At 45.9% G+C, this 143,106-nt stretch overlaps 1 protein-coding gene and 1 long non-coding RNA gene across 7 annotated transcripts; one reads left to right on the top strand and one right to left on the bottom strand.

The window, feature by feature from the left end:
* Positions 1–67,290: 67,290 nt before the first annotated feature.
* Positions 67,291–68,819, bottom strand: LOC113843985 (uncharacterized). Its single transcript, XR_003498046.3, has 2 exons — positions 68,232–68,819; positions 67,291–68,133 (listed from the first exon to the last, which is right to left on the bottom strand). It is a non-coding gene; the product is annotated as an uncharacterized lncRNA (long non-coding RNA).
* Positions 68,820–68,853: 34 nt separating this feature from the next.
* FAM107B (family with sequence similarity 107 member B) lies at positions 68,854–123,623 on the top strand. Of its 6 annotated transcripts, XM_072024838.1 has the most exons (5): positions 68,877–68,999; positions 69,740–69,888; positions 113,994–114,177; positions 118,315–118,468; positions 120,463–123,623. In XM_072024838.1, exons 2-5 carry the CDS (start codon positions 69,864–69,866, stop codon positions 120,577–120,579), a joined length of 480 nt encoding a protein of 159 aa, XP_071880939.1. In that variant the 5' UTR covers positions 68,877–68,999; positions 69,740–69,863; the 3' UTR covers positions 120,580–123,623. The 6 variants fall into 6 exon arrangements, with proteins under 6 accessions (XP_027316175.1, XP_071880939.1, XP_005018880.1 ...); XM_027460374.3 differs by lacking the exon at positions 69,740–69,888 and having other exon boundaries at positions 68,854–68,999; XM_005018823.6 differs by lacking the exons at positions 68,877–68,999; positions 69,740–69,888 and adding an exon at positions 97,970–98,122.
* The last annotated feature ends 19,483 nt before the right edge of the window (positions 123,624–143,106 follow it).

Here is a 143,106-nt window from a genome sequence, read left to right as displayed (position 1 = left end):
GGGTTGGAACTGGATGGGCTTTAGGTCCCTTCGATCCCAAACCATTCTGGGATTCTGTGATAAATGAAACGTTAACATTTTTGAAGTGTTTCTATAAGGCACCCAAAGGTTTACAGGAAAATACAAACCAAAAGGCAATTATATGTTCTAAAAATATCTCATTATGTTGCCCTTTTGATTTTCTTTTTATGACTTACAAATCGTTACTGCGCTGAGATGAAGATCAGGATTTGTTCAGTGGGCGTACAGGATGCAAGGGTCAACATATGGCTGATGTCCTACATGCGGGTGTCTTTTCAAGCCTAAATGAGGGAAAAAGGGGAATACAAACACTTCTCCCTGCATCAGGAATTTCAGAGGGCGATTTAGTTCCTGTATGAGACACATCTGTGGTTCCTGGTGGCTCCCAGATGAATTGGTTAAATCCCAGACCTATTGGCCATGGAGACTTGGTTGAAGATGGGATCTCAGTGTCAAATTAATTGGGTGAATTTATATGGGGAGCTAATTGGCACAGTGTAATTAGCATAGTCAAGCAGCAAGAGGCAAGGAAGGGTCAGAGACAGTGACAGTGCCTTGAGATGGCACTAATGGTATTTTTCAGGTGGATATGGGTAGGGTTCAAATAAGAGGTCAGTGGGGATGAAAAGATGCTGGAAACCAAATGTTCCTTCCAGGGGAAATCCTCTGAGGGGATTGAGGAGTGAGAGGAAGGTGAAAAAAACCTGGAAAGGGCATCCAGCAAGGGCAGCTATTGCCTTGGTGTCCTCCTCGGGACCCTTCATCCATGCCCTCAGAGGCAGATGCTCCCGGACCTCATTCCCTCCTTTTGCACACCCAATTTCTCTGCATCCACCATGCCCAAATGCAGCTCACCAGGACTCAAGGACAGGACTGAGCCGCAGTCCCCCCGTGCCTGTATTTGCATGCTGCGAGGGCAGAATGCGTTACGCCGACGGATGTCAGCTGCATAACCACAAGCCCGCTCCCGGCACAGAAGGCCCCGAGCAGCTTTCCTCTCCCCATGACCCTAATTAGCCATCTGTGGTGTGAGGCTGGAAGGGGTTTGGCTCAGCCAGCAGTGCAGGAAGGGGCAGCCAGAGGAGGAAGCCCCAACTTCAGCTTGCTCGGTGTTGCTGCCGACACCGGAGCCTGCCTGTTGCTGCAGGGAGCAGGAGCATGGTCTTCAAGGGAAGGGTGAGACCCCCTTCCATGTGCCACTTGTGCAAAAGCTGGGAAAATCAGATCTATTTGGGAAAATCCCCGCTGCGAAAGCGGCCATCGGTGTGTGTATTTCCAAAAGGGCTTCTGGCAACCTGCTGCAGCCTTATGCCAAGCCGTGCAAGTGGCACATCACCCTGCAGCCGGCCGGGGACTATTTGCCTCCACAGATCCTGATCCAGGAGTCATAGCAAGGTGCTTTGCGGACTGCTTGGGTGCTGGATCAGCCACGAGGGCCCCCGAATTCCCCTGCTGCATCCCAGATCCATCTCCAGTCTGAAGAAGTGGCAAACAAGACAACCACCTTTCTGTTGCTCCTTGAGGGTGGGCTGCCTTTTGGATAAAGACTGATAAAAAATTAGTCATCAGGCAGGCCTGTGTTATTTTAAAAGGGCTGCACCGAGGCTGGCATGCTTGTTTGTAAATTCACGAGGAATCTTGCTCTAATATAAAACAATTGAAGCTAAGGAAGTGTTTTGCCATTGCTCTTTTGTTTTACATAATGTGCTGATTTGCTGCATGGTCACAGCACGTTAACATTAGTGGGCGACAGCAAAACATGGAAAATTGCTAGAGACATATAAAGTTGTGAAAGCTGGCTGTGTCGCTGAGGAAAGGGCAGAACATAAATGAACCTGATCGTTTACAAAACATCAGTTACATTAAAATGTTCTTCTGCCTCAGAAGCTTCAAGTGTCAACAGTGCCTGAAAGGCCACTTAAAAACAATCAGTTTTTAAATCTTGAGTCCTTTAAACTACGTACGGAAGAGATTCTGCTCCTGTCTCAAGCACAACCTGCGCTCAGATGGAAGTTTTATTTAATTTGCAGTTAAACCAGCTGTATTTATACAGATAACTTCAAGAATGAGGCTCTAAGCCCACCTCAGAAACTACTAAAGCTTGGTAGAGAAGGACTCACATATTAAGCACCCTTCAGATTTTCTCAGCTCTCGCTGATGGGAGCAAGCTGCCCAGCTGGAAGGTGGCTAAGTAAACGTTATTATCTCGCTCAGACCCATTTCAGCAGCAGAGCCAGGACCTGGGTCACAAGAGCTGCTGGCTCCTGGGCCCAGGACTTCCATCTGGATGAGCATGAACATTATTTGTGTGGCTGGAAATTGGAAATCTGAACAAGGACTCTCTATTGTTATTAAAAGTATACGCATGCATCCGTCACGCTTTTGCTGTCATCCTGCTTTTTGTTCAGTAATGCAGGATGGCACAATTTGTTGAAAAGGATTTAAGTTCAGCCCTTCATTGCCAGCATGATGGAATCCCACCAGCTGCTTTTGGCAGCTTTTTTTTTTCTTTTCTTTTTTTTTTTTTTTTCTTTCTTCCAGCTACACAGTGTCCAGCATGAATCCTTTAACAGGATGAGCATTTTCATAGCCCCTCAGCATGATGGCCCATCCCAGGAAGACAGAGAGGAGGTATATTTGGTGTCTACCTCCAGCTGCTCATGTAGTCTTATAGAGTTTTAAGTGCAGCAAGGAATACGAGGTTTTCACAGCTTCCCAGGAGCAAGATTTTGGGGGTCACTAAACAGACTTGCTCAAGACTTCCAGAATTCAATGGATCAGTATTCACTTTAGGGGTGAAAAATGACCATTTTTTCTTGAATCCTTGACCTGTAGAGAGTTAGGATTCTTTGCGCATTAGAATTTTCAGAAAATAGTCAAGAAAACTAATAAAGCTTCCTGCAATTTTTAAAAACTATGTTACTATTAATTTTTTTTTCTTTTTTTTTTCCTACTTGGCCTCATTTTTACCTGTCTAGAAACACATGAACTGCCGTAACTGGATAAGATGAACGGTCCCTCTAACCCAGTCACCTATCCCCAGTGATCCCCAATAGCAGGTGTTATTGTTGAAAAGAAGTTGAAAGAAACTCTGAAGATCTTAGGGAGTGTTTTGGCTACCATAATGGGCTTAAAAAACCTCAATCCTCACTCTTTTCAGATAAATATAGTGCATATTGCTTTTTTGTTGCGTGTCCAGCGAAGCTCTTTAAACCTTCCCTTGGAGCTGGTTGCTCTGACGTCCACATGGCTCTTCTCTGATCTTCCTTCCATTAAGCTCCAGCTAAATAGTGCCAGGTTGTTCCTAGCTGTATTTCACAGCTTAGACACACTCTTTTCACATCCTACTCATCTTTTTCTATAGAACATAAATATTATGTATATATAGAAAATATATATTCAGGAGGGGAAGCCAGAACCTCAACTGATTTTCATCTAAAGCTTGGGTAGCCTACAAAAGTGGATCAGCAGGAGGCTGGATACAATTCCTCTGAACATTGTTTCTGACCCCCACACTTCGAACACAGTGGATCTGTACTGGTCATGAATAGTTCAGATTTAACCTAAAACATGCTTTGGCACAATGAACATTTTGTTTCTCCGAGCAGCACGATGGGAGAAGATACAGGCTGGGGCTTAGAGCAGGATGAGGAAGTGGAGCAGCTGGGGAACACCACACTGTGGACAACCCCCTGCAGACAGACATGGCTTTGGGAGATGGCTGGAGAATCAGCGCTACTGTAAGGGCACAATGGTGTGGAAAGAAGGACAGCATATGAACCTGCAAACAGGATGACGTGCTGTAAAACAGGCTCCTCCAAGGTAACTGAACAAGCTTAATCCTTGCTGGAAGCATGGGATGCCTGAGCCAAATCTAGCCCAATGTCTCCTGCTAAGAGTATAATATCAACCATGGGAAGGAAAATTTTCTGTTGAAGGAATGATACTGAAGAGGGGTCAAGAGTTGGCTGAAATTCACCTTCTCCATTTACTCAAAATGTCCAACTTGCTGAGGCGTTAAGCCAGTACATTTTAGCTCATCAGTAATTTATGAGCACACTCAAGAGAAATAAAGCAAGTCTTGTCACTTGCCCTAATAATATCTCCTCACACGTAAAACTGTGGGTAGCACACTGCTCAATTGGTACAGGGAGATCTGTTCAAATGAAATGAACCTTGAATCATGTCTTCAGAGATAGCTAAAGTGATGGGCTCAAGCCAAAAACAAATAACCTCAAACTGGGAGAAGACTGGGGGGGGGGGGGGGGAGGGGAGGTATGACTGCTGGAGCTCATGGCTGTCCCATGGCAGGGGGATTGGAGATAGGTGATCTTTAAGGTCCTTTCCAGCCCAAGCCATTCTATGATTCTATGATATAACTCTGTTAGATGCTATTACCAGGTCATTTTGGAAGCTCTCCGCTTGTGGTGATTTCTTATATTGTCTTTAAACTCAAGGCAAAACTCACAGGTTAATTACACATAGCCTGACTAATTCTCCTGTATTCACTTATGACAAAGGAGTATTTTGTCCTTCTTAATGACTGAAAAAGCAATTGATATCCTCTCTCCTCAGAGATAATACAGGCAGACATCTTATTTTTAAAACAACCCGTCTTCACAAAGGCGTATATACGTGTGGCATGGTGATCATGACTCGTTTTTGTATCTAGCTTTCACAGAGCCTAGTGTCCCTATAAACTCACAAGGATCTGAGAAAAGGTGAAGAAAGGTGTTTGTAGGGCCAATTAAAGGGTTGGAAAGAACTGAATGTAAGTTGTTGGCTGACTTGCTGAAATAATTATTTTAAATCCAGGGACACCTTACTGTGTTATTAAAGATGTGTCAGATTGCCTGAAGTCTTGCTTGAGTATCACCAAAATTACAGTTTATATCTAAACATCAAATGCTGTTCCCATACAAGGAGCTGTTCCTTTGGTTGAAAATGTATCTTTGGTAGAAATACCATATCTAGCAAAATCAAGGAACAAACACTCATAAATGTAGAGCTAAGCTTAGAAGATAACACAGAAAAAACTCCTAGAGGACTTCACTAATTTCTCTCAGACATTTTTATGAAGCCTAAGGATTAGTAAAGGGAAATGTCCTTATAGGGTACTTGCTTTACAAGAAATGAGACAGTCTCTAAACTTGTTTATGTTTAGGCTCAAACTGAACTTCTTCTGAGGTTCTGAATATTTGAGCAATTTCTTGAAAACATTTTGCCTGTGCCCTTTGTCCTGCAGGGGCCCAGGAATGAATGGAGGCACCAGAAATCCCATGAGAAAGTTTGTTCGTAGACATAGGGCCACTCTCACATCCTCAACAAGTCTGTAAAACTCAAATAAATAACCAGGCTTCTGAGTGCTTCCTCAGCTTCTGAAGTTCCCTGATACGTGAGATTGATCCTGCCAGGCTTCCAGCTCTGCAATATTTGAACAACTCACAATTCTTAATGTCCTACTCCTCTGAGATAGATCAGTATTTATCTACCTTTGGTAAATTAGAAACTGAGGGACAGAAGCATCCAAAGCCAGAACTAATAAAAGGATAATGGTTAGGAGAAAAAAACTGCTGAACTTTCATCTGCCTGCAACCCAAAGCAAAGCCCAAAACTTCCAGGCAGGGACCTATGGTGCCATGCAGAACAGGGCATCCAGATGGGTGCTGAACATATCCATCTGCAATAGCTCTGCTCCCAGATGGATCCGTGTCCTTCCTGGGGGATGCAAAACAAGAGGAAAATGCTTCATATCTACACAACCAGTTTTTTATCTCCTGGCACTCACTGAAGGGGAATACTGAGATTGCTGCTGCTGCCATCTCCTGCTGATGAGAGAAGCAAGATGGGTCTGAGCCAAAGTAATTTTCTTCCGTGTAATACTGTCAGTATGTGACACTTCACTTAAAGACATTCCAGTTTTGCAGCAGTATTTACAAATCAAGGCATGTGACACAGATCAGCAAGAGCCCCTGCAACTCAGATTGCACTTTGGGCCTTTCTAAAACCAAACGTTGGACACTTGGACAAGCTGATGTAAGGAGAATGGTCCCACCTATAAGTTATGGGACCTGGGGGTTCTGTTTGACTTCAAGCTGAACACAGCCAGCAGTGTGCCCTGGCAGCCAGGAGGGCCAGCAGCACCCTGGGGTGCCTCAGGCACGGCATGGCCAGCTGGGCGAGGGGAGGGATTGTCCTGCTCTGCTCTGCGCTGGGGCGGCCTCACATCGAGCTCTGTGTGAGGGTTTGGGTGCCACAGTATAAAAAGGACATAAAACTATTGGAGAGTGGTCAAAGGAGGGCTACAAAGATGGGTCAGGGTCTAGAGGACAAGGCTGAGTGACTCAGGTCCCTTGGTGTGTTCAGCCCCGAGCAGAGCAGGCCGAGGGGAGGCCTCATGGCGGCCTGCAGCTCCCTCACGAGGGGAGCGGAGGGGCAGGCGCTGAGCTCTGCTCTCTGGGGACAGCGACAGGACCCGAGGGAATGACATGGAGCTGGGATGGAGAGGGCCAGGCTGGGGGTTAGGGAAAGGTTCTTCATTGAGTGTGTGGTTGGGTACTGGGGCAGGCCCCCCAGGGCAGTGGTCAAGGCACTGAGCCAACTGGAGTTGAAGAAGTACTTGAAAAAACAGCCCCATGGCCTGATTTTTGGGTGGTCCTGTGTGGAGCCAGGAGTTGGACGTGGTGATCCTCATGGGTCCCTTCCAACTCAGGATATTCTGTGATTCTGAGAGCAGCCTAAGCACAATTATCAAAGGGAAATGTGATGCCAAGCCTCACATTTGCCTCTATATCTCCTGATGGTTATATGTAGGGCTCCATTGCAGTGGGTTTTCAGGAGTTCTGTTAAGCATCAGAGTGTCTGACAGATCTCTTCAGTGGCACTCATCTTTTTCATTAAGACAGCTGGAATTAATGTGTGTGATAAGGAGCGAGGAAATCAGGACACGCTGATGGGTGAAGACAACCTGCTGGATGAGGGACTTGAGATTGTTCTGTTGCTCTGGGAGCCTCAGGCACTAACAATTGACAAAATGGGAATTTAACCCTCAACCTTCTGTAGTGCAGTTCCTCGTGATCTACTGGAAACATGAGTTTCTCTTCATATATCATATTTTTGCTCAATGTCAAGCCTTACAGTACGATCAAAGGCCCAGTTACATGGAGGCTCTGACAACAACAACAACAACAACAAACTAACAACACATCAGGAGTAAATGGAAAAGTACAGTTTTCTTGGGAAAAAACAAAATTCCAGATTTCACATTAGGTGCTATTAGCAGGTAGATGCCACATTGGAATTTGGAGACCTCTTATACCAGCAGCTTGAAAACAAATAAGAGCTGTTTCCCTCAAGAGTTTATAACCTTTTACAAAGAGACAGGAGCTGTATAGCATGTGGAAAAAAAGAAGAAGCGATTACTCTCGTCCTTTATACAGAGGGAGATAGAGATTGAACAATATCACTGTCACACAGGAAGCCTCTGGCAGCACAAAAAGGAAAAGACTTGGGATTTTCTGGAGGCAGATGCCCTAACTATGAACAATTCCTCCCTCCTTCCTTCCTTCTTTCCCTTGTATTCTTGTTTTAGCAGCCGGCCTCAAGCCACTGCATGCTGCAAAAGGAAACATCTCCTCTTACACCAACCCGACACTGAGTTTCAGTAGGTTTTCCTGGTTTTCCTGGTTTTCCCTGTGAAGTGGAGGGTAAGAAGAGCAGTGGGTGCTGTTGGAGAAGAGCTGGGAGCAGCGGTGCTGCATGGTGGTGAAGGAGCTCCCACTGGCCATGCCAAAGGAGAGGGGCTGTGTGCTGGACATGAGCATGGGATGCCCACATCTTTTTTTCTTCCCAGGTAGAGCCACTTCTCGGCTTCCCTTCTCAACAGCAAATGACCCCTCCAAGAGCCTGAAAAGTACATTTTTGACCTAAGTTATTGATAGATGAACAATTTTAGTGTTTCTGGCTAAAAATATCCGAGTGGTGTAACTGGAGCCAGTTATACCATTGTTATGATGACACTGATACACATGATGATGCTATTATGGCTGGAGAGCTCGGGCTACATTATCTTTTTGCCTCCTTCACCAGGTAACTTGAGGCTGCAGCACTATTGACTGAAGACTGCCTGATGCCGTAGCCTCCGCTTCTGTAACCGTAGCCCGCCGGGGTTATGGGGCTATTGTGAGGGCTTTGTTTAGCTGCTGACAGCTCAGAGGAAGAGCATGCAACTGTTGCAAACATTTTCATTGTGTCGGCACTTCTTTGGCTCGCAGACAATAGGAGCGGACGGCCGCGAGGAGGTAGCGGGCTGACTGCAGCAGAGGGGGATGCACAGCACCCCGCTTCTGGGTGCACCCGACAGCCGAAAAGGGGGTGCTTGCTCTGGGAAGGCTGGAATGACATTGTGCCTGGGCGTAAATTCGGGGCTCTCTTCTGGATGTGAATGCAGCTTGTTGATTATGCTGATGTGGAAAGCAGGCTAAGCGGATCCGATAACCTGTCATCCAAGATGCATCCTTTCCCTTGCTCAGCCCTGCTCACCTGCTTCGGAAATGCACACGAAAACACCCCGTTTGACCAGCCCAACACGAGCCCTCTAGCCATGGACGAGCAGAAGACCGAGGCGACCTCAGCAGTGTGCCTGCAGCCAGCTCCAAGGGCAGCCAGCAGCCTCAGGCAGGCAGGAGAGAAAGGCAGCGAGGAGATGTTCAAGGCTTTCAGACACTCCGAAAAACACAGCCGCACAAACAGCAGTTCTAGCAACCATACTGCTGTTCAGCCGGCGTCTGCTATCACAGAGTCATCAGTGTTTGCTGCTAACGAGCTGAGCCAAGATGCTATTGTACTCTGTACCCACATCCCCAGACCATCCATCATCCATGTGCCAAAGGTGAGTGCTCTAGAAGTCGCTGTGTAACAAGGTAAGAGAATTGGCTCACTTTAACAAGGTATAAAAAAAAGGGAGAAAAAAAATCCATAGGAGCATTTATCTTGTATTGATTGGAATGCAGTCAAGATGGGACTAATGGCTATTCTTACCAAAATAATACAATATGACAGCTATTGCTTTCCTGCACTCTTATGAGAAGCCTTGGGGGATGTTTGTAATAATACCGGGCACTTTTACTGCACTTTTCGTTCCCAGGCTTCTTCCTATCTTTTGGTGACCCTTACTTGTTTTGGACCTGATCTCAAATCCCTTGGAAGGAACAGGCATTTTTTCCATTGACCGGAGTGAATGCTGCATGTTTGCCACTTCAGCCAGGTGTCTTGAAACTGCAGCAACAGTGGTTGCAGAATCCCCTTTTCCATCTTATTTTAAGCTTTTGTGTGCATGGAGGGAACAGTAAGGTTTTGAGGACACTTTTGGTGAATTCAATTTGTTCTTGAATAAATACGTAGATCACAAAGCTGGGTACGTTGCCATTGGTACTACTGAAATAATGAATAGTGATAGGCAAATAGCGCTGTTCTCATTTTCTCTTGGTTAGGTAATTTGAGATCAGGTACTTTTCTTTTTCCCTCCTGATAACAGGAATAGAAGCCACATGCATGACTCAACTTCTTTATACCACAGCTTTTATTTTAATAGCCCATTCCTCTGGCAAGTTCCCTGCCAGATGACATGTACAGACTGCCTCCCCGTGTTTCCTCTTCACTGTCAAGTAACATCATGCTTGGCAAAGATACCTATCTTTCTTGTAGAAGCTTTAGGAATACTTTTAGTATGAAATAGAGCTGCTGGAATGAAGAAAATGAACAGAACCAGGTGACCTACTAGCTTTTCAGGTAGTTTATGGTGTTGTTACAAGGACTGGGGGCTCTGTAGACCACTCTTTCAGTCCTGTTGCCATCAACTGCAGCCCCTACATAGAATATAAGGAACAACTCTGTCTGACAGAGCAATAATTTGCTTTGGTGTAAAAGGAAGGGCTGCCCTTGGAGGTGCTGGGACCCCTCCTTCACAGGAGGTTTTGGGAAAGAGCTAGCTGGCTGTTTTTTGGGGAGGGACTAAATGCATTCGGTGCTGCTGTCAGCCAAGGCAGAGGATGTCAAGGTCTCCTTCAGCAGCATATTTCTGCAGCTTCACTTGTCCTGTCCTGTGGTTGGGTTGCTTCAGTCCGGATGAGGAGCAGTGGAAGGTGACCTAGCAGCAGCCTGAAACTGGTAGAAGAGCATTTCTAAAGCAGATCATCCCCAGCTCTTTTCAGCAGCACCAAATAATGACAATAGAGGCAGTGGTTATACATTTTGGCTTGGGGATTCATGCTGGGTGTTAGGAAAGACTTTCCCATCCAGAGGGTAATGCAGCATAGGAATAGGTGACCCAGAAGTGATGGGTGTGCTCTGCTTGGAGGATTTCAAGGCTTGGCTGGCAGAGCCAGAGCTGACCTGATGTAGGCAGAAGTCCTGCTTTGGGCAGAAAGCTGGAGAAGAGGTCTCAGGAGGCCCCTTCCAACCAACATTTCTGTGATTGTGATGCATGGATTTTGATGCTTGTATGCTGCTTATACACAGAAGGAAACGGGATCAGACTGACACATCTCTTTGCTGTCACTGAGACAGCAACACAGCTGCTTCTGTGGATTTTACAACATTTTGGTGATAATTTCTCCCCTTCTGCCCCTGCTCCCTTCCAACCACCTCACATTGCCTTTGCTCACCTGCTGCTCTTCTCTGTGCTGTCAGTACCACCTCCAATACTTGTCTCGTCCCATGTTTGTCTGCTATAGCAGAAGAGATTCGCTGTCTTGGGAGCAGACATCGCTAACCTCCATGGGTCGGTGGTGGTGAGCAGGCAGTGCTGAAGGGCTGAGGCTGTCCTGAACCAAAGATGTGTCCATCACTTTTATTTTTTTGAAGGACAAGCTACAAAAACATCTGTCAGGATGATGTGTGGTCCTGCCCTGAGGTCCTGCTGTCCTGCTGAACCTCTTCTTCTATGTGCCTTGATGTTTTCCTGTATTTGAGAGAAGAAACTCCTTAACACAGTGAGGAATTGGGTTTTCTGCTGCCCTTTAGAATTGAGATCTTCCTGCTAAGGTCTGTGGGGTCTACACAATGGGTGGTGGTGGCATGCAGGAGAGAAACAAGATCCACAAAGATCTCAGTGTCTGAGTGCCTGCTTCCAGCTTTTCTGCAGGGGTCTAAATGTTGGAGACTTGCTTAGTGGCAGCTCTCTGCACAGCAGTAACTCTGCACAACAGTATCTCTGTGCCTTTCTACACAACAGTGCCCTGTTTCTTATCTCTGCACATCAACACAACTAGTTTTAAAATGTTAGCACCTTAAGTGATCGCCTTCCCAGGCAAAAAGACAAGAGAGAAGTGAAGCAAAATAAGAAAACAGAAATATTCACGGGGGCTCTGTGGAGGAAGCAGGAGTGCAGTGGGTGGAAGAAGGCACGCAGAGCGTGTACAGCCTCTGATGGGCTGAGAATAAAAGCATGGACAATGGAGGTACCGGGGGATTTGGACTCTGCCACTGAAGGGAAAGAAGAGTGATAAATATGGGGAGGCAGAAGAGGGTGCCAGCAGTAGCACTGCAGAACAGAAGGGGGACGAGCCCTGTAACGAAGGGACAGAGAGGTCATGGTCATGGTGCCTGGTGGGATGGGGGCCAACCACAGCTGCTGGCATGGGAAGGAGGAAGAAGATGCAGAGAAAAGGTGGTGGGAGGCACACAGGACATCTGGTATACATCTAGGGGAAGGGACTGGAATGCAGGACCGAGGGAAAATATGGGCCATGGGGTGGGAAAGAGGAGCACGGGGTCCTCCGTGAGCAGGGCGTGGGTGGCCTTGGTGGGAGGACAGAGAGGAAGGGGAAAGAGAAATCCTGGGGCAGCCTGAGAATAGGGGATGGAAGATCCCTGAAGGAGAGTTCATGCCTGTCCTAAAACTCGTTCCCTCAGCCCACCTCCTCCTCTCCCACCCCAGGAAACCCGAGCAAGCCCCTTGGTGGCTGGTGGGCTGTGGGGACAGCCCCCGAGGTCCTGCTGCCTGAAGAGTGCGCGTGTAGTGAAATACCACACCAAGCATTTGCTGACCAAAAATACCTACTGCTTCAGCACTGATATTGCCACTGAACACATTTTTAATTTTCAGCATGACTGATACACACATAAATAATCTCCAGAGATTGCTGAAGGACCCAGTGAAGCCCAGTGGAGAAGACACAAATTTCTGTCCCTCTTGGCACTGCCGACATTCCCCTAGTATTTCAGTTCCTCCAGCTGTGAAAGGGACAAGATCTGATCTCTGTCCCACGCAGTCAGACTGAAACCGTTGCATGAAAATAACATTTAACTGCTAAGTGGTGAAAAGCAAACATTACGGGAATCTCACCGTACTGTTCAGGAGACTTTTAATTCACGATCTTGCATTAAATCCTTGAAAAGAAGTTGAAGTTATATCAAGAAAAATGCATATATTGTTCTATCTCATTTTCAAAATGACATCAGCAAGGCTAAGGACAAAAATACTGAGAACCTCCAAGAGACCTGCTGTCTACCTGTCAGCATAATCCCGTTCAGACAGAGGATCGGTCCAGTTTTAACTAATAGCAGCATAAAATTCTAATTTGAGCACATAATACACTAATTAACGAGTTCTTCCAGCTGACCCTCCCCACTGGGACATGTGGTCACACGTTTTGGAATGCAATGGAGTCGCACGCATGTAACCAAATCCAGAATTTGATCAATTATTCCTTTTATGAGGAGACTGCATCTGCTCCAGATGGAGCCAACCGTAAATCCGATATAAACATGATTCCAACAAAAATTAGATATGAATATAATTACCAAAGAGATTGAGTTAGACCCTTTGATCACAAATTACTGTGGCAGCAATGTGCTTGTAAATACCTGACCGTCATTTTAATATTTAGAGATTGCCTTGGTAATAAAGCCTGATTAAATGTCAATGAAGTTCTTCACATTGAGCATCTTTGTCCCGATTCTGGCATGTAAAGAATTAATTCTTTTGTGTTTTCTGTGCTGCCTGGAGGGTCTTTATCAGCCTTTGCAAGGCCATAAATCAAAGCTGCCAGAACTACACACTGAAACTTGCTTGCTTAGTCTTTCAACCCCTGCTACAACATCAAAAATTTTCCTATCTTTTATTTCCTAATCCAGTTTTAGCCACTGATAAACTCGGGGGTGGAAACTTAGAAGAAAGGCTTTATTGTTCTGAACCAACAACTGTGGTATGACGCCGATAAATGTTTCATGTCAACAGAAGTATATTAGTGATTGCTTTATAACTAGTGATGGCATTCACCTGGCTTGAACTTTGTTGACCTCTGGACTTCAGCTTGTTTTTCTTCCAAAACAAAAGAAACCCAAACAGCTTCTAATGCATCATTGCTGCTATCTCGAGCTCTCTGGGACTCCAAGAAACTCAGGCTTTGTGACCTTAAATGAGAGATCCTGGGAACTATACATCTGGTGAAGCAAGCTGTGCTTCTCATTGCACCTGGGGAGCCTCGCTGAGGTCAAATGCCCTCACCTGTGATTTCCTATAAAGTGTCAGTCATAGCTCTAGGGTAGGTTTAATTAGAGATGTTTATGGTTCATTTTAAGCCTTGATTATGTAGCTATGTCTATTTATCCCCTGTCCCTTTTTGTTGCCTAGGTAAGTTGTTTGCTAGAGAATCTAGAGAGGGGCTCCAACCCAATGAGGCTCATTTTCAAGTCCTTGGAAGTGAAGAGAGAGGTTGTTGATGCAATATTGACTCACATTGAGCAGGTTTTGGATCAGAACTGATCTGAGTGGCAAGAAAATGATGACAGACTCCCAAATTCACAGATACAATTGCAGCTGTCTGGGAAATGGGAAAGAAATTTCATGATATACCTTCCCATTTAGAAGAAGATAAATTTCGGTTATCGTCCCTATTTTGTTCTGTGGATCTTCCTCTGGACAATTTGTAGCTTTGGTTTATGCCTAAGAGGATCAGGTGATGCACTACATTGAGGATTCAAAAGCTTGAGTCCAACTGCTGAAGGGTGCATTTCAAGTACACTCTTCCAGATTTTGTGAGTGGCTAAGTGCTTTGATGACTAGTTAACAGCCAAAGATTAGCAGGAAATGAGCAGCAGTACTTGGTGATCTAGTTGATGCTGTTTCCTTTGCTTACATCTGTGAAGGCTTCCCTCCACCCTCCAGCAGAGAAGCATTACAGTCATTTTATCATGGGAGTTGCATGTGGACAGCCTTTTCTCCATTAGAACAAGCAAAATCTCTACCTTTATTTTTTCCAAACTTACTCTGGTGCAAATTTGCTTCGATTTAAGCAAATCAAATGCCGAGGGTGGATCCCATCCCTTTACAGTGCTCAGGCTGGGCTCTTGGCTATGCACTCTGCTTGCCAGAGAAACATTAACACCCCTGACTTCTCCAGTAGCTTAGCACCTCAAAAATGTTGCCATTTATTTAAACGATGTTTATATTTTAACACTTTGGCAAATTCAGCTGGGAGTTTATGATCTTGGTTAGTTGGGCAGAGCTTCCATGGAACCTAAAAGAGTCCTTGGATAGGATTCAGTTTTTGTGACTCTGCTTTTTTTGTGCTTTACCACCAAAACTTCTCTTAGTAGCACAGGCTACTGTAAAATTTTCCCTGCATCTTTTCCTCTTAATCTTTATTCTGTAGCTGTGCGTGTGGGCTGGGAGGTCTTGACTCTGTATATAAACAACACCTAAATGAAACCAGACCTTCTCATTACATTTTTGCTTTGCTTTCCACTCCCACATAAATACAGAAGTAATGGCACTGCACGGCGCAGAGCCTTTCATCCTGACCAACGCACAACTCGATTACTTCCGTGGCCTGCACATAGACAAAACCCATCCTGCTAATAGAAGAAGCAAGTTCTGATCAAAGGGAGCCTGGGCTGGTGTGCAGCAGGGCTGCTAGCACTCGCCTGGTACAGCTCTGTGCTGCCACCCCTCTCCTGCCCACAGGATTCCCCATCCAGCCATCTCCCTTTTCATCTTTCACATGAAATTGCTTTAGTTGATCCATAACTACTCCAGCTCTGACCCTGACCAAAATGGTGCCATTTCTTCTATTTGTCAAGAAACTCTCTCCCCATCTCTCTCCCTCTCTCTCTCTTTTTTTTTTTCCTTCTCTGCACCTAGCTCCTACCCCCTCGTTTCTCATCTCCCATCAGCTGTGTTATTTTCACAGAGGGGTCAGGCAGCTTTCAGCTGCTGCTCTGTGACAGCTCCTGCACACCCGAGTGATGAGGGACAGCCTGAGAGCTTCTTTCATGCCCCCTCTCACCCTGAAACCTATTCCAGCAGCTCTGGGTAGTAATGAGCCTCCCGTGTGCCAACAATAATAATAGAAATAGTAAAGCTTTCAGGGAGCTCTTGGAAGTCATGAGAGCCTCATTTAAAGGGGATTAAGGAGGAGAATTTGTAAAGTTTCATGAAAAGTACTTCTGAAAACAAGGTAATGCAACATGAGCTCTTTGAAACCTCCATGTGGAAATTGGAGACCGCATGAAACTTGGCAGGTTTTGGGTTTCATCACCAGCACAGGATAACCCAGGGTCACTGAGGGGTTTGTACACCTTCTACTCTTTGCGTGAGCATGAGGGTCTTGGGATTTTGCAGTGGAAGTAAATACTGGCATCCCATTAGCATCCGTTTTGCTTTTGCAGAGTTTAGCACCTGCAGAATTGGTGTTTTTTAGCCTTTGTAGGCTTTCATTCCCCACTTTTGCGTGCTCCATAGCCCTGCTCTGCACGCACCATGGCTGTCATGTCAGCATTCTCTTTCTTCCTGCCTCTCGGTAAATGAAAGGGTATTAGCGGCTCTCGGAGGGGAGATAAGATGCAGTTTGAATCAACAGAGTAATTACAGAAGAATATGATACTAATGGAGCTGATCTGAATGCGTATCTAAGGATGAGTGCCATGGCTCCATGCCCAGGTGGCGCACCCTTTCCTCACGATGAGTTATTTATGACTTGACACATCATTGCTCGGCAGTTTTGTGGCTCAGTTCATGTCAATGATAAAGCAAACTCTGTCAATATTTTACTTTTTTTACTGATTCAGGCCTGGCTGCTGAGCAGCCTTCCCAACCGATACAGCCATGGCCACCCCCTTCCTAGCAGCAAAAGCTAAAGAAAAGGGCTGATGCTTTGGGGGCATCTTTCCTTAATAAAGAAGAAGGGCTGAGCTCAGGATACCTAAAGGCACACATGGCTTCCCAGGAACCTTCAGAGAGCTTGGGAATGTGCACATCTTGACTGCTCACCCAGCCAGAGACCTGAGGTAAGGCAAAACCAGCCAGGGAGCCTAGTGACATGCTTGGCTGGCACAGGAGCTTGAGGGTCTAGCTCCAACCACAAGGCTGTTTTTCCTCTATCAGCTGCAGCAGCCTCCTGCTCCAAGTTCTTACAGCAGCTAAAGGCAAGAAGACGATCAAGATCCTGGCTCAGTTTTGATTGCAGTAGCTTGACAGCATCCCAGTTGCACAGTGATGCAAGCATTTGACCTCTTCCCAGCCAGCGTGCCTACACAATGATGTTTAGAAAAGTCATAGCTTAAACCATAAGAAGAAAGTTCAGATTTCTTGATTGCTTTTAATGGAAGCATTGAAACCACAAAATGTGTGTGCCAACGGTGGCAAAAATAAAAATAAAAATCATCTGAGCCACTAGTTCCCCTAATGAAACAATTGGGCACAGCCAGACCCAGGTGTTTGATGTGGCGGGTCCTTTGCAAGAGGCATCGTTGTTGATTTCAGTGCCTGAGCAGCAGACACAAAATGATGTTTTTTTGAACTTTGCAGGCCTCAGAAAGCCTCAGAATGTGCACAGGGAGCTTTATTTTGGTTAAGGATTGTACCCAGAGACCAAAACCGCTCCAGGAGTAATGGTAGGTTCCTATAACTTGGGATCAACCATACATTTTGAATGTAGTCTTCCTCTGTCACCTTCTCTTCCATACACTGGTGGTCACGGCTCTCCAGCTGCTCCGTTCAAACCAGTGCTTTTTTGTAACTCTTTAATTAAGCACGACAATGTCACAGCAATAGCAGAAGGGACCCTTAGCTTTGCTGCCCTGACACAAAGCAGACGTGCCCTGGCTAACAAGACGATGCCTTCTCTGGGGACAAGACAGTCTTTTCACCTCTACATGTTCACTGCTGCCTCCACTCCTGCTGTTTTTCCAGCTCTGAGAAGAGAAGCTAAGCAAAGGTGTGTAATAGACCCTACAAATAATTCAGAGGGTAAAAGTTGTTGAATAATATTTATACCCACATATCATAAAGCATATGTTCTTTGCTCTTCAGTTTCAAATAATAATGGTGGAAATGGGTAAAAAGGCTTTCTTTCTTCTTACCTGTTTAATCACGGAATTTGTGTCTGTCCCTTGGCTTATTATGAACAGTAGTTGAATACCAAAATATTCAATTCATTTTTAGATACCTAAAGTGAAACTTGGACAGATATTTATTGCTGTTGAGGAACATTAGACCTTCACTCAACATCTGTAGGAAGCAACCCCAGGTAATCAAAATCGGGCATCTGAAACTAGTCATAGTAAAGGACCTTGTTGGCTATTAACTTAATTTATCTAAAATCTAAAAAAATAAAATAAAATACAGAGTTCAAGCTTTACTTCTTCCTGTCTCTCCCATGGCTGATAAGAGTGATCTAGATACTTCTAAGGAATAATCAGAAATAGTTAAATGCAGTGTGACTGCTGTCCAGGCTTCGTCTCAATGAGATTTCAAGCAGCTCCAATACAATGTCTTGCTTGCTGGTGTCTTCACTGGGAAGAGCAAGTGCTGAAGCACAAACTCAAACAGGCTTTGGCACCCACATGGGATGAGGCCCATCTCCCACCACAGAGTGGTATTTTTCAGGCCAGAATTTACTTGTGTGAGCACAAATTTGCCCTCTTCCCCATCAGCAGTGAGCACAGCCATGCATACACCTGTACAACCCAGTTGACAGTATTCAGCTTTTCTGGCTGATTTTTTTCTTTCCTTCTTTTTCCTGTTCCAGTGACAACCCCAACTTTTCCTCTGCTTCCACAAACCTCTCTGCATGCTCTTCTGGCTGCTGCCAGCCTCCCCTGTGTACCCGCCTCCCCTTATATGTCAAAACTTCTTGGTACCAGCTGCCTCTTCTGCAAAGTTATGTGGCCTTGAAGAAGGTAAAATAAATCAAAAGTCCTGTACTGAAAAAAAATAATATAATAAAAAAAAAAATCAGTTCTGCTTCTCTTTACACAACTGCAAAACCTGAGTGAACTTCAGTCCCTCATGTTGCCTTTTACTCCTTTCTCTGGAGTACGTAAGATTTTTTTTCCCAATTTGTCTGCAATTATTCAATCAGAGATGATCCACAGACATACGTCCTCTTTGACAGACGATCCTAATATTCATTATACTGTTACCACAGAGTTCCTCTTGTATACAGCCTCCACCCTTTGCAGCTTCTCTTCATCGTGGCATTTGTAAATGAATAATTAAAAACATAATAAACCAACCAAACAACAACAAAACCAGCAATAACAACAACACACACCAAAAAGAAAAAGAAAAAAAAAATGAGATGTTTCTTATTTCAGGCAAATATAATCATTTACTCCATGTGGAGTGTCTCAGTCTCAGAATTTTCAAGACAAGGCTGCTACCCTTGCACAAGAATTCTGCAGCACGTCATCCGGTTTGTTCAGCAGAGAGGCATATGAAATCAAGTCCTAGATCTTGAAATCCTCTGCTCTGAAATCATGTAAACTTCAGAAAGGAAACAGTGGCAGTCCCATCTCTTGGGAAGGTCAAACAATTAACTCAAGCTGTAAGTGAAAATTATTTATAATGAGCCGTCATCTACTGGCAGAAGATAAATGGTAGTTTCACAAGTAGGATTGCGTCTTTTTGCACTTAACTCAGAATAGGGAGTGTTTTAAGTCCAAAAATGGTCACAAGGTGATACATGATGCATAGGTAAGGTAGGAGGGCAGGAGAAGAACATTTCTGTATCCACAAAATCTCTTAAAAGCCATGATAAGTGCTGACATACATCTTGACATGACTCTTCCTTGCTGGAGATGGGTATTTCCAGGCATCTTTCTTTACCTTAGAAATGGTGTCACAAAACCAAGCAGTTTCACCTTGGAAGTCTTCTCCTGCCCTTGGTTCTCACCCTGCCAAGCTGTGGCTGGCCCAAACTCAACAGCAGAAGTCATCCAGCATCACGACGTGTTGGGACATTTCTCAGACTCTTCAAAAACAGCTGTGGCCTTTCTTGTCTCCCCACTCAAATCAGACTCTTCCAGCTCACAAGAGCATGTTTCAAGTCCTCGTGGATGCTGAGAAAAGCAGGAGCACCCCAGAGACGCAGAAAGCAAATAAAATTAACATTGTTTTAGCATGAAAGCAAATATTATTCTGAGCATGCCTGGCTTTTCATTTGAGCATCCCTGGAGTCGAGCACACGTGCACACATGTGGAGAGCAGCGTTTGGAGGCCTCCTGGGAAGAGAACCCAGGTTGCATTTTGCCATCCTCAGCCCCTCAGGAAAGGGAGAGAAAACCCCCAGAGAGTAAAGGTGCCTGCTGCCCTGATCCTAATGCTTCTCCAGGAACAGCACGGGCCAGACTCAGCTTTCCAGGCTCTAGCTGAAGCTTGTGGCCTTCAGCAACTGCCCACCAAGAGCCTGTTCTTACAGCTTTAATTTTTGGTGGGCTTTCCAGTTTCCAGAGGGATTTGTCTTCTCCACAGGAGGATTTTCCCAGTGGGCTTTGCTTGTACGTGTGAGGGAAGAAAGCTGACACAAGCAGATTTTAATTAAACCATGCTTGCAGCTCCCCAGGCTGGCGTAATTTAATGTTTTCTCAGAGATAATATTAACACTTGCGTCATTTTTCATCATCACTAGTTCTGCTCGTGGAGCTGCATTGGAGAGAACCCCCTGGATGCAAGCACTGGTTGAATCCCATTGTTTCAGTTTTTTTTTCATCCATTATTTCCCAGCCTGAGAACAAAAGTTACCAGCAGCAGGGAGGAGCTTCATTTTCCGACAAAATCAGCAGAATCACACATACGCAGCACGGGCATAATTTCTCAGTAAGATCTGCCTGGTTAGGTCTTAAACCCTGAGAGGGAGAAATGCACCAATTCAGATGGAAAGGAGCATCTGGAGCCCAGCTTGCTTTAACTCTGATCCTAGGAGACTTACTCTGGGTGCTAGACAAAGCCATGTAGTTCCTGCTGACATTATGAAGCCGTGCCTCGCTCTGCCCATAGGGGTATGTAACCAAAGGGGCTGTGCTGGAGCTCCTCCGTGTTACAGAGGGAAATTTGGGGGGTTTGGGGGCAGCCCTGGGCTCCCATTCCCCCTTCACACCCTGCCTCGAGAGGCTGGGGCAGCAGGAGCAGCAGCGATCCCTGTGTTTGATTTCCACCTCCTAACCTCAAACTTACACCGTAAATTTCCCGATCGTGCCCCAGCCTTTACGTGCCCTTGCTGTGCTCCAGCTGGGAGGGAGATATTTCAGACCAGGCTGTTTTAGCTCGTCCTGAACACTCTGTAACCTGCAGGACCCATGGAAATAATGCAGATTATTTAAAGAAATGAGGCAATTTCCCTGGGCAGGCTGCTGAAGGTTGCCCTGCCTGAGCTGGGGGCTTGGAGCAGAGGACCTCCATCGGTCCCTTCCAACCTCAGTCTTTCTGTGGTCAGACTGTGGTTCTGGGATGCACCAGATTAAAAGAAAGAAGTCTATACAACCTCAAATAATGAATTTCTTTTCTAATCTATAGTGTCACTAATTTAATCCTGCCTCTGCTCTCTTATCTCTTGCAGTAGGTGGATCTGGCCCCTTGGTGCTTTCCCACACGCCTTGCCTTCCCCTCCTCTCAGCCTGCCTTTCATCATTTATTTCTTCACATCTCTCCCTTAAGCACACTTGTTTCACAAGAGTCATAAACCCTAACCTGGCAAAGCTGTGCAACATCCAACAAGAAATGCTGACCAAGGTATCTGGAGGGCTGGGGCTCCAACTCTGCAGGGTGCAGCTCCTTGGGCTGCCACCAGCCCTGCTCATCCCCTCCAGAAGAGACCAAAACCAAAGTAGGTTTGGGGCTGATGAGCTCCAGGAGCTGTTTTTGCTCACAGCTTTAGAGCCAGTGAGTTGGATCAAGCACAAGGATGGAGGGTTTAGGTAGGAAGGGAAGAGCTGAGAGGTGAATGCAGGGGGGTGTGAGCCTCTTAAGTCAGTGGGAGGGAAAGAGAAACTCCCTCAGTGCTGAAATCTGGAAATGGGGCAAGGTTTGGGAGGTTACTGAAACCGGTCCTGATCCTGCTTCCCCTCCTGCTCCTCCCAAAGACAACGTGGTTTGGGCAGGAGCAGCACGGAGACCTGAGTGTGGACTTTGCAGTTTCAGTTCTTTATTCATTTCCCCAACGCACAAGCGTACATCATGTCTGAAATGATTTCTGGTTTTAATAAAGAATTTCTTGTTTGCTTGTTCTTTTTGGCAAACAAAACCAAACAAAAAGCCAAGATGGAAAACTTCGATCAGCTCTGATAAGATTGTTAATATTCGCCATGGCAGTACATCCAGACCCTCTAATTTCATAATACAGCTTCAGAAAGTATTGGTGTCTGAAACCAGCATGAATATTTCATCTCCCTGCCTACATTTCTTGGTAGTATCGTAAAATGCAATGTGGCACCTGCTAACCTCGAGAAATACCCAACTGCAATGATGCTGGTGATTTTCTGTAAATGATTGGTTCAAAAGCTTTTAATGTGCTTTGGGCCTCAGTCATTATGGATTTCTGGAGATGGCAAAGGGTAATACGATAATGGATATGTATCTGCTGCTGCTGTGCTTCATCGTAGTGCCAGCCTGCTCTGTGCAGGTGGGACTGGAGGGCACGTACCCAAAGCTGTTGTCTTTCACATTGGGTTTGCAAGTGGTACAATGAGGAGAGGCTTTGCAGAGCTCCTGAACTGATGCAGGAATTTGGCATCAGGTAGACTTTCTCACCTAAGCAGAGTGTGGTGTACATGTGCAACTGATGTTCTGGATCTTTCTGGGGATATGGGTAATTTAATATGGCATTTACGTTTTTTTTCAGGAATAAATTAGAGATGAATTACTCTGCTTTCCTTTTTAATTTGTCATTGTCCTTCAGCTGGCTTGAAAACAGGCAGGGGATATTTGGGAAGGAATTCCCCAGGTAAGCAGGATGCTGGGGTGTATGAGGCTCTACAACCTCATATGCTTCCAGGGCTGGCCTAGGAGCACTGGAAGTTCAGCTGTGATTTCAAAGGGAGATATTCAGCCAATAATCCTTTTCAGGCTGGCACAGAAAGGTGGAGGGGAGGTGTCTCTCCATGGAGGGACCGACAGATTTCTCACCCTTCTCCAGAGCCCTCGGGTAGAGTGAGAACCAATTTCTCCCCCATCTTTGGCTTGCAGATGGACACATGGCTCAATCTTACATCCTTCTAAAGTCCTGCTCTGTCCTCTTGTCTGTTCTGCGCCCCATGCCCCAAATTTCCTGGCACAACATAGGACCGAGAAGGTCAGGGGCAGGTTTTGGTGAGGCAGGGCACAGTCTTACTGCAGTAATCCATAACCAGTTACTGCTGGCATTGCAACAGAGCTCTGCTCCACCCTGTGCAAACACTGGGGTCACTGTGGTCATCGGTACTGTTTCTATAGGTTCTAGAACAATAAGGTTCTATAACAATAAGGTTCTAGGACAGTAAGATGTCCTAAAGCAGTGTAGGGGCAAATGGCTTCCCTACTGAGTAGCCTTATAGCACTGGTGCAATATGGACGAATCCCACCCACCTGGGAGGACTGGCCCATCCTTTTATTTCTGCCTTCCTGCCTTAATCCAGGATGTGCAGGTCCCGCAGATGGTCTCCAGACTCAGATGATCCCGTTGGCCTCAGTCCACAGCTTGCACAAACTCTGCCAGGAAGTCTGTCAATAATAAATCGCCCAAGTAATGGATCTGTAGCGAGTCCCTTTGATCTCTCATAGGATACCTGCAATCAGAGCACTGTTGGCTGTTAAAGGTTTGTCCACTTCATGTTCTTGGGGAAGGAACTGCCTTCCTTTACACCTCGCACATCGGGAGCCCCTGACGTACGGCAATCCCACATCCCTGTGGGGTAAAATTGCCCATTTCTGCTGGTGTGGCCACGTGAAATCCTCTGCAGAATTAGAAATCACTGCCTCTCTCCGGAATCTTGATGTAACAAATAGAGGCACTCTAAAAGAAATCCGTATGACAAAGTGAACAGCCTTTAAGGGCAGGAGGAATCTTTACGCTCATCTAATACAATCTCTCAAAGAGCAAAGCCACTGACAATTGCATAGTGATAACCCTACAAAGATCAACAGGAATATTTAGCATAATTTCAGCTTGGTTTTGAAAGAGATGCCCATTTTGTTCTATTGATTTTGAAAGGGGCATTGCTTAAAGCTAAGGATTTGCTTCTGGTACTGATAAAAAAAAAAGAGAGAAAGAGAGAGAGGAAAGGAGAGGCAGCCTTCTTCTCACTGCTGATGACTTGAGTTTAATTTTCTTCCTTGTCCAATTTTTTTGTTTTTTAGCCTCCTGTAGGCATTTTTTGCTTGGTTAACTCCCAGGAATCGGTTCCTTGGTAATGACGGATACATTTTTAGCAGCATCCTAACCAACGCATTCCTGAAGGGACTTTGAACTCAGGGGAAGGTAACACTTTTTCTGGAAAGCAATTCTCCTGAACTGCAAGGAGCTGAAGGTTATTTGTGTTTGGAAAGTAGAATACGTTTGACAGGAATGCAGCCACTAGTTCCCAGCCAAAAATCGCACCTGTAAGCCTTTGATTCAGGGAATCCTATTGTGATGAAAAAGGATTTGTAAAATAGAAGCGCGGTCTCCCCCTGTGAAATAAAAGATTAAATCTTGATCACCCCGCTGTTGACTCAACTGTTAGCAGCTGAAATATTATTTGCTCAACACGCTTAACTGGGTTATGATCTGCAGAAAGATGCTGTGGTTAGAGAGCCTCCAAAACACAATGAGGCCTCACAGCTTCCCCATTAAAAGCGAATTATTCATCTTTACCAAAGGGCAAAATTAAAAGCAGGTTTTCACGAGTAGCTCGAGCCAACCCAAGTCTGCCTGGCTGCCAAAAGGGGCAGTCCTGCTTCCCCTGCCCCATCCCACCCCACCCCACCCCTGGCTGTGCATTCCTGTCACCACCCCGCTCACGACACCACCTGGTGAGGCAGGGCAGCCCATTAATCTGGCTGAAAAATGACCCACCGAGCTGATCCGACTCGCTGCGTAGCTGCGGGGCACAAGGGAGCGTTGTGTTGACACAAGGGAGCGGCCAGGAAGAGGTGGCTAGGACAAGGAGGAGGCAGGAGCACACCTTTTGGTGACAACGTGGCCTTCGGTTGACTTAACCTGGCTGTGAACTGGTGGAGCTGATAGGACATACAGGGTTTGGTCCTGGTTCAGGACAGCGAGGTCCTGTTTTGCTCAGAAGCTTTATAACAGACCAGAACATCTCTTGAAGGAAGTGATGAGGAGGGATAGTGTTGATTGCAACCATGGAGAACATGGGCTGAGTGTGACGGGACCCAAACCCAGCATCCTGGCCAGCACCCAAGTGTGGGATCACATCACCAGCTCTGCCCTGCTGAGGCTTGTCGTGGCCAGGAGCTGCTTGATAAAGCCCCGACCCTTTTCACTGATGTGGCCATAAAGTCATAAATCCCCTTGACAGAGCTGTTGGTGTCTCCCTCCCAGTGGTGCATGTGCAAGAAGGAACACAGGGAGGCCCCATCCCCTTTCCTCTCATAAACTGCCTGTATTTCTGCACGCAGACACCGAAGGTGGGTTTCCTGGGGAAATAAATGAGGTGGCAACCCCTCTCCCCATTACTACTACCCAGCAGAACACGCATTTAATGAGTCGTGCAATGCTAATGACTCCGTTCCCATTGCAGCTGTGCCCTCCCCCACCACGCACACCACAGGGGCTGTTCCTGGCTCCCAGGCTTTTTTTTTTTTTTCCCCACACACCCTCAGCGTGGGGATGCCTTTCTCTAGATATCATTTCTGTGGTCTGCATTTTTGCACGTCCCGTGCCGTAACGCGTGCTGTGCTCAGCCCCCAGCTCTGCGGCTGGCATCCTACGGCTCAGCACCCTGTGTGCCACCTGCACAGGAGGGGGCAGGAGCAAAAAGGGGAACAAATTGCTGAGAAGGAACATGCCTGCCAACGGGGGACGTGACAAAGCCCGGCACTGAGATGCCGTGAGGCTGTGCGTGTCGTTTGCATCTTTTTGGATGGTATTTCTACCAACACATCTGATGATTAAAGATGAAGGAGTTGTTCAAGGACGTTTCCCTTGTGCACTGCCCTCATGTTGTTCCCAAGCCATCACTGGGCTTTTCCACTTGGCAAATCCCAGCTGGAAGTATGGGAGCCCCCATTCCAGGCCATTCAGAGATGCAGGGACAGAGCCACAACGAAGCAAGGGAGCAGGCAGAGTGCTTGAGGCCCAGAAGCCATCCTTAAGGCTCCCACCAGCATCAATCAGGTCAAGATCGAATTTACTCTTGTAAATGGCACCAGGAGGGGCAGTCCATGCCCTCTCCATCCTCTGGTTTCTCCTCATATCCCAAAATTGTCTGTGCTGGGACAAAGACCATTGCATTTATACCATGACCTGGAGCAGGGAACTCTTCTGGCACTGTCAGAGGGTTGCAAGGCTGCAAACGACAGCAGCAGAGAAATCCTTCACTCCAACCCGATTCACTCCCCTGAAGCTCATCCTGTGGCTTTTAGTATGGGAGGAAAAGAGTGCATCCATCCATCCTGAGCCTTCCCAGGCCCTCCCACTCCCCCCCAGGCTGTGAGATCGCTGCCCTGTGGTTCCCAATCCCCACGTGTGGGTCATGCAGGACCCAGATGTTGCCCGTGCCTCCTGCTGGGCTGCCTGGCCAGCGCTGGCACTGCTCTTGGCACACCACAGCAGCCCTGCTGAGAGGCCCGACCACACTTCCCACGCAGCTCTGGTTGCTCATGGGGGTGAGCCACAGCCTGAGCAGCAGGCACAGCGCCGCAGCCAGTCTTGGAGCTTTTATGTCGAGGGCTGCTTTGAAGACTCCTCTTTTCCACAGTGAAATTGCAGCAGCCCAAGTTCCTCGAAAGCAGGTGGAGATTTCTCCCACATCTCTCTTGGTATTGGTCTGAATCCAACCCCAAACTCCTCGTCAGTCTTCCCCTATCCTGTTCAGAAGGCTCTGCTGTAAACTCCCCAGAGGATTTGTCTGCTAGACAATGCATTTACAGTTTGAAGCCTTAAAGCTGCTCTGCTGATAAAGATCTCACCCCTCCTCCCCCTGGAAGCTCTGCCAAACTCCCACAGACACAAGAGCACCAAGACTGCTGCCATTTAGCTCCTGGCTGGCCCATCCATGGTATATAGTCGCAGAGGGAGGTTGGGGTGATGCCTTCACGGCTCAGGAGGGTCCTTCCAGCTGGACACTGCCACGTGCAGGGACTTGGTCCATCTTCAGCCCACCTCTGGTCGAGTGCACAAGGTCACTGGCCTGCTCCTTCCAACCTGGGGGAAGAAGTTTCTGCAGGGCTAACATCTCACTGCCCTTTCCATGACCGAGTCTGGGTCAGGCTCTACAGAATCAGACCATCCTAGCAAATGGAAAGAAAAGAAAACCTCGTTGCGGCCTTGTTACACCATAAAATCAAAAATAAGTGCATCAAACCCTGGTTTCTCATTGCCATTTTCTTCTGGTAGCTTCCAGGAGCTTTCTCTGCCCAGGAGCACTGGCCCATGTGTTTAGGCTCTGCTACCCACGGACCTCAGTTCATCTTCTGCACTTTGGCAGAGGGTGGGGACACTTACTGAAAAGTTTTTGATTCGATAGTGGCCCAACTTTCACAAGGAGAAAAAATCAGATCAGAGAAGTTCCTATGCAGAAGACCATAAAGGATTTAAAGCAAGTCACCCAGGGGACAAAATCACAGGGACCTGTACCTCAGTGACTAATTAAAAGCCAAGAAGTTGTTACACTAATTAATTTATTAACAGCTAAGTACCACTCATGGAAGAAAAATATTTGCCTTTCACCGACACTTATCCGAACCTCTTGAAGTTGCATGACTAATTTGCAGTTTCGAGCAGACCAAACTGGACATTAATCCGGGCCGGGTTTATGGCAGCACTTTTTCCATGGTGCGGTTCAACCCCAGTTTTTCAGCACTGTTAGACATTTATGATTGCAGAAGTGAAGTTGAAAAATAACCAGAGACTGCAGAGCGCTCTTTACCCTGGGAGTTTGGTGACTTGTGCAGGCCAGACAGATTTATGTATTTCCCCTAGTGGAGGTCACGTATTTTTAGCTCACAGATGATTTGTGAGATGGAAAGGACCTGAATCCCTGGAGTCTGAGGCAAAAGTAACCGGAGACTTTTTAAGGTTGACTCCGGTGGCTACGGCTCTTGCTCTGTTTTCTTAATAATTCTCAGAATAACACACCACTGGATGCATACCTTGCCTCTAGACCTCGAACACAAAAACAAAGCAGTGTGGGCAAGGGCAAGTGTTTCAAGAACTTGGCGGTGTATTAATGGGGAGGGCACATGCAAGGATCCCTTGCAGCTCATCTTTGGACCTTGGGAAGGTCCAAATGCATCCGACCCAACACAAAGAACCTGGAGATGTCCCCATGGCAGGGGATGTAGGTAGAGAAACCTGCTGAGGAACACACAGAGGAGAGCCAGTGTGTCCCCCTGACCCCAGGGGAGATGTCTGCTGGGGAACGGTTTGTTCTGGAGAGGGGGTCATTGAGAAAAGATACGGGGAGAGGGAGGCAAAGATGACGGTGTTTTGAGTTTTATGACCAATAACCCAGATGCTAACGCAGCACAGGTGATGTGTGCCTGCCACACTCACATCCAAATGTGATTATGGCTGGTTTGGATGAGCCTTTGGGCTCCGCTGATTTCCCCGGGAGCTGCAGTGACTTCTTGCCTGACAGGAGGAGACAGTGTACCCAACGGGATGTTAATCCCCTCTCTTAGCTCATCCTATCATGGAGGATTCCCAGACAAAGGGGCAGGTGAGGCTGGGCTGGTGCAAAGATGCAAATGCCCCAAGCCTCTCTGCCCCTCTGTGGCCCAGCTCACGGGAAACACGCACGTATTCTCCTCTGCCATCCCCGAGTGGAGTTATTTCTTTCCACCCCTGTCACCTGATGGGGATCAGCTGAGTGTTACAAAGGGAAAAATGCAAAGAAAATCTCTCAGCTGTTCTCCCGATGCGCGGGAGCACAATAACAATTGCAAACGGGTTTAGCTCTAACCTTCTGGAAAAGGGCTTAATGGGAAATGATAAACATCCCCCCACATTTATAAAGCCATCAGGAGGCAGTTAGGGGAAAGGCAGTGCTGCAGGCTTCAAGCCTTGCTTTTATAAGCTGATTACCTGTGGGGTTTCTCTAGGAAGGAGAGCCAAAGCGCAGGACCTGCACGCCCTTGGCTAAGTCAGCCACCTCCACACCTTCACGTGGCCACTTGTCTATGGGTGAGCTGTGGTCAGGAGGTCCTGTAAGATCTTAATCTGCATATGGGGAAGCAACTGGTTTGATTTATGTGAAGAAAAAACATTTTTTGAAACAGTTCCCCTCCACTCACCTGTAAACCTCTGAAAGCTCCGAGTCCTCCACCAAAAGGAGAAGTGAGACGTTGCTCCCCCTCCACCCATTTCCTCCCCTTTCATAGCAACACGAAGGGCAGGAAGTAGAAGGGAGCCATTCGTTTGTTCTTAAAATAAACTCTAATTAATAAATAAGACAGAGAACTGCAGCTTTCTCATCACCTCTTCCCCAGAAACCCCCCATCCTTCCTGCATTGATTAATAACCATGGAAGCGTCATGGTTGGACACAGAACCCCTATCCCTCTCTTGCTCCACCTTTCATGTTCCTCTACTTCTTTGATGTGCCTAAAATGCTGGAATCTCTGTTTTGCAGCTGGTACGGGATCTGAGGACCTTCAGTCTGCCTCCTGCAAAAGGAAATCAGCAAAAGGGGCTTTGTAGGGAAATCAGAGGTGGGACTGGGTCTGGGGTGGCCCCAGAGCTCTGCAGGGCAGGGGGAAGCTCCCCAGAGGAGGATAGGTCTCTGCAAATTTGGAGAAGCTATGCCAAGGTGCCTGAAATTAGGCAGGTATGGCCCTGCTGTGGGACCTTCCCAGTCCTGGGTGTTGGGCAGTTGGGTTTAGCTCCAGGAACCAGAAACTTCTGCTTTCTCACTCTTTATTGCAAAGTCCTTTGCAGGATTGCACAACTTGGCCTCACAGCTCCGTCATCTGGCAGCACTGCTGCATGAAGAGCAGATATATAAAAGAGGGTTTGATGAGGGTTTCCTTTTCTTTCCCTCCTCTTCTTCTTCCCTTTTTGCCTTCAACCCTGTTGCTCGCTTTAAGCCAACTGGCTTGCCTGCCTTTGGTAGCTGTGGGAAATCGCGGTGTCCTTTAACGCTGATACAGCCACAACCTGTCCTCCTGTAGCAGGATCTTCTGCTGTGATCGAGGCTGGATTTCATTTTGTGCTGGTGCCTAATTAAAGCACCAAATTAAAGCATTTCTGGAAGCTGCTTCTTGCCTGGAGCTCTCCCGACATGGTCAGTGTCCAAGTATCTGCAGCAAATCCAGATCCATGGGTGATATAAATCTTGGCACAAGCAGGACACCAGTGTGGGAGCAATTCCTTGTGCCTTGGCCCTTCCAGTGGAGATTACCTCAGCTACAAATATGTGAGGGATACAAACAGGGGGAGGCAGCCGAGGGTGGTCTCAGCTGGAGGGATGGCTGTGCTGAGGAGGGCTGCGTCCAGCAGCATCTTCCCTGAGCACCGAGGCTGCATTCACACACAGCGAGGGTGAGAAGATGCAGTAAAATGTTTATCTGAGCAAATTATGTCAGAGGATGTGCACGCTAAATGTCAGATCTCTCAAATAAAGCCACACATTGGTGGGATCACCAGAAGTGATGCAGTATGCAACAGAAGTTGAAGGAGACTATCCTCCAAAAACTAACATTGCATGAAGATTTGGAGAGAAATTTGATGAATCTTAATCCTGGGACACAAATGAAGACCAATGCAACACAAATGTTGTATAGGGCAGGCAGATATACTTATAAAATGCAACAGGAAAAAAAAAAAAAGTAATAGTATTTTAGACTTTGCATTCTGAAAGTTGAAGAAACACTATCAGGGAGCCAGCCCACAGTGACCATTCATCATTCTTCAGAGGTTAAAGATTTTCACCCAGCACAGGTAGGGAGCACCTTGGCCTTCGGGAAGCAGAGAGCACGACCTTCCTCTGCTGTCTGCTCCCTAAAGCATCACCAACACCCATGTGGCTAGCAGCTGGGCCAGCTTTGCTATCTCATGGCCAAACAGTGGTCAAACCACATCGGACTTTATCACTGAACAGTTTTATTGCTTCCAAGATTTCTTGCCGAGGAGTACTTCCCTCGGTCTATGTCCTGTGAAACCTTTTCTTTGCTAATTTTGGCTCGTGCCTGGCGTAGGCTGTGGAGGCTTATCAGGTCCAACAAAGGTTCAGCAGGAGGATGAGGTTCGGTCATCACTGGGGTGCTCCTTTAGCACAGAAGAGGAAAAGATAATGTTTTTGAACTGATCATTCATGTTCAAATGCTTCCCAATGCCCCCTGCTGTGTTACCTAAAAAAGATTAATTTATCTTATGTTTCTAGCTTGAAATGGCATTACACTTCTGAGCTTGGAAGTGAGAAGAAGATTTGTGAGCTTTCTTCTCTCTTTCTTATCTGGGGAGAATTCATTGCGGTGCTGTAAACGGCTTAGAAAAGGGATGCAAAGAGATTTCTTTTTTTTGCACAAAAATTAAGCAAGATTTTCTACTGTAGCCTCCTGTCCCCTTAACTTCCCAAATTAACAACACACAGCTTTAATCTCTCCAACTCCTTCTACTCTCTTCACGGCTTTGGCCTCTCAATCATCGTGAACAACTTGGCTCTTCCAGGCAGCTGTCAGTGAATTCTGTCCTTGGGGAACAGAATCAGCCCTCAGCCAGTTATTTATGTGTGTCCTTTTGCAAGCACTGAAGTAAGTATTGCAGGAAAGGCAGAAACTAGGAGAGAAAAAACCTGAAATCAATGAGTTGAACCAGGGAATGTGCCATGTCATAGCAGTGAGTTGGTTATAGGTGAGCTGTCTGAGAATCACAGCCTTTCTAGTGGGTAGTTTTTTTCATTGAAAAATGAAAATAAATGAGAATTTGCTCCAAACTGGTCCAAAAGGAAGAGCTTTCAAAATTTTCCATGAATATTTTGAAAGAAGCCAGTAATATTCCAGGTCTCCAGGAAAGTTTGGCTTTAGGGGAAGAAATAAAAGTGCTTCTGACACGAAATGGTGAATCCAGCCACCACTCTGTGGTTGCCTTGGGCCCCACTGAGGTGGTCATGGATCCACTGCCCGTGGGGCAGAGCTGCCAGCCAAGCCCCAGCCGGCTCCATGGGGTGCCCAGGAGTTGAAGAGGGTTGGAACTGAGGGTCAGGGCTGCTGTGGTTGTCCCCAGAGGTTTGGTGAAAGGGTTTGGAGGACATGCTGCAAAGCCCAGACTCCCCGTTCCCATCCATGGCAGCTCCAGCTGGAGTGATGTCCTGTGAATCGACCAAATCCTGCTCAAGGTACCCTGCTCTAACCCTTCAGCTTTAACAAATGCCTCCTTACGAGCATTTCCCAGGAGGTGGCATCACAGCTTTTTTAGGTACAAAAGTGGTGTAACTCTTCTGACTTCTCCCCAAAAGCAGCTCAGCTGCACGTCTCCATCCTCCCACCACTTCTCTGCTTGTATGAGGACTACCAAGTCCAGTCCATAGAGGTTCTGCTTCCAGATATATATCTATTTTTCCTCCATTCATTATAAAACCAGATATCTTTCCCTATCATTCAGTTTATACAAACCCCTTCTCAATATAGAAATACCCCCAAATTGCAGACTGCCTACTCCCAAGGCCACCTTTGAGACCCGAAGGGTAGAAACCCAGGATTTACTCTTTGAATGTCTGCTCTGACACAAAGGATGGAGACTGGAATATGATCCCAAGCTGAGACATTAGTGCTAAGTGTTTGAGAAGCCTTTTTTATCTTGAGGTGGAATTAAAATTTGTTGATGCATTCAGTGCATTTTAATACAATCAAGAGGCTTAGAGGCAGCCAAAGTGAGGCTTTTATTTCAACTGGAAAGTGGTTTCTGCCCAAAGAAAATGTGAGAAAATGTGTCTGTAAGGAGACAAAGAGGTTTTCCAGGCAGAAAGTACAAAAGCTGTTTATACGGGCTTGAGCATTTGATCACAAAGCCCAGGGCAAGGCTGGGGAGAGCTAGTGACAAAGCATTCTTGCTTGAGGAAAATCAGCAAGGGAGCAAACTGCAGGAAGGGATCAGGCAAACCCAGTCTGACCAGCCCTAAACCCCCTGAAAATGCCTTCCCCCTTTATAAAAAAACTTACTATCATAAAGATGACACATTACAATGCTGGCATTCCCACTGACCTCGTAACTCTGCCAGCCAAAAAATAAACGAGGTGAGGAGTGAACCCTCTCAGAATCAAAAAGCTTCCTCCACGTATAATTTTGAGATACATTGGATGTTTATATATGTGCATATGTATATTAAAAAGAAAGAGAAGCAACCAAGAAGCCAGGAAATTCCCCAGTGACTTGCAATCAATTTTATGCAGAAAGAGCTCAGATCCCATCTCAATGGGCAGCGTATATACAACCCATAACACATCTGGAAGCTTCTTCTGGAGCTGAAAACCCCAAGCCAAGAACAACCTCTGGCTTCCACATGCTTTGGGCTGTGTGACTTGCATTGTCTGAAGAAAAATGTGTCTGCCTTAGACCCGCACCCTAAATTAAACACGAGGGGAACCTCTGCTTCTCAAGGACCGCTGACCCAGCTGAGAGATGAATGGCTGTGTGGCCCAGGAACTGCTTTCTGATCTTGAGTTGAGGATGGGACTTTGGACAGGACAGCAGATGGGAGACAACACTGGTGGCAGACCACATCCATTACTCCTTCAGAATACTTTGTCCCATGAGACTGCAGGGTTGGCAGCGTACAAAGGCTGAGCGCAAGGATCCAGATGGCCACGTGGGCTCCAGATGAAGGGGAAGAGCATCCCATAAAACCAGAGGTGTAAGGAGGTGACCACGCTGGCACCAACTGCTGCTGCAGCAAAGGTGAGGTCAGGCAATGCTTTGGTCCTTCTGCCACTTTGCAATGGATCCAAGACCTCTGAGAGGAGGAGGTGGGGGATGGTGTGGACCACTGCTCATTCTTCTGATGGCTATCATGACAAGTTGGGGTAAAGACCATTATTAATTATAGCAGGTTGCTTTTTGGATAGTCTTCAGCCTGGTCTCCCTTTTCTACATAGGGGTGCAAAACCCTGCAAAGGCGCCTAAGGTATAAGCATACGGATGCTGTTAACCTCTTATAAGCTAACAGGCAAAGAGACAATCACGATGTCTCTCCTCTTCTTAACTTACTTTTGTCTCCCTCATTTCTACATGTCTTAGGTTTTTGTCAAACTCTCTGGTCAAGGCTCATTAGTTTTCCTGGTAAGAGGCCAAAGTAGAGAGCATTTCCTAAAATAAAATAAAATAAAATAAAATAAAATAAAATAAAATAAAATAAAATAAAATAAAATAAAATAAAATAAAATAAAAATCAAGACTTTTATATTAAGGGAAAGAGATGTTATTTTTTTTTTTTTTCCCCAGTTTATATCAAGTTTTAAATATGTAGAAATAAACTCAGTTATAACTAGATCAGTAAATCCACTGTACTGTTCATCAGGCTGCAAACAGTGGTTATTGTGCACTGGTGCCCATAACATACCACTGAAAATTCAGCTCTGATATGAGCTGGGCATGCCATGTGGGTATGATATTATGCAGAATAATTGTGTTAATAACCCATCCTCAAAACAAACTGAACATCTGATTTAGCCACCCTCAAGCCTACAAAGGCCAGTGTCTGGTCAACCAAACGCACAGCTTTGTTGGGCACAGTCTGACCGTTCCTACACCTTTTATTAATCTGCAACACCCCGAGCAGCACATTCCTAAAGTTTTATGGGCATTTCCTATTCAGTTAGTAGATTAAGCCCTTTTTGGTGCTGGCCATTAAGAGCCTGAAGCCCAGCTGTGGTGATACCAACTAGCAGTGAACTCCAGTGGGGCATTTTGGTGATCAGGTGGTTCCAGCACTCCTGTTGCTGCCATGAAACCCAGCTCCAGATACACCACTGAGCTTTCACTACAGTATTCTCCAGACTCTGAGTGATGCAGAATATCCAAAAAGAAGCCAGATCTGGTTATGTTGGCTCCCCGTCCATCTCTCCATCTTTGAATCTCTCATTCTTTGCAGAGAACTATTCAGCCGCTGTGGTTGGTACTGTGCCCCACCTCCTGGGTCCTGGGTTAGGGAGCTCAGCTTGGCTTTTGACACCTCTTTCATGGTTCCTTTGGGGAAAATTCAAGTTTGCATAAGCAACTCACGGGCTATTCTTAATTATTTGGAGGTCAGTGTTGTGAGGGTCCATGCTGTAAATAAGAATCCCCATTGCAGTAGCATCTTCCTGCCCCACCAAGGAGAGAAGACTTGCAGAGGACATGCAGAACACGTGTTGTCTTCAGGGGTTTTGGTCAGGATGAGCCAGAAAATCCTTTCTCCTTAGCAGGAGTAATTATGGCAGTTCTCGGAGGAGGATGTGGACGTTTTGAGGGCAGCTACTAATCTCCAGGCGTTTGTGTGAAAGGGCAGCGTGGTTCCTGGCTGGGATTTGCAAGAGCCTGGGAGCGGAAGCTGGGAAGTGTGGGTGGGTGTGATATCCCCTCGGTGTCCCCTGTGGCCCGTCCGGGCTGAAGGAAACCAGCTGTCAGAGCAAGTGCTCCCTGCTGGCCTGGTGGGCAGTGAAAAGAAATGACAGCATGCATCTGAACAGCCATCCTCCAGCCTTTTTGTGCTTCCCAGTATCAATGAATTTTTCAGGATGCTGCGGGTTTCTGCAAACTTTACTTTTATCCCTGAAGATTTGGTGGGTTTTGTATGTCAGCAACCAAAGAGTCTGTGTCAGAGAGAAGTGAAGGCAGATTTTACCAAGGGGAAGCTGCTGTGGCCTGCCTCTGAGCAGTAGGAGCACCTCAGGAGGAGATGGGGATAGAAGCTGGAAGTCCAGCCAGAGCCATAGTCCTCATATTCTTGTATCCTCTCTCTGCTTCCCCTTGACCTGGGCTTGGAGAAGTGAATTAGGAAGGTTTAGGGATGATTGCTTTGAGCTCTGTGGATCTGCCACTTGCCACATCCTCGTGCTCCCTTTTCAGTGTGTGTGACCGAGGTGTCCCTTTCCATGCTGGACCACATCTCAGGACCACATACAGAATGAAGTCCTGTGTCCACGGGCCACCAAGCAAAGGTGTGTGGAGCCCACATTTCACACAATTTTGGTATTCAGAACAAGTGTAAAATTTATTTTGTGAATTTATTTGAATTTATCCAGCCCCAGCTTCCAGCCTCTGAATCTTATCAGGCCTTTGCCTGAAATTAAGCATCCCAAACCTGAGCTGAGGAGAGGGGCACAGCCCTCGTCCGACTGGGGGAAGAGTGGATGCTGTGATCACATCCCATGGGGTCAAGGAGCTGCCCAGGGGAGCAGGAATGACTCTGGGAAGGGAGAGAAACCCCTCTCATGCTCTGTTCCCATACATTTGCCTTTCTGCCCAGTCTCCTCTTCTCCTTTTTGTTGGGTTTTGTGGGGGCTATGTTATCCTAGTTTTGCAGCAGGTCTCAAATAGGAAAACCAAGGGAAGAATTATTTACCCTACAGCCTCCTACAGCTCCATGTACATGCCGATACAATATACCCATCCCAATACACAGGGAAGAGGTCACCTAGCTCATGGCTGAGGCTCGAGTCTCAGATGAACTGTTGACAGCGAGGAAAAGGAAGCCCTGTGCCCATGTGTGATCCCGGGCATGGCACTGGAAGGTCTCCCTTGATTGTAGGCTTGGATTTAAGCCATGGTTTTGAGAGGCTGCTCAAGATGCTTCCCCAGGCAGAACACTTTTAGGCTCTGGCTCTCTGTGGGACCAGCTGGTGGGGGGCAGAGGGCTCTGCTCCCAGGGGCTCTTGCCTTGCTTCAAATCTCTGCCCAAATTCCCAATGAGTTGCAGCTGTGGCACGGAGATGATGACTGCCTTTTGGATAGATCCCCAAATAACTCTCCTATGAGAAGGGTGCCACTGATGCGAGCTGGATATAAACCAGCGCTGGTGGTGGGAAACCAGAGGTGATTTACCAGGGGAGGTGGGTCAGGAGAGGGCCTGGATGGACAAATCCTGCTGTGACAGACGTGTGTCCCACTGCCAGAGCTGGGATCCAGCCCCATCCATGCGATGTATGAGGAGGACGATCTCTCATGGGGTTGGTACAGCTGCATGCTGTGCTCGGCGAGCGGCAGGACCAGAAGATCAGCTGTAATTGTTACAGCCCACATTACACAATGGAATAAGCTGATGGTGGAGCTTGCCTCTATGTCATAGTTGGCATGCGAACCGAATGCATGCATTTCTAAGGCTTACAGGCCAGAAATGTAGCTATTATAAATCCTCTTATCTATCCCAGAAGGCCTATAAGAAAACCTTTTCTTTTTATCTTCGAAGTGCTGAAATATGTATGAAACATTCCCTGCCCCGTGCACCCATAAATACGGCTCTTGCCTATCACCACGCTTTCACTCAAGACATTATTTCATCCCCTTGGCATGTCATTAACTGTGTTGTCCCCTCCTTATCAGCCCTCTCTTGGCCGGGAGGAACAGCCACGTTGTCTTTGTCCGACTTCATTTTCTGATCCGTTTGGGTAGGGGACACGTCCCCAGCTTCTCACAATGGGGCAGAGGCAGGAGTGCATCCTGACCAGCAAGGCTGGGAAATCTGGGCTGCTGAGTCCCAGGGAGGCTTCACAATATCTGTCTGGTTTCAGATACCGAGATGTGCACCAGGAAGGATTCATTCTTCTAGATGTTAAAGCTACACCTCCAACTAAACTTATATGTGTATAAAGGAAAGCACAGAGAGGCATTTCTTGACTCACTTGCATATAACTTTTCTGTAGGATGGGCTGAGCTGGAGGAGGTTTCTGGCTACCCTGGGTACTTGTCTAGTCTCCCAGGTGAAGCCACCCATCCTTTACGTCCTTCCAACTGCCCCTCTCTGAACATTTTCCAGTCCCATTATAAATATATAACGCAAAAATGTTCCTCAGTTCCCTCACAAAAAGGAAATGTTCCCTCAGATGAAGTCTGATTAAACTTTACCAGGAGAAGGTAGTGGCCCTGTTTAGCGGTAAGCCACATTTTTCCAGATGCCTTGACATTACATCTACTTCTGATACAAAATATCACACTTTATGATGACAAGAAATGCCTCCCTTACCAAAATGCTTCTGTTTCGGTGTGCTACAGAGAAGGCTCATGGAATACAGGTCCCTTATCTCTGATCCCACTGTGTCCCAATCTGTGTCATCCAGGATATCTGGAGTCTTTCTCCCACGGTGCTTCACAGCCTGAAATTTTCACAGGCACTTCCAGCGAAAGAAAAATGGTTTTGGAGATGGCATGTAGCTTAGAGAGGAGAATATTTATAGCATAACCCCCTCATTTACAAGCTCAAACCCAAACTAAACACCCATGAGGCATATTGGCAACATTTCCAGATGAACACTGTTTATTTTTTTAATTTTCACCAAACATAAGGATTTTGCATTGAAGATCTTTCTACAGGGAAAGTACAAATTGCAGCGAGTTAATGGTGTTGTGATTGGGGTGGCCAGGCAGCTATCAGGCAGGGGATGAAAGATGGGGTGGGTGACCCAGGAGGATGTGCACGAGGTGCAAGACCTTTCTTTGCCTGAAGATTGTGTGGCTACCTGCTTGTCATTGCACTGGACACCATCAGCTTTAGGCTATTAATGTCACCGTGGCCAAGAAATGTTGCACGAGGTGAAATAACTGTGTGCTCTACAGCAGATACAGCATTGGAAAGCAAGGGAGATACTGGATAAAAGGTTTTCCCAGAGCAGACCACACTTAGTCTTCACCCAACATGTCCCAGCTGCATCAATGACTTCTCCTCTCTGTCATTGCTTTGGCCATCTCCTTCTATTCACCCCCACAATTTCCTCTCTCACATCTCTCCCCTTCTTACTCTGCCTCACTAAGCTGGGTTTCCCAAGAAAATGCAGGGCTTCATTCTCATTCACAGCCATATTTCCCCACCGAGAGGTGATAAACAAACCTCCAAGCAGGCGTGAATGCTCCTTCCTGGCCCCGAATGTAGCTCCTTTGTGCAATTTCTGTCAAAACAGTGCTGAATAACAGCAAACTGTTCCCTGACTTGTCACTCGAGAGGTTGTTGTCGTTGTCAACAGGTTCTCCGTAAGCACCTCATCCATCCTCCTGCTCCACTCGGTGGCTCGAGTGTGTGACAGGTTGACAATCCACGCTGCATTTTTCATAAGCCTCTCACGGATGTCAGAGGAGCCATTCTGAAAGTGAAGCTCGGCCCCTCTGACCCCTCTTCTCTCTTATATTTAATCTGGAAATACAACTCTGGAAGCTGAATATGATCTGCTTGCTTTATGCTCCAGCAGCTCCTGCGTGGTGTCATTGCCAGGGCAGAGGCCTCACGGCTGGATCACTCACATTCATGGCCAGCTCACCACCAAATATCCCACTGGAGGTGTATACAAGGCTTAAAGCCCAGTGTTATTTGCTTGTGGGTGGAAAACCGAGGCAGGGAGAGATGAAGTGGTTTGGCCCGGTGTCACGCAGGAAGCGTGTGAGGACGAGGGGGGGAAACCCGGCCTGCAGGCTGACCGCCGGGCCACGCTGTGGTTTCAATGCTTGAGGTCAAGTTGTCTGCGCCACGGGCTGTAATGAGGCAAAATAAAGCAAAAAATGTACTAATTTTAAATACAATAATGTGATTTCTTTACTGAAAGGGTTGTTAGGCACTGGAACGGGCTGCCCAGGGAGGTGGTGGAGTCACCATCCCTGGAAGTCTTCAAAAGACGTTTAGATGTAGAGCTTAGGGATATGGTTTAGTGGGGACTGTTAGTGTTAGGTTAGAGGTTGGACTCGATGATCTTGAGGTCTCTTCCAACCTAAAAATTCTGTGATTCTGTGATTCTGTGATTTACACCAGGGAAGGGCAGCAGGCTGCGTTGCCAAAGATGCTCTGAGTTCCTCAGAGCAACATTCATCGGCAGAGGGGCATCAGGGAGCCTGAAGCCTCCATCCAGATCTCTCAAATGCACCTCTTCTTTCCCCCTTTTAAGTCACAGAGACACTTCTGGCAGGGCAAAAGGACCTGAAATACCCAAAGAGACTTGAAAGTGAGGAGAGAGAAATCTCGATTTCTGCTAGCCTTCACCTGCACTTCACTAAGGGAATTGCAGGCCACATCGGCCTGCAGCCTTCAGGAGCTGCAAAGCTCCATCCACGCAGCACCTGCTCGGGGTCCGACATGAATTTATCTCGTGGTGGAGGGCAGGGATCACTGGCTGTGTCACCAAAGCCATCTGACAGCTTTGTCTGGCCGATGGCAGTCTCTGCTCTTCATCTTAAGCCACCTCCAGACTCGCCCCACCCAGCAGAGGCTATCAGGTTACCCCACAGCTGACATTTACCTCTTTATGGGAATTTTGGGGTTCTTCCTCTCACCTAAGCTTCAGGACATGTCAGAAGTTTAGCCATGATCAGATTTTTCTTCTGAATGTGGCAGAAAGTCACTAGCCAAGGGGCGATGTCTTAGAAGTAAAACACAATTGTTGCTTTTGCTTTGTTCCACATTTGGCATCAATGGGCTTTTCAGATGACTGGAGTTAGTATTTAATAAGGAAAAGTTGAATAACTCTAGTAAAATTTTATTTCTTTTTCCGAAACGGACAGAGAAGCTTAATGTCTTCAGCTGGAGCACAAGACAGGCAATGTGGGGTTTTTATGTCAAGATTAAGTCTTGGATTTTCATCTCCAGCCAACTTCCATTCAAATTCTGGGTGGGTTTTATGAGGTTTCACATGATTTCTGGGACTCAGACCCTCCATCTGCATTAGTGGCATCACGGAGAAGTGAAGTCTGACACGGCTTGCTTTCATGTTAGTCACGAATTACAAAACTGTTTGATAAAAGATGTTTTTGTTGTAATTCATGTTTCTGTTTGTTCAATACCATTCAAAATCTTCTGTCTCTTTTTGACAAATGGTCTAATAATTTGTTTGTTCTCTCTCTCTCTCTCTTTTTTTTTTTTTTTTTTTTTTTTTTTTCCGCTTTCTCTTGGGAAATGCAACCTAAAAGGAAGAAGAAGAGGAAGAGGAGGAGACACAGAAGGAGCTAAATATGCCAGTCCTGGAGAACGAGCCCTTACCAGGTATATGATTTGTGGAGCTCTCCTGTCTGTGGTGTAAATTTAAACCTGTCTTTTTATAAATTGAACCGAGCCAAGTTGATAATGTGCTGACATCCAGATCATGGCAAACAAAATAGAGATATATCTGTGATAACAGCACAGGGACTCATTAGGTATCTCTTATAGCCTGTCTAGGATGCTATGATTTTTTTCAGCTTGTTAACACAGTGGATCTGTGCCTGGATAACAACAGGACAGGCACTTGCAGCTCTCCTTTGACCTCATCCCTTGCAAAAAGGCTTTGACTACAGGCAGGTGCAGGATTTGTTTTCTACTGCAATCCGTGTACTGTATATGCTTGTCCTTGCAGGGGGAATGGGGAGGAACTTGTCCATCTCTGCCTTTAAAAACTTAATTCTCTATTTTCTAATGAGAAACGATGGGCCACGAAATTTCTCTATAAAATTTTGCATGTGAGTCACAGCCAGGCTGAAGGTTGTTCACTCTGGCTTGGCAGAGCTGGCTGTGAAAATCATTGGCAGCTCCCAAAATTCCTGTTAAAAAGGTATCCAGCAGTGTCGGTTCCCTGCCACACCTTGCTTCTTTTGGTGGGGAGCTCTTCCTTCTCCTACCCTGGCCTGACCAGGCTTGTTTCTGGGAGACATGCCAACAGCAGGAGGGATGAGATCCTACCTAAAGGTGATCCTAGGTAAATATGGGTCTGAACATCCATATTTCTCACATGGACACATATAATCACAGCCTTCCATAATCTATACAAGTGCTGGGCACACATTGCTGGCAGGAGAGCTCCATCTGTGAGGTTGGACCCCATTTAAACCTTCACAGCTTTCTAGAGAAGGCAGAACAAGAGGCCAGCACGTTTCATCTGTGCATGGTTCCCTTCTCCTTTCCCTCCATGGTTTGGTATGAGCTTAGCACCAAAATAAAAAGTCCTCAGCAGCACCGGCAGAGCTGCTGCAAGGCGTCCCAGGGCTGCCCATGGCTTGTCACTGCCGTGCAGTGCAAAGCTGCAAAGGGAAGGCATTCGTGCTGATGCAGCAGTGGAAAAAGAGCAGGGGAAAAAGGCTATTTCTGTCTTCCCCACTCATGTCAGAGCTGAGTCTGCCCTGTTTGGACAGAAAGGGCTCCGTGTGCAGTGTCTGTACCATGTCCTGGAGGCAGCATTGCAAGGCAGTGGTGATGAAATGAAATGTTTCTCCAATGTAATTTTTGCCTTTCATCGGTTAGAATCAGTCTCAAGGTCACTTTAATTTTTTGTGGCAGACAAATGAAAGCAAACCTCCCGGGTCTCGTGTTTGCAATCTAACAGGCAAATTAATGAGCAGGGATGCTCTGAGAAGCACACGGCTCAGGGACTGCTGTGTGGAGGGTCAGCTGGAGATCAATACCAAACTGAAGAGTTGCCCCCCTGACTGGGATTTGTCGAGATTTCACTGGAAAGAGAACCTAGGCAAGACTTAGTTAATTTTCTGGGCAGAAGGGTAGCAAATCTTTTCCATCTGAAGTCTGAAAAGATCAGAAAATACATATATATATTTTGATGCTGCTGACAGGGATGTGTCGTTCTTGTAAAATGAAAATCCGCATATTTTCCTGCCCTAAAAACAGGATGGTGCCAAAAGAAATGAAATGAAAGCGGCCACCCGCATCTGCCTGCAGGGTGGTGCAGGGCAGAACAGCCTTTCCCCACCCAGATGTTGATGTGAATTTAGGGGGAGATGTGCTGTGTGGCTGCGTACCTGCATATTGCTGTGGACCCTCTTGGTGATTCTTCTTCTTCTGTCCTCCCACCTTGCTGGAGGGCTGCTCCACCATCACTTGCGGGGTTAAATCAGGCTGCCCACAGCTCCCCAGCCTGCCCTCATTCACCCTGAGCCTCTGCTTCAAGGTTTGTGGCATGGGCATTGGTGCCAATGACTTTGGGATAAGCCCATGTGATGCAAAGAGCAAGTTTCAGCAGCCTTCTCTGCCCCACTTTGCAATTGCATCTCCTTCACCAACCCCACTGCAACCCCTCCTGGCCCCGAGAGCAGGAGCAATGCCAACCCATGCTGTCGGTGCCACGGGAAAGATAAACTCCACGGACCAGCCTCCAACCACCCATCCTGCCTCCACAAAGCCTGAGAGCAAAGCCAGAGTAGGAAACTGAGGGAGAGGGAGCAAAAACAACGTGCTGGCTTCTTGCTAAAGAAAACCCACAGGGTGGCTCCTCTCTTCTTGCCGCCGTGGTGTGGCTGTGCGCTGCACCACAAGAGAGCTGGCTGCTGTCCAGGGAAAACAGAAAGCACGTTTCAGAGCCGAAATCAGGGAGTTCACAGGTAAATCACAGTGGACGTAGCTGCAGTGGTTTAAAATATTGCGTGGTCCAACTGGCCACACCACTTGTCTGCACTGGGGTCAGAGGATGAGGATGCTGAAATTAATTTTATCACTATACATAGTGATAAAGAGGGCAGGAATGCCAGCACTGTACGGTGAACTGCTCAGTAAGACATGGGTGAGAGGTAGTTTCTGCTGCCTTTTGGGCCAGTCTGCTGCTGGCAGCACAGAAACAAACACACCGTGCCTTATAAAATAAAACCGAATGCCTGCACCATGCACGTTCCTAAGCGTTTCACAATGATTTTCCTTTAAATGCCTTCATGCTGTGCAGGATCAGGCCACAGGTATTTTTAACAAGTAATTTATATCTGCGTTGCTGTTTTCCTGGCGGCCTCGGTTCGGCGTGTCTGTCTGTCTGTCCGTCCTCAGCTCACGGCTTGCAGGACTTCTCCATTAAGCCACAACTTCCTTCTTCAGCTACCGGGGAATGAAACATTTTGCCATCTGGGACTCTTTCTGAGGTAGCAGCTTACTGAAGGAAGGCCTGAACTGGCCAAGATGTTTATATGCTTGGCAAAGAAAGAGCTGCTGTAGCAGAAGTGGAGCAGGAGGCTAACAAACGACACATGGAGCAGGGCCTAAGAGAGTATTTTGCCGAAGGAACCCACTGGTGCCAAACGGAGTTCAACCAGAGATGGATTTGGGTCCTGCAAACCAGAAAGTACTGCGTGGTTCAGATTTATCTGCCTTCTGCTTCCACCAGGCACGTGTGAGGTTTTCTTTGTGGGTGTGAGGGGATGGTGAGAGCAGTGCAGCACCCACAGCTCATGTGTTTCTGTCTGCAATGCTGTGTACAGACTGAAAGCTGGAAATCACAAGAAGTGCTGGAAATCAAGGGGGAGATGGGGCGCAGGGTACGGGGATGTGTTATTAAAAGGAAATCCCTCAACATGGCTTACCATCCAGTAACAAAAGTTGAGTACTTTTTGCTCACAGCACTGGCGTTATCACAGATATGCTTCCAAACTCTGACCCCTTTGTTTATGTTGGGATAAAAATAAGAACCCCAGAGACCCTTCTTCTACAGTGTATGCAAGCACACATCACCCACCTTGAATGCTATTTAAAACAAACCACCATGACATGTCTTGATCCAAAATCCAAATGCCATGTAACATGCCAGGGCTCAGCAAGCTGACCCTTCACATTATTTGCAGGTGAGCTATCCCCTGTCCTGCCCATCCCGAGAGCATGAGCCTTTCCAATTGCTCATTTATTAGAAAGTGAATGGGCAGGGGAAGGGGTTTCCCCGATCCTTTTGGAGCACTCCACCAACACAAGTGCTGCTGAGGAGCTGGGGACACCTCCTTTGTGGGATTCCTTCTTCATCCATAGGTGGCACGGGGAGGGTGCAGGGCACGAAGTCACTGTCCAGTGCAAGAGGGAACTGTATTGGGTATCGATTTTCAAGCATTTTCCCTTTGGCGTGGCTGACAAGCAAGCAGATGTTGGGGGATTTATCAGTATTTCTCGAAATGGCCAAGTGGAGTTGGGAATCTTGCGGGATTTCTGGTATTTCCTACTTCCAGTCAGGCTAAATGTACTCCAGGATGACCTTTATCTCGGTATCTTAACCCTACCTCTTCTAATCGTGGTGTGAAAAACAAAGCAAAGAGGTTACTGGAAATGGAAGTTAAAAAAAAAGAAAAGAAAAAGGTGCTGGTCCATCTTTTTTCCATCTCTGGAAAGGGAACATGGTCATTAAGAGGTCTGGCAGTTCAGCCTGGTTATTATTTTATTCCATATAAATCCAGAGCTCTTTCATTGTGCTCAGTGAGGCTTTCTTCACCTCCTGCTTTTTTATAGAAAGTGGTATAAATCACTTCTTTTAAAACTCCTCTTGGACCACCACAGATCCCTTAGACATCAAAAACATCTTGCTGGAGAATCTGACACTCTCGGTTAAAACACCAGTATCCACGAAACCAAGTCAGCAAAACTTCTGACCATTTAAAAACTTCTGCTTTAATCTTAAAAGCCATTTTCCAAGGCAAATTCCAGGGGAACAATCTGTTGTCAACTTGGCCTTTAGGTAGCAATGAACCTTTGGCAGACCTACTACAAATCCTCTTCTGGAAGCTCCTCCAAGGAGTCTTCCTCCAGCATTTTGTACCTCACAGATTTGTCCTCTCCAGAATTAGGTCTTCCTCTGTGCCCGGTGGGGAAATTGGACATTTTGCCCTTAAGAACTTGGTTGATCCAGTGTTTTATTTCTTCCTCTAGCAATCCCCTTTCTTTTTACACAAGATCATCAAGTCCTATATAGAGGGGAGCTGAGGTTCATACAACATTCACAGATCTCGAATTCTTCAGCCTCAGCCTTCAGTCCCTATATTTTACTGGGAGATACAGGGCTTTTATGAAGCCATTTAGGGCAGAAGGGCTGTAAAGAGACCCAGCTGAAGTATTTAAAGTTATCAGCACTTCTGGAACAGAAATATAATCCTCGTGGCTGAAGGCATGTGCTTATCTGCTCCTGAAATCACTTGTTTTGGCCTTATTGGAGACTGGATACTGAGCTAACTGGACTTCAGATCAGATCAGATCAGATTAGATCAAGTTCAGTGATTCTCATGTTCCTTGTTTTTCCATTTGCATACCGCTGCCTCTGCAGGTAAACATCCTGATGAGTCAGGTTTGTGCTTTGATCAGATCTTGCCCAGTGTCTAGTTTCAAAATGTTAGTCTTAAAGCCATGTGTGTATGCAGCAGAATATATATCTAAATACTCTACGGAGGTTGTATGAAGCACGACCTACATAGCGTTAGGTAAAGCCACTGGCATGGGCTCTGTCATGTCCCTTTGGAGACCGAGGTTTCAAAGGCAAAGCCATCACTCCTACAGCAAAACCTCAGGCCCAGCTGGGGCTTCAGGGTGCTGCTGGAAAGCAAATTGCAATTACAAGGAGCTATGTGCAGGATGTCCAAGGATTTGGTAGCTGTTCTTGCCCAAGTAAGGAGAAAAGAACATCGTTGTCTTCCAAACTTTGAGTGTTGCTTTTCCAGTTCAGTGGTGCTGTGTTTACCAGGCAGTGCTGGCGTGATTTGTGAAAGGGGAGCTGCAAACACAGCTCCAGCCATGGCCTTTGGGAGGGAGGAAGGCTGGATTTCCTGCGGGGAGGAAACGGGGCAGGTGGTGAAAACCTTGTGGAAAGATTTGTTTTGCCAGCTGTGGTGCAGTGGGATACATCCCAAACACCCCACACCTACCGCGCCTGCTGCTTGTCATGCAGCAAGAACAAACCCCAAAGCCTCCGCGGGTCTGCTCGGACTGGAAAACAGCTTCTCAGTGCCAGAAAGATTAGCGGAGTATTTCCTGCATCCACCCTGCAGAAAGTGTGGTGCTGCAGAGCAGCAGCACCCCTCTTCCCAGGGCCAAGAAGAGGTGGAGAAAAACTGTGAGAAGTTGCAAAAGGATCAGAGAGAGCAGGACCTCTGTGTGCAGGACAGCTGCCCGCAAGGGTTAGCATGGCCAGGTTAAACAGGTCTGCAAAAAATGTTCATTTTTTTTCCCCAACCTTCTGTTCAACTGTGAGAGGAGTGGGAGAAGATGGGAGTGATGCTGAGAGGTACCTGCATATCGCCAAACAGCACTGAAGGAAGAGTAAGTAAAGAAGTAGGTGAACTTAGGTGCTCAGGCAGTGAATTAATACTATTTTTTTTTTTCCCTTGACTATCTGGTGGAGAAAGGGCTCTCCTTGCTGACGTCTGGAACTGCATGAAGACTCCCAGCCTCAGGTCCTGCCTGGAGTGGGGTACATGACACGCTCTGCAACATGTGGGCAGGTTTCAGGATCAGATCAACTAAATATGCTTCCGAGGCAGCCAAGTCTTCTCCACGCTAGACTTTGCTGGTGTGTTTAAAATAGCTCCTACATTTCAGCAAAAGCCGCTTCCTGCTGTTGCTGAGGCCCCTTCCAAGCTGTCTGAAGAGGGAGAAGCCTTCTCCCTGGTGTGGCACGTGAAATAAATCCTGTGTCTATGCTGATTTCCTCAGAAATACTGCTATACATGGCAATAATGCCCTAGACCATGGGAAGGGAAGAGCCACATCTGAGGAGCATGGTCTATGGGTTAGAAGATCCCCAAATTGGGTTTCGGTGTGCCACAGACTCTCTGTGTGAACCCAGATGACCAAAAGGGTATGCAGAGGTCCTCATGCTTTTGTGCCCCCAAAGATGTCCAAGCTTGGTGTTTGCAAAGCACCAGGCCATACAGAGGAGGCAGATGGAGGTGAAGCTCAGCTTACCTGAGCCTCACCACCCAGTTCATGTCTCAGTGGCCCAGTGTTAAGATGAAAACACGCTGCTTCCAGTGCTTGAGAAGCAACGCTGCCTCTCACTGACTTCTGCTTGGGAAGCTTATGATGGAGAAAGGTGTGATGTGGTCTCTGAGTACCTCACTGTGGCCTCACTCTGCTAAAGCTCTTAATGTGCTCCTGGAGTACTGTGTCCAGTTCTGGGCTCCCTGGTAGAAAAAGACAGGGAGCTCCTGGGATGAGTCCAGCAGAGGGCCACAAAGATGATACGGGGCCTGGAGGAAAGGCTGAGACCTGGGTCTGTTCAGCCTTGAGAAGACTGAGAGGGGATCTCCTCAATGGTTACAAATACCTGAGGGGTGGGAGACAGAGGGATTTGGCCAACCTCTTTTCAGTGCTCTGTGGGGACAGGACAAAGGGCAATGGCCACAAAATGGAGCCCAGGCAGTTCGGCACCAACACACGAAAGAACTTCTTCATGGTGAGAGTGACGGAGCACTGGGACAGGCTGCCCAGGGAGGTTGTGGGGTCTCCTTCTCTGGAGATATTCAAGGCCCATCTGGACGGCTGCCTGGGCAGCCTGCTGTAGGGAACCTGCTTTGGCAGGGGGGTTGGACCTGGTGGTATCTGGAGGTCGCTTCCAACCCCTTCAATTCGGTGATTCTGTGATCTCTCGCTCCTGATTGCCTCGTGCCACAGCCACTTTTGGACATATCTGCCAGCACCACTGCCCAGAAGCGGGCATTTGCCCACGCTCTGTGTCTGCAGAAGGGCACAGCACTGCCAGGAAGGCCTCAAAGGTCTCTCTGTATTTCTAAGCATCTTCAGGGCTGCCTTTGGCTCCTTTGTGGGTGCCATCCAACATCACTTTCCTATTTTCTGCTTCAGAAAACAGAAGTCTTTCAGAACCTCTTTCCCCTTTTGTCTCCTACCTCTTGCTGATGAGGGTGGTCAGCCTTCAGGAGTGGCCCCAAAAGTCATGCTGGGAGGCCGAAGCTGAAGAGCTGGCCTCTGAAGTGACACCCTGTCCTCCCTGAGATCAGCTCTTGACAAGATGCTAAGTAACGGGCAGGTTTTGTGTTGGGGCAGAGGAAACCTTGCTGGTCTTTTTGGCTCAACACAGGCTATTTTTAACCAAGTCTCAAGGGCTCAGCAGCGTGCAAGTTTCGAGTTTTGGAAAGTGAAAATGAGCTGAAAGAAATCAGTAAGACAGCTTATCTGGGTTTAGAGTAAGAGGCAGGGACGGATGCCTAGACGTCAGTCGGGAAGGAGGTTTTGAATGACAAATGTTTGTCTTTCGTTGCTCATAAGCATTACTTGTGAGGAGGGGATGTGTGAGGAAGAACAACATGGTTTTATACCCTCTGAAGCCTCGGAAGGAGAGATACACCTTGTTACAGCAAATAAACATGCAAGATTCAACAGTAATGTGCAGCGAGGAAGGATGGAGCTTTCATCTTTTTTTTTCTTTTCCTTTTTTTCTTCTTTTTTTTTCTTCCTTTTTTTTTTCCCTTTTTTTTTTTTTCCTTTTTTTCCTTTTTTTTCCTTTTTCTTCTTCTTTTTTCTTTTTCTCTCTTCTTCTTCTTCTTCTTTTTTTTTTTTTTAAATTTTCTTTCTTCCTTCTCTTTTTTCTTTTTTTTTTCTTTCTTTTTTTTCCGTATTAAACCCCAAGCAAACCCCCTCTCCACTCAGCCTCCTGCCCCGACGCAGCACCTTGGGCTGTTTCAATAGCAATCCGTGTTTTCAAAGCTGCAGAAGATGAAGTGCGAAGGACTTCCAGGCGTGCTCGCAGGCTGGCGCCCCGAAGGTTCGCGGCTGCTGTGCAGAGCGATGCTCTTCCTGCTCCACGGCTGTGAACACGGGGCGAATGGAGGAAACAGATGTGGAAATCCCCCCCAGACCAATTCTCAAAAGCAGCCAAAAGCAGGTTCAGGCTCTTTTTCAATGTGGTGGCAGTGGCTGCTTCGTTTTGAGAATGGAATAGGGCTGCTGATCCCGATAGTGGGGTTATCGTGTAGCCATGCAAGCAAACAGAGGAGGAAAATCAATTTTGCTTTGTTCTCCTGATATTTCTGCCTTGCCATCAGTCAGGTGAAACCTCCACATAGCACCTGGGTGGGTTTGTGAGGTGCAGTCAGTGAAGCACTCCTCTCTGGTGCCACTGGCAGCGGCTGGGATTTGCCTCCTGGCACCTTGTAATGTCAGGGGATGCAGTGGGGCTCAGCCAGCCTAAAAAAAAAAGAAAAAAGAAAAGGAAAAAAAAATGAAGGAAAAAAAAGGAGAAAAAAAAAAGAGAAAAAAAGGAAAAAAAGAAGAAAAAAGCTCCATCCTTCCTCAGCTTGCACTGTCAGCACCTCCGCTCACCAGAAGGGAGCAAAGGCACCACTCTCGGGCACAGCCTGGGTGCATCAATCCCGAAACACTCATTGAGGTTTCCTCTGAAAATGACGTTTGACAGGCTTCTTGCAAATGTTTTCTCGAAAGGAAGGGGTTGCATTCTGCACAGCTCAGAGCAGAGATTTGCACGTGCTGTTCCTCGCATCCTAACATGTGATATTAGGGAAAAACCATGATGGAAATAGCTGGTATTATTAGCTATACTCATAGTTAGTCTTGGTTTATATTGGAGCGGGAGGAGAAGTCTGATAAGGTTTTGGGAAAATGATTTACTTTCATCAAAGTATTTCATAGAGTATAAAGACATGAGGGGGTACATACTGATTTTTTGTTTGACATATTAGAAGGATGATGGCAAAGATTACAGCCTCTCCTAAAGGGGTAGCCAGGACCCAAGCTCTGCTGTAGATAAACCAACTGGGAGAAGAGCCTGAAGATCCCACTGTCTAGCGAAAGGGAAGATCAACCAGCCCATTTCCCAATGGCAAATTTGACTACAGAGAGACACCCAGGAACTGTAGCATTTCTTCCTGCAATGCCTGTAAGATACAAGAGCACCCTATATCTAAGGAAACAGCAAAGGGAGTGTGACCTGAAGCCTGGGCCAGCTGCTTTGCACAGCCACATGGGTCCTTTGGATGTAGCCAGCATCGATTTGACCAAAATTTTGGTTGGATGAAAGCCTTGACATGTAGAAAAGTCTTCTGTGAGTCTCTAGGTTAAATATCTCTGTGCGATCCTGACGCACCTGTGTAGCTCTTGCTTTTGGTGGATTTCCCCCCAAATCCCCATTAGCTGGTGTAATCCTGCTCGAACACCTGGAACCCCAGAGTGCTCCCAGCACAGCCACCTTCAATCCGACAAATAATTGCAAAACTAAGTAAGCTCTGCTGTAGCCATCAAAACCACTGGAAATTTTATCTCTAGTGTCGCAGGAAGCTGGATGGGCCCCTTAATCTTCCTTACTCGGGGAGGAGTCGGGCTGGGAAAATACAGCTTTCGTTAAGGAAGAAAAAAAAATGCTGCAGATAATATGTAGGGCTTTTGTCAGGTCCTTAGCTGTAGTTGCCAAGGAAATGTATTCTCCTGGGTCAGGGCAATGTAATGACAAAATGCAAACAGCTTGATTCATGTTTATAGAGGGATGGAGCCAAATTCATCCCTGGTGCAGCTCGGCCAAAACGTAGAGCTGGATTTGGCTCGTTACCTAGCTAGCAGTTCTGTAATAGTGTGCTCTCCCGGGCTATTTTACAAACAACACCTAATTTATTAAAAAGGAAAGTTTAGGAAATGTTATTTTCATGATTTATTGCTACTTGCCTGCCAGTTGTTCGAACAAGGACTTCGCCAGTTTGTTCTGTGCATTTTTATATGCTAAAACAAATGCTCTAGCTTTGGGATTTTGAATCTGCCTCAGAAAGCTTTTAAATCAACAGCAGTAATCCTTTCGGCCTTGATTATCACTTATTTCTACATATTTTTACAAGGCAACATTTCTAAAGTAATCAACAAGTTATTAAGCTCCCATTTGCTGTATTGCACTGGCTGTCTCAAGATAAGTAAATACTTTTCCCACAAATTCACAGTACAAATGATGACTGTGAAACATGGCTATGTTTTTAAAGCACGGGAGTGTAATTAAAATAAAGCTTTGTTGTGTAGTAAGTATTTTCTCAGCCCCGGCTCTTTCATACCCTCAACCCACATAAGGAAGAGTGGATGGAGCGGTGCCATGCATGTAGCATCATGTGCACCGGTCATGAAATAAGCTCCAGGTCTGCACAGGATCCTCTTTGACCTCAGTAAGCCCCCGAAGATGCCTTCAGAGGAAACATTTAATGAACAGGCTGGATTCCTGCAGCTCATACTGAGTATTGATATGGAAAGTGCTGGGGAGACAAAATCTTTCTCTAAAATGCCAAAGATGAAGCCAGCTGAGGAAGAAGTCAGGGAGAGGTAGGAACAGATCATTCTTAATGAAGAGCTTTTAGCTGTGAAATGAGCTTGCAGTCCAGTTAAGGGGGAGCCTCCTGCTATCTTTAGGAACCAGGAAGCAGAGAAGATTAATCTTAATGTTCCAAAAGGCCTTGCTACCTCAGTGGAAAATGATAGAAATCATTGCGAACTCGACACTCTTCACTCTAATTGCCACCAAAAGTGCCCACAATGTTCTTGTGAAAGGTACAACTGGAAACAAAACTACAAAAATCCAGAAAATTAGTCAACATATTATACAAAAAGAAGCTAACAACAGTGGGAAGCGGCAGCACAGGTGCTGTTTTACACAGTTTAAGGACGTGGAACATCACCGTAATCTTTCCTACAGACGAAGGCTTTTTATAAGCAAGGTGGAGATTTGCTGCTGACCTGTCCTTCATAGACCTGCCCTTCATTTGTTCTGCAAATTGTTGTCCGTATAACTCTGGTGGTGTGTTTGTGTAAGCTGCTGTTCAGTTACCTGCTACACAAGAACACTGGGCAAGCGTAATTCCAAGCACTTTGCAGTTTGCAATAATTTGGATGCTCTGGAGAGATCTTATTTTAGTGGTTTTGTTTTCAGTTTCAAGATGACGTTACATTTTATAGACACGTAATACCACATTTAAAAAAAGATTGAAGGTCATATTAGGCTGGCCATGGGCAAACCTAACCAAGTTTTTCTATTTTCTCTCAGACACACAGACTGTTCAGTGCAGGAATTTGTGCTTTTCAGTCCACATTTAATTTCATTTGCTCTCTGATTTCTATTTATAATGCACAGAGCAGTATTATTTCCCAGTAATACTTTAAACAATGCCAGCAATACCCTGCAATGTGAGCAGTGCAGGAAAAAGGAGAAGGCATTCCTAAATAAGTTAACTAACTACATTTCTGTCTCGTTTGGATGCTCAAGGAACCACAGGAATGAATTAGAAGTATTCAAGGTTCACAGAGGAGACTGATAATTCTGCATTGACAAGGGGCTGGAGAATAAAGATTCTGTGCATCACATGGTGGTGGGGTGTCCCTTAAAAAGGGACCATATTTTTAATATTCAATTTTTAATATTCCTGTTGTCTGGGACTTTTATTATTTCTGTGCACACATTTGAATTGCAAACTGGGCTCAAACCACCTCAATCATAATCATGGTGTTGTTTTTTTTTTCTTGCTTTTTTTTTTTTTTTTCCTTCCTCCAGCCCACTGGCATCTCCACCTATTACTACACCTCTGTGCATGTGCCTTCCCCAGAGCTTTTCAGTGCCACTCATTTTCCCTCTCTCAGAGTTGTTTTCCTCTCTTTTTTCAGTACATCCTTCTACATTTTTTTTTCCATGTTTCCTCTCGTTGTTTGAGCATCCAAACCTTTGTTGAGTGCTTCAGGTAAAAGCAAAGTTCCCCAACCATTGAGTTTACGACTGAACATTCACATCTTCAGCTGATTTCGTCTCAGGCAGACACTTCGGTGCTTTCCCTAAGGGGAGTCCAGCTTCGGGTTTGATGGCCAGCAGCCAGAGCTAAGCAAGAAATGGGACAGTTGGATCGCTGACTCTGGTCTAAGGAATAGAATTCTGTCAATTCAATTTTGCTACAATCTGTGCTTAAAAGAAGAAAATCACCTAAATAACATTGAAGGTGTAGTAAGTGACAAACAGCACATACAGAACAAGTGAAAGAAGGGAGTCCTTCACACAGTTTGGTCAAGTAGTGGGATGTTTGTACTGCGAGCGGTTTATATGAGTTCATAATGGACAAATTAATAAAAATCATTGAAATCACTAAAAGTTACTAAAATAAGACATCATCTGTGGCTCAGCACGTGCCATAACTTACTGAGGACTGTGGAAGCATTGTAGGTTTGCTCTGCTCCTACAGTCTTCTGCATACCTTCAGTGTTGGCTCCTGTTGGAGGCATGCACTAGAAAACAACCATAATGAGACCAGTCTCATCTTTATGTGACACTTAAATGACAACTAAAGACAAACTGCGTAAAACAAAAAATGCTGCATGTTCCAAACCCTCAGAAACATGAGGCTAAACCAGCGGCGTCTTACGCAGGTTGGCCACCCCTCTTCGGCTTTGCCGTGCCTTTAGGTCTGCAGCTCAGTAACGTTATGGTAATTCGGAGCAGAGCCGCTCACAGGCCAAAGCAATTAGCTCTGAGTCAGGAAGTTCCCCCCCCCGTGTCACGAGCATAAATCTCCCAGCCCACGCAGAGCCGCGCATTCCTGGAGCACATGGGGCCCATTAACGCTCCCTGCAGCCCTCAGGAATGGCAGTGCCGGAGCAGCTCTGCTCCGGTGTCGTTCAGCTGCTGCTCCTGCCCTGCGTGCCCCTGCTCCCTTTGGGGCTACTCCAGATTTGGTTAGTGCACCAGATGCTGCTGTGATGGCAGACTGCTCGGTAAAGCCCTGTAGATTTGCGCTGACCCTGAGCCAGTGCCACATGCTGCAGGAGGGGCTGGCAGCTCTCCTGCTTTGCTGGCTCGGAGGATGGTCCTGGTGGTGAATTGCTGAGCGGTGCCAGCAAAGCCCCTGATTCTGCCTCATTATGTTCTAATGAAGCAGGGCGCGATGGAGCTCCAATTCGGTGCTGTTCTTTTTCAGCAAGGGCGGTGGAGAAATGTATTTCGCTAAGAGGATGCAGCTCAGAGGACGCAGCAGTGTCTGAGCTTAGATTCGTCCTGATCAGATCAGTTCTTTAGATGAAAACAGCTCTCACCATAAAAAAGTCCCAGGATGGCTGAGGTGGGCAGGGACCTCTGGGCCCATCTGGTCCCACCCTGCTCCAGCAGGGCCACCCAGAGCAGGGTGCCCAGCACCACGTCCAGGAGGCTTTTGGAGGTTTGGATTTTTTTTTTGGTGGTCTCCTCTCCAAGAAGGAGACCCCACAGCCTCTGTGGACAGCCTGTGCCACTGCTCCATCACCCACACATCACCCACACTGCACAGAAGGGCTGCCTGGTGGTCAGATGGATCCTTCTGTGTGCCCGTTTGTGCCCACTGCCACTTGTCCTGGCACTGGGCACCACTGAACAGAGCCTGGCTCTGTTCTCTTTGCACCATTCCTTCAGGTATTTATAGACATTGATGGGATTCCTCTGAGCCTCCTCTTCTCCAGGCTGACCAGTCCCAGCTCCCTCAGCCTCTCCTCACAGCAAGGTGCTCCAGTCCCTTGATCATTTTGTGGACTTTCTCCAGTATGCCCAGGTTCCTCTTGTACTGGGGAGCCCAGAACTGGGCACAGCACTCCAGGCATGGCCTCACCAGTGCTGAGCAGAGGGGAACGATCACCTCTCCCAATCCTGAATCTAAGATAGGACCCTCACGGTCAAGGACCTGCATCAGCAAAGCTGTATGGGAGCCATTGACCTGCCTCATCCTCATCTTCACCCCTCAGCTGTGTTGCAGCACAGAAAGGGAACCCGGAACACCTGGACAGGTGAAAAAGGGACAGACACCTCTTCATATGGCTCTGCAGCCAGGCTTCCTTCAGCTCCAGCTGGCCAGGGCTGTCTGCTGGAGCCTAGAGCAGATGGTTTCTTCTCACGTGCAGAAGACTTCTCAGTCTTCTAGGAAGAGGGGACTGGGCTGTAGAAGACTTGCAGTTTTCTGACATGAAGAAAAATGCTTGCATATGTATCTTGCTACTGGAAAAAAACAGGCAGATATGGCCCACAGCACACCTGTGGAGTGCCTTGACGCACCTGGACTAAGATTGCCAGAATTTTAAAGTTATGTGTGTTTATTGACAGGCATCGAAGGAGCCAACACTAGCAAAGCCTTCTTTGCTCTGCATCAAGAAGGTGGGATGCATGGGGCGATGCATGATGTGTTCAGTGCTCTCAAAGTTTTATACCATTTTTGTTTGAAGAATTTGCTCTGAAGTTGTATGTCTGGGCTTTGCCTCAAGATAATATGCTTTTAGGCATGTTCCCAAGCTGTAAAGTGTATCGGGAGCTTCTCTGCTCAGTGTGAACCCCCCCAAAACCCTAAGCCAACTATTGGAGGGAGGCAAGCACCTGGAAACTCAACTCCATCATTTATGGCTTGTCAGAAGGGTTTGCACTTGCACCATGTAGGGTTTTACCCTGTCTAAATGAAGACCCAGAAGACCCTCAGTCTTACAGACTATGCATTATAAGACTATATTATAAGAGTTATATTATAAGATTATATTATAAGACTTAACAAGTCTTGTGAGTACTAAGGTGGAGTCAGACTTGCTAGATTTGACCTAGTGTTTTAGGTGAGACAATTTTAAAGGTACTGGGAAAGAATCACATAATGCTTTGTAGAAAGAGCATGCGATGGAGATGGCAAGACTTGAGAATCAACTGCTTGTTCTGAATTAGGCAAAGCCAGATTTTGTGTAGGCACCCACATCGTCCACAAAGAAATAAATTATTCCCTCTGAGGGTGGTTAGGTACTGGAACTGCTTGCCCAGAGGGGTTAGGGATGTTCAAGGCCAGGTTAGATGAGGCTTTGGGCAATCTGCTCTAGTGGGAGGTGTCCCTGCCCATGGCAAGAGAGTTGGAACTGGGTGATCTTCAAGGTCCTTTCCAACCCGAACCATTCTTCTATTCCACGATCTTAAGCAAATGCTCTAAATTTTAAATCCTTGATATTCTGAGCTTAGAAAAGCTGATCACTGTGCTGTGTTTTCCCCAGAAATGCTGAAATGGGTGTGGACATTCCCTCAAGAAACCTCAGCTCAGGTACATCAGTTTTGTTGTCTTTGTTTCCCAGCAAAACGCAATCTCACTGGAAAATTCCCAGTCTTGTCTAAGCATTATCCTTATAGTTTGCACCCACATATACATAATTGCAGGTGTGCTTTGTTCTCCAGAACTGGGCACAAAAGAAGCAGAGCCTGCAGTTTTGTTAAGCCCTCAGAGAGGCACAAATTATACTCCTGGATAACTGATGACAGCAAATCACGCCCACAACCCCTTGCAGGTGCAAAAAAATAAAGATAAAAATAAAAGGAAGAAGAAAGTCAATTTGAAACACTGTTGAAGTTTAGGACCTCAGTGGTCTGACAAAATGATTCATCCCTGATTTGCACCCAGTCCATTTTCTACGAGGTGTCAATGAGCACGATGACTGGCCGCTTGGCTCTGAGCCGTAGAGGATCAGCTCTGCTCAAACTGAAGCATGAAGTCCTCCTCCCCAGGTTTTTATCAGCCTCTCCCTAATGCTAATGTTTGTTTTGGCACGTCATGACAATGCTGTATGGCAGGGCCAGCCCCTTGTGTCTTCCCACCGTGCGTGCTCCCAGCTGAAGGAGCTGGGGCATGGAACCATGTCTGCCCGGTGTTTGGAGAGTGAAAGGGCACAGGGGAGGGAAAGACGAAGGTGTGGGTGGGAAAGAGAAGTAGCTTCGTCAGTACTGAAAGGAATTTAATGGCATGACAGGGAAACAGAAAAACAGGAAAGCAAGCTGAGAAGATAAAACAGTGCGGGGGGCCGCATGCTGATTAATGAACTTCTTGTCCTTGACATCTGCCACTGACCAGAAGACAGTCACAAGAACGTCCCGTAGCTGAGCATCTGTGCAAACAGCTGTTCAGTGTCTTTGTGAGTTTCTTTCACTGCTCTAAAATCTCCATCCCTCTTAATTCATAACATTTGTGACTTTGGGAAGCCCAGCTCCTGCTCGGCTAGCAATGAATGCATGCTGTAGTCCGGGTAGGAGAGCAAGAGTGTGGGGTCTGACCTGACCTCTTCAGACCAAAATCAAGGTGGGGAGACCTATGATGGTGTCACTCACACATTCTTCCACACCTGTGCAAGTTTAAACATCTAGGACTCCTTTTCTTTGATGCAAGAAATGCCTGAATGCTCAGATTGATGGTTCACAGGCAGGTCCTCCTCCACCACCTTCTCCTGGTGGACACGTGAATAACTTTGTCCTTGGACCTTACCCATGAACCCTGAGAGGTTGCAAACCTTAGTCTTGTCCCTTCTCAGCTGCCTTTTCTCCAACCTGAAGAGTCCTGCCCATTCCTGACTCCCCTCTAAGGCTTCTGCTCCATCCATCTGTACCTTCTCCAGCTCCTCTAGGTCCTCAGCTGGTTTTGAGAGGTCAGAGCTTCCAGTTCACCACTGAGATGAGTTGTGCTGCTTTTAAGTCACTCACTTCACACAGTTACACAGTGAGAATTACGACTGCTGCACAATCCTGCTTAGTACAATTTGGATGCCGTGAATTGTCTCTAATTCATAACATAAACCAATTATTCCAACAATGCATAAATGTTTTCTTGTTTGTTTGTTTGCTTTAATTTTGCAGTCTGTTCATGAACAGTTTGTGGACTTAATTGGTAAAAAAAATCCATGGAAGAAAATACATCCTTGAAGTTATTTTCTCAGCTTTATGTTGGTTGTGAGTTTCCTGCCCTTGTTTTAGCTAAGTTCTCACTGTAATTTCTTGAGTGTTTCTTGTTTTTAATTGCAGCCTTGTGAGAATCCCCTGGAAAGACCTTGCTTGCCCATTTCTAGCAACTAAATCAGCTTGCAGCTGGGTTTCAGTAGAGTTGATGAGAAAAGCATTTCATTGTTTCAGTCTAACTACCCCCTTCTCTTTGTTTCCTTCCACTGTGAAGCCTCCAGTTAGCAAAAGAGAGAGCCACGAGGCCTTTGGTAAGGCTCCAGCTGTGCTAGGGAAGCCATTGTGCTGATGGACCCAAAGCTTCCAGCTCCTCCCTTTTCCTCTGCCCTTTCTTCCAATTCCTTCAACACATTCCCGTGATCCCCAGGACCCAAGTGGATTTGCAGACCCAAGCCCTGCATCCTGTAGTGGGACAGAGCCATACCGAGGGACTTCTTTTTCCATCAACCTCTTTAGGTACCGGTTTATTAAGGAAGTTGGGCCTGTTGCATCACATCTGAAATGTGCCAGCCTCTGAACCCATAGGAGCAATTTATTCGGGATGGCTGAGATGAAAGAGAATAAAGTGACAATACGGATATTCATGCTCTGGAGGTCTGAATGATCTAAAATGTCAGAAGCATTGAAATTTCATCTGCTTCTGTAGATCTAATAGCTCAGGATTGTTTTAATTGGGTTATGTATTTAGTTTAAATGAGCATGAGATGGCTCTAAGCAGTCATTGAATAACAAGATTAACAAAGGAGATGGATGGAAACCAGAACCATTTATCTAACTCTTCCCAGTCAGGGAGCTTTGATTATGTCCCAGTCATTCCCACTTTGGATTTTGCAAAACAGAACTCATCTGGCATAGATTGTCGTATGCAAACAGGGCTTCAGATGCAGTGCTTGGGCTGGTAAAATCACGTTTGGAGGCAAGACTTGGCCTGGGAGAGCTGGGAGAACATGGTAAACTCCAGCTTGCCCTCTCTGATCCCGTGATCTTGCAGTCTGTGAAATGAAACGTGTCATGAAACAAACTTTTGCCAGCCTTCACTTTATTACTAACAAAATGTGCCTCGACTCTGGACACTATAAGACCAGGACAATGAAATCAGTGGACAAAACCAAAGTGTCATCACTAAATGCCACTGAGCTTCCCTCCCCAAAATCTGCCCCAAAAGACACACACACACACACAAAAACCCAAACATGATTTTCCATTCTGTCTCTTCTGGGAAGGTCATATGGAAAAGCACTGCTACTCGTAGGGGATGTGTGGAAGATCCCTCCACTGCCCAGTAAATCTGGAGAGCACAGACAATGGGATGCACACAGGGGAGGGCTTGGTGTTAAAGGCAGGGGATATGCCACTTGGGGCCCCCCGGGCTTAGTGCTCCGGGGGGCCCCATAAGCTGCCCACAAGGAAGAAAGCACAGACGGTCTCCCATGTTATAGGGTCTGCCCAGGATCACTGCGATTCTAATGTTAGCTTTTGGAGAAGAACTGGTATCTCCAAAAGAAGGTTGCTTTTTCTTGGTCGGTTGTTTTGTTTGTTGTTGTGGGTTTCCCAGATTGCTTTTTTAAAGATTAAATGGAAATGTTTGTCAACAGCTTTAGGAAGGCTATTTTTTATTATTTTTTTTCATTTTTTTATTGTATGAACAAACCTTGACAAAATGTTTGTTTTTAAACAGAAACAAAATTATTTTCAAATATTCATTTAAACACTTTGCTAGAAAACACAAAATATATGTCTAAACAGCTCCTTTTATCAGATCAGAGTCAGCTGGAGCATTGCATGTGCATTGATAAAGCCATAAATTTGCAATTCAGTCCAACAGGGCAGAGGAGTTTATGTAAACTACTGGCAAAAAGTGCCCTGTAACTATGAGTAACTATGAATAAGGGCTAAGGACCAAGTGCTTTCTGCAGGGTTGTGATGAAAACCGAATATACTGGGAGAACTCCCTCCGTTCCTAAAGGAAAGATGTTTGCTGTTTCCCTTCTGTGCCTGTAGTTTTGTAAAGGTTCGTTTCTGATGTTTCCTAACAACCCTTTATTATCACGGGACACTAAAGAAGAGAATTATTCCACCTCTGTGCTTCCAGGAAAAGCTAGCAGGAAGCTTTTTGTTTCCTTTTCTTCTTCTTTTGTGCTTATGGGGATTTATTTAATACAGCTGGGAGGCCGGGGCCCCCTGAGATCTATTTGTACGTAACGTTACAACTGACTTGCATTATAAAAGAATGCAAATGCAACACATATTGGCTATATGGGTCACGTTTAGTTTGGGGAAACATTTATATTATCTATAAATGCATAAATAACAGAGTCCTCTTCACTGAAGTCTGCTGTACTTCCAGGGCACCTCTGCCTTAGTTAAGAGCACAGCAGCAAATAGATGAGCAAAACCAGAATACAACTGGTATAAATCTGAGGGAATTAGAAGGAGATCATCTAGATTTAAATCCTTGGATGAAAAGGGCCATAATTTAGCTAAACGTGCACGATAGCCATGCAAATGAGAACAGAGCTTTTCATTGGACCTGTTTGTTTCCATAATTGTTTCTAGCAGGGCAGCTCCGCTCACCATTCATCAGCATTAATCCTTTCATCTTTCCTTAAGAAACTCATTGTAGCTTTTTTTTTTTTTTTGAAAGAAAATCAACATTTTGATGCACTCTGCTAGAAAACAAAGCAGCATTACGAAGCTAGAGCTGTGCTGCAGGACAGTGGCTGCTTAGGGAAGGTTGAACCTCACTTTGACTAAGTCATAATTTTGAAAGACACTATTAAATTATGAATCCTTATCTATCTATTTATTTATTTATTTATTTTGGGGACCTAACTAAAATGAAGAATCTCTTGATGGTATTCTCTTAATGATATTGAAGGGACTTGGGTTAGACCATATTGTTGAGATCCAGCAGCAGAGAAGCCTGTGAAGGTTGCCTTCATTGACTGTAGGATCCGGTTTCCTATAAGATTTTACTAAATGCTAGTGATGAACATTTACAAAACATATTTCCTACTGGTAGTAGCAGAGTATCCTCTTCCACGAGAAAAATAGCGAGCTTTTATACTGAGCTAAAAAGGTATTGCTAACATTTCCCATGAATTTAAGGGGAGGCTGGGCGGTTTCTCTGGGAGAAGACCTGTTGAGAGTTACCGGACTGATAGAGATCTGCACCCAGCTCAGGCGGCTGGAGGCTGTGGGATTTTTGGGCTTTCATCTGTGCCCTGCTCTTGTTCCACTCCCCGGGCATCTGTGTTTGTTCTCTGCCAAAGATGGGTCTGGGCAGATCTGCAGTCTGAACACTGCAGCTCCTCTTACCGCCTTGTTATGTTGTTAGACTGTGACCAACCAGAAGGAAATGCCAGAAAAGAGGTTTCTGAGAGGACAGACAGCTCTTCCTTGTGCTGGCAGCGGAGGCTATGGTTGAGAAAGGATGGTCTGTGTGTAGTCACAACACATCCCCACAAGCACGCGCCTCTGTCTTTCATCTGGCACCCCAGTCTGGCTCGCCCTCCTTAGCACAAATTAATGATCTAATAAGCAGCACACACAGATGATAGCAGCGATCAGGCAACATGTTCGTTTCCCACCAGAGATGGAAAAATCCACCCTGTATTTAGGGCTCGGTGAATAATAAACTTCCCTTAGAAAAAAAAAATAACGCTGTGCAATAAACACAATTTGGGATTGTAATGGACAATTAGAGTAATTCATTAATGTTACATGGAGTCAAACTGCCTTCTAACCTTGGCTTGGCTTCACTGCTTCCATTAATTCAGTTTCTAGATGCAAACTTCCCTTCAAATGAAACAAATCCTTCTGTTTCTTTCCGGTTATCCAGATGAAAATATGAAGCTGTAAATAAAAGTCATTTACTGGTGTTGAAACATATCTTGTTAGGTTTAAGACAACGTGCTGCTTGCCGCTATCTCCAGTGAAAGAGTGCTCACAAAAGGAAAACTGGAGCTCAGTAGGGCCCTGCAAAGCTGTCCTTCTGTGTTATTACCTGTGTGGAAGGCCACAGATGGTAGTGGTGGTGATTTTGGTGGCTGCAACTTGCAGCAGGTGATAGCTGCTTTGTGTGTGGAGCTGTACACTGGGCTAACACATCTCCATCAGCACGGACGTGTTGAACTCATCCCCCACTCCCGGACATAATTCATCTGCCTAAAATACCAAGATAAGCTTGTTCCTTTTCCATTCGCTTATGACATTCATCGATCTCACAAATGAAATGTCTTCCTGCATCTTGGCACGGGGATGAAGCACCTTCCAAGGCTCTGCATGGCAGATCGGAAGGTCTAAAGCAAGTGGCTTATCCAGAACATTTTGCAAGGTTATCACCTGAACCGTCACCTTGTGGACAGAAATACTTACAAGCAGTTCTGCTGACAGATGTAAGGACATCCAATTTTTAACTCACTTTTTTGTGGTGACATAGCAGCCGACATTAACAGGCATGGTGATGTGTTATTGGGTTGGAAACCACATGGAAATCAGAAGGAGACTGGCCTGGAAATGCTTAGCTTCACTCTTGGGTATTCGTGTTTACCCTACTTAGGAATGGTTTATCAATAGTTTATCTCATTTTGTGTTCGCTGGGGAAGCCACTTCTTGAATTGTACTCTCCAGTAATTGAAGAGACACGCAGGATTAGATCAGGTTTTATAATGAGGGGAGAGCAGCCCTGAGGCAGATGCTCTTAAGCAGAGCTATAATTTACTGGCAACCTTATCTAAGAAATGGTCAGTCAATAAGAAAGCCTCAGAGGACTTTGGGGTAGCCACAGCCTCAGTCAACCTGCTGATTTCTTTGTAAGGAACACCAGCTGGTTGCTAAACCACAGGGGGTGGAAAAAAATAAGTAAGAATAATGAATTATTTCAAGTGGGAAAGCAGGAGAAATGTTGGCAACCTATTTCTGTTAATTGCTCACGTTCCTGTCATTACTTTTTATTATTCTTTGTATTCGAATTTGTGACTGGAGACTCAGCTAAGAACATAAGCTGATTAAGCTGAAATTGATCTATTGTGTTCACCATTGGAGGCTCTGATACAACATTTCCCATGTTTTCCTTCTTGATTGTACACAGTACACCCTCACTTGACTTTGAAGCCATGGTTGGAAGCGCAGGTTATGGCCAAGGCTCTGCTTCCCCTTGGGATGCTAACTCATTTACTTTGTCTCATCTTGTTTTTCCCATGTGTCTAGAGAACAAGACAAGTGTTCCCATGATTAATGACTCACCGAGAAAGAATCGGAGAGGCTTTGAACTCATTTTAGCACAACTTCCCCAGGAAGAATGACCCCAGAAGTCCTAGGAGCATGCAGTGCCAGAGATAATGCAGGCAGGGGGTCAAACTCAATGGGTTGACTTGGGTGCCTCTGTCAACTCTACCTTGTCTCTAAGTCATCTGCCATCCTGTGGCTCTTGTGCTCAACACCTGGAGATGGAAGTCTCTGCTTTTAAATATCAGATGTCAGCAGGCATGATTTTTTTTTTTTTTTCTCCACCGCTTTAATTTTATTTTCAGATCTGGAAATGAACTTGGAAATGAACATCTTCAGTCTCCTCCTTTCTAAAATAGACGTGCTTATATTTTGATTGATTTCTGCTTGATTTCTGAGAGTGGTTAGGTTCAACCAGTACTTTGAGGTCCTGCGATAGTGTAGAGGCTCGATCCACGTACATGTTTCTCTGCAAGCGTGTATGTGGTTCATAGAAGATCTTTGGTGTGCAATCATTACTAAATGAAAGATAGGAAAAAAGCTACTTGCACGGACTTTGTGGTTCAGAGTGTGGAGGATATCTGTCTGTCTTTCCTTTCATGGAGGAAAAAACACTATTATTTGCTTTTAGTGGGAAATGACAAGGGATGGTCTCCTCCTACTGCTGTAAGGCCAACCTGAGTACAGGATGCTAGCAGCCTGTCATCTTCGGTAAATAAAACAGCCTGGAAAAAAAAATAAAATCGCCCATCCTGTGCAAAAATCCAGATGTGTCCTAGCTGGAGATAGGGACAGACCTTCTCAGAGGCCGTGTCACGTTTTCCTGTCTCTCCAGCTATTACAGCTGTGTTTTTATAGACTTTTCTGTGTCATCCCTGGGAAGACAGCTGGGTCTGTCATTATTGGCCCAATCCAAGCAAAATTCCTTGTGATCTTCATGGGAGCAGAAGCAGCTCCCAGGCCTTCACCAGGCTTTGCTGCTTCATCTCATCTAGGAGGAAAGCAGAAACAAGGGCTCAGACTAAACTCACCTGAGGGCAATTTTAGCAATGGCTTTAATTAGCTTCAGATAAGGTGTTTTGTGTTGGACCTGACCCTAGAGAAGTCAAACGGAGAGAAATACTGGTATTATTAATCACCTCAAGGCTTTAACCCTGTAGCAGATGTTGGGGACATGTTGTTTGAATCTGTTATATGTTCTACGTCCCAACTCTGAGCCCAGCTATTTCCATATGTTTGAGGATCTCATTCCCTCAGAAAAGTGCAGCGGAGTGCTGTGAACCATGTATTTGTAATATATGGGATGCATATTATGTCTACAGAAAGACTGTGCACCTTAAAATATAGAATTGGAATTTCTGGAATTAGAATATAGGTATACAGAATGGCCAAAAGTTCAACAATGACATGAGGAGGCAAACAGACTCTGGACACAGAAGAATTGCAAGATAAGGTCAGAAGGAGCTCAGAAAACCATCATCCGAGTGTCCCTATGATTTCCTGACCTACTCCTAGGAAAGCTCTAGGTTCGAAAGGTCAGTATTTAATTTTGTCTAGAGGTGGACCTGTTGTTCAGTGTCTCCTACCTGCAAACTTCAAACTGTGTCAGCAAGGAGTTATTTTTGTTGTTCCACTAGATCAGAAACTGGAGGAAAATGACTTTTTTTTTGGTTGCTCAGCCAGCAGAGACAGTACGAGAAGGTGCATCTTAAGAGTCCTAGCTCAGGAAGAGCAGAGGAGCTCTTCGGAGGCCAGGCTATAGGCAGGGATAAAATCAGTCTCCAAAAGAGCGATCAAACAGAATTCTGCTGTTGGAAGGTAAATGAAATCCCCCTTTTTTTCCTGCAGCCTGGAGAATGAGCATATTTTGGATCCAACTGTGCAACATTAATCACAATATGGAATATTTGAGCCAAAGGTCAGCCACAGGGGGCCAACTATTAACATATGGGATTTATCTGTCTCCTTCTTCCATAAAGATGCAGCATGCTGGATAATTAAACTTCTGAGTGCCAGCGTGGAGTGTACTCTGTTACTTTTTTTTTTTTTTTTTTCCACCGCTCTTTGTGATTCGATCCAGAACCATTTCCTTTCATTTCCTTTCCTTTTCAGAAGGGGAGGAAACAAAGGTGGCATCCTGATCTTCATTATTAACATACAGGAAAACTTGGAGGAAATCCCTTTTATGCCCCTGGCTTTGTGTGAAGAAAACCCTGCAAACTGAAAAGTCACATTGTTCAGCTCCTATATATACTTATACATCTGTGTGCACAGCAGATGTTTCTTCAGATACTCAACTGACGTTTCTGCAGAATTATGGTATGGAAAAATCTTTATAGCAGCTTGCATTCCAGCTGATTTACTTTGATTAAATTAAAAAAAAAATCTAGAAAAGGCATTTAAAGTGAATATAATTGAAGAAAGAAAATCACTTTCACATACAGTGTAAGTCAGTGCTTCTCCATGTTATCTGGAATAAAAATATTGGTATACAAGCAGCACTCATCTCATGTTTATAAATGGAAGTAGGAAACAGGGAAGCATTTTGCCACTTTGGGTAAAGGAATTACACACAGTTAAAGAATTTATGAGGAAGGCATCTAGGTGAAGCTTGTCAGGCTGCTGCCTTTTATAACTAGCAGAGGCAATTCCAGAAGCAATTAATCCAAATCTAATACAGACACCTAAGGAGCCACAAGTCTCCCTCTGGAGGTGCCTATCTCTCCCCCACCCTGCCTGACCTGCTTAGACTAGATGTCTGCTTTCAGATAGCTGAAATTAAGAAGGGGAATCCCACAGCAGCTGACTCATTAATCCACTTTGTTTCTGCCACAAAAAGAAGAAAAAGCTACTATTATTATTTCTGGTTATATTACAGTAACACTCAAAGGCCAGGTATGGTTCAGGCATGGAGTAAATCTCAATCTCTGCATCTCTACCCCACAAAGAGATCAACTCAAGTAGTTAAAGGTTGATTTTGCTTTTCATTCTGCACTTTGGCTGAAAAGAAATATAAAGAGCAACAGGCAAATAAAATACATACTATAGAGATTTGATTCATGAGATGCCAAAAGGCCAAACCAGTCACATCCTATGACACTTATACAATAGAATGGCTATACACTTTTGGCTATAAAGTTAATGAAAAAGGGATTTATCTTAAGTATTTCCAGTGCATCATTCTGCCTGAGACTTGTTCTAAAGTGCAGCAAATTCATTCACGGTTTGGATTCCAATACACCACTTTTCATCTAAAATAAAATGGTAATGGCTTACATTTATATAGTGCTTTTCATCTAGAAAGATCCCTGAGGCTTTCTCAAGCAGTTTTTGGAGTTTCAGTATCCACAGTGCTGGAGGAAGAAGGCTTGTCATGAGTAAAATGCAGTTGTGGCCAAATTTCCTTATCATATCTATGATGCACTGCAATTTTCATGTGGTCAAGAGCCAAAGAAGCGAGGGGAACTCTTGAACTTGAGTGGCTCATGGCTGGGAAAGAATACTGACTGCTCACAAAACCCCATCCTCAGCGATGGGCTGGAGCTGAGCTGGGCTGACTTGCTTTCTCCCCATCTAAGGCTTTGGGATACCAAGCAGCTCTTGTGCAAAGCCTGGCAAGGAGGTGACACAGGCCAACCCCTTAACTTGCTTGTGAGATGTTTGACTCGGAGTTATCATTTGACCACCGTTGTGTTTTCAGTAACCTCATCAAAGTGTTAAATTCCATTTAAAGGTGCGGATGTAAGGTATCTGTTGTGGAGATGGTACATATCGCAGCAAAATAGCTGTCTGAGCCCAGAAAGGGTTGGGAAACACTAATGTAAAGTGTCAGATTTCAGAGCAGGGACAACTGCCTGTGCAGTGTCTAAAGCAGTGGCGATAAAACTGGATCAGGACTACAAAGCGCCTTTATGATATGAATGGTTAATGCTTACATGCAGAATGATACGGAGAGGTCTGTAAGGTCAAGAATGTAAAAGATAGGGAAATCCAGCATTCCAGCTGGCTTTGCAGTTCATTTTCTTCCTTTGCTGGTTGCACGTCTCTGCTCATACACCATTTCCTTCCCTGCTTGCTTCAAACAGAGGGTTGTTCACAGAACAGGGAACTATTCAATATTTATACTCCCTCACCCTTCTAGGCACATTATTTTACTGCATTTAATAAAAAATAATCAATTTTTACGAGGTTTTTCTCTGTGTAGTATCGATGGGCTCCACATACAGGAACAAATGTATCTCACAGCTATCTTCAGTCACCTGGGGCATGAGGCAAGTCATAATCAGGGCTGAAAGGGTGAACGTGGACACCACCAATGGGTGTCCCAACTTGTGGAGCTGCTAGTGACTTTTTGAGGAGTGTAGTGGATTTTGTAACATCTAATTTGTCCACAGCATAGTTCTGATTGCCTACGTTGGCACTTGGCAGCAGACTTAGATTGAACCAGAACTGATAGTGGCCACCCACACTCTGGTTGTCATCCATTTGCTACGTTTCACACAGGCACTTTGCAGCTGCCTTTTTTTCTTCCTAGTGAAAGAACAGCCACACACAAAGACCTGAGCAGACTTTTAATACACACCAGCACTCACGATTTCAGCTTTCCCTCACAGAAAATGTATTTCTCCGTACCCACTAACTCCCCAGGACAAGCTGGGGCAGTGGATTATTTAGGACAGAGTCAGTGGAAATAGCACCACCTGCTGAGCACCAACATCCTTCCTACAAGGACTTCTTGGGGCTGGGGGTTTTGGAGGAGTCTCCAGAGCCCAAACTATGCTGAATGCTCCTCGAGCTCCAGTCTGATGGGCCCAGAAGTTTTCCATCCCTGGGGCGATTCAAGACGCTTCTGTCACTTCGCCGTGATGCGAGTCATCTGCTCCGAAGAAACTCAGAATAATCCTGGTGATAAATATACAAAAGAAATTGATTCAATCCAAGCATGCACACCAATATATAAACATACATTTCATCCCCAAGGGTCATTTTCTGGTCCATACCCAAAGCCTCCGCACGCTATGTTACGGTCCAGATTCTGTCATGCCTGCATCGTTTATTACTTGCTATGAAACAGATTTTGAGGCACGTCTCACCATTTCAGACTAACTGCTGTGATTGCCTGGCCTTTCTTCTGCCAGTGAATTGTGCTTGCATGGGTTCATGCACAGACTGGGGTTCTTGATTCTGATTTAGTGGGAATATCCATAGGGGACAAGGTTGAGTTTTAGGGGTTTGGGACAAGGGAGAGGAAGAAGAAATGAAGACGGGGAAGTGAAAAAAAGCAGTTGGAGACTCCTGAGGGAAAAAGAGTCACTCCTGCAGGTGAAGGAAGCCACTGAGGGACCTCACCACCTCAGCACGTGCCCCAAAACCACCGCGACCGCTGCCCATAGCGGCCCGTCCCCTCTCCCCCCCTCAGCGCGGGGGACCAGGGGCAGCCTCCTGCCGGCTTGGGGGGCCACCCCCTTTGACCCCCTCACTCTTTCGGGCTTTCCCCCTCGTCTCCCCCTCGCCCTGAGGGAGCCCGACAACAAAGGCGGCTCCGTGCTCGGGGCCGGAGGAGCCGCCTGGGCGCTGACTCAGCGCCGGGTCCGCCCCCGGCCCGCCCCCGGCCCCGCGGCTCCCCTCAGGCGAGGCCGGGCCGGCTCGGAGCGGGCAGCTGCCGCCTTCCCTCCGGCTCCCTGTCCCTCCTCCTGCCCTCCGGGTGTCCCTCTCTCCTCTTGCCGGTGCCTCTTCCCGGCGGCTCGGGGATAGCAGTCCCCGCCGAGGTAGGTTTTATTTTTTATTTTGGTATTTTTTTGTGGCCGGGGATCTCCCGCACACAAAGGCGCGGCGATGGCGGGGCGGGACAGCCCGGGCGGCGGGGATCGGGGGAGAGCCCCCTCAGGGTGCACCCCCATTTCCCGCAGGGTGCACCCCATTTCTCCTCAGGGTTCACCCTCATTTCCCTCAGGATTCACCCCAATTTCCCTCAGGGTTCACCCCGTTTCTCCTCAGGGCGCACCCTGCATCCCCTCAGGGCACACCCCGAAGCTCCCCGGCTGCCTGAGGGGGCTGAGGGACCCCGGGGTGACACCTCCCTCTGCCTAATTTCTCTTCTTTTAGGATGGGAAGCTTGAGGGGGTGAAATTATAGGGCGCCCCTCTGTCCGGGCTGCTCTGGAGCATGGCTTTTGCCCGTGTCGGGTGCTTTTCCCCTCGCTTTTGGGGCTGGCGGAGGGGGTTTTGCTCCGCGGAGTAACTTTTATTCTCTCCTGGGGTGGTTGTGGTGGCTGAGAAGGAAAGACAGTCTCTTCTGTGAAGAGAAGGAGAAGCAATCCCCTCGCCTTGCGATGGCGGGATGACTGCTTTTATCTCCTGTCCCGATGAAGGTGAGCTCGGAGCAGCGGCTGCAGCTGAGCTTTGGGTGTGTGGAGTGGTTTTCTCCCTACAAACCCCCACTTTTTGGTCAAACTGCGAGCCTCAGAGGCTGGCGAACTCTCCCTGTGCTTCCACCCCTCGAACTGCAGCTCTGTCAAAAGTTTCCCTGGACGGTCCCAGTGCCTCCATTTCCCTACGTGCTGGATTGAAAGGCTTCCCGACTGGTTAGCGTGACTGCACAGTGCAGTGTTTTTGGAGAATTTCAGCGTTCAAATGAGCGAGGGGTGCAACGTAGAAGGTCGGTGTGACTTAACCAAGTGTTTCCTCCTTCTGTTTAATGTTCTTTAATAGTTTGAGGAGTGCTGGCGTATGGCAGTGCCTTGGTGTCGGAGCAGAGGCCGGTTCTGCAAGTTCAGGGCACGCTCGAGAAGAAGCCAGGAGCACGAGAACTTTTGTTTTTTGCTGAGAATCTGCACAGTCAGACAAAAACGCAACAAAATGAGGAAAAAAAAACTCGTTTGAATGAGCATAATGTGGTTGCTGGATGGGGATTGCGGTGGGGGTATTGTTGAATAACTCCCTGGCAGCGCTGTGGTACGTGGGTATGTGCGCTAAATCTGGGATATTTAACTTCTTCTAAACTGGGATGTTTAACTTTCGGTGACTTGGCAGTGAATTAGGAGCGTGGAAGAACACTGTTACAATGGAAATAATTACTTGTGGACGTTGTGGGCAATTGGGGAAGCAGTCAGTCTTTAATCTCCTCATGATTTGAATAGGACACCGAGAATCTTCTTCCTTTATTGACGGTTGTTTTCCTAAGCAATAAATGGACAGCCAGTGTGCACGGCAAATGTGATAGCTGCTTGCTTATTGTCAGTGAGATTTGCTTAGTAACAATACGCAATTGTTTGCTAGGCTTTATTAAAAACAACCACAGATACCCTATTTCTCCTAAAACAAAGCCATTATTGTCTTAAAGCAACTGTGGGCCAATTTCATGGTTGGGCTAGTTCCACTGATGTCAGTGGAGTTTTGCCAGGGATGGTTTTGGCAGGTGAAGTGTCATTTGTGTTTTCAGGGTCCAAAATGCCCCAGAGTAATGTTGCTACTTTATCTCCAGCATTGAATTGTTGCTAATTAAAATGTTAACGCTGATGCTCCCTGAAGGTAAGGGGTAGAAGTGAGACAGTCTCAAATCTCCTAAACACTCTCCAACTTGCTTTCTCCTTTTTGCTCTGTATCACTTTGTGATCTTCCTTCTCTTTTCAGTCTCGAGGTCTTTCAGGACTTCTCTTCGAAAGGCAGAAGTTTCTGTAGCTCAAGTTGAGCGTTTAAAGGTTTTGGGATTAGCTGCGTTGAACTGTCCTATAATAACACCGCACAGCTAGGTCAGTGAAGAACTGCACGCAGCAGTAGTTTGGAGACCTTTCGTTTCTCACACATGCACAGGCCTCTTTGCAAGCTGATTTGTGCATGGTTATAGTCAGTGCACTTGCTGAAGTGGCAGATTGTTCGACAGAGTTGCTTTAGTGTAACAGCCAGGCTTGGGATGGACTGAGAAAGCAGATCAGGGTGTGTGTGTGTGGGATTCACAGAACTTTTTACATAGTGCCATGCTTGTGGTGCTGAGAAACAGACCTGTTTTAGAGTAACATCAAAACATGAGCCGTGTAACAGCATTAAAGAAAGAAAAATCATCTCAAGTGGGAGCAGAAGAAACTTGGTAAAGGTAGAAGCAACATTCTTGCTTATTAGCTGTGGGAAGAGTGGAAATGTTTAACCAATAATTGGCCTTAACAGAATTTTGGCTTCATCTCAGTTTCAAAAAATGATTTTATTGACCAGAATTGTTACCTTTGTATGCAGTTGACAATATTAAATACATTTGGCCAACGGTGAGGCTGTTCTGGCACTGTGGTAGCTTTAGAGAGAGCGAGTCAATACTCAGCTTTACAGAATCTTTGATGGACCGTTTTTATATCTGGCATTTTAGCACGGTACAACTTTGGATCTGTCTGTTTGCATCTCCTAAGTATCCAAAAAGAGCACATCAGACACAGTTCCCAGCTGATACTGTTCTGATGTACGTTTTTGGAAAAAGCAAGCACCAAAAGAACAAGCTCCACACACAGTCTTAACTTTGGAGGGCAAAAAAACCACCACTGTGCTTAATGCTTCTTCAGTTCAGAGACTAGTCAGAAGTTTATTCTGCTTTGGCCAGACCTGACAAGTTCTGAAGTATAGTTTGAAGCTTAACATGTTGCAAAGAGCCTGAAACTCTTTAACTCTATTTATTTATTTATTTATTATTATTTAAACTTACCCAAAGAGAGTGTAAGTCGAGGTTTTGATGTTTAATTCTAACCCAAGCCAGAAAAAGATTAGACTGTGGAAAGGGAATTGGTCGCATAACAACCTGAACATAGAGATGCAAATTTGCTAAGAAAGAGTGAAATGAAGTCCTACCCAGGTAACTTATCTTCCTTTTTCCACATCTTTAATGCTCTTGTCGGACTTATCTCTGTGAGTGCACTCTTCGGTTCTATTAATCCTCTCAAAATGATGCTGGAGGGGAAAGGTGTTGTGTCTTTGCGCAGCGGGGAAGACTCCTTCCCTTTGCAGATGGAGCATAAAAGTGCAAAAAAAAGTAACTGGCTTTTCTGTGATTGCACAGGAAATGTGCGGTGGTGCACAAGCTTGAACTTGGGTCTTTTGAACTGCTGGCTAGTGCTGAAACGAAAGAGCTTCCTTCCGCCTGCACAGAGCACATGGAGAGAAGAGAAGAAAAGAGAAGAGGCACGGTCCAAAGTGGCTGAGCAGAGGGTTATGAAAAACAACCTGGTAACCTGTCTGAGGTGCAGTTAGTGGGCAGCTGCTTCTTCAAGCATCAGCATGCCTGCTGTCTTTGTTAGGCGATGGAAAACGGGAGGGTTTTGTAGTTGTAAGTCCTTTAGCTAAGACATTCAGCACACACGGGAGGCAGAACGGTAAAAACACTTTTCTTCCCCTTTCTACACCTGCCTCCATGTAGTGGGTGCTGCTTGGGGAGGTCCTTCAGCTGCAGGTGAGTGAGTGTTGGCAGAAGAAAACACAGGAGGGTGCCTGCTGCCTCTGCGTGGTGGCACTGGGAGTGCTGAAGTTTGAACTGGCGCTTGGTTGCGGCGCTGTTTGGTGACTGTGCCAGCTGCCAAGTCCCTCGTGGCCTTCGGTTTAATTTCAAAACATGTTTTGGGTCTACTTTCTGTGTTTATGCCAACATTGTAATGTTTTGTGCAATGAAGGCTAGGAAAATCCCAGGTGAGAGAGCAGCCTCTCCAAGTTCTGAGTTTAAAAGAACAAGCCCCAGTGACCTGGGGGCATTTGTGGCCTCTGGTCTGCCTAATATTGTTAAATCACATCTCAGCTCTGTTGTTACTCTTCTAACCTGGGTCTAAAGCAGGTCTTGGTGCAGTTTGCATTCCAGTATCAATCTAATCCAGCTTGGATTTAATTGAGCCTTTAGCAGGTCATCAGCTTGCTTGGATGGGACAGGGCTGCTAGCTTCATGGTGAGAGCTGGGGGTACCAATGCGATAGGGCTAAATAAAGCAAAGGTTATTTACCCTACCAACAAACCTCCTGGATTTCCTTGCATTTTTAAAATTTCTTGGGCAGCACGGAACCAGAAGATTGCCTTCTGTGCAGATACGCGCTTTACAAAGAGAGGAATGATGCAGTAAGTTCGGAACAGTGGAACAAACTCCTTTCTTTCAGCTTGGTTTCTTTATTTTACATTTCAACTGAAACTTCAGGCAGCATTCCTGCAGGATAAACCATTAAACCCCTGGTCTGTCCTCTAGCAGATCTCAGCCTGACACGTTTAGAGCTGCACTAAGCATCCTCTGGAGAGCTTAGGATGATCAGGTGTGGAATGTGCTGGACAATGATCTTACGTGGAGCCAGGAGTTGGACTCAGTGGTCCTTGTGGGTCCCTTCTAAGTCAGGATATTCCATGATAGGTCTTGGCTTTATCTTCCATGCAGAAATTAAAGTCATCTGCTCAGACGGGGAGCCCAGCACTGCCAGTCGAAGGTATTCCCACAGGGCTGGCATTTAGTGGGTCTCCTGGTGGGCTGGCCAGAGGAGCAGGAGGATGGGAAACAACAGAGTGATTCTTTTTGTTCCCTGCATGTGCGGTGAATGGGCATTCATAAGAGCTTGTGGCTATGCACAGGCCTTTGTTCTAGAGCTAACGATGAAATGGAGTTCACAGCTCCGAGCGTTTCAGACGAAGTGACAAGAAGTGGGTCAAGACCGTTCGTGTGTGTATAAATGCTCTCCTGATGGAGGCCGGGGGCTGTGCTGGGTGCTGCTCAACAGCCTGAAAAGGTTTCAGAGGAGCTGGAGTTCGTGCTGTCAGGTGGGTGAAGTGCACAGTGCTTAGGGACGGGGATCAGAATGGATGGCCTTGAGTCACTTTGCATGTTAATATGATGTAGAGGACAAGCTTTGCTGTTTGGTACCTCTGGAGAGCAAGGGGTTTAGCTGGAGCCAAAGGAAACTTTCTTTGTACGGGCAGGACGAGTTGCTGAGCAGCCTGTTCTATACATGCAGTGCTCTGCTCTTTCAGATGAAAAGCATCTCTGCTACCTCAGTCCCCTTGGAGGTGTCACCAGGGAAAAAGATGACCTGCTGGGCATCCCCGAGTGCTGCTGGTGCATCCTTCAGATTTCCTGCGGTAGCCTCCAGGCATGCCTTTTGTCCAAGTAAGCTGTGCAAGGACGCGCTGAGCAGAAACGCCCAGGCACGGGGAGTTTTGTGTGTTCTGGAGAGAAGCCCTGGCAGCGCCTGGTGTTGTCCTTAACAGTTCTGTTACTACAGCTGTGGAGCCCTCCAAAGACAGTCCAGGCATGCCCATGGCCCTTCATTTACCCACGACATCTCTCAAGTTCAAGGAGACCAAACAAATCATAAACTTCTGTAAAACACAAACATATTATTATTATTTTTTTTTTTTCTGCCAGGAAATAGTTTTAAAAGCTAGCTTTAGGATTTAAGAAATGTTACATCCCTGAAAAGCAGAAAGTATTCATCTCTTGGGCTGGTGCCGTATTGCACCAAAAAGAGGCACAAAAACGTCCCTGAGGTTTCAGCAACGAGGATCCAGCCTTGAAGCTTGTTATGAAGACCGTAGTTGTGGATGTCCATGCCAGTCACTTCCTTTTAGTTTAAACAGCTGAAACACGTTACAGATGTCCTTCTATCAAAGCATTCTGTCTTCTGAGAAAAATCAAATCCAAGCTCGTGAGCCTGGTTTGTTTCCTCTTTGGTTAGTGACTGAGTGAAAAGAGAGAGTTTTATGTGGCTGTTTTATGTGCTGCATTCTTTTCCTAATCACGCTGAAGTGCCATACCTTCAAAGTTCCCTGTAAATCCATGCATTTACTGCATGTTCAGGGACTTTGATATATTTTTTTTTTAATCTAGTAAGCAAAATAAATCTCCTTGCTCAAGGATGCGAGGAAAAATTACTACCTCAAGTTAGCAAATAAGTGTGCCAGCTATTTTGTTTTCCAGGGACCCGAGGGCACTACCTGCCTAGTACTGTCCTGCCACTTCTAGAGACACTCTCTGCCCTGAGGAGTTTTTAAATAGGGAAGAGAGAGCGAGCCAATGGTGATCAGAAATGCAAAAAGATGATCTATGGTATTTTTTGTGATGCTAACATTGTGTTTTTGCAAACCTGAAGTAAAAATATTTCTTGCTTTTGCGATCAGTTTTGCACTGAATACGGCTGCTTTGCTGGACAGCCAGGTTGTTACTGAGACTTCAGATTTTAGATGTATCTTTATGTATCTCCATAAAAATGCTTTTTCACTCATGCTCATTGCATTACAAGAATAATTCTTACTCTGTGAGCTGTCTTACAGGAATCCATATACCTTCCAGACACTTCAGATCTACTTTTCTCTGTAGAAGTACTAAAAAGGCATCTCCCCAACCTGCTGTCTGCATCCAGAGAACTCATAGGATTGACAGATCCAAGACCCAACACGCTCCTTTAGTTGAAGGTAATCCATTTACCAGCATCAGCCAAAAGTTGTTGCAAGGACATATAAGTGCATATACACCTGTATAGGAGCACAGGTAGATAAAATAAGTCCATTTTAAAAGAAAATAGGACTTAAAGTACCCCAGAGCAGTACTTTTCACTGGAAAATCTCTGCAGTAGATGTCACTTTTATTGTGATATTTTCCAGCAGACCCCTCAAAGAAGAAGGGTCAGTTCTAGGGGCAGAATGAGAGGTTAGTGTGGTCAGTGAGGCTGGGATAGCTTTTTAAAGGACCTAGGGGAAGAACTTTAAAAGAGAGGAAAGTGTTTAAATCCTGGGAGACTTCTTGGATGCTCTGGCAGCAGTATATGGAGCTCACTTCTCCTGTCCAAAGCGTAATTCAGGTGTCAGCCTGATCTCTTCCTAATCCTCTGCCCTGGTTTCCTACAGTGATCTAGTTCTTCACTTCCTTCCTTCAAAACCATCGTGCTGCTGCTGGCATGGCATGGCACGGCATGCCTGCAGGCAGCATCAGCCACAGGAACTTCTGCTTCTTCCCATTTCTGTGCTGCTGAGCCTGTGGGCAGCTCTTTGGGATGTCCTCAGCTCTCCACCCGGGATGCCCAAGTTTTAGAATACCGTGCTAATTAAGCTCTTAGTGGCTGCCACGTGAAATCCTTCATTATCAAAGCATCCCAGGATCAGCTTTCAATGAAACTGCTTTTACCCCTCTTGGAATTATGCATGGAAAAAAAAGTCTAGCTGCTGAAGCTGTTTTACTTTTCTGTGTTTCTCTATATCAGTGTAAGACTTATGTGCTTAATTCCTCTGACTTCCATCATCTGGTAGTGTGAGGGGGAGGGTTGCGTTTGTAAGGAGCTGTTCTGTGCACGGAAAGGCAGGGGTTTAGTAATGAACTTTGGGCTAGAGGAGCGTGTGCTTCTGAAGAGCCAGGATCAACTGGAAACCAGGTAACAGCGAGTCCCATTGAACGGGATACAGATTGCTCTGCTTGAGCAAACTGCTCTGAGGGGTCATTCCAATGCCTTCCTCCCATTTGTAACAGTGGATCTTAATATCTTTATTACTAGCAGCAGAAGACTGGTAGAATTAAATGTTAAAGTTTCAGTGATGAGTTCATTTATTTATTTTTTTAACCTTTAATGGTGCAGAAGCCTCGAGTGATTCCCTGCTCAGATCTGATAGTCCACCAGACCTAAGATTCATCTTTTCTTTTATCTACAGCATCACACTTCATTTGAAGGTATTTTTTCTTTCTAATGGGAAGTTGATTAATTGACTGCTAAAACAACTACAGATAAAGTTAACTTGCTCCCTAAGATGTTTAGAGTGCCACGAAGCTGAGCTGGATTTAGAAAGCACCACGTTACACATACTGGCCAACAAAATACTGGATATCAGAGAGAACTCAGTACTGTAAAAACAAGGAAAGAAGGAGCGCCTACTCCCATTCTTACTGGGTGTTTTCCTTCAGGAAGTGGACTGGAAAAATGCCTTTTTCTTTTTTTTTTTTTTAATACAGCCTTTCAGATTCTAAAGATTTACAGTCTCTGTAATCAAGGTATCATTTCTCTTCTTAAAAGTTTCTCTGAGTTAAGATGCCTCAAACTCACCTTGGAGTACCATGGTTTGCAAAACAGGAGGCTTAGAGGTGCGGTGCAAGACACAGTTTCCTTCCAAAAACAGGAAGTGAGAACTCAACAAGCCACTTGCAGAAAATGATCCTGATTTTATGTAGTGTAGCACAACCAGGGAATCTCCGCTTAGAATTTTACAGAGCTGTTGTGTATTTGAAAAACCAACTGTGTCAGGGTAAACAAATTGTTCCAGTATGTATTTGAATAGATAAATATTTATTGTTGTCCTGTTTTTTGTGTTTTTTGTTTTTGTTTTTTTTTTGCTGATGAGGAAACAAAGACTGAATCGTCTTGCCTCCAGCGATAACTAATTAGTGCAAGGCTAGAATTTTAACTCAGGACTTTGAAGCAAGAGGAAAAACAAACAGGAGGAGATGCTGCAAACAGGAACAGAACGGATGGATAATATAAACACGTTAAACTTTGTATTTCAGGCAGCAACTCGCTAACCCGAGACAGAAACCCTCTTCCTATGAAGGCCTTCAGGCAAGTAGGCAGCCTAAAAAGCTTCTGCGTCGCGAAAACAGGATCTGGTTAGGTCGTGGTCACTTCTGTACGTGCCAGCTCTGTGCCCCTTATGTTACCCTGAATAAGCTTGGTGCTTCTGAGAAGATTCCTTAAGACAAATGGGAATTCAAATCAAATTTCCAAATAATTGAAGTTCAAATAAGGAGCAGCAGGCAAATTATGCTTCATTTTGAAAAGCTGCAGCAGAATCATGCCGGAGATTTTCTTTGCTCATCTCCCAGATAGGTAATTTGTGTGAGTCAGTCACCCGAAGCAGTCGTGCTAAATGTGGAAACGTAGCTGAGTCAAAGGCGAGTGATTGGCATTATTTTATGGGATGGCACCAGCTACAGATGCATTAAATTGCAGTGAATTTCTCTCTGTCCCAGCCAAATGTTACATTTCATTAGGATTTGGACTGAGCATAGGATAAACATTGTGGGTTTTTTTTGGGTTTTGATAAGTTCTTTGGATCACAGGGGCCATGACCCTTAATGTGTTGTTTTTTTTGTTTGTTTTTAATGCAAAAGGAGATTCATCTCAGCACGAGCTCACTTGCTTCTTTCCCTACCTTACATGCTGGAGGGGTGGTAGCACTCCTGCAGTCACTGCGTGTGTCAGGATCTGTGTTGTGAGAGCAGTGTGGTCCTGTAACGGGGTTTGGGATTTTCTCCCCCCTTTTCTAAAGAAGCATTTGGAAGGCCCGTGGTTCATTCCAGTACCTCATGTTTGCATCACTGATGGAAACGAAGAGGTGGGGAGCTTTTCGTGGTGTTTCTGTGCAGTAATTTGGGACTTTCTTAATGAGCATTTCTTGTTTCTAAATGTAGTCGTTAAGAAGCAAAGCAAACTTTCTGTAGTTTTCTGGACAGTGAAATGTTTTCTGTGCTCGATGCTGTTTGAGTCAGCTCCCTTTGCCTTAACTGCCTGGTTTGCTCTGGTGCTCGTGGCTCATTTGAATGTGAACTCATCAGCACTTGGCTAATTTGAAAATCTAAGGTAAATAAGTGATAGGGCAGTGCTAGGGAATCAGGAGGTCCTGCAGTGAACCATGGTGCTCTTAAAAATGATTGTAAAATATTTCTGTAACCTAATTGTTGAAAGAAGAGTGAAAGAAGTTTAAAAGCTTGAGACAATTCAGGGCATTTAAAGCCTAGGCTGGGTTTAAGCCTGCTGGGTCTCTTAATGGGAGCCTTTAATTTAACTGTGCAATTCTCCCCTTTCACCTGTGTGCTTTTTGTTCAGAGCATAAAACTTTTAATGTGGAGCCAGCTGTTCACAGCTTAAATCCCAGCTTCAGAGCTGGCGGACATCCAGTGAAGGTGTGCACATACGGGCGCCCTAAATACCAGCATGGAAAAATCTGCCCTGCAGCTGGTGCTGGTGGCGGCAGCACGCTTTCTCTCCTCCCAGCCCTTCTCCGGACTCCACGTGTTGATTTTCACAGGCAGGGCGTAAAGCAGAGGGCAAAGCTGCATGCTGCTGTGGTTTCCAGAGCCAGACAGTGTGACACTGGGCTGCAGCTGGGGCCCTGCCTGCTTCTGCTCCAGGCATGAACAGAAGAAGCGAGAGAAGTAAAGGCGAAGCAGACAGCAGCTGGAGGAAAGGCTTTCAGTGGCAGGACTCGTCCTTCAGTTACTGATCTCGGTTTATTCTTGCTGCAGGAGGGTCGAACCTTTGCATTATCCAGCATAAGACAATTTATTACAGTTTTTTAAGTGAAAGATGCCTTGGAGCACAGGTGGCAGTTATGGGCAGACACCAAAGTTTGCAAAAGGACCAAAACTGCTTCTTGCAAGAACATGGATGAAGGTAACCGGAGCAGTATTTAGTGAGAGCAGAGAGAGGATGGTAGTTCAATCATATCCAGCAGGCTGGCGTGCTTTTCCTTGTAGGAAAGATATTTGTACATAAAGCTCAAATCATTTGGGCTTCTCGTGTGTTTCAAATCTGCCACAGAAGCCAGAGGTATCTTGCAAGGCTCCTCCCTCCAGATGGAGCACAGGCAGGGTAAGAAGGCGAGTCAGGTTATGGGACTAGCTTATTACATAAGCCCGGAACGAAAAGGAGGTGAGAGAAATTAAAAATAATAATCGTTCTTTGAGGTGTTTCTGTTTGTACCAAATGCAGTTTCGCTACAAGCTGAAGCTGTGAACTTTCAGGCTGATCTGCAGGAGATAAGCTTGCAGGAGGCCTTCACACCAGCATCACAAGCTTGAAGCCTCCTGTGCTGTGTATCCAAATTCCTCCTGTCATCCCGTTCACCTGCACTCAGCATGTGGATCCTCCAGGCAGGCCTTCCAGAAACCTTCATTTTGGTTCCCTGCTGCTTCGTTTCCTCTTGATCTGAATTCTTCCATCAGAATTGTGTTTTTTTTTTTTTTTTTTTTAAGTGTTAACCTTCTTCGCAAGGCTGCCGCGTGCATGTCCCGTCCCGCAGCGCCGGAACCAGCCCTGGCAGGTTTCCCGCCTGGGTGGAGCCTTTCTTGACTCAGCCACCAGCTTACAGGAAATCTTGGGGAGCTTCCAAAGCTTCAAAAACTTGAAAATTTAGGCCGAAACCAGCCAAAATTTCAGAGGAGACGTCTAAGAAAGGCATTTACCTTAACTACCTGACCTGATCCTTTATTTGCTTCTTGGTTATGAATCAGTTCCTCTTTCTGTTCGTATTTCTGCTGCTTACCTTTCCATTAGGATTCCCCGCGGTGGCTGTTGCAGCCTGCCTTTTGAAGCCTGGTTTTGCTGATTTAACTAAAACGTTACCAGAGCAGCACTCTAGGTTCTTCCTACGGCGTGTCTAGCTGCTGTACGATGTGGCTACTACCTTCGTAAAGAAAACCACACTGATTTCCTCCGGCACAATCTAAACTGTCATCCTGTGGGCAGCTGCGCTGGGAGATGCTGGCTAGGCTTTAATTCTTGCTAACTTTCTGCCCAATGAACCGTACGAAAACTTAGTAAAGCTGAAGAGGGGTGGGGAAACCCCAGGCACTTCTGTCCCCTCGTCCTGTTACCGTTGTCAAGATTTAAGGCTCCTTTTTCAGTGCCTTCTAGAAGCCTTTGCAGCAGAGCGAGCGGTTCCTGTGATTCGCTGACACCTTGAGAAGCTGAGCGGGGAGGAGGAAACTTGTTATTCCGAACTGGTACGTGTTTGTAAACCAGCTCCAGGCCTTTGGGTTGAAAGCCCAACAGTCGGGTTTGACGTGCAGCTGGGTTGTGTCACCGAAAAAAGCAGAACTTGCTTCTGCATGAAATGGAAACTCAAACACACCGGTAGGAAACGCGGTGAGCCCACGGAAAATACATCGGCCGTGCGTTCTGCAGTCAGGGATCGTGTTGTAAAGCAATTTCTTTGGGTCGTTGGCCTGTCACATCACGCAGGATCAATCTTTGCTAAATGGGAAGTGCTCGTTAAGGAGCGGGTCTCGTAGCTGTGTGCTCTCTGCTGGCCACTAACCATCTGTTTTGTCTGGGATTCTTCCCAGGGCGTGAACAAGCCCAGTGAGTAACACATGACAAACAAATACAACCAGAATTGATACGTTTGTCCAATGCCCAGAGTATGAGCATCTTGTTATTTTATCCTATTTCCTGCCTTTTACACCAAATTTTACCTTTTACCCTTAGCAACCTAGACAAGGAAGGTTCCTGCCCATTTTTCCTGCATTATTATTATTATTATTTTAAATTTTAGCAGCAGCTTTTTTATTTGGACCTTGCAGGGAGTTGCATAGGCTTTTATTTTTCTCAATTTTCTTTTTTATTAGTGCATGAAAGGAAGGCTAAGGGCTATATTCTACTGGGGAAAAAAAAGAAAGATGTCAGAAACATGCTACTTGCTACCTTCAATAAAACTTTAATTAACTAAATGTTCTGTCTGGGCCCCTGCCCATGTAATAAAGAAGGACTAGAGACACTCGCCTAAGTCATTATTTGTTAGCAAAAATACTTAAGTTTCCATTTCCATCCCACTGTGGAGCTGAAAAATATTGCCCAGCAAGTATCTCTATGCCAAGAAATCTTGATGACTCGGGTTGTGTGGTTCCCTACTTGTGTGTGTTTGCACTGCTGTGCTAAAGGGTCGCTGTTACCGAGCTGTCCCGTGTTTAAACTGCCTTTGTGCATGCAACGTATGAAATCTGTGCTAGGACTCCTGTTGACTTCACTTGTAAGGTCTGCCCGGGGTTGTCCCGAGTCACTGCAAGATGTGGCTGCCCTCTGCAGAACTTCGTGGAGAGGGAAATTCCTGGTCAAGCCTGGTAAGTCAGGATTTACACCACCGAGCTGGAGCTGGGCTGCCTGCAGCAGCAGACAGCAGCTTGTGTTCCCCCAGGAGGTACCAAGCCCCCTGCTCCCACATTGTGCGATGTTTTCCTAGTTCTGATCATGTTTATTTTATTTTTTTTATTAAAAAAAAAAATGATGCTGGCCTGCCCCCCTCTCTAGGAGCAGCTGAATTTGGTAAGGACTGTCTGTCTGTCCATCAGGTGGTTTCCTCTGAGCGCAGTTGCAGTGAGGAATTAACGAGGAAGGAAATAAGAGCTGCTGCTGCCTTTGTTTACTTTTTTGTTCCTGAATCTCCTGCTTCTTATCTCTAATCTTCAGCCTCAGCAGACGGGGTTTAACTGTAGATCCTAGCAGTGGGCTCATTAGGTGGAGGCTGCAGACGAAATGTGAGGCTGTCAGAGGGGAGCCTGGCATTTAGGTTGCGTTGCCTGTGATGGAACATCATTTTGTTAGCTCCCTGTCAGGAAGCCACGCGTTGTGAGAGCAGCTTTGGTCCCAGAGCACCTCATCCTTCCACAGCACTGTGTGCTGCAGCTGCAGCTATGAAGGCCAAGCGTTTACAGGGTGAGCTGTGTCACCTTCGGGGAGATTCCTGAGATCCCTGCAGTGCACAAGGGAAGGGCACGATGGCAGCATCCTCTCCCTGTTGAAGCGTGAGTTGAGACCTGGCTGCTGAAGGCTAAATCCAGCCTTTGCCCAACTTTGTGGCACTTGAAACACCTGCTCTGCATGAGCCAGTGCACACTGCCTCTCCTGGAGCCATCCTTGGGTGGGATGATGCTGGCCTGTACTTGTGGTGGCCTTTTTCTAAGGGCCCTGCTGCCCAGATGGGTGGCTTCGTGCTCAGGTTGTCTTCTGGCAGCGCGGATGCTGATGGCCACAGCTGAACTCCAGGCAGCTGAGCTGCTCTGGCTGCCTTGCGCCTGCTCCTCTGTTCCAGTAAGCTGCAGATGCTGTCAGAGTTTCCCAGCCCTGCTTTCCTGTTGGCATCACTGCAGCAAGAAAGCATTTTAAGCGCTTCTTTTCTCTGTCAGAATTATTTCTTTGCTATGAATCAGATGTGACTTTTAAAAAGTGCAGATGCAGGATGGCTCCCTAAACCAGAGTGACTCTCCTTGCCTCAAAGGAGCTGAAGTCTACTGCGTGTGAGCTGTCCTGAGCTGCCCTACAGCTCTCTCCAGAGAGAGCAGCCTCCAGTGATGGCCAGCAAAGGGAGGGAAAGGAAACATCATCTTGAAATCCCGCTCCGTGCAGACAGACCCTTACGTGGGATTCTCTCTTGAGAGCGGGGACATCCCGGTGCTGCTCCTTGGGGCACAGGAAAACCCATTATTTTTTTCCAGCCCACTTCTTCATTTCCTGGTCCACCATTCAAGTACCGTTTCCTTTTAAGTCCTGTTTACGTTTTCAGCTTTAAACAAGTGGGAAATGCTCTCCTATGGCCGGCTGCAGTGTAGTGCTCGTCGTTATTTCGGAGCTGGCCTCTTGCCCTCTCAGCTGTCATCAGCTCGCTCTCAGACTTTTCTGAAATTTTGACTTCCCTGCTGAAGTCCGCTGCTGATGGTGGCAGGGCAAGAAGTGAGCTCAGACAGGGCTCCAATTACTGCCGAACCCATTCAGGTCTCTTTAATGGAAACCTTCCTCCTTTCAACCATTCTGCGCTAGTTTTACTTAAGTCATAAAACTTTTTCTGTTTGAACTTTTATGAAAACAAACCCAAACCCTCGTCTGTGTTAGTTATGGGGCGCTTTGGTTCCTTCCCCTGTTTTTGCTTCATGTTATTTACTTAACTGCTGCTGGAGTAGCTTCTTGGGCTGAAAAGATGCAGCTTCACAGCTAAATGATTTAAATTTTGTATAGAGGGAGATGCATAACCAAGCCCTTTGTGAAATGACTTAACCATCCACTCCAGCTCCAGCTTTAAATAGGAAGCATGGATCATTGCAAAAGCCAGGAAAGTTTGGACATAAGAAAGTATGGATGTGATAATACTTTCTAGCAGCTGGGGAACTGAAGGAAAACGTCTGACTGTATCTGGCAAAGGCTTGCATGAGTTTGTAACTTGGGGTGCATATGCAGGAGCTCATGAGACAGAGCAGATTTTTGCAACCACATGCAACACCGAGAGTAAATATTGTCCCATATTTACAAAATCCTGCAGAAAGTACCTTCTCTCTCTTGTTTTTTTTTTTTTTTTTTTTTTTTTTTTTTTTTTTTCCTGAGGCTGAGATCTGCCAGGGTCTATTGTACACCTTAAGTAAATTCCATGTTCTCCTGTGTTCTTGTTTTGCTTTTTGGCTTTCCGTGCTGCTGGCTGATCTGCTGGTGATGCTTAAGTTTAAGGAGACCTCAGCTGCACAGTCATTTAGGTGGAAAAAATATACTTCTGAGCTTTTCTCTGAACTCCTTACGTTTCCTGAGTGTTTTGAAATGGCACGATGTTGCCCAAGTTATTTCAGCAGGTTGTGAAAAACAGTTTGAAATAGTCAGCCTGGCGTTTTGGCAGGAAAAACTTCTATCTTCTACCTTCACGTTTCCAGCAAACCCGTGGTCATTGCAATCTGTGGGTTCTCTCCAGTTGTGCTCGAATTTCTCAAGGTACTGTACTTTTTTTTAAAGGCATTTTAGCCCTCTGGGCTCGGTGCTGTGTCCACGTTCTGTAAATGACTCATATGGAGATCAATGGTTTCCTGTGTTTTATTAGCACTCCAGTTTCAGCTGGTCCTGTAATCTCATGTTTCTTTTTATAACTATTTTATAAGGAGAAGGACCCAAATAAACCAGTTCAGGTTTCGCTGTTCCTGCCTCTTATCCTGCCTCCTCGAACCAAACCTGCCGTGGCTGTCTGCAAGCCTCTGGCATGTTCCCCTTCACTTCTACACGCGTGCTGAAAGCTGCTGCAGCCACTTACAGCCCTTTCTGACCATCTCTGCCTTCTTTCATCCTGATGCTCACACAGAAAGCACACGACCTCGTGTTTGGTTTGTACTTTTTGCAAACAGAGGCCTAGCGTCCTGCTGGTGTGGTGATGCAGGAGCCAGTCTTGTCCAGGATCAGGTCAGGAGCAGACTTTAGATCCTCTGCTGGGGATATGAGGCGTAACCACTAACTGTAAATTCAGGCCTGGCACAGAGTCATTCTAGGATGAATGTACGTGTGGGGGAAGCTCTCTGGCATCAAAGAGATTGAAACACTGAAGTTCAACTGTATTAGAAATACATAAGTGTAATGAAGGGCAAAAAATCTTGTTTACAAATATGTTTGTGGCTAAATTTTGGATTTATTTTAGTGAAACATTCAGTCTAAATTCCCTACCCCTGATCCAAGCAGCATGGGGCTTCCCTCCCCCCACAAGCATCTGTGACCTGTTGGAATTTGCTGGTTAGAAGACTTGAACCAACTTTTGTGGGAACCAAGCAAAACTTGTCAGGAATCTTTCTGTCGAATTCAGGGAAAACATTGTCTTGATTTTCATTTCATTTCATGAATTCAGTAAGTAGTTCTTCCAATTCAGTAAGTATTTCCAAACTCCTCACTTTCTCAGCTTAGAAAGCCAGGAACGTGGTTAGGATAGCTCTACTAATTTCCAAATCTGGAACAGTGACAAAAATAATCAAGTTGTTAGCTTTAGATAACTTCATTCGTTTTATAAATTTGATCTGGAAACAAAATGTCTGCTGCATTTCATGCCCGGTCTGCGTCAGGCGACTTTGTTTAAGTAATTAAAATGTTTGGTGATAGAGATGTTGGGAACTTGCCCTGCCTTTGCTTCCCTTAGTGCAACCTTGGTATGAGTAGCAGCTGAAAACGTGTTTGCTTTGGACGTTAGAACCGAATCGTTTTCTCTGCTGTGATAATGAGTTTGGTCACACATAATTCCTGCTCAATTAGTATGTGTTTTACCTGCCTGCTGAGCAAATACAAGGCTCATTTTACAGCACCCTTTTTTCAGAGTATGGCTGAAATGTGGAAAGAGTGAGGAATATTTGACAGTCAAGATTTCGGCTGAAATCATTTTGATTTTAGCATCAGTTCAGTGCTAGGACACAAACCAACACTGGTGTTTTCTCCCTGGTATGTTGTCTCGAATCCTTTTAAGTGAAGTGGAAAATGGGGTTGTTTTGAGCCCGTGTGCACTCTGCTCTCGATGTAAACCATTGAAATCAACGGGCTACAAGCTTCGAACATGCAGAAGTCATCCCAGCCATGCGTGAATGTATTCAGGTGTGCAGATCGTGAAAAACTTTGCGGTCTTTCAAGGTTCTACCTTGGGTAAGAGCAGGTTTGAAAACCGAAGCTTGCTGTGCCTTCTTTCTTAGACCTAATGGATGCCTAGGTAAAGGGCATTAGTCATGAGAAGGAAGTCTTAAAGCTGGTCTGAGTTGGCTTTCAAAGGTGAGAGTGACATTGGTGATATACAACTTGGGATCTCTCACTGCCACCAGAGCCAGGAAATGGTCACCTGCCGTCAGCTTCTGGCAAGACACCGGCCGGTCTGCAAAGGGCTGCATGCGAGCAGAACCAGATGTTGTCTGGGAGCAGCTGAAACCCATTTCATAGCCATCCACTGTGCGTCTGGGGCTGGTGATGGAGGAGGAGAAGCGAAGAGATGACTTGTGCTCATGGGCACAGGTTTGTTGTACGGTTGGCTCTAACAGGCCTGTTATTTGTGTGGCTAGGCCTTTGAGGCTGAGCTGGAGGATGTCCCTCAGCTGCCCCAGTGAGGCTCTGGTTGCCGATCCCATCCCAATGCCTCTCTCTGGTACCCTTTGAGCTTTCACAGCACCACTTGGAAGACTCCTGGACAAGCCTGTTCCTCATTCCCTTCAGCTCTGAAGACTGCTACCACAGAGGACAACACAACAGCGAGGAGCAGAAGGGACCCTTCTTCAGGTCTGTGCCTTCCCGTGTCATTACCAGCATCCCGTACTGCACATGAGACCAAGGAGCAGGAAGGGAGCAATTCCTGCACAGTTTCCCAGTCCGTGTGACCCTCTCACTTGCCTCTTTGGCTCGCTGGAGCACGTGCTTCCTCGCACGTTTGCTCAGTAAATAAAGGAAATGGGTATTGAGTGCCTTACGTCCTTCCCAGGGCTCTAGCATTTTTTCCTCCCCCCTTAATATTCATCTGAACGCTTGATATTAACAAAACCGCAGTAGATTAAATAGCGTTTTCAGCCCCATCTGGATGTGATTGCTGTAATTGTTGCCAGGCAGCGTTGGAAGCAGTTTTTATCTCCCAAAAAAAAAGCCACCCAATGGCAGGGGGCGCGGGAGACAGGCTGCTAATGGGATTACGGCGTGCAACATCCCCAAATGAAATTCTCCGCCGAAGGAGGAGAGCAAATGAGGCAAGAGGAATGCGAAGAGGCCCGGGTTTGCATATTAATTAAGGATTAAAATTTATAGTTTCAGCAATGGGCCTTAATCTGCTGGCTGAATTGCAGCTTTATGGCTAGCGTATGGGAAACAGTCTGAGTTGGGAAGAAACGTTCAAAACGCAAATACTGAAAGCATTTAAGCCAGATGCAGGAGGAGGAAGGGGGAGAGGTAGGAAGCAGCTCGGGGCTCTCTTTATAAGGTGTTGCTAGTGCATCTGACTGACTTCATTTATTTATTTCCCTCAGTCATCTGGATTACCGAGCGTTGGTTCTCTTTTAATCATTGTTTTAATCAAACAAAACACAACACTTTATCTGAAGAGAAGCCTTTCCTATTTTTTAACTTCACATTTTTAGATCCCAAGGGAGAAAGGTCACATTTTTAACAAAACATTTTGCATAAGAGAGTAAAATAAAAAGCTCTGTCATTAAAACAGTAGTTCAAGACTTGCTTTGGATTTGTTTTCAGCTTCAAATGAATCAAATGATTTCCTCAGTACAGTCTGATTCTACATAGTGCTTCTGAAGTTAAAGCTGTTGTAGGGTTCCCTACAACTTCAGGTGGCTGGGCCAGGTGGGAGGAACTCCTGCTGTTCAGTGCAAGTCCTCCAACAGCTTAGGGCAAAGCTCTCCGTTGCCCTTGGAGGACACCGAATGCTCTTTTCCTTTTCTTCTTCTTCTTTGAAGGGTGGTTAATAATAAATGTGACTTCCCTGAGAAGCCAGGGACCGCTGATAGACCAATTAAAATGTTTTTGTTTGATAAGCTTGGTTAATTTGCTTTGCAATTGAAAGCAGCCAAACGCTTCAGCCTCCGTAGCACCCAGCTCCTATTGCATTGCTTCCCCTTCAAAGGGCTCTCCCTGGGGATAAGGTTTCTTTTTGTTTTACGTGGCCCACATGCCACTTGGGTTCTTGAATTCTGCATACGCCTGTCTCCTGTGATGACCTTTTTCTGTAGGACTTGCAGATATTTCTGCTGTTTCTCACACGTGTCCTTCTGTGCAGGCTCCCTGGGGGGACCGAGGCCGTTTATGACTTGATAGAGAATTGTGGTTGTTTTTGGTGTACTTCAGAATAAATCAGCCATTATTTCAGAAAACATTTGCACAGCGATGGCACCTATTAAGCACAATATGCTTCTAGGATATCCACTGCAAAGAATATCCATGAATAAAAAATGAAGCACTCGAATCGATATTATTTCTTTTCATTCCCTGCCTTCCTAGTCTTGCCTGTTGCTTTTATATTTTAGTCTTTTTATTAGCTTTTCGTGGTGGCAGAGTTTTCCCTTCAAAAGAGGCAGCGTGGCCCTGTTTTTCTGCCTTGCTTTTTTCCATCCACAGTGCGCGCAGCAGTGTGATAGGGAAGTTGGGAGTTTTAATTTCAGAACTGGGCGTGCAAATAGCTTCTTTAAAACATCCCTTTTTTCTCTTCTTGTCTTGCTTGGTTTTCTCGGCCTCTTATTTTTCCCCATATTAGCTCTTTCCCATTTCCTTCTTTTATTATTTTGTTTTATGGTCTGTTGTACACACTGTGCAAACACAGGGTAAGTCAGGGGCTGTTACAGCACATTTGTAATAGGGTGAGGTCTCCTGGCCCTTGCTCATAAAAATCTTAAGTAGCACAGAGTGCTTTAGATGGAAGCCCAGCTTTAATAATGAGACTTAACCCAGTGCTAATGTCCTGGAGATCTCTGTCCTCGTAACAGCAGTCCTCATCAGGGCTGTTAACGGGGGGTTATAACTTTGAGAAGCTCACTGAGGATGAGTTTTCTCCCCAGTGTTCTACAGATTTAGCAAAATAACACAGTTGTGTCTTCGCCACATCTGGGTTTGTCTCTTGTGTGCCTGGAGTGATGGTGACGCACTGACTGTCTGAATTCCCAAATGTTAAGTTCATTAGCTCACGTTCACTGAAGCTCTAAGCCTTCTCCAGTCGAGGGTTCGTTTGGTAACGACACAGAAATGAGGACGGGGATGTCCTCACCGGTTTGGAGAAGTGGGGAAGTGTTCAAGTGTGAGTGCAAAGAATAACGAGCATGCAATGAGAAGGTAGTAACCTTCCTGCACTTCCTTCTGCTCACTCTGGTGTTGTTCCCTCATTCTTTTTGTGATCACAAAACCAGATTTTAACTTAGCATAGACTTTTTTTCTTCCTCTTCTACTTCTTTGTCAGCGTGGAGATGGACACAGCCCTGATAGCGACGAGCCCACGGGCTGTACAAGGCAGGTGAGACAGTAGTTAGTTGCCAGTGTGCTGAACCCTACTTAATTATTTTGTTTGTTTGTTTTGGGGGTATGCAGCAGTAGAGTGTGTGTTTTGTGATGCTGACAGAGCCTGTGGAGTTTTAAACGCACTTTCTTAGGGACTCGCTCTGATCCATCCCTGTCCTTGTGCTGGGCCCAGAGCTGAACGCAGGCTCCAGGTGGGGGCTGAGGAGAGCAGAGCAGAGGGGGACAATCCCCTCCCTGCCCTGCTGCCCACGCTGTGTTGGTGCAGCCCAGCACACGGTTGGCTTTCTGGGCTGCAGGCGCACATTGCTGGCTTGTGTTGGGCTCCTCATCCACCAGCACCCTCAGGTCCTTCTCCTCAGGGCTGCTCTCCATCCATTCCCTACCCAGCCTGGATTTGTGCTTGGGATTGCCCCGGCCCAGCTGCAGGGCCTTGCCCTTTCCTTGTTGACCCTCACGAGGCTCGCACAGGCCCACCTCTCAGACCTGCCCATGTCCCTCTGGATGCCATCCCTTCCCTGCTGTGTGTCGACCGCACCACACAGCTTGGTGTTGTTGGCCAACCTCCTGAGGGTGCACCTGATCCCACTGCCCATGCCACTGATAAAGATGTTAAACAGTGTTAATCCCAGTAGTGACCCTGAGGAGCACCACCCATCACTGATCTCCACCTGGACATTGAGTCTCTGACCATAACCCTTTGAGTGCAACCGTGCAGCCAGTTCCTTACCCACCAAGTTATCCATCCATCAAATCCACGTCACTCTAAGTTAGAGACAAGGATATCGTGGGGGACAGTGCCAAAGAAGCACTCTGTCTGCATGACTTCTACATGTAAATTGTCTGTGTTCATCCCCAGTTTCCTGGTTTTAGTGCAAATTAAATGAGCAGTTGAGTTAGGGCTAATAAAGCAAACAGTAGGTCGCATTTTAGAGGGAGAGGGGATCTTTTGGTATTGATGCTAAGCAGGCTTAAGTCTGATTTAGCCAACAACTTTAGCCTGCCATTCAGACTTTTTTCCCCACATATTTTTTAATGATTTGCACATTTGGGAAATCGCTTCTAAACAAGACTTACTGTAAAAAGAAATCAAATAGCAGGGATTTATTAAAAACTGTTCCAATTACTCACACAAGCTATGCATGCATACAGATACAAATGCACATGTATATATGTGTATGTCTGTGGTTTAAAGCAGCAGGCTGCAGGCTTTAACTGCATGTAGAATGGGCTCACATTGTTTTTGCTTGGCCACAAACATCTTGGACTTAAAAGGAGAATAAATAGATGTACGCAAGGGGGAGGCTTGGGATCGTGAAGAAGTCTGGTCTGCCCTCCCGGAGGTAGGGGCGTCTCTTTCCCATGATGGAAAATCCAAGCTCTCTTCTGTGAGAAAGGGATGAATAGGCAGGATTGAAAATGTAAGAGGCAGGATTTAAATGGCTGCACGTCCTGAGGTGTACCAGATGGCCAAACGCAGAAGGGCCAACCTCATGGAGCTCAGCTGGGGCTTGCAGGATCTGCCTTTATTTTCCTAACTTCTTACAGAGTTTGGATTTCTTTCTTTATTCTTGTTTAATGGAGTGGCTGCTCTACACTGTGTGCCTGGGTGTGCAGAGAGGGACCCGGGGTCGCACTGGGTGCAGCACCACATTGCATTTCTCATCGTGGGCTCCTCCTGTCGGCTCTGCTCCTGCACTTTGTTCCTGCAAGTCACAGAATCGTTATGGTTGGAAAAGCCCTCCAAAATCATCAGGTCCAACCACCCCCCTACCACCAGTGTCACCCGCTAAACCACGTCCCTAAGCACCACGTTGAACCTCTCCTTGAACGCCCTGGTAAGGATGGGTGCGCTCACGTGAAGGGCATCTCTCGCAGCACTTCATGAGCTGGAGGCTGACTTTAGTAGGTTCCTGTCGTGCTACCAACTACAGCAACAAACTAAATCCTTTTCTGAGCCCGTGTCCTCGATGTGCGTGCACGTGTGGGTTTGTCAAGGGGAGCCGTCCCGCTGCTACCCGCACAAGTACATGCTCCTCAGCGTGGAGTGGGGAGCAATTCAAAAAAGGCTCTTAAAACGAGGGCGGGGGGGAAGCTGGTGTCTAATGAGAAGTCTTACGCTGATTTCAGCGTGCATATGATTTGAATTGATTTAAAGAACTGTGAGAACACGTACCAGCAGAGCCGCTTTTCTCGAAACCTAATTGCTTTTAAGCCTCCAAAAACGCATCGTGTGCGTGCACGTCTGCAGCTCGAAAACATCTCTAAGAGAAATGTAGATTAATGAAGTGTCTTGAGAGTGCTTGCCTGCACACGCGTTTAACCTAAACCCGTGATGAACTCAACGTGTGAATGCTTCGTTACAGAGGCAGAGGCGAGCCTGAAGTTTTTAATTTGAATGAAGGAAGCCGGGGCCGACTTTCATACCCGTCCAAATCGTGCTCGCGTGTCTCCTCGCGAGGAGTCTGTCACGCATTGACAGGCTGAGCTCATCCCGCTCCGGCGGGAGCAGATGGGGATTCTTGAACGGGGATCAAATTCCTCGAAAGTCGCCGTGCTGACATCTTGTGAAGGTGCGAGAGGAGGGAGAATTGGGCTGCCAGAGGGTGCAGCAGCAGAGGATGCGAGGAGGCAGGAGCAGCGACACTTCCCTGTGCTTTATTCCCCGCCGCGGTGATGGCTGTGAATATAAAGCATCTCCCTGGGGTGGAATAGATGCTTCTCTCCCTTGCCACCTAGGTTCAACATCACGCAGATCCTCTGCTTGATTTCCCATGCTCTTGTGTAATTAGCTCAGAATTCCAGCTCTCAACGCCACTTTCTTTATGAACATCCCCAAATGTGAGTCTTTTCCCCTCCAGTTTGTATTTGCGTGGGAATCCTGGCTTCCTCACAGCTCTTTTGACAAGACCCATGAAAACCACAGGGCTGAGAGACACACGTAGGTATTTCCTCTACCTTCCCTGCACGTGCTGGCACCTTCCCCGTGGCTGCAGTGCTGCTGCTTCCTTTATTCCTGGGAACAAAGTGCTCACAGCCACCCGTTGGTGCCATCAACCGTGCACTGAGGTGTTAAAAACTTTGAGCGAGAGGTGACTTTGCTCTGCCTGCTGGTATCAAACAGGATGAGCAGAGGTGTGTGTGTGTGTTTGGATTATTGTGAAAGAAAGGGGGAAAACGCAAACCACCGGGATGTTATATTCAGTCGTACCAAATCAAAAAAATTTCCAGATGGTGATGTGCTCCTGCCCTTTTTGACAGACTTCTCACTTCTCAGTCAGGCTGGGAATCCCGGGTGTCCGCAGCTTTTCTGACTGAGCTCCTCTGGCTCTGTCGGAGAGGCTGGAGGTCTTGCGAGCAGGCTTGCGAGTTGGTTAACCCTAATTTGAAACAGGCGGCGTTCAAGAGCACAGCGTGTGCTGCCGAGGGAAGAGCTGCTCAACGCTGAATTCTCGCACTTCGCTCTCAACATTAAAGATTCACACCAGAGGGGGGGCTGGTGGCTTTCCTGCAAAATGTGTGGCTGCAGCCGCAATGCCAGCAAGATTTGGGGTTGAAATTGCAGAATTGTACCAGGCTACAATTGTCCTCTTGTATTTATTAGATACCTGCTTGCTTGATGGGCTTTTCAGGGGAAAGTTAAGTGCTTTTTTTTCTAGGTAGGATTAGTTTAATATGTGCAAAAACCGTGTGTGTGCATGTGAAGTCCTACTGAGTCACTGCTTTGGCACCGGTTTTTGGTTTTAGTCAATGCTCTTTTTTCTTTTTTAAAGTCGCAGTTTATCAGCTATCTTCTCCCACTCTCCCAGCAAAAAGCACACGTCGCTCTCTTATTTTTCAAGCCCTGTGGATCTGATGAAGCTGCGCAGCAGAAGATTGAAGCAGGAAAAGGAACGGCTGCTGGTGGGCGACTGGTTGTAGGTGGGTTTTTGGTATCCAGCAAGAAAACTGGCAGACGTGGAGGCTGCAGGCATCTTTGTGTACTGCAGACTGCTTGAGTGCTGGTCTGTGATGCCCAGCTCTGGCTGGCGGTGGCGAGCTGTGCACACACACCCACCTGCTGCTCCCGTGAACGCACAGGTTTTTGTGTCTTCTTGGCATGCCCTGCATGCAGTACATAACACAGTCCCACAGTTTGTAGCCTGGTTTTCTTTTAACTGTACGATGCAGTTCCTGTTACGAGGCTTAGTTGAATTCTCATCCGACAAAGCTCCTCCTGTCTGGTTTACATGAAGCACATGCTGGCATCTACTCTGTTCTTTTCATCAAGGTTTTGGCAACCTAACAACATGGGGCGAGTTGTTCAGACCACGCTGACTTGTACCTGCTGAGAGGTCTGCCCCCATTTGTCTGTGTCGGTGGATTTTGATTGAGTCAGGAAGATCCCTGCAAATGTCTGTGGGGAAGTGATGTTACCACCAGGACTCCGAGTCTGCATGGGTTTCTGTTATTTCACTTCAAACTGTCAGGGTTGTGTTTAGTTTGGTAATATGGAAATGAAGGCGATCTCCGTCCATATTCGTGAACTGAGAAGGGTAGGAAAGCGTTTCATGTGCGAAAGGGAACTTTGGGAATTCTGGGTTTTGGCACTGCGAGGTTGGTGGTGCACGACTGAACGCTTAAAATTGCTTTCTGGTTTGGAGGAACTGGCCTCAAGGGAACCACTCAGATACAGGAGAGCCCCTGGGTCCTGCCTGCCCTGTTACTTTGTTCAACAGCAAGTCAGGACCTAAGAAGAGATCCCCTGGTGTTGTTTTGGCCTCTTGTTAATGGGGTTTTACTTACAGCTGATGAGCTATGAGGCTGCCTGAAAGCTGCCCTGAAAATCCCCCGTCTTTCGCAGCAGTGAGAGTTTCTACCATCATTTCTGTGCCTGTCCAAGCTCTGCACCTCTCCAAGACCCCATTTCCCTGCAGTTAACATGGATGCAGAACAGGCAGGGGTTTTATGGAACAAATTTAACATCCAATACAAGTCTGAGAGCTGGGCTGAATGGCCGGGCTGTTGGTTTTCCCTGCGCATCTTTGTTCTAGTTGCGGTCTCTGCTTCCGAGTCACCATCGGACGGGTCAGGATCTTGAGGAGGAGCCCTTCATGTTGGTACCACACTGAGGAGCAGCTAGGAAGAGCTCAGTATCACTCCACTTTCTGCGTCTTTTTGTTTTGCTTTTGCTTTTCCCACCTGTTTTATTTTCTAAGCAAGCTCCAGGCACGTGGAGCGAGCAAACTCAGCGCACGGGGATGCGCTCCCAGGGGAGACGCAAGGCGACTTTCTGTAGCCAAGATGACATCTGTAACGAAGAAGATTTCTGTGACCAGGTTGAAGAAATGTCACCGTTTGCCACTTGCACAGTTTGGGGCAGCAGCTGCCACTCCTCGGGGCAGCCCAGCAGTTGTCCTCGCTGCAGCTGCTGGGGATCGAGCGCTGAGACCTCCGGGATGGTGCTGCTGGGGCAGGCACCTCCTGCCTCGCTGGGACAGCCTCTGCTGCCTCTCGCAGACAGGACGGGCGTGCTGGAGGAGAGCAGGAAGGTGCCACGAGCAGGCAGCTGGGACAATTTGCTCATGGGGAATTCGAGCCCTGGGCTGGAAAGGGGCCAGCGCGACTCCCGCACCCCAGTGATGAGTGCAGCATCTCTGCGGGCACCAGGGGCTCTCGTACTTCTCCCTGGGGACGCCTCGCATGCCAGCTGTACAGAAGGAATGGAGCCACTGGAAATACTCCTTGCTTCGTACTTCTGGAGATTTTTAACCCGGAGAACCAAATGGCTCCTTTTTAGTTTGATTTTGTGTGTTACTGCTTCTACGAAAGCTCTTCGCAGGGCTCCGTCTCCTTAGTGCCTCTATTCAGAGCGATGATCCAAGCAGGAGGACCAATAATAGAACTTAACAGGGCTGCTTTTCATCTGAGAACTGCATAAAGAGCGATGTCAAATTAAAATACTCGGTGTTTTGTGTGTTGCCTTTTGTAGTCGGAGCCCTTTTTGTGACAAGCGACATTAATTTTCTTGCAATTCTGGAAGAAAGAAATCGGATATCTATTTCTAATTGCTAGTGCTTAGGAATATGATACATGCGTAAGGCAGGAGAGATTGATTAGACTCATTATGACATGAAAGGAAAATGTCAGCCTGCAAAAATAAGCAATAGAGTTGTTGCATTTTTTATTACACTTTTGCCTTGGGTTCCGTGTAACTGGAAAAGGAACGCGCACGAAACAAAAAACGCCACCAAAAAACCCTGAAAAACAGAGCAGCAGAGGGGAAAAAATCTTCATTATTGGGGAAAAATTGAGTGCCAGGAGATTGAAGAGTATGACTTGCTTGAGTAATTGCTTGCAAATAAATATATGGAGGGGGAAAAAAGAAGGAGAAATGCGTATTCTGGCTCAGAATCACAGAGAAGCTGGGTACATGCAGGAGGTTGTGCTCGGGACTGGTGGAAGCAGCGGAGACGTTTCCAAAGGGGCCCTCGCGGTGCCGTGCCAGGGAGGTGTGGGCCAGTGGAGGGCTGCTGAGTTCTGTGCCATCACACAGGCACTTCGAGAGGAGCTTTTAAGGGCCAGGGGATGGAAGATAGGCATTATATTAGCATTAAAGGCCAAGCACCTGGAGCTTAAAACAGGCTTAAAACCCAGCTTTTTGGACCGAGATCAAGAACGAAACATTTTGGCTGAGGAATTTGTGAGGACGGAGATGTTGGGAGCACTTAGGTGCTGCCACAGCTCTCCGCGGGGCAAGGAATGGCCGGGCGACCTCTTGGAGTTCCCTCCAGCCCGATTTTCTACGATTCTTAAAAAAAAATGAGGTTACGACGCTTGTTAGCTGTGCAAATTGCTGCAGAGAAGCTGCTTTCAGCAGCCCCCACGTGCTTTACGGCTGTTTTCCTGCCTTCAGTCAACGCACTCGGGTGGGAGCAGCGTGCCGGGTGTGCTCGTGCAGGTCTCCAGCATCACGCTGCTGCACCTGAAGGTCAGCCGAGGCCGCTGCCCTTCCTGCCAGCACTTCTGCAGATGTAAGTCCCCAGGGACCCGTGATATTAATAATTGTGCTCGCTCCATCGGCGAGGCAGATAAGCCAAGGAAGATTAATTGAGTTTGGGAGACTGGCTCCAGCTCGCGCCAGCGGAGTGTCTAACCTTACGTTATTTATAGTAGGTCTTCATCTAGTTGTGTAATCTCAATGTGAAAACTTGGAGTTTCTGCAACGCGTGGCTCTCCTCCAAGCAGCCCTGTGATTTCTGAGCTCCTCAATCCTTGGTACCCAAGCTAAGCTGCAGGTAAAGTGGTCTCCATTTAAGAGAGCAGGCGCTTTGCTGTATTAAAAAACAAACACAAATCCATCCTGCCCAAACAAAAACAAGAAAAAAAGCCTCCTAAATAAACCCCACACCTAGACTTTAAGAATATCAACTCTGGAAACAGAGCAGTGTAAAATGCTGCCTTCGGATTTTCCACCTATTTCATCCTGGGAACTCTCTGTGCCAATACATTCTTAAACAAGTGCTCAGGGAACGGCAGTGAAAACGTCTCAAGTATTTCCACGCAGCCCCGTTTTGGTCGCATTTATTCTGCAACTCATCTTTGTTGAAAAACATCTCGGGGCCAGATTTATCCCCGGAGTGATTTGCCTTGATTTTAATAGCATTGCAGGAAGGGTGATTTTGGCTCGTGCTTTAATTTCTAGCACAGGAAATATGTATAGCTGCAGCCTGTCTTTGCCCAGGGTATGGTACACGAGGGGAAAACAAGCCGGAGTCTATCAGTACTTTGTTAATTTAATTATAACAACAGATGCAGCATTTAATCTGTTTGACTTTGCTATTGAGTTACTGAATCCTACTCGAAGAATATTTTTATTTTCCCCAGCTCCAGCACTCGGCAATAAGCCTCACAGCTTCTTGAAATGTTAAGCAGCTTTGCAACTTCCTCCCACTCTCTCTCTCTCTCTCTCTCTCCACATCAATAATCGAGTATTTTAGCTGATAGCACTTTGTTTTGAAACCAGGAGATGTAAATCTGGCTTCCTTTCTGCTCGTGCCAACACCTATTTCCTCCTTTATTCACAGAAAGACAAATGCCACAGAAGAAACCTTCTTCCTCCTTTCCTCTGTTTTCATTTTTTTTTCCTCCTTTTAAGCTAGAAAACGCTGAAGTTAATCCCAAAACGGAGCTCGCTGCGCCACAGTTTTGGCACTTCTGTGCTCAGTGGCATTCGGTATGCGTTCAGGAAGGCCCTTCTCTCCGAGGCGGTCCTCCAGCTGAAAACCAGCACAGTAAGATGAGTATAAAGTGCTCCTCGTGTTCAGCGGGCTGGACACAGCAGAAATATTTCCATCGTTATTTCCAGCCGTGCAGTTCCTGCTGCCTGCAGACAGACATCTCTGCCTGCTGGCTCATCGGGATGGGGCAGTGGGACATTTTCAGCTGCTGGCGGTAGGTGCCCACTTTTTTTTTAAGGGAAGGATGCCCTCAGGGGCTGGCAGAGGCGCGAGGGTCCAGGAGGGCCCCTTCTTGTTGCTTTCAGCGCCTCTCAGCGTGGAGCAGCTTTTGGTAATCAGTACAAATGCTCTGGAAACCACGGTTCTGCGATGCTGAGATAAGTGGGGCGAGTCACTTCCTGGAGGTGCTGTCTTTTCTCTTTGCTTCTATAGAAGTGTAGATTGGCGCAGAGCAGCCCAAAGCACCAGTTTAGCCCGGGTATTCTGTCCTTTTGTTGACGGGGGATAAAGTGAGTCACAGCCGATGACTTTTCCGAGGTGTTTTTACCCCCATTTTCTATGCCCTGCACCCAGTGTTTGACTGACCCCCTCTGTGCTAGGAGCTGAGCGTTTTGTAGGATCACAGAATATCCCGAGCTGGATGGGACCACAAGGATCACCAAGTCCAACTCCTGGCTCCACACAGGAGCACCCAAAAACCAGGCCATATGTCTGAGAGCGGTGTCCAAGCATTCAGCAGGCTCAGGGCTGTGCCCACCACCCTGGGGAGCCTGTCCCAGTGCCCGACCACCTCTGGGTGCAGAACCTTTCCCTAACCCCCAGCCTGACCCTACAATGTCCCAGCTTCTGGCCAGGTGTGGGTCTGGGAAGAAGCAGCAGGCACGTCCTGTTACTGGTGGTACTGGGGAGCTCAGCACCACTGACGCCATGGCACAGCTCTTTGGGATTCTGCGTAAAGGACTGAAAAAATGGTTTTCACCATTCTTACTGCCTCGTAATTGAACGTAGTGATTAATGAGGTGCTCGGGCTCCTTGCTGGATTTCAGATGAAGAAAAACTAGATGTGTTCCACTTGGTGACCTCTCCTTCCCCTCTATTCGAACAGTTTGTTTTCCAGGCGTGAAAGCCCTTTCCTCTCTCCTCTTTTCCCAATCACGGGGACTTTCCACGGTTGCATAAAGGTCTAATTACCTTCCTGCACGGGGACGAAGGGGATTTTGTCACCCGTGTGTGGCAGGTGGGAAGGGTTCTTCCTCGCTTCGGCTTCCTCCTTATTGCAGCAGATCTCAGGAGCACATCGCTTTGGGGCTTCAGGTGACTCCTTCAGCCTGACAAGTGACTGCTAGCTGCAGCCGTGTTGTTATCTAGGTAATTAATCCACAAGGCATTGGGGACAATGCGCTGAATAATACAGGAAATGATTAAACTGAATCATTTCCACGGTTTTCTGGTAGAGAGTACGAGAAGCTGGGAATTGCTGGCATGCTGGAGGTGCGATGGGAAGCAGTGACAAGCTGGATTTGTTCGGTGTTATTGTAATTTATGAAACTTGGGGTGGAATTTCTCACTATATGGATATTTTTTGAAGGCACTTTCCCCACTACTACTAAATATCAGGTCTGGGAGTCTGCCCAGGCTCCCTAAACGCCCCGTAACCCCCCTGGGGGAAGGTGAGTGTCTCAGGGAGCTGATTGACAGCACTGATATTTGACATTAGCACTCAGCATAGCTGCTTTGGTTTGCCCTCTGGATAACCATGCTAATGCCCTAAGGAGCTTGCTTTCCTATTTTAGCTACAGCAGTTGAAGGCCTGAAGGTAGGTGACACGAATGCTCCTATAAATATGGATAGTTTTAATCAAGCCTTTGTTTATGATCGGGTAATATCATAATGGTGTAAACAAGAGAGAGAGTGGGGTGCATAAAAGGTGCTGGGCAAGACGGTGACAAATGATTGATGCCTTCAATTTTTAGCTGAGGTCTGGAGTGAGATTAATGGAAGGTGGCTGCACCACGCCGAGCCATTGGAAGTATTTCTTGCCCTGATGGAAAGCAGGGGAGAGTGAGACGTGAGGATTTGCAGGAAATTCCCGTTGCCTTGGTCTTGCACGTGTCGGCCTTATTCATTTAGCATGCTGTCCCCTCCTGGCAGGCAAAACATGTGGTGGAGTAACGCAGCTGTCCCACGGCAGATTTTTTGGGGAAGGGATTTTATTTCCTTTAAAATGGATGACAGCACCCTCTGGCCACGGAAATAACCCTCAGCTGACATTAAGGGATTCTGAAAGGTCGCATAAATCTCTTTTCCCTGATAAGAGCCTGTGCTCCAGCCTCTACAAACTTCTCATTTTTGGCCGTGTGGGATACAGCTAGCAAATGTGCTCAGCTCCCTGGCAGAGGGGCTGGGACTTCTGGTGGTGGACACATGCTCTAGTAAACCCGCTGCTGCTGACTTTCAAAATTCATCCATTTCCTCCAGACTTCTAACAGTCCTACTGTCATTTTTATCACTCCGTGAATTTAACTACAAACGCTGTTCTCCTTTTTTTTCAGAGGTAGTGTTCGTGTTGAGTAGAAGCCGTAGGAAAGCCCCGAGCGCAGTAGGATGTGAATGAAAATTAATTTGCAGTCCTACACTTCCCGTCTCAAAATGCGGACTGCTGGAGAGCCACAGAGGTTTTTTGTTTGTTCTGCAGGCCCTGAGGTGCAGGTGGGGTCAGGTGAGGGGGAAATGGCTCTTGAAAGATCAGTGCTGAGCCTGGAACAGGGGGGTTGTCACCAAGTGATGCTGTGTGCGTGGGCTGTGCTGGCAAGGGGAGGTTTGGGGGTGAAGGTGTCGACTGACATCTTTTTTTCACTGGGAAATCTGAACTAAACAGGTATTAAAACACGAGTGGGAATATATAATCTAATATACAATAATAATCATTCCAATCAGCCTTCTGTAACCCCTTCCTCGTCCCTAAATAAATCACCACAGATGAAGGAGCTGGAATATTACATCTCATTCCTGATGATGTCGTTAGTAGAGAGATTTTGTTTTCCCACCTACACTTCCTAATCTGATCTCTGCCATTACAGGAATCCTGCCCTTTTCCTACAACTCGTACTGCTTTGTCTGCCGTGTTGAAATAGCACGATTCCCCATGGTAGCTGGTTGTGTTTGTGCTGGCACAGCTGTTCCCAGTCTGGAATAACTTTGATAGTGCTACAAGTAGACCTGTGTGCCGATTTGGGTTCCTGTGTTGCACAATCCCAGCTCTTTGTGCTGGGGGTTTTGCTTCCTTGCAGGGCCTGGGCGCAGCACCAGCTGCTGGCCGTGATAAGGTTTCTCAGATCTGGGACTGGAACAAGCTGTCATCTGCAGTAAGAGATCTTTAAGACACGTCGGGTTGAGCTACACCCAGTTCAAACCACATCCACTGTGTTCAAACATTTCCCAGTTGGGTTTAGTGCAGGCAGTGCCTGTCACATCGCCCTTGGCAGCCCAGGTGAGACAAGAAGAAGAAGAATTAAAGGCAGACGTGTGCAGGGGAAGGCTCCTGGGTGACTTCAGGTAGCCTGTTTGCTTTCATAGCTAATGCATTGCAAAACTGTTGGGGGATCCTTTGCTGTCTGGCAGTAAACATGCTCTTTTTTTGTGTGTTTCTTCACCTTTTTTTCTGATACCTTTGTTTGGATCAATATTAAAGCAGGTGGGACAGCATCCCCTGTGCAAACAGGCTGCTGGGTTAAATAGAGTGGGAAGGAGTTCTTTGCGTACAGCATCGCATATCTAGGAGATAAAGAATGAAAAATAAAGTAAATTAAGGCTGACTTCATAGCATTCACTCCCCAGGATGGTTATTAACATTCCCGTGATGAAATGGGACTTAACTGTGGCAAACGTTAACAGGAATCTTAGACGCTACCGTAGAAAGTAAACTCATATTGATGTAGTGTCTGAAGATGCAAAATTTGCACCCTGCTGAGCCCTGAGATTGCTGAAGAGTGCATGCTGTTCTGAAGAGGACAGATTTTGATAAATGAGTCTCTGTCTTATTACTGACATGCTTGAGAAGAAAGTGCTGTATTCACCAGTGGGGTAGGAAAGCCGTCAGGCTCCCAGCTCCGATTCCTGCCTTACCCTGTGGCCCTTCATCCTGGAGATGTTCCTGAGAGTGTATTTACCAGTGCAGCTTAGGAAAAAACATGTCTTTTATGTGACTGTGGTTGTTGCTTAAATGTTAAATCAATAGACACATAACGACAACAGCAACAAAGAAAATTAAAAAGAAAAAGCCAGAGACTGCTAATAACTCGGGAAGGATAAAATTCATAAAAATAGACGCGGAGTGAAAATGTCAGCACTGGTCCTTCGGGCACAGGAGCCATAAATCCCTGGCATTTCTTTTGCAGCACCAAGAAAACCTTCACAGCCTGTGTGTTACTAACTCTAATCTCTTTCTTTAACTTCTCATCTTATTTTAAACAGCATCAGTTTTGTTTTCTAAACGCCATTCAGCACGTTACCTACTTGGATTATGCCTTTCGATTCTAAAACAAGCATTTGTTCCAGCATAAAAAAAGCAAAAAGAGTGCTTAGCATGAAACGGCTCCAAAACTTTTGACAAAATGCTGCCTATAATAGAACAAAGCATAGCATTGTCCTAATTTATGATGTTTCTTCCTGCTCCGCTCACCCAAAAAAGCCTGTTTTGTGCTCTCAGCATTTGGTATCCGACATGTCTTGTGCTGACAGCCACAGCCTGTTCCAGCTGAATTTGGGCCCAAGCGGCTCGCTCGGCATCACGAATCCAATTCTTGGTGGAGCTGAGAATAGAGCCTCTCTCCTCTGTTGTAGCTCGGTCCCTCGCTGTAATTACGGGGCAGCTTTCCTTCGGAGCGACGGAGCTGCTGCCGTGACCAAGCCCATTGTAATGAACAGGTCTCACTTTATTTTCCCCTTGCTCAGCAATTCTTTTGCGCTTTTAAAACGCGTTTCCTCAGTGAAACTTGGTAAAAATAATGATTGCCTAATCTAAAAAAAAATAATCTTAAAAAAAAAGGAAATGTTAAATTTCCGCTTTAGCAATATTTGTTAAGCAAGCAGGTTGAGAAAGGGATGGTGTTGTAAGGAAATGGACAAGCTCTGGTAGGTGTAGGAGCTTGAGCAAGCTGGGTTAAAGTGTTCACCCCCATTTACGGGACTAGTAACAGGGCAAGAATTTACAGTAAAGTAAAAAAGCTTCCACCTCCCTCTATTGATAAAATAATGCTGCATTTGTAGACCTCCATTCTTGTAGAGAAGCACAACTCAGCCTGGAGAAGAGAAGACTGAGAGGGGATCTTATCAATGTGTACAACTACCTGAGGTGTGGGAGACAGAGGGATTCGCCCAACCCCTTTTCAGTGCTCTGTGGGGACAGGACAAGGGGCACTGGCCACAAAATGGAGCCCAGGCAGTTCGGCACCAACACGCGAAAGAACTTCTTCACGGTGAGGGTGACGGAGCACTGGGACAGGCTGCCCAGGGAGGTTGTGGGGTCTCCTTCTCTGGAGATATTCAAGGCCCATCTGGACGCCTACCTGGGCAGCCTGCTGTAGGGAACCTGCTTTGTCAAGGGGGTTGGACCCGATGATCTCTGGAGGTCCCTTCCAACCCCTACAGTTCTGTGATTCTGTGAACTCCAGAGACCAAGAACCCTCTAGGTGCCTCCCCCCGATGTGACCAAGCACGACGTGTTCACTGAAGTGCTCTGAGTATTTACCAGTGACTGTTGCAGTCTCTTCTGTTTCCAAAACAGAGGCATGTGTTTAAAAAAAACATGGTCATATAGGCTTGGTGGAATCTTAATTGCAGCTTTTTTCTGTTTGTGTTTTATAAAAGCCCTTTTAGCTATTGAGGGGGAGCAGGAACAGGACTGCAGAAACACTACTTGACGCTTCTTCCTTTGTTCTCCAAATATCTCAGACAGTAAGGTGACGTCCTGCTGGGGACACAGTCTGGTGACATTTTTAAGGAATCCTACCATGCAGGAGGGCATTCCTAAGGAATCCTATTGCCAGCATATCGTTTGCTGGCCTGAAAGTTTCCCTCTTGGTTGTAGGCCCAGTATGTGCTGCGAGCCCAAGTCCTCCGTTCAACAGGGGAACAAAGACTGGCTTTTGCATTTTTTATTTTTATTTTATTTTCTTACACGAGCCAGAAGAGGCAGGAAGACACCCATTTTATGTTCCTTTATCAGACAGTTGTAAACTAGAGTGTGACTTGGGATTGCAGGGGGGTTGTTTTGACAGTTCGCTGGAGATCCTCGCAGTGCCTCTTAGGGCTACTGAGGTTTTTGGTTGCATTTTGCTCCGTTTATGTATCTGGGAGCTCTTCCAGTTCAGCTTTCAGCCCAGTTCCATTCCACTAGCACATGGAGCAAGGGAGCATCCTCTTGAAACCCCCCGGGAAGGATGTGAGGGGCAGAGCTGAAGGATGTCCTGAGGCTGGTGGCACGGCTGGCCCCTTCCTCCGTGCTGCTGGGGGACAGCAGCCCGGGACTCCCCTCAGGTGGTCTGTCAAGCAGCAAGGTAACAACAATTGTAGGAAATTCCTTTCCTGCCCCCAGCTCTCAAGCTCAACAAACAATCCCTTCGCGGAGAGACTGGGGTCATCCCTCTGGTTTCTTATTTTCCTCCATTAACTCTTTGGATTTGGTGGAGCAGTTCCTTTCGGGAGGGATTAGGGAGCAGTGGTTTCTTTCTCCTTTCCCAAACCTCCCCAGGCCTTCCTAAGGAACTGAAAAAAGGCATTAATGTTCTAGAAACCGTCCTAGAAACAGTCCTGCATCACCATACCAGAGTACGAGCTGAAATCTCACCTGTGTACTTGCAGAGCTGGTGTGACTGTTTTGGGTTTAGACGCTGGCATTTTGGGTTCTTCATTCGAGCGAGGCTAAAGGCCAAAGCCTCTCAGTTCGGTGTGGAGCACATCCGTGTGCTGCTCGGATGGGGGCACGCTGCTTTGGAAAGCAACGCCCTGCCTCTGTCCTTGCCCTGGCTGCATCCCAGCTGATGCTCAGCCCTGCCCCGCTGTCAGAGCTTCCTGATTTATGGGCTTGCGTTGGAAGCTGCTGATTGTAGCTGCTCATAAAGACCGTGTAAAAAGGCACCGGCTTTGATAGACGTGGCCCAGTGTCAACATTTATCTTTATTTCGTTTACAGTCCTTCTTTTCTCCCAAGTTCTTGTTTTCCAGGCCTCTCACTCCTGCCGTCAAAGGGTGAAAAGGTGATGCTCCAATAAACGCCCCGTGGCATGTCATGTTCTCTGCGGGTCTCCTGTTAATCACCCCTGCAGTTTAATAACTTCACGTGTATCTAACTTGGCTGTCCTAAAGCTGTATGATGTGTGCCTTGGCTCCCGCATCAGACATTTTCCAAGGGCTTGTTCTGACTGACATACATTCTTCCACCCACTGTTTCCCTGTAAATCCATTAGGGAATGCTGGTACCTTGGGTTAAGGTCACGAGCAGGGTGTGAAGCAGCCTACTCTTTAATTTCTCACTCTGCTTCCCTGTAGGGAGATCAGGTCATGAGTTTTACTGCTCTCCTTTTGGCCTTTTCTTTTCAGGTCTTTTCTTCCTTGCCTTTGTAGTGGTGCCCTTTCCGACCGAGTCACAGCAAGGAGCCTCATACCCAAAAAACATCTCTGAGAGCTGAGAGCAGACAGAAACAGGTCTGGGCAAGGAAGGGTGTCTCGTTGTGGACACACTGCAGACTGGAATGTGGATGTAGTTGCCAGAGCCAAGACTCCCTTGCAGAGGTGAAGGCTTTATTTCTTTCCTGTGAGTAAGCTGGGAGTGTATGAGCTTGGGGAAACGAGATGTGTAAGGAAAGTGTTCCTTTTTGTTTCCTTTTCTCTGTTTCTAAGAAAGGATATTCCCTGCGTTAAGCACGCGAAGCTGGATGCCATTTGGAGCTGCTTGCCAGCACAGGGAGAAGAACTTGGAAAAAGCAATTTCACTAGTGCACATCTTCTTTATTAATTTATTTCCTTTAGCTAGGGAAGGGGTTTCTTCCTAGAAAATGAAGGGAACTGGAGCGGTTGAGCTGGCAGGCAATCAATTCATATCTGCCTGATCTGAAGAAGTACTTAGGCTTTGCATAAGTACCTGTGGATACGCTTGGGGAACTGGCACACTGCGGTGGGCTGTGTGTTTTTCATTATGTCAGTTTTAAAAAAATTTGGTGAAAACAGCCCAATTTTCTGGGCAGTAGAATTTCTTCTGAGCTGTCGCTTGGAAGCGGCGTGGGGCCGTTATTAACGAGGGGAGGCGTGAGAGCCCAGCACATCGTGCCGGGCAGGATGCTGCTGTGCCCCCAGGACCAGCACGTGGCACATAGCGAGGTCTGGAGGTGCACCAACCCATGATACTTCAACAGGCAAGACCTGGAGATTTACAGCTTTAACTGAAGCAGCATGTGAAAGGCTTAGCTCACATGGTCTTGTCCTCGCTGCTGCTCCCACTTCATGCATAACTACCTGATTAATGCGGAGATTTTCATTTTCAGCTGCCATTTCATATGCTTATTAATTGCATCCATAGATTTACAATTTGTAAGACTAGAAGAGATAATTATGATCTTGTAATTTGCTCTCTCCACGCAATTGAACTGCTTCTGACTTCTTAGCACAAGTCTTTCAGTAACTTGAGCATTTGATTTCCCTCCATGTGTGCCTTCTTTTCGGGCTGAGTTGTCTAGTCCCCATCTCCTGTCACTGAAATGCATCAAAAATCGGGCGTGTTGCTTGTAGGATAATCACAATCGTCTTAATCTTCCCATTTTTTAAACCGAGCGGACTGAGCTCGTTTGGCTGTGTCAATACACAGCGTGGTCTCCAGTTCTTAGATGTTGTTGCTCTTCCGCTTCCTTTTTCACATCCTATTTGTTTTGCACATAGCAAAGCTGTGCTTGCTGTGCCGGTCATGCTTACAGGGGTGCCAAGTAACCTGCCTTCTCTTTTATATACCTATTTTTATAGATATATCAAATATTATTTTACCTTTCAGCTGTCCTGTGCTTTGGTTTGGGTAAATATTTACCAGGTCTCTTGGTCATCCTCACTGTTCTCATCCTCATGGCATCCAGAAGAGGATTTCCCCCTCGGCAGCACGACTCACCTTCCTGTGCTCCTGGCCCTTGCTTGGCCTCCCTGAGACGTGCATTGCTCCCTCACCTCGCTCACCAGATCATGGAGCACAAAACACAAAACAAATGCAGAAACAACCACCGCCAGCACGTTGCTCTCCTGCGTGGAAGAATCTTGCTGAAATCTTGTGACCTAGATCTGAAGAGCATTCAGGATTCACCAGTCTCCTTTTGGCAACCCTTCTTAGGTGTTTGAAGTGTGACCCTCCATTTTAATAAGCTGCTGCTGGCTGCTCTGTTTTATTTTATTTTTATTTTATTTTTTTCTTCCAGACCAGAAATGCCTCTCCTTAGTGTTAAACCTTTCTATAACAGGGGAATGACTGGCCTGTAAAGCTGCTATACTTGCAAACGGAATATCTTAAAAGTAAGATAGAACTTCTGCAAAAAGCTGTGAGATTTTTGTTTATTTGCCCAGAAGTTCAACAGCTTTGTACAAAAACATGGATTTTAGGCCCTCTCTCCCCCCCTGCCTTCTCTGTGGCAATGGCTTCTGTTCCTGTCTGTAGGAAGTCCTTTACCACTGGGTGACACTGTTTGATAGTTCTTAACATTTGCAACAGCAAAGTCCTGAAGAAACTGTCCTCTGGCTCTTTGGACTTCTGATTTTGAATCAATACTTCGTTTTCGTATGAAATCCTGTGTTTTAATTTAGCTAAACTTCATTCGACCAAATCTGACCCGGTCTTAAATGTGGTGCTCCAGACTGACTGATGCGCTGTGGCTGCAGGGAGTATGAACTGATCTTATTTGCCTTTTGAAACTCGTATTTTCTTGGAAAAAAAATGGGTCATTTCAGAATTGCATCTGTGTTACTGTTGACCTGCATGTCAGTAAATTGCCGGCTGCCTTTTGGGGTGAATCGAGCTGCCAACTATGCAGTGGAGTTTGTTTCCTAGGAGGCGTAATTTCAGTGACCTACTTCTGGACGTCGTGTTTACTGCGGTGTGCAGCCACTGCCTGTGCAGCGTGCTGGGTGTGTGTGTGTTCAGCTGCATGCCTGTACTGGTGATGATTTATCCCTGCCAGGTGGATGACAGAGCTGGAAGGGAGGTGTGTACGTGGCGTGCTGTGGAATGAGGCCATGCAGCAAGGCGGGAGGTGCAGGACATGCAGCACCTTTTCCTGGCCATCAGAACAACTTTCCACATCCCCATGGAATCCAGAGATTTCAGTCAGCACAGGGACCTTGGTTATAAATCGATATGGAGAATAGAAATCCTCGATAAACAGGCAGGGCTTTGGGGGACCGGAAGGGATACAAGGTGCACAGTGTGCTTTATTTGCTGTTAATCCATGATGTGCCGGTGGGTTGGGCGTGGACTGGCATTTAGGGGAAATGGGTGCCCCTCACAGCCTGCTAGGCTTTATCCTGTGTCTTTCTGCCCTCCTGCACTCTGTTAAAAATCAGATGCTAAGTGGTTTCACAGGGGAAGTCCCTATCTGAGTGTTGCCTATCTGGCAAAAAGGGGAGGGCGAACAAGTCAAGGTTTCCTTCTTCCCTCCCTGTGCTCTCCCAGCCACCTGTGTCTGCAGATCTGTGAGAGCCACTTCCTTCTCCAGCCTCTAATTGCGCAGCTTCCTTGGTACCTCTCCAGCCTTTTAACTGAGCAAGAGAAGAAACGCGCCCGTGCAGGGCTGCTGGTGTGTTCACTCAGCTGCTTTCAAAGCTGCTGACAGAGAGCTTCGTCACAGAGCTTGCAGCTGTAGGGAGAATTCTCCTGGATCGCCGTAAATTCCCGTCCGTTGGTTCGTGTGAGTTCACCAAAAGGTGAAAATAGCCTTAACGTTGCTTGTCTCTCTTTCTGCATCTCTTTTGGTAGACTGGAGACCAAGAGAGATGGGCGGCTCTGCATTACCAGCAGTGCTCTTTGTCCCTCAGCCTCGGTGGGGCTGTGGCTGTCCCCTCAGCACCCAAACTTGGCTGAACTTCGGAGCACGGGACCAGAGACTGCTGGTGGGGTCAAACCTAGTGAGAGCCACAGGCAGGGCTTTGCCTTCAAGAACTGTGACAGCACGGGGCACTGCCCCAAATCTTGTGCTCTTTCCTTTCCTGTCTCGGTGACAACGCAAACATCTTTAATTGGCCTCCAGGTTTGTCATCCAGTGGATGTTTTCGCTGTGAGCTGTTGACGTTGCATTCTCAGTAGATCATAAGGGAAGCAAATGAATGTTAACTGGATATCCTCGAGGTCTGGAGTGCTGCAGTTCATTTTCATATCCTCTAAAGCGACGATAGGAATCGTTTCAGTGGCCGGTGAGCCCTGCTTTTCTCCGTGTTCTTGTCATCCCTGAGACTGCTTTGGGCCGCCCTGGTCGAGTGGGCAGGAGCAGCAGCAGAAGTCTTTGTGGTCTCTCAGTCTTTTGGCAGCCTTGTAAGTAAATAAATAAACTGTTCACTGCTGGTACCATCACCTTGCTCCCTAGGTTTGAGGCTGGAGCCCGGCTGACCCTGCTCACTGCCATTCTAATCAAGCAAATGCTCGGAGATAATGTGATTGTGTTTATGTGGGCCTAATTGCAATGTCATCCATTAGGCTCAAACTTTTTTTTTTTTTATTAGGAACGCTGCTGTAAGACCTGCCATCAGACTGCAGTGCATTAAAGGAGGAGGGTAAAAAGTACTTTTAACAAATTAACCATTTCTCTCTGTGTTTAACAGCAGAGGAGAGAAATTGGGTGAGTTCAGAGAGTCCATGAACCTCTCAGTGTGAGGAAGGTGCTCCTAGTTAAAGTGTTCTGGCATCGTATGGACAAAAGAAATTCAGGCTTGCTACTTCATTTGGTCTGCTGGAGTCTGGAGATTTTAAAGTGCATGGTAAAGAGCAGCGAGGTTGTTCCTGCAAGGAGCTCACGGTGGTTACTACGATTCTTCTCTTGTAGAGGAGAGAGCTGGGGTGTGAGGGTGAAATAACGTGCCCAGGATCAGGAAGGCAAGGCCAGAGACAGAAACAAGAGCAGCCAGAGGATTAAAAAGTCTGCCAGCCTTCGTTTGTCGGCAGGATGGTAACGCAGCAAGTGACGGGCAGCAGGAGGATGTGAAATGAGTGATCCCTGTGGCGCAGTGGGTGCCCGCAGCCCTTTATGTGTTCAGTTTTGCTGCAGGTTCATGCACTCTCTGGATCCAGAAGCAAATTTTTTGCTACTGGAAGGCAGCAGCCTGTTTGAGCAAACCATGAAGGGCTGGGAGGAATTGAAACCTCCAGCCCACCCTGCCTGTCCTTCTCTCTCCCCCAGGGGCAGGCTGTGCTCGTGCCCTGCCTCGACCCAAACCTCTCCAGCTCTTTCACCCGCCAAAGACTGGCTGGATGAAAACCAACCTGTTGGGACAGCGGCTGGCTTCAGCATCCTGCCAGGAAAGAGTGTTTTGCGTTCTGTTTTCAGCAGCTCTCACTTTGAATTAAAGGCTGAACCGTGGGAAGTTATTAATGATGTCGGTAATCACGGATTAATCAAGTAAATCTCTCCAGTCAAGTGCCTCTCGCTGCACCGAGAGCGTGGAGATGAAGATGATAGTGGCAGTGAGCTTTCATGTCCAAACAGTGCTGAGGAGGTGACCGGGAAGTGCAGCATGGATCGAAGCAGCCCTTTTCCTTTCCACCCAGGGCAGAGCTCGCTGTGCTGGAGCAGAGAAATGCCAAAAACATTTTATTCCGATTCCTCTCAAAATCAGAAGATGGGGAGAGTAAAAACCCTCTTTCTTCCCAGCGAATGCCTTTGGGTTGCTTGTAACAAACCGCAAGGCTACGCAGGAGTTTAAAGATCTAAAAATGTAAGCCTTAAAAATGGTGTTTGATGGCTGGCCGTACAGCACAGAGCAGATGTTCAGGCTTCTTCAGGACTAAAATCTTTCTTCGGGAGGTATTCCGTGTGTGAGCTAACGCTTCTGTGGAAGATATTAATTCCAGGCTTTATTAAGACAAAAAGGAAATGACATGAATTTAGCTTTAATGTAATTTTTGGATCCTGTTATTCTGATGTTCGCCTATATGCTTAGGCATTTATTTATCTGCTTTTTGAGGGGCCTCAAGCCTACCTCTGCTTGCACAGCTGGAAATAATTGTGGGAACCATTGGAAGGGTGAAAATGCCACATATAAGTATAATAATAGAAATACATGGTGTCTCCCAGGGATTTTTATATTCAGATTCCAGATGTGGAGGGCGATTTCTGGGATGAGGAATACCAGAGAGCGAATAAATGCGATTCCCTGAATGCCATATAAACACTGGGGTTTTCTTGGCATGGGCTCGCCTCTCGTCGTGAAGCCATACGAGCTCTGCTGTAGCAAAAGCTCTGGCAGCTGCAGGAACCTTAACCCGCTGTTGTTCAGGGCTGCTCTGGGTCTGCTAAAAATTCTGAGGGCTGTCTGCAGCTCTCTTTGCATGCATCTTGCAGCGTTGCTATCACTTTGGGACTTTTGCTGAAAAAAACACCCTCTTTAGGTAGAATAAAAAATGAAGAACATCAGAAGCCGATGTGCTTGTTGGAGATGTTCCCCCATGTGGAATTCGCATTCTTCTGGCACACCCTGGCTCTTTGCATTCTTTCAGTATTACCAAGTTGAAGGGTCTCTGCTGCTCTCACCGAGCATACTTGCAATTATTTCATGTATTTTCCTTGGAAAACAGGTATGTGATGGCTTATTCCTGGCTTTCCATGGTGAAGGTGTCACTATGGTTCTTCTTCATTGCTCTGAAAGCATCTTGGCATCTGAAAACATTACGTTTCTATCTGGGAGGCTACTCGAGGTGATTTTTATATGGGGATATTTTCTTTGCCTGGTGGGATATTGAAGTTATTTTGTCATTCTGTTTGAGGATTCAAAATTCCAAAATCCCCAAAAAATCAAAATTCAGAATCCAGGATCCCAGTTAATTCTTTCTAGATTAAAAAAAATAAAAAACCCTCATCTCCAGGAAGTCAGAGACAAAGTCTGAGTGAGTTACTCAGGCAGGATGAGACGCTGCAGGTGGATGCTTTTGTGCTGCTTGTGCAGCCACAGCTGATTCAGAACACGCACCGAGGGAGCGCCTGCCAAATCAGCGGGCGTATGAAACTGGAAACAAGCTCAGCTAAAACAGACCCGGATCCACGTCTCCGTCCTCGTGCGCTGGAGTAAGCAGTGAGTCACCAAAATGGGTTGTGCCTTCGCAGTTGATGTGTAGATGAGTGGAAGGATCCTCAAGCTAAGGCTTGCAGAGGGTGTGAGGGGATTCACCCAGTGGGAGCCGGGTGCCCTATTTCGCTGGCTTCGTTTGGAAATCCTAGCTGAAATCAGTTCTAGCCCAATCACACGTGAAAAGCATCCCCAGTCCTCCAGGGAGCTTTATTCATTCACATTTGCTGCTAGGAGGGTTCACGTTACGTTAGGAAACCGTGGTTCTTGACCTCAGAGCTGAATACATGCTTTTAAAAATAGGGATGGAGCAGAAGAAAGGAGAAGAAATAGGCTTCATTTTAAGCCATTGCCAAAACCTGATCTACATGCTGCAAAATATGACATCAGGCTTTCTGAGAAATGATTGAATCCAATTGTTTTTTGGGGGCTCGTGTTGGAAGAGCAGTACGTTGTCTAGGACAGTTGTGGGTGATTCTGTTTTCCATCTAAGCTTGTCTGAAAGAAGCAGCAGGTCATCTCCTGGTGTGCTTTTATGAAGAATTGTGGATGATGAATGCCTGCTGGAAGAGTCACAGTTCCTTCAGTGTAAGAGAAGTGAGAGGGGAGCACAGGGAAACCAAAGGTTATATCCAAAACAAACCTGCACTCTGAATATTTGAGCTCTTTTAGTTGGGAAAAGCCTGACGTGAACACCAAGGAAATATGAACTGCTGAAAAAAAAAATATTCAGAGTTGGTGATGTGTGACTTGCACACGCTTGTTCATGGCATGGAGCTAAGTGATGTACATTGAGATGTAGACTGTGTTTTGGGTGTTTTTTTGGCTTTTTTCACATGACATGCAATTAGGATTTGAGACAGTTCATCGAGGGCCACCACGCTGGGCTGGTGCAGCTGAGGGTGCTGGGCTTGCTCACGGGACAGCCTTGGGGACCTAACATTTAGACCTAAATTAGATTTGATAGAAATCTTCCAAGTTTCTTCAGGCATGAATTTTCCAACGATTCTGGATATTTGGCCTTTGTGCAGGTAGGTGCTTGCTTGTCATCTGTTGCTTAAAAGTGCCGTGACTTGATGTTTACATTTTCCATGCTAGGACAGGAAAATGCCAGATTGGGAAATGACATAAATCATCAGGGTTTTATTGGCTTCAGATCAGTGGACTTCTGTAGACTTTCACTGGGTGAAACATGGCCTTAAGACACATCCAACTTTTTCTCCCCGACCATTCTGCTCAGAAATTCCCAGCCCCCATCCCAGCAATGGCAAATTTGGCAATTTTCACCTGGAAACTTCTGCTTAGTTTGGTACTGCTCAGGGCTAACCGACACAAGGTATTTTCCCATAGCTGGCACGAGACTGATGGCAGAAAATGAGTGTTCGTATGGCTTTGGTACGCATTCGTGGTATTTGATATAGTCACTATTTAAAACATCTTTTGGATCTTAGCATTGCTGACACAAAAATGTTTCATCTGGTGGACTTATTAAAATCAGTAGGGCTCTTTGCGTGCTTAACCTCAAGTATTTCTGGTTCTCAGGATGGAAGGAATCTGCGCATCCAATCAAGGGATGAAGGTTTTCGAAGATAACCTTATGAAATTGCCATCTATTTTAAAGGATGTTTGCTCTGAGCACCTTCACTTACTACAGACAAAATCTGTGTAAAAAAAATAAAAGCATAAATGTTATCAGTGGGGAATGCTGCCTTGATGTGTTTTAAGACATCTTTTAAAAGCCTTTCGGTGGAGATTTACCATAGTTCTTTCCTTCCCCCTGTTTTGCAGATACTGTGAGTAAGGACACCGAACCCAAAGATCCGTATCCCACTCCAAGAAAGATTATGGCTGAACCAGACTACATAGATGATGACAATCCTGAATTAATTAGACCTCAGAAATTAATTAATCCTGTGAAGTCATCCCGGAATCATCAAGATCTCCATAGAGAGCTGCTTATGAACCAGAAAAGGTAAAAGCCTAAAACGCATGTGCGCCATCCCTTGACCCCAAAAGCACAGCTTGAGGTTTAGTTTCATCAAAATGACACATTTTACCCAAAACCTAGCAGGTGCATTTTGTTGATTGAAATCTTGTAGAAGAAAAGACTGATTCTTAGCCATGGTATTCGCTTGAATTTTAATAAATTGGTCTGGTCCTTCTTTCTGTGATAATTTTACCTTCTTTTCTTTGTTTAATTGTTAATTTAAATTAACAATTGAAGTGTTAATTTTATTTTCAAACATCTTTGCTATCACTGTAATGTTGGATCATTATTTTCAGTATAAAAGCTTTGCCCATGTTGGCCCTTGATTGTTTCCTGTTGCACAATCAGTGGTGCCTACACCAGCCCCAGGTGGGGTACTTGCAAACTCACAGCCAAACCTGTGTAGGCCAAAAAAATCCAAAGAATGGTAGAATAATAGCTGTGTAAGAAAGCTGTAGACTGCCCCACTGTTTTATCTAGGTGTTGATCCAACTGTAGGCCTTCCATGTTTGGTCCACCACCAGACTGCGTAGAGGATATTGAACACAAGATCAGCTGTTGAAAGGCGAAGCCCTGTAAAAGCTTCTTGTAAAAGATTTTTCACTTTGTTTTTGTGAATACTCCCTAAGGGTCGGTTTAATAAGGAAGCAGTTCAGTTCTCCCCTATCGTATTTTTTATTTCAGGCACTGTAATTTGTCCTGAACTCTTAACTTTATCAGGTATTTGACAAAATTCAGTTGTTGAACATTTGATGTTGATCATCAAATCTGCAAGTTTTCACCATTTTCTTTAGTCAAAGAAATCCTAAATTTTGTTTCAGATGAAGTTGTTCTCTGGTTACTTGATCTTTCTTACAATGCGGTGTGGTAGTCGGGGGCCTGCTCTGCTGCCGCACAAGTGTCTCTTTGTATATTATGCAAATTGTGCTTCCTCCTTTCCGGGGTGGGATGCACAGCTGTTGCATTATATATTGCTTTTGTAGAAGTAAAGAGCTGGAACTTGATTTCATCAACTTCTGAGATGCAGGGACTCAGCCTCGAGGTAGCTGAGGGTTTGTTATTAAATCTCTCCAACAATGGAGGACTCATTTGAAAAACATACTACGAGAACAAGCACCTGACTACACAAAGGAGAAAAAAAAAAAACCTCCAGGCCTGTGAGACTCCTCCATTTAAACAAACAGAAACAAACATCTATGTAAATGAGTGATATGCCAATATACTAATTGTTATCTTGGTGTCAAAAGCATAATCCTTCATGGCCATCCTAGCAACAATAAGGGAAGACTTGGTGTCTTCCTACCTATTCTGGCAGATGAATTGGAATTTACAATTCATGAATCTGATTTATGAATCCATTAATAACATACATAATTTGAGTCCTAATCTAGACCTTGGAACTCATGTTCCTTGGCCAGTTGCATCTAGTGGAAGAGTAGATCATTTAATGACCATTTTCACGTCTCTTCTGATAACTTGAATGGTCAAGAGGATTACGGCTGTTGCTTTGGCTACTCCAGCACAGCTGGATTTGTGTGTTCGTCAGAAAAGTCTCATTCTGAAAACATCTCTTTTTTTTCCCATCTGCTATGGTGGTATTTTGAGAGGAGAAAAAGTATTTTTTTCTAATAGCAAAATCCTCACAAATGCTAGGCTTTGATACTTAATTCTAAACAAACAGCATTTCTTTAGTGTTGAAGGAGTAGAAATGTTTTACAGAATATCAACTGAATTGGAAGAAAGTGGCCTAAATAGGTGTTCGTCCTATTTTTTTTGTTAATAGGATTAAACTTCAAAGTCAGTTCCTAGCACCACGAAGTTTATAGGCATGGAAAGAAAGAAAGGTGTAAAGTTCCCCAAATTACAACCTTGCTCTGAATGATGTGGAGGCTTCACTAAATTAAGTCTGTGGTGTTGTCTTTTTTTCCTTTTAAAGTGCATGAAGGTATAAAGCATTTGAAAACTGTGGAGCTTGTTTTCTTCTAGAAGAATATCCTATTACACCAAACAGTTGTGCTGCCCTCAGTATCTGCTCTTCTTTTATTGTGGTTTTGGTGAGCTGCAGCTGTTAATTTGAGACTTGTATTTATTGGTGCAGAAATGCAATACTTTTTTGAGGGTTTCACCAGCAGAAAAAAAATGATATTTTTGAAAACAGGGTTAGGCTTCTGTGCTTTATGCCATGCATTTTTTAATGGTAGAAGGTATTTCCCCATGCCAACATAGCTTCTTCATGCCTCCTGTAAGCAGTGTCTGTTGGATCTTGAGCCGATGTAGTTATTTACTAGTCGTTATTTACCAGAAGTGGTAGATGTTTTGGAGATGTGAAGATCAAGGTAGTGGTAACTCAAGGCATAGGTCACTCATGTTAACTTATTTTTATTTATTAAGACTCGGCCTTAGCTCTGCAGACTGCCTCTTGCAGGGACATTAAACCCATCAGCTCTAACTTGTGGTATAGCACAGTTTAGTCTAGACTAAACTTCTTGGATTTTTTTTTAGCAGAAAAATCATAAAGAGGTGATTCAAGACTCCCAGTTAATCCAGTAGCAGCCTATTTGTTGCTTATCCCTTCTAAATATGGGATTGAAAGCAAGTTCAGATATCTTTCACAGATCTGACTGCCGATCCCATTTGATCAGGCTGAGGGGTCTTCTGCCAGTGTTAGTTGTCCCCTTTATTATAGCTAGAGCACATCTAAATCAGGAAAAAGTCATGTTACTTAGCAGCTTTTGTCTGCTTCATGGCTATCTTTATTGCCAGTCACCAGCCTGGAAGTTCCCATTGATCCAGCTCTCACTTACCCAGCAGTAATAATAACGGCAAAAATCAAATTGCTCCGGCTTTTCTCTACCTGACTTATTTTAATTATATTTTAGCTATTACAAATTAGCACGGAACATAAAATATTAACACAATCCTGTAGCTTCTGTTGCGTTTGGGGAATGAGATATTAGGAGAAATATGGAGCAGCATTTGGTGTTGCTAAATATTTGATTTTGCTGCCAGGAGATGTACAGTGATAGAGTGGCACATAATATATGGAGTCGGTCAGAGATGGCACCATAAAATGGCATTTGAATATATTATTAAACACGCAGTCAGATACACGTGTTACGGAAGAATTAGGCACCCACATATTAAGTAGGGAAGGGGTATAAATACTGGTTTTTGAAAGCTTATGCAGATTATTGAATTTCTTGATTAAACTTAATGCCAGATGTATTCATATAATAATCGTCACGGGGAAGATGACAAGAACAGGCATGTGTTGGGTCTTTTTGTAGTAGTTGGCTTGGAAAATATTTTGTGCTGAAGGGACTCAGAGCGTTCAGTTGCTGTACTAGCTGAAATCTTGTGAGAGGAAGGATCCTCCGTCCTTTGTCTGGTCTCCAAGGTGACCGCAACTTTTTTTTTTATTTGGGGTTTTTGTTGTCTTAGCCTCTTTCTGTGTGATTCTTAGTGTAGCCTGGGAGCTCTCACTGTTCTCAACGGAAATAACTTGGCAGCCAGGCATGGCTAAAGCTCTCGTATTTCCAAGGAAAGACAGAATTCATGATTTCCAGGAACAATGTGACAAAATCCAGAGGGACACCGTGTTTTAGTTCTGCCCATGCAGTCTTCTCTGCACATAGTACCCTGTGTAGGACTGGCTGAACACAATCTCTCTGAATTATCAGCTGTCAAGGGAAGTGCTTTTTTTATCCTTGCTGTTGTTTCTTTTTTATTCCCCCTCCAAAATCTGTTTCCAGCCCTGCTAGTGTCTTGATTTTTGATGTTTTTTTTAATCTGTTTTTCTGGAATGGAGAGAGCAGAAGGAAGACTGACTATGAAAGCCATGGCAGTGAATTATCCAGGAGAAATACTAGCATGCATGTTGCAGGGAAATATTCTCAATAATAACATGGCTTAAATTTCAGTTTAGGATTTAGATTAGAAACCAATAAAATTTCTGCCCGTTTTTTCCTTTTAATTAATTATTTGTATTTCAAAGTGCCTACATAGGCAGCCAGTTGACTGGAGAAAAACTGCCTACAGTTCTGTGTGAATTTACGCGTATTAAAAGTGATCTCTTTCTCCCTTGTTTCCCCTGCCCCCCTACTCCTCCTATTTAATTTTAAGGGGTCTTGCACCTCAGAACAAACCAGAGCTACAAAAGGTGATGGAGAAAAGAAAACGAGATCAAGTTATTAAACAGCAAAAAGAAGAGGAGGCGCAGAAGAAGAAGTCTGACCTGGAAATAGAGCTACTGAAACGGCAGCAGAAGCTGGAGCAGGTAAGATGGGAAACAGCACCAACGTTACACATCTCCCTCTGAGCTCAGCACCCCATGCTCCCTTGGTAGACAGGAGAGAAGCAGCAGCAGATTTTTGGCGCGGTTCCTCTGACTGAATGCAGGCACCTCTTTTACAGTGACTCAAATCACACTCTACAATTACCCCTTTGTTTTCACATATTATATAGGAACTCCATGTAGATCTCTGCCTTTGGTCAAATGAATCCTGTTTGGAACAATAGCAGTGTCTGTGGAGCACTGGCCACATGTAACCATTGAAACTGTGGTGAATTAGCCAACTTCTGTAGCCTTTATATCAAGAGTTGATCACTGAGATTGGATGTGAGACTCTAGTGCATCAAAACTAGATGCCTGATGAATAAAACATCGATTGTTTCTTTCTCCTGGGTTGCGTACAAAAACTACGTGACTTTTTAAGGCCGCAAAAGCTCTTTTGAATGAATGAGTCTGTTGGCTTTTCCAAATGAAGGAAAACATTCTCAGACCCCAGGTGGAGAGATTATATGGAGTTGCAACCTTTTGCTGGGAAGCTTACTGCTAAGCACAGGGCCAGCCAAAGGTCTCTGTGCCTCTTAAGGCACTTTGCATATTTGAGAGGCAAATTTTTTTCAGTGAAACATCCCATCAAACAAGTCAGTGTGCATAAAACATTGCATTTACCTTTAAATAAATGAACGCTTTAGAACAGGATCTCCAGTTTTTCTCGACAAAAATCAATTAAATCGAGTAACTCTATTGAGAATGAGGTGTAGTCAAATCAATGTTTAGGTTTAGTGTTTTTTATTATAGTTTTTAACGAGGCATAGAAATATTTTTGGAGGGAGAAAGGTATTGTAATTTGAAGTATATCGTCCTGTCACTGGTCCTTTCTGCTCTTAGAAAGATAAGGCCAGCTTCAAAAGATGCCTGATTTGGAATTGAGCCACCCAAGGACATATGTAGAATAGAGAATTCTCTTAGAAGAGGAAAAGCCTGTCCCCTGCAAACAATGTTGTGACTTTGTAAGCGCTATGGGAATGTCATTAATTAACATGACACACAGAGGAATGTTGTCATGAGCATGTCATGAGCATGTCATGTAACAGAGCATGTTCTTTGTCCGCAAACCAGAGACAAAGGAGAGATTATTTAAGAGAGCTAAACAGAACCAACAACATGGGCCCCATTAATCAGGGAGACCTTGGTTTGTTCTAAGAAAAAGCTCCTTTCAGGAGCTTTTGTTAGTTTTCTGAAGGGTTATTTCTTCCTTTCTGGTGACCTGACCTGTCTGCCTTCACTGAGGATTGCCAAGCAATCCTTACTCTGTGCAGTGGGTAATGCTCTGTACTGGCACTACATAGCTTTGCCCTGCAGTGCAGAGAGTCTGACCTCACAGGGTAACTTTGAGAGCATGAGCTTCAGCTGGGTCAAAAATGTCAGTGAATGGACTTCAAAAAATGAAAAGCTAAGGGCCAAGGAGGAGCTGTATTGATCTCTGTGATAGAGAAGGCAGATCTACCAAAAGATGGTCAAGTTAGATACAGAAATCCATACCTAGGCACTCAGAAATAAATTCTGCAAGTGTGCTCAGTAGTAGCTGTTCACACGTGTTCTCCCACAAGGCACATTTGGTTTCGTCCTGTTCTGAAAGCCAGAGAAAGGAATTTATTTTTTATTTTTTTTTAAATGAAGATGTCCAAGAACTTCCTCAGAAATGCTTCATCTTATGCTCTTACTGGACGAGCAGAGTTTTTGTCCATCTGGCAAAGGCATTTGCAGGCCTGCTGGAATGAGCTGGAGACAAGGATTTGAAAAGACTGATGGTTTATGAGAACAGATACTCCCAAAGAAATACAACTTTACCTTTTCCATGAAAGAAAGAAAGGAAGCAGTTTAAATTGTTATGCATGGCCAGTTATTGAAGCCATTAGCTTTTAGCCTTTTATGTCAATGATCTACTTTATACGCTTTTTAACATGCGGATTCCTTTTCAGCTGGAACTGGAGCAACAGAAGATACAGGAAGAGCAGGAAAATGCACCTGAATTTGTCAAAGTCAAGGGCAACTTGAGGAGGACGGTCCAGGAAGCAACAGAAGCACCAGACTCCTAGAGCCAGCACCTGCTAAGACTTCCAGCTTTCCTGCGGTGGCTGCAGAGAGGCTTTTGCAAGTTGTCTCAGATTTCCTTGTCAAGAGGGAGAAGAACAGCATCCAGCTGACACTGAAGATGAGATTTTCAATTCCTGGGAAGCGTGGATTAAAAAGACTTAACAGAAATGGATCGACTTGCCAAATGCAGTCCTGAGATTGGCGGATGAGGAGTCTGTCTGTCAGTTCAGTGTCACGGACTGCTCTGAAGTGCTCACTCTGAGATTTTAACCAGGGATACTAGGGAAGTTTCTTCAGCGTTGCACTGCTTTATCTCTTGTGATCCTAGTGTAGTGGAGATACACAGATTATATTTTGCTTTAAAACAAAACAAAAGTCCTCCTGTGGTATCTTAATGAAACTTTTCTGTGCAGGTAAATTTCCTCCATCCAGACCTACACCCTGCGTGCGTATCACAATAATTTGTGTTCGGTCAGAATTTTTAGCAAGTTTTGGAGGAGATGAGGTATGACGATCGCTGCTGCCCATCCCCACCGGGATAGGCAGGCGTAGGCCAGATGGGAATGCTTAAAATTCACCAGCAGTGAACTGTTGAGCAGCCTTAAAGCCCAGTTCTCCCTGTTGAATGTGCAGAATTTGGGCTATGAAAGAGCAGAAATCTGATGATCCTCTCACCCGAGAGAATCCAGAAGCTGATTTCTCAGTGTCTTCAAACTTCTCCCTTGAAATGTTGTGTGAAGGTCTGTGCAGTGCTACCTGTGTATTTACTTCTCTCATCTCTCAATGCAAAACAACCTGTCTTCTGTCCTTGTGTTTTGCAATCCTCCCTACTTTGCTGTCGTGGCCTTTCTCCTCCAAGAACACGCTGGCCTGAACGCGGTGTTAGCACATTACTCGCTGAGACGTCTTCAGCTGAAATGAGGAGTCTGGTCTGCCCTCAGTCCCTGCTCAGTTGATGCAGGAACTCGTTGCAATCGCTGCAACAGAGCAGTGTTGAACCCAGACCAAACTGATCATTGCAATCTACCAAAACGGAAACAAAATCCCTAAAGCGAGGCATAAAGTGAACCTCACTTTATCCCGTCCTAAAAGAAGAGGGGAAATGTGTTACCACTGCGCCTTCGGGTCCAGTTCTGTCACCTTCTGCCTTTCTGCGAGTTGCCCCTGTGACTTGCCATTAAATAAATGCTCCTCAGCTTGCAGAGGAATGGCAGAATCTGATCCTTCATGCTTATGACTACTAGACACCCAGGGAAGCCTGGGGTGAGGAGAGGGGAACAGGTGACTCACATAGGGTTATAGGGCTGGGTTCTCACCTGGTGTGGCTGGGTGTGGATATTCGATTTTCAGAGGCTGGGGAAAAACCCTCCTCTTCTTCGACTGGCGTATTCCTGGCTCTCGCTGAGGCTGTGCTCATCCTTATCAGCTGGGGATCTAATCATGGGCTTTGCCTTAGGATGCTAAACGAAATAATTTCTACTCTGTAATTACATTGGGCATAACTGTCGGAGAACACTTTTCCCTGATATCAACAGTGGCGTGTTTGTGTTGTAAAGGTGGGGGGGGGGAGGGTTTGTTGGTTTGTTTTTTGCTTTCTTTTGCCTTTCCTGTAAGTATTGGATGTTTTAAATACAATTTCAGTGCAGCACTTGGGACGAAATGCTCATAATTAGCAATGTTTCCTAGTTACAGGCTTCAATTTGTCAAGATCCAGGCATTTGTTATGAGGGCATAATCAGATCACACCAAATTGAATTGCAGTAAGTGTATTGCCATTGATTCAGATTTGCAGCGTGACTCACGTCTGGGAGATTAAACGTGAAGATGCTTTCCCAGGCCGTTCTGATCAGGGGCATGCAGCAGACAAAGGCCAAATGTAAGACTTTTCCACGGCTTTTCTCAACAGAGGAACACCCGGAGTGCTGCAGATGCTTCCCTCCCTCCCTCCTTCCCTTGCTTCCTCTGTTAGGAGAGGATTTTCCTTTCTGGGCAGCACGTTATTCAAACACTTGCACTGATGGAGTTCGTTTCGTACTGCTGATGGCTGAGGCAGTGCTATGTGCTGGATTTCCTTGCCACACTCACCTTTAGCCATCCCCAGCCTAAAAAACTTCACGTCTGTCGGCTTCCACTCTGCAGTTAACCTCCTGCTCAGCATGGAAGTGTCTCAAATCAGTGAGGAAACCCTCCCCTGGCTTGAGAAGACCATTTCTTCTCAGCCCCTTGTCCTCCTGTGCAGGCACAGCAGAAGGTGGGTGCAATCCACATGCCACCAGAATCAGTGGGGATGCCGGCTGCTCCTTAACTCTGGTGAGTGCTGGGCTCGAGGCTGAAAGTCTGCTGCTTTCTCTCCTCATCACCTCGTGATTCAGGTGGAGTTTCTCTTCCTGAAACACAGGAGGGCAGAGAACTCCCTTGTACATCCAGTGTGAAGCAGATTTTTTGTTGTTTGTTTTCACTTGGAGTTAATTCTGCGTACAGCCACAACATCAACGTGTCTGCTACGGCATCTCTGAACCCTGCTGACCTTGTAGTGTAGGAATCAAGCCACCCACATCATTTTGACAAGCAAAAGCTTGTCTTTAAAGTCAGGATCAGGCTAGAAAGGGCAACCCAACAGTCACACCACGAGTGTCCTGTGCAGCTCCTCAAGAAATCCCTTGCCAGTAAGCGATCCCCAGCCTGCCCTTTAGCTCCGTGGGATTTGTAGCAATCCTGCAAATACTTCAGCGATTTGGAAATGGCTCACTTTTACCACTTTTGCCTCTAATAAGGCAGAACTTTTTAAAAATTCTCGCTTTTGATAGTACGGTAGTAAATTTTTAGAACTTTTTGTGGCTTTAACCTTCTGTTAATATCTGCACTTGTTTGAGTGTACATATATAAATATATATAAATATAAAAAGGGAGCCTTAATGGATTTGTTTTCATAATTTAATATTTTTTGTATTTGCTCTTGTATAATTGTTTTTAACTAAAAGTATTACAGAAACGAGGAACACTTAGAACCAAAGCTATGCTTAATAAAATCTACTACATGCTCGGAGAGTGCGGTGCTGTCTGTCACGTCCTGCTGAACCCAAAACCTTGGGGACCGCCCTGAAATAACCCAACTTCCTTAAACCACGGTGTGCAGGCAGGAGTATCAAGAGCGTGGTGGCTTCTGGGTCCTTACAACTGTGTTTGTATATGCAAAATTGTTGCTAAAATTAGGTGGCGGAGGTTTGCCTCTGGGTTTCTGGGGCTTGGTGGAGAGACTGCCCTCTGCTCTGCTGAGGCTGCTCAGGCACAGCCAAACCTGTTTGGAATTATCCTTTGATATTTCACCCCAGCTCCAGAGAGAAAACGGAGCAGAGGATGTTTGATCTGCTGTAGCTGCAGGTCCAGGGGAAAAGACGATCTTCCTTCTGTGCGCTTTTTCGGATCGCATGGAGCCAAAATGTTTTGTCAAGGGGCTTTGCAAGCACAGGCCTGCTGCCCAGGGGTCTTGGTTGCTGTTGCAGGAGCCACAGATGCCTCTCATAGCTCAGAAGGGCAGGTGGCACTTGGGAGAGCAGTGATAAAGAACCAAGCAAGGTGGCTGGGGATGGGACAGCTTCGGTGGGGCCGTATCTGTAGGGTCAGAACTGACATCTCCAGGGTGTGTGGGGAGCTGGATGCTCAGCACAGTGATGGGAAGAACACCCACGGGTAATGAGATCCGGAGGAGCAGAGCTACAAGACGTCTTCTTGCCCCACCCCGCCTCTTCAAACTGTCTTTGATCTGGCAGAGAAAGGTTTGTGGTGCCCCTGTAGACATCAGCGATGGCTCTCCGTGGTGGAAACCGTGACCAGAGGAAGCATTTCGTGGTGGTAAGAGAGATTCTGACTTCCACTCCTTGCTTGTCTTCCATGGTCCACTGTCTGCCAACGCTGTAGATATTGCTAAAGGCTGCCTTCAGCCATCACGCTGCTGCTTGCTCCCTCACTACATCTCCAGCACTTAATTACCTGAGGAATCACGTTCCGAATTAACTTCTACCACGTACCCAACTCCACTCTCTCTGCTGGATGGCACGAGCAATTGAACACAGATTGAGGTTGGCACCGGGAAGCTTCAGTCTGATTAGGGGGGAGGAAGAAACGTCCTTCCTGCCCCCTCTTCAGCTGCTGTGAGACCGCTTCCATAATGGAATTAAAACGCCAGCTCTGCTTTGTCATGCTTGGAAAATTAAAGAACAGCCAGCAAGCCTAGATCCCTTACTGAGGGCTCGTTGGCAGCAGGGACCACAGGTACGAAAGGGCAGAGGGTGCTCAGCTGAGCCCCACTTGGAGCTCGACAGCCCAGCGCACCCCAAACCGTCCCTGCAGATGGGGATGGCTCTGTCTGGGGTCGTGGGGGGGCTTTTGGTGTTCCATCCAGCAGGACGTCTGCCTTCGAGCTCCTTTCGGGCAGATGGAGCCTCAAGGATTCTCTGATGAAAGGCTGATGAGGAATTTGCTTTCATCAGCAGGGAAAGAGAGAGGCTCCTTGCACTTCGGCTGTCAAGCCTTCATCACGGAAGCCGCGGACCGTAATAATTTCCCCTGATGTAGAGTTTCGGCACTTGCCTACAGTCAGCTGATTTCTGGGCTCGTGCTTCAGGTGAGTCGTCCACTGTGTGTTTTAGGACTCACAAAGCTGAGCTAAGGCTCTGCTGAAAAAGAAGTGGCTTTTGGAAATGTGCTCATCCGAGCAGTACCTGCGCTTCCAGAGCTCTACTTCATCAGAGAAATTGGCGACTGCGATGAATTAACTCCCTAAATACAAAGGAGTAAAACCTCTTCAAAACACAATTATTAATTTTTGGGAGGGTAATTTTCTTGTTCCAAGGGATTGCCTTCTGATTTCCACCGTGAACTCCCAGCTGATGCCAGGCAATCAGGCTCCTGCCCGGTCCAGAGGTGAAGCGCAAGCCACCTGCAGCACCCCAGGGCCCTGCTGGCACAGGAGAGCAGCCCCAGGACCGGGCACTGGCAAGGTGATGAAGATTTTCACCCTGTACCCAAGGTTAGGCACCAAGCCTGTCTCAAAAGCTGAGGACAGAACACAGCCCCGTGCAAAACCTAATGTACCATATGGTTTTTCTTTTTTTTTTTTTTTTTTTCCCTCCTTATTTATTTATTTATTTATTTTTCTTCTCCTCCCCCTGCAGCCTCACTGTGCTTTTCATTCCCTCCCCATTGTTCCCTTTCACCCAAGCTCTTGCTGCCCATTCAGGCCTCCCTGCCCTTGGATAATTTCCCAGGGTTTGTAACGAAAGGCATTTAATTAGTGAGGAATTTTTTGGGGATGGATCCGGAGCGGATGGATCGGAGCAAGGGGAACCCAGCCCCAACCCTGGGCACGTGTGAGCGTGGGGAGGGAAAATGGGACCTGTTGGGTCTGCAGGGGCACAGAGCAGACAGAACTGATTATAAATAAAGAGGGAAGGGTGGAGAAAATTCAGATTTGATGTCTGACAGAGCAATCAGGATGCTTGTAACTACATTTTGGGTCTCAGAGCCCCACTAAAACCCAAACACTGTGATGGTAAAAACCCAACAGAGGCGAGAAGGTGGCTGTATGAAGCACACCGCGTGATAAAAGCCTCAAATATATGGCACCATCTCAAGGCAAGGCCGAAACATCCCGTCGAAAGCACCCAAACACCGCCCTAAATGATGCCTTCAGCGCGCAGGTGAGGGAGGGATGTGCCCTTCCCAGGGGCGCAGAGCTCGCACACGCTGCTGCCATCTCCTGGGCACAGGGAAGGCTTTCCCTCCTCCCTCCTCCAAAGTTTTCCTCCTGAAATCCCCCCCTGCCGAACTCTGGGGGCTCGCTGTACCATAAACTGGTGCTTTTTTGGGGAAAGGCAGGGTTATTTAGCGATTTTGTTAGGCCAATGCCGTTGCAGTCCCTTTGCACTAAGACATCACACTAAAAAGCCTTGAATGCATTTCAAGATTTCGGTAATTCAGGAGCTGGCTTTACAAATATATATATATATATTTACAGATCTGTACATAGCTATTTACAAGTACACACACTGCAGTTCTGGTAAATGCTCAGTCTGGACAAGCGCGGTGCAGGGCTTAGGTCTGGTGATGCTTGAGGGAAGCCCATAAAATACACAATGAATGGGAGAATTGCCTGAAATATGGTGAAAAAAAAAAAAATGTATGGCCTGAGCTGTGTCCTGGTCTGAAAGCTGGCATTCAAAGAAGGTCGTGTCTAAAACATAAGCAAAAAACCAACCAACCAACCAACCAAACAAACAAACAACAAACAATCCAAAACAGGAACAAAACCCCAAAAAATCAGCCTCCAAAGCAACGTTTTTAACTTCTCCAGCCCCTCGGCATTTGTGTCTGGTGCTCACTGACAAAACCGACGTGAAATCACTTCAAAACCAAATAATTAAAAAGCAAGCTTGGAATACTTAGGGCAATTCCTGTCGCTTGTAGCAATGAACTGTTTTCATAGTCTTGCCTGCAGCTGGAACCGAGTATCAGCGACTGGTATTTTTGGTGCTTTTGTGCCGTCGACCTCAATACAACATTATTTTTTTTTATATATGTAACTTTGGATTAAAAAAAAAAAAAGGAAAAAAAAAAAGGTTCTTTCAGTTCAGCTTCGATCTCTGGATTCAAAAGCACCCTTAATCCAAAGCTATTGATCTTACCTATTTTTTTAAAACCACCTTTTAGGTGCAGGATGCTTTTGGCTGAGTGTACAGATGGGCCTTTCACACAGCCTGGTTTTGATAATTGGGAAAAGGCTCAAGACAAGTTTGAGATGCTGCTACCACTCCTACATCGGGAGGCAGCGTGTGACAGCGGGGTTGGTGCCCCTGTGTGCTGAGTTTGTCATCTGTAAAGGAACAAGAGAGGGTATCTTTAACGAAGCCAGCACTCACTGTGGGTTCTCTTGCCAGACAGAGATCTCCCCTCTTTTAGTTTAAAGCCACCCCCCTTGTCCTACCACCACACCCCCTGACACACAGTCCCTCCCCAGCTCTCCTGCAGCCCCTTCAGGCCCTGGCAGGCCACTGGGAGGTGTCCCCGGAGCCTTCTCTTCTCCAGGCTGAACACCCCCAGCTCCCTCAGCCTGGCTCCACAGCAGAGGGGCTCCAGCCTCTGAGCATCCTCGTGGCCTCCTCTGGACTCGCTCTGATCCATCCCTGTCCTTGTGCTGGGCCCAGAGCTGAACGCAGGCTCCAGGTGGGGGCTGAGGAGAGCAGAGCAGAGGGGGACAATCCCCTCCCTGCCCTGCTGCCCACGCTGTGTTGGTGCAGCCCAGCACACGGTTGGCTTTCTGGGCTGCAGGCGCACATTGCTGGCTTGTGTTGGGCTTCTCATCCAACATGCCCAGGTCCTTCTCCTCAGGGCTGCTCTCCATCCATTCTCCACCCAACCGGATTTGTGCTTGGGATTTCAGTCCCAATAGTGCCAACGAGAGATATGGTGTGCCACAGAGAAGATAGCCCTTGACCCAAGTTCCTTTACCCAGTGAAATGGAGGAAATCCCAGCAGCAGGTCACCTGGCACCAGTGATCCCGCATCACACATTTCCTCTGGAGAAAGTATCATTCTTTCTTTGGGCCCATCCAAAAAGGTTTGTATGATAGTTCCTGGCTTTCCACCTACCATTTCAAGGGCCTTTGCAAGAAAATGGCACTTCCTAAAAACATCATTATTTCCCCATAACCTGAGGCTCTTTGCTCCTCACTAGATTTAGGAGTGTCTTATCTCAGAACAAAGTGTCTGAGTGTCACCTCTTCCTGTAGATAAATGTTTCTATTCCCATACACTGTCTCCTGTAAGGATTTAATCCCACATAGACCCATTCTACACTTCTTGATTATAGCAATCTTGGGCTTCCTATTCTCCAACACATGACCTGTTTTTCTGTCTGTCCATGATTTATTCCTCTGTCAGTCCCTGATTTCTTCTAAAGCTTTAATTCTAGCCCCAGTCAGACGAAGTTGAACATACCAGCAGTGGATGGTGCATTATTTCAGTCTGGGCATTAGCAGAGACCTCTACATTTGCCTCGCTTTTCAGGAAGAATCAGCCAGAATCTGCCTCTGGCCAGAGACTATCCACATGAGTTTCAGCTATTTAATACCCCAAATCACAAAACAAGGACGCTTCCAATAACACCAGGCTACATGTGTTGTTGTGAGGCTGTGTATTTCTTCCATTCACAGCATTTTATTCGCCATGATGTGTAGGGCCAGTGCTAGGAAAATAAAAGGGTGTTAAGCCTCCAGTAGCTCACATGCCTGTTTAGTCCTCTCACTACAACCTTTCAGGTCTGAGCAATGCTTCAGGAAAGCTGCCTTACAGGCCCTTATCAACTAAGATGTGTCAAAGCAGACCTCCCAAATCTGCTTTTTCTCACCTGAAGATGAATCTGTGCAATCAAGCGTTCACAAAAAGATTTATCAAGTTATTCCAGTTCTTTAGGATCTTAACAGTCTACTGCATTTTATTCTGAATTCTGAGTTTGTAGTTGGGTTTTGTTACCACTGAGTGCACCAATGGTGGCATCCCTGTACTTAGACTAATTTAAAACTGAGGATATTTGGGATGTCTAAGCTTCCAAATAAGAGGAAAGCATCTAAGAAAATGCCTACATAGTTAAGTGATGATTTTCAGTGAAGACATTTTTAATGAAGCACTCCTTGAAAGCAGCTGTCTTCATAAAGGCCAGGATTCAGCCAAGCAAGCTCCAAAAAATCACTCATTCTCTTGCAAATGTCATGATTATCCCAAACGTAGCAAGAATGGGACTAGAAGACATTCATGATTCTTCTTCTTGCCATGACTGGTCGTGGTGTTTCATCTCGTGTGAGGCAGTGGTTAGCTGATGGAGAGATCCCTGCAGCCAGGTCAGCAATACCCCAGTTCAAGACAAGCAGAGCAAACGTCTGTGTTTTTCAGAAGTGCCAGCAGCAGGGCTGGAGATGTTTGTGGCCAGCACTCCGAGCACATGCAGCTCCAGCTCTCTCCGTTGTATTTAAATGTGGCCTGAATCCACTGCAGTACAACCACGGCTCAGGCAGGATTTTGTGTGTGTGCCAGGGGAAAAGCGCCTTAAGAAAAACAAAAGTGGAGAGGCATGTTTGGTTCTTTTTACATCTGTAGTTTCTTCTTTTCCTTTCTGTTAAAAAAAAAAAAAAAAAAAAAAAAAAAAAAAAAAAGCTTCAGTGAGTGTCTTCGTATCGTGAATGGCCACTGTAACAGTTCCTTCAGTACAAAATATGATGTTCTTTTTCAAGTATTTAAAAATATCTATTTTGGAAGGGGGTTCAGTAGCATTGAAGGAAATTAAGCCTCTTACAAAGTTGTTTATGTTCCTGCAAATCCTACAAATATCACACCTTCAGAAGTCCACTGTTTTGATCACATATTGCTGTACCAAATAATATTGTGACCTACGTATTTCTTTATTTTTAGATCACAGCTTTCAACCCTGTTCTTTGTGCCACTTTGTTATTTCTCACAATTAACTTTGTTCAGATTTGGTTACCTCCCTCTCCTCGAATATTTTCCCTGTAGTTTACCTGCAGCATCAGTCACTGTGAATACAGAGATGCTCTGACCACCTCCAAATAACACACAAATACTCGGGGAGCAGCCTGCAGCTGTCATCTCTTGCTTCCCTATTTACTTTTACATGAAATCAACAGAGAGAGGAAGCCTGGTTCTGTTGTCTGAATGGGGAAAAAAGAGCCGAAAAGCTCCTGGGTTGTATTCCTGGCACTTTTTCTAGCTTGTTGTGTGGTCTTGGCCTCCTCCTTTCTGCTCTGATTCAGCCAGCCATTGCAGCTCCTGACTCCTGTGTAGGCTCTCAGAAGCCTGCCCATGTCAGTGGGACGCCCGGAGTCTGAGTGCTTCTGTCTTTGGGCCTTCATCTTCGGGTGCCAGGAGTTCTGGTGTTAGGATGTCATATATATCACGTACCTGGACCAAAAAAAACATGAATAAGAATGAGAAATGAAGATGAATATACTTGTATCTGGGTTTCTTGTTGTTATTTTGTAATTAAAACAAAAGCACAGCATGAGAACACACATCCAGAACATCGGTTAAGCCAATGTCTCGTCTGCAACAATGAAAAAAATAGATGTTGTTTTGGCTGATGTATTGTTTATTTATGGAGAATCCTGCTGTACTAATTCACCCTAAGTTAAAAAGCCAAAGAGACTCTGGTGACAAAAACAGGCCCAGGAGAGGATGTGGGACTGGGTACATGGGTTCCAGCCACTTCTGGGATCTTTCCTAGAAATGTACAAAGAAAGTGGGTTCCTTAGGCAAGAGCTTCAGACTCGTTCCTGTACCCAGAGCTTTTTGTCTTCTGCCTGGACAGAAAAATGAGCTGCCTTCAGGTCACAGTTTTAAATTGGTCGTGGTGATGTAGGGATGCAAATCCTGGTGCTTTTTAACATGGCTTGTCTGCCTCTAAGTGCCACTTTGAAGATGTATCCCCCAGTGATTAAATTGATTAGGTAGTCTAGAAGAGGGAAAATGGTATTTGATAGTCTCTACTTTCTGATTTTTGGAAGGTTGCCTGGAAATATTTCTAAATTGCAGTAGCCTTCTGTGAAAAATATGTAAAATTGGAAAGCGAAAGGAGAGTTCAAGTGACATTAATTATTTCTATGCCTAGCTAACGAAAAATCACATAAATACACTTGTTCTTCAGCTGTGGTTCCTCTCCGTAAAATCAACCCATAACATGCCAGTGGGTGGGATGCACATAAATCCCTCCCCAGGGGATGGTGGGGCCAGAGCAGTCTCACAGTAGGCCTGTAGGCCTTGTCCCAACTTTTCCCAGCTGGGGATGCCTCAGGCAATCTTAACCACTTGCTTTTGGCTGCTCAGCTTCTCACATTTACATTTCGGTCACTGGTCACTGCTCCTTGCTCCTGGCCACCTCCTCTGCCCTTTCTGGTGTTTTGTTTTCAGTTCCTACCTGGCGATGTGGATGCTGTGGCCTTTCTTTACCTCAGGAGAGGTTGCTCATGGCCTAATCCAGTTGAGTTTTGGATATTTCCAAGGAGGAGATTTCTCAGCCTCTCAGGGCAGCCTGCTCCAGGGCCTCATCCTGGTCTTTGTTCGGTACCTCTCTTGCTTTTCTGTATTCCCCTTTTGGGCTTGTTTAGGTAAGGACACTTGGCGATTTAAAATTGACTGAACATTGGTATTCAGTCCTGTTTCAGGACAGTGACAGAGCATCCCTGATAACACCATGCTTGGCAAAGTCATCTGTGGTCATGACTTTGAGAAATAGGTTCTGGAAACAGCTTCAGAGATGTTTAAGGCACTCAATGGGAGAGCATGGCCACAAAATCTTGTGGCCAGCCATGAAGTCAAACTGATATTGCATCTTCTCTATCTGTAGCCAGGTCAAAATGTCTGTGGCCTCACAGTTTCCCAGCCTCCCCATGCCCAGCAAGGATCAATCATCCTTCCACTGGCTATGAGACAATTGACGTTGTCTTTTTTAATTAGTTAAAAATCTGGTTCGTTATGGCAGGAGTATCACATAATTCCTGGAGCTGCAAACTGAGCAGGACATGACAAAATCTCTTTGCAAGATGTGCTAGAGATTTAATATACGCTGCAGATAAAAATTTCTTATGTCAGTAATAAAATAATATATATACATGTAATGTTTAATGTTAAATTTATGACATGACCGAGGGTTTATCCTCTGATAGATGACATCCTCAGCTGTACGGAGGAGTGAGGGTATGCAGCATGATGAATAGTCAAATGAGCTGCAGGGTACAACCACAGGCAGGCAAGCCATAAATTTAAGCTCTTTATTCTCCGCTGAATCCAACCTGCAGTGATTATACACTTATACAGTAATATAGGTGCATCCTCCACCTGAAAAGGAGGGGTTTCAACATGAAGATTTCCCTGCACACAGCCTCTGTCCCTCCTGCAGGTGGATTGCCACAGACGCAAACATTACCATTTTCTGCTTCATAAGGCATATTGCAGGATGGGGAATTTTTCACCCAATAACATGAAAAATAAAAATGTCTGGTGGAGGCACAATCTGATTGGTGTGTATCAATAATCAAAGGCACCAGGCTGCATCTGAGGCTTACGGAAGGCTGTAGCATGCTGAAGTTTTTCTAAACAGCCTCCTTGAAGTTTGAATCCTTAAGCTTTCAGATTTTTCAAGGCCCAGAGGCACTGAAGAAAGAAAGATGTAAAAACAGAATTTTAAATAAAGGTCTCTCCAGAGAGAAAAATGAAAAAAAATAAGTCTTTGCTCCTGTGAGGGGGAAAAAGAGCTGCACACACAGGTCCTTTGTTGTGTTCGGCCCCTGAGCTCACCTACCAGATGTCACTTCCAGTGTCTTTGGCCTGGGATGGCTGAAACCAAGAGAAACAACGCACAGCTTCATCAGCCAGCTTTAGTTGGAGGGAGGCTTCTAGAAGCTGAACTGTAAGGGTTTTATTTTCATGAAGAAACAAAACAAAGTCTGGAGGGAGGACTCCCCATGGAGTCAGTCAATGGAACAGCTCGTTCCATGCGAGCACAGTATGCGCGTTTGGCACGGGCCAGGAGACCCAACGCAAAGAGTTGACAGGCTGCTCGAATTCAGCAGCAATTAGAACATTGGAAATGTGTTGTACATTTAGACACCAACGCTCTTGCTTCATTATGTAAATCTCAGTCCTGGTGCATGTGATTTTTTTGTGACCATGGCATGGGCCTTAAATTCTTGTTGAAATCACCGAGACATGAGTATACATTTAACATCACCATCTAGAAGGACACTTAACCATGGGTGAGACCACCATGGGTGAGATCACTTGCCTTCAGAGAGATCCAATCAAGTTTATCTCCTCAGTTGGGTTTAATACCTGAAAATCTTTATAAACATCTTCCTCTTTCTATTGATTATAAAAAAAATAATGGATATTTTAAGGGGATTTTTCATGCGGAGTATCCAGTTTCAGAAATCTGGTGCCTGCTCAGCATTTCTGGATGGAGAATTTAAGGATGTGATAAAGGTCAAGGAACTTCAACAGAAATGTAGCACACATTTCAGAATAATCCTGCCCTGCAGAGTCTAGGTGGGATGGAGCTCACTGCAAGAGGCTACATGCAAGCTATGAGCAGGGAGAAGTCCAACGTGCCGATGAAGGAAAAACTCATCCCCAACAAGAAGTCACGGTCAATCAGCTGGAGCCTGGGTGAATTTTGCAGAAAAACTGCCTTCTTTCAGCACAATAAGGCATTGAACAACCAGTTAAAGATTTTTCCCATCCTCTGGCACAGTGAAGGTTTGACAAATGGGCAAAAAAAATGTAAAAAAAAAAAAAAAAAAGAAGAAGAAAAAAAAAAAAGAAGGGCAGAAAATAAAAAACTGCTTCTGCCTCAAAGTGCTTTAGGTTTAAATAGCTCCTCCTGCATCTTCATGTAAGCATTTTGATCCCTGACGAATTAAGGAGCACATACCCTTGGAAAAAATGTATGGAATTGTTTTATAGGAAAACTCTTTGGGATGATTTGCATGCTAAAGGGAGGAAGTAATCTCTGCTGTGCGACTCCTTTGGTATTTCAAAATGACTTGGGATGTACCTGTGCTCTAATGACTCCCAGGATTATAAAGCAGAGTGAGGGGGATAAAGCTTGAGCCCGAGGCCATTCCTCTGGGAAATTCATTGTCTTGTGCTAAGCAAGAAGATTTTAACCCCAGTAAATGCAGATTGCGGCTGTGAAAAATATTCCCTGCACAGTAGTTCTTGTGTGGGAGCTAGCAATAAAATGGGACCATATTGCACCCCACATCGTTATGAACGACTGCTGTAATTGTTGCTGAATGTAATTTCCTTCCTGCCTGGCATTAAAAATGACTTACATCTGATCCCCCAGTGTTGGTGGGGAGATGCCAGTGATTTTTTATACTTCTCTTCCTGCATCTTTTATCAAAGGGAGAAAGGCAAAGCCGGACAGTGCCCTTCTGCTGTCCTTACCTGAGGTTTCTTTTGCAGGTCATTGCAGGTGTTCTTGGGGTAGAGCAGGCACCAGAGGCCATCTCTTCCTAATTCTCCTCCCAGAGACAGCTTAAGTCAAAGACCCAAAGTTATTGATCCCAAACACTCAAAAAGCAAATGAGAATTATGAAACTTATGAAAAAAAGTCTTAAAAAACATAGCTTTAAAAACACCCAGTGAGAAAACTTTATTTTCCACTTATGATTTTTCTGCAGATTTGGGGCCAGAAGTTTATGTTTTAAAGCCATACATGTGCTCTCCATGCAGCATTAAAGGTCAGGAGACCAGATTATTGACAAATATGCCAAATCTTTCTAAATACCAAAGTATTTAGATATACCAAAGTATTTAGTATACCTCTTATTTACCTACAGCCCTCTAATTATATATATATATATATATATATATATATATTTTTTTTTTTCTGTTGGTGAAAAGTAGGGAGAAGCAACTCTGGAGAGTCTTTCTCCACAGTGCTGCATTTCCACAGAGCTCCTGATATTTCATTCCTTTCTGCCTCACCTTGGTGGTATCTGAACAACTTCTCATTGAGCCTCAAGCACATGAGCAATATCTGTCAAAATTGATTACGGCTTTACTGCTGCTAAGACACTGTAATGTCAATTCTTTTTACATTTAGCTTCTGAATAGCTCCACTCTGAATTCAGATGTTTGGTGTAATTTAATAAAATACTCTAACAAATATATTTGTGTCAAGCAGAAGTGTCCTCAGTGGTAAGTAATAAAACACTTAATCCAGCTGCAGAAGCATGAAGCGTAATATTTCCTGTACTCATTTCTTTTTTTCTGTGTAGTGAGATGACCTTAAAATCTCACACAATGCATTGGGCTCCAGCACCAGAACAGCTGTGATTCACCCTTCATCACCTAATGGGGATTTTTTTCTTTTCTGGTCTCGAGGCTGAAAGGAGAAGATATGAAAGAAAGCCATTGTGTTTATTGCAACACAGAATGATCTCAGCTACACATGGCTTCGTTTAAGGAACTTAGTACCTTCCTTTTCCCTTTATAAATTTATTTTTTAAATGCCCCAACATCTGGAAAGGCAGGTTTAAATTTATTCTCATTTCAAGAACATATTTCTCATTTCAGTAATATATTTTACTTTGAATTTCAAATCTCTGTAAGGAAATAAATCTAATCTTATGGAATAGAGCAAGAATCTCTTTCCTCCTACTGCTTTTATTTTTGTTTTTCTTGCTTCTTTTTCTTCTGTCCCAAATAATTGCAGAATATCCATTAACTGCCACAAGTCCAGGTTCTTGGGAACTTGTTGGAAGAGCTCTTTATCTTTTGCCCTACAGCTAGTCAGAAAGACTGGAAGGGGGTTAGGTGGCTTCCCTGAATTTTGGATCAGTAGCAAGTAGGAGAGTTTTCCTTCTGTGAAGCTCCCTCCCTGTTGCCTTTGAACATGAGGAAGATTTCAATTAGGAGCTGCAATTAGTAAGTAGAGCAGGATACGGCTGGGTGCACCACGGAGGTGTGACCATCCAAAGAGCACCCCTTGAGCTCGTTATTATTAATGACTGCTCTGAGGGAAGCAGCCATGCAACATAATCTTAAGGTTTGATTCTTCCTTTTGTTTCTTTATTTACACAATCATTTAAAATAAATAAATAAATAAATAAATAAAAAATATATATATATATATATTAAAAAGTCCTCTCCCAGCCAGCCCCTTCTCTTGCCACAGAGATGTTGGAGCTGTCACAGAATCCCAGAATGGCCCAGGTGGGAAGAGAAGAGTCCTCTTGGTCCAACCCCTGCTCCAGCAGGTGTCAAGATGTAGTGAGGCTGACCACTGGATTTCGGGCAAGCTGGATAGAAGATAAACATTGAGGGATGGTGGGAATCAACCTCTGCTATTTTTATAGTTACCATACATTGAATCACATTCAGCAACAGTAGGCAACAGATGAAAGAGATAGCAGAGTCCCTGATTTCTACCAAAGATGCATGTTCTGTGTATTTCATATATCACCCATCTGGCTGAAGTTGGTTCCTAGGGGTCAGAATTTGATTGGGGTCAGCACTTGGACAAGTGAGAACAAGGGAGCTGGTGAGAAGCGAAGGAGGTTTATGCTGGTTTTCTATGAGGGCTCTCAGAAAGGCATCACAGACATAAAACACAGGAATCTGACTCTGAGGAAGATGTTTGTCCCTCCTCTGCATTGTTGGAAATTTGCAATGACCTCAAGGCTCCTTCCTCCACTGGGACCCACCTAGCTCTGGAGTATGTAGAGATGTCACAAGCTGGGTCTGCTCTTGCTGATGTTTATCCACTTTCTATGATAACTGAGATGGAAGAGAAGAGGAAATAGATGAGAATGCTTGGGAGGGGCTACAAATGAAAGACATTATCAAAATATTACATGTATTTTAAAAGGTGCAAATGATCTACAGGCCCGATAATATAAATACAGGTAATAACATGCCCTAAATTACTCTCAAAGAAAATTCAGAGCTAGATTTTCCATTGATATAGTCTGTTTTGTTGCCAAAACGTCTAAGCTAATTATCATCACTTTGTAAAGAATGGGTTGGCAGTGTGACACCAGCTGAAGCTTTAAGGTTGAGCTTATTGTTCAAGCCACAGTTTTGTGACATCTGCAGAGGTTCAGGTTAAAACCCAATTTTGTGGCTCTTACTTTGGGTTTCTGGTGGCTGGGTAGTGTGGTCAGCATGTGCAGCAGTTGGTTTGCTGTGAGATAGCTTCAAAGGTTTTAGCTTAACTAGATTGCCATGTATCAGCAGAGGATCTCGGCTGTGATATTCAGCTTTTTTCTCTCATTTTTTCCTGCTCCCATGAGATTTGGAGAGGCATCAGTCCCCGCAAATAAGGTACTTTTTCTTAAAATATTGGAATAATTCATCAGGATTCAACTGAGTCCAGTGCAATTTCAATCGCAGCATCCAAGTAGAGTTTGATCCGTCGATATGTTTAATTCTCTGCTAAGATTAAATAGACACATCAGCACATCTCTATTCCCAGCCACAGTCTCCTCTGAGTTTATTCTTCAGAAATGTTAATTGCTCCGTTCCGGGAAGCCCCTTTCTCGTCTCCCAAGAATTGCTCTTTCTCTTCTCGGTGCCCATTAAATCCAGCAGCATGGTGGGACGCAGGATGAACTGCTGGGAAAGCTGCACGTCCCTGGAAATATCTGGGAAGGGAACAGTGCTCCTCTGCTGGTGTGTCGCACTTACTGCTTCACATGAGGAGCAGACTGGGGGAAAAATCAAATAAACAGACAAGGAGACAGCCAGCAATAAAGCCCTTCACTCCTCGGGTAGGTCCCTGCAATATATCACTTGAAAATGAAGCACGGATTTAATTGGCGTTGAGGCTTGGGAAATAATTTGACTTTCCTGAATCTGGCGACACAAGATGATGTATAACTACCTCCAGTCTTCTGATGCTGCTATCAATTCAGATAAACCTAGTTAGTTGGTTAAAGGTATTATATCAAATATTGCAATATTTGCTTATTTCAGCATTTTTTTCAGGTGAAAAATGGGTGAAATATGAAGAACATGTGCGCTGCCTCCTTTTCTGCATACACAGATGTACACACGGACATGCAAAACCACTCTTGTTTGCTCCTTCTGGGGACAATCCAGTAGAAAAATATCATGCAGAATTTTTTATATACCATACAAAACTATCATTGGAGCCTGAATTTTGACCCCATTGTCTTCGGTGAAGTGGGAAAGTTCTAGCTACATTATCTACAACATAGCTCTATTCTCTGGAAAATCGGTGTCCTCTCATTTGGATTGTTGGAGATTTGGGTCCAGAGCTGCTGGTTCCACAGTGGTGAACACCAAGCACTGGATGAAGAATCCTGAAGAGCAGCCACCCTACAGCAGCTCCCTACACATCCACCCCAGGTCACAAAACACTGGACACTTTCAGCAGACTTCTGGCCTCCAGATCAAAATGCACAGAAAGCACAGGCTGGGACCAAGCAGGAGGAAGGGGGCTGGAATTTTTGGATACACTCGTTTTTAAGTAGCCCAATTTGAAACCTGTTTTGCAGTTGCCAAGAAAAATGAAAAATAAGAAAAAAACATTTTTTCACACTACCTTTCCTATAATAATAATAAAAAAGAAACAAAAAGAAAAATGGTGGTGTTAAGCAATGTGAAATTTGAAGTACTTTTCAAAGTCAATAGCTTTTGCCTCCCTTTCTTGTGTAGAACAAACATATCTTTGAACCCACTCAATGGAAAAAAAACTCAATCCCTTCCAGTTGTAACAGTGTGAGCAGACTGGGAACTGAACTGGTGACCACAGCCGTGAGTGCAGCCAACACCGAGTCACAGCCTTCAACTGGGAGCTGGGGTCCCCAGCTCCAAATTCCTGTTTGAAAAGAGCTGGTGTTTGCGATGGGAGATGAAAGCAATGGGCTACTGCCCTGCTTCAACACAATGATATTCTCTTTGAATTATTTGGCAGGATTTAACACGTAGCCTTCACCTTTCTCACCAACTTCTGAGCTGTTGAGTTCGACGCTTTCCTGCGTTTATGTAAAGAAGGCAGCGATTTTTAAAAGGCTTCAGAAACAGGAATAATATCATAAAATATGATTTCCACCTGGCTTGTTGTGTTGCCATGAGGGGGATGGTGCATACATCCAGGCTGGAGAGGGGCAGTCTCCAGCCCCATTGCCCCAGATGCAAGGTCAAATTGAGGGGGACGAGAAGTGTAGATATGGCTCTTCCAAAAGAGTCTCTGTTTATTTTATGTCCCTCTTTTACCACTGGAGCAGCAGATAAGGGGCTGGGTTAAGATTAGCCCATGGTTGGAATTAGGGAAAAACCTTGCATGGGGTTGGGAGCTTGTCTTTAGCAGCACGTAGCATCCAGGGTGTTCTGAAAGCAGGAAAATAAAGCCGAAAGATGTCATCTACCTCTGGCAGACAAAGTCCCCTCTCTCCTGTCAAGGTAATTGCAGGATTTTATAGCGGGATCCCGTGATCCTGTACAAGCCTACCTCCGTGCATTGCCCCGCTCTCCGTTCCCCCAGGGCCCCCCCTTGTGATCAGCCATTCAGACACGCACAGCCTGCTCTGCCAAAGGAGAAACGTCGGGGCAGGAAGAAGAGAAAAAAAGCCCTAATTGACAGGAGTGGGAAAACCCAATTACAGAGATGAAAGAGGCAGGCCAGGCATATGTTTCTTGGCTTTGGATCATCAGACCTGCCAGTTCTCATTATTTTCCAGCAAGCCTCACTCTCTCCCAAGAAGGGGCTCTGGCAGTAGATAGTTTTTGGAGAACCACCCTGCCTGTCCGGCTCACCTGAGCCTGGGTCAGCAGAACTCCTGGTGGCAGAAGCATCAGCAAAGGTACAGAGCTGCTAGACAGGAAAAAAAGGGATTAACGGTAGACCAGAGAAAGAAGGAGCAAATAAGAAGGTAAGGGGGGGAGAAAAAAAAAAGCATGTCCCAGGAGAACGAGCTAATCAAAACCGTGGCATTAAATAAAACAAAGCATCCCCCATTAATAATTGAGGAAGCACGCTGGTGTGCCGCGTGCACCGTGGGCATCTCATTTGTCTGAAGAATGGAAGGAGCAAAAGCAGGTATGAAAGGCATCATTTCCCCATGCCTTTAATGAGCAGTGCTGCTTTCTTGTTTCCCCAGCACCTCCTCCCCCATTACGCTCCCTTTTTCCCTCCCCTATTTGTCATCTCCAAACATCTTACTCTTATGAGGACACCGGCTTTGCTTCGGGGCTGAAGGAGGCAGCCCCGTCTGCGTTGTCCTTGGGAGCCAGGCGAACAGGTGTGCTCGTAGACAGCTCCTGCAGGTATCTATCACAGCAGCTTTGAAACATTAGGTGGGAGAAATCAGGCATCTGCCTTTAGGAGAGGGCAGAATTAGCATTATTATGAACCAAAACAGTGTGTGTGTGGATATAATGCTTTCTTTCGGGAGAGTTATGTTGGGTTGCGAGGGATGCTCTGTTGCTGGCACCTCACCCTGCAAAGGCAACCACCATAAAGGTGATTGGGGTTTGGTCCTGCACCAGTGGTGCTGGATATTGCCCTGCAGAGCTGGCTCCTGCCCCTGCTTCTGTTCCCGTGTGTCCCCAGGACAGCTCCCATGCCGAGGGTTTCTCTGTGGATGGTGGCACACACATCCCTCACTCCTGGAAAGTGCTCCCTGCCACTGCATGGACGCTTTTGTTTGGTGCATCTGTGTTTTATTATTTACAGTAACCACCAGAGCTTGTGTGAGAAACAGGTTAATTGTGTTAGAGCCTGGCCCTCTAGAGCTGGCCTTTCTGTTGGCACATCCCCAAATATCAGCGCCAGGCAGGGGCATCCAGGGACAGCAGCAGGAATATCCTCCCTCTAGGCAAGAACTTCTCTGGCAGAGGGGCAGCCATGGGCTCTCCTCCCCGGTAGGGCAACAGATTTATCTCCTAGCCACAAACTGGTGTATCCTTGGGAAAATGGCCATTTAATTCCTACGAATAAATGCCACACAGAACAATCCTGTGTCTGGCCAAAGCAAGCTGCTCCTAAGAGATGTATTCAAAGCTGTCTTCTCCATCAGTATCGCAACACATGGTCTGTGCTTCCGAACCGAGCCTGAATGGTGTCTCACTGCTTTCTGAGTGCCTTTGGGATGTTGTATGACCACTGTGATGACCTCCTGGAAATCTCCAGAGGTCGGTGGCACAGCTCCTGCAAGCAGATGATTACATATATCCCTGGTGATACGCACTGGTACCACCCCAGCTCAACCACTGCGGGCTGGGAGAGGGCTGGGGAGTATCCCTGTGGGTTTCAGCTGCATCGCTGTGCCTGAAAAATACCTTGTGAAGGATCTTAGGCTATGCAACCAACATGGCTTCTCTTCATAGCAAGGAATGAGCTGTAAATGTATTTTATGCTTTAGAGATTGCTGTGGTGGATAGAGTGCTATACCTGTCAAAGTCAATGCAAAGATTCTTCCTCCTTCTATGGAGCTTTGGGCTGGACACAATAATCCCAAATTATCCTTCCATTGGTGCAGGCTGGGAGTACCTCAAATGAGATCACAGAGTTTGTATGGATTTGGAGGAGCAGCAGGAAAATCAGAATCATTTTCTAGCTCAGTTACTGAGCTGATTTGTCCTGTTGCAGTGCTCTGGAGGAGGTTGTCCCTGTGTTACCGTGTCTGCTCTGCTCTGATTGACCTGGAGGCCCTAACCAAGAAGGCAGTCCATGCTGAACTCAGCACCACATATAGGCATCCCCCTCTGACATGACAAAAGAGATCCAAAAAAACCCATCTGTGTTCAGGTTCCTGTTTGGATCTCCAGAGCCTGACAGCTGATCAGTCACTGCCTGGTAAAAGAAGAGAAATAGGAACCTCCTGACATCTCCTACACACAGGGATTCAGCCTGCCCCATGGTGCGAGCCGACCTCTCTATTTCAGGAGATTTTCATGCTCTTACAACTTCAGGTTACATAAATAGAAGCAAAACCAGGGCTGTACATTACTACTGAAGGACAGTTTGGCATTTTGAAGACAGCAATTTGTACCAAGGTAACACACAGAGACCCCAGCAAGGATCAGGGTAAGATACAGACTTCAAAAATCTCGTAGCTGCATCCGTGATAGCCAACTGGTTCAGAGCCTTGGTGAGGCTTTGAAACAAATCCCCCAGCAGTCCCCATGCAGAATTTGGATTAGGTTTTGTGTGAATCGATTAAATTCCTTCTGAAAGACACGTGGGCTCTACTACTGCTCTCCATCCTCTCATGGGGACATACGGCTCCAGTAAGACAAATGATTGCCCTTAAGACATCCAGCGTGGTGGGAACACGCAGTGCAAGGCAGCAAACTAAATCAAACTGCCCTGAAATGCCCGTAGTATGGCTGCAGGGCCTTCAGCTTACTTCTTGGGATCTGTTTCCACCATGCTGAATTATTTGTCATTGAAAAGGAAGCCTTAAAAGGAAAAAAAAAAAAAAAAAACAACAACACAGTAATTGGGTCCTAAATGCCTGCAGTGGACGAAGGTGCTTCCTGATTGCTCTCCTCTATGCTGATCAGCAGCTGCCTTGGTCCAAAGAGGACCCTGTGCTTAGCATGAGGACCCCGTACTTTTCAGTGGGTCTCAGGTCCTAGTTTTGCACTCCCTCTGATGGGTTGTTGGGTGGAAGCAAGCCAAAGGAGGTTTTCAGTTTAAAGGAACTCAGAGAGGAAATTGCTAAACTACCTGCATTGGTGTGTAGCCTATCGCTGGAATCAATTGCACTAGCAGAGAACAAACAGTTCTGCATTAAAAAGGACTCTGGGGAGCCACGGAAATATTACTTGGGCCGAAAGAGTTATTTACTGTACCTGTGTAAGTGTGTCAGTTTGCTAGAGTGTCTGATGGGTTTGTTTGAATTCCACACCGGGAAAATTTGCTGCAACTGTAATATAAAATAATCAGCGGACACATGAAAAAATATATTGGGGAAATATACGTGACTTTT

This window comes from Anas platyrhynchos, chromosome 1 (assembly GCF_047663525.1).
Source record: "Anas platyrhynchos isolate ZD024472 breed Pekin duck chromosome 1, IASCAAS_PekinDuck_T2T, whole genome shotgun sequence".
Lineage (NCBI taxonomy): Eukaryota > Metazoa > Chordata > Aves > Anseriformes > Anatidae > Anas > Anas platyrhynchos.
This window is presented reverse-complemented; position numbering and strand designations above follow the sequence as displayed.

What these genes read in the sequence shown, in the direction of transcription:
- FAM107B (XM_072024838.1), top strand. Translation starts at nt 69,864, where the DNA reads ATGAGCGAGGGGTGCAACGTAGAAG. An exon ending in CGAGGGGTGCAACGTAGAAG is followed by an intron (nt 69,889 to 113,993) that starts GTCGGTGTGACT and finishes CCTGTTTTGCAG; the next exon opens with ATACTGTGAGTAAGGACACC. An exon ending in GGCAGCAGAAGCTGGAGCAG is followed by an intron (nt 118,469 to 120,462) that starts GTAAGATGGGAA and finishes ATTCCTTTTCAG; the next exon opens with CTGGAACTGGAGCAACAGAA.